This window comes from Heptranchias perlo, chromosome 30 (genome assembly GCF_035084215.1).
Source record: "Heptranchias perlo isolate sHepPer1 chromosome 30, sHepPer1.hap1, whole genome shotgun sequence".
In the NCBI taxonomy this organism is placed as follows: Eukaryota; Metazoa; Chordata; class Chondrichthyes; order Hexanchiformes; family Hexanchidae; genus Heptranchias; species Heptranchias perlo.
Genome location: NC_090354.1, coordinates 2,429,120 through 2,573,298, shown reverse-complemented (window position 1 = coordinate 2,573,298; position 144,179 = coordinate 2,429,120). Strand labels below are relative to the sequence as shown.

Genomic DNA, 144,179 nt, shown 5'->3' with positions numbered 1-144,179 from the left:
AGAGAAATAGAGAGAAAGTGTGTGAGAGGCATACAGAGAGAAAGAGAGAGGGAGACAAAGAATTAAAGGAGTATGACGAGTAGAGGGAGGGTTACAGAAACAGAACGATTTTCTTTAAACTTTGTCTGAGCAATGCTACGGGAATTGGTTTGAGCAGCTTTATTACTGTAATATTAGTGTTTGTTTCAGTGCCACAGTGCATGAGCTGAAAACAGACAAATAGGGTCAGCCCAGCCCAGGGGACCTTCCCCCACACCAGCTGGCATTTTAAGGGTTAAAAGTTCAATCTTATGAATCCTCGATCTCCATTTTGCACTAGAAATAGCGGTAACATTAAACGCATCCCAATCAGTGCGTAAATGAAGGAAGGAATATTCCGGATTCTGTTTTTAATCTCGTTTATTACTTTCCTTCCCCTTCACCATGTGTAAGTTCCCAACCGAGTATCTTGGTACCAGGCCTTTGCTATTGCTGCTCTTAAACTGGGCACTCATAGGTAGGGTGTCCCCATTAGCCCCCTCCTCCTCCCCCAAATATGCTTGATGACTTTTTTTTCAGAAAAGCCATTGCAAGGTTAATGTTTCACCAACATCATTGTGTTATAAAAATTTAAACCTTGTTATGTGAGATTCTTAATGAAGCTAAGGGTAACTGTAGACTGTTAGGTAAGAGGGTAAATTGATACAAGACATTTACATCATGGTCCAGGCAGAGGATATATGAATAGAGCTTAATACCTGCACCTTTCAACAGGAATGCGTCAACAGAGACCTGCATGAAACAAGCACAGGCTTTAACTCACTGAGCCATGGTGGTGTGTTCCTCAAACATTCAGCTACAACACAGTGGAAAGAATTGTTTAGCTACTCATGAGACTCCCCTGGGCTGTTAATGGTTCTATTAGCCCAATGCAGTCTTTAGAATCATAGAATGGTTACAGTACAGAAGGAGGCCATTTGGCCCATTGATCCCGTGCTGGCTCTTTATAGGAGCAATCCAGTTAGTCCCATTCACCCGCTCTGTCCCCTGCAAATTTTTTCCCTTCAAGTATTTATCCAATTCCCTTTTGAAAGCTTCGGTTGAATCTGCATCCACCGCCCTTTCAGGCAGCGCGTTCCAGATCATAACAACTCACTGTGTAAAAGAAGTTTCTCCTCATGTCATCTTTGGTTCTTTTGCCAATCATCTTAAATCTGTGTCCGCCAATGGGAACAGTTTCTCTTTAATTACTTTATCTAAACCCTTCATGATTTTGAACACTTCTATCAAATCTCCTCTCAACCTTCTCTGCTCTAAAGATAACAACCCCAGCCTCTCCAGTCTATCAACGTAACTGAAGTCCCTCATCCCTGTAACTATTCTAGTAAATCTTTTCTGCACCCTCTCTAAGGCCTTCAGATCCTTCCTAAAGTGCAGTGCCCAGAATTGGACACAATACTCCAGTTGTGATGGGATGGATTAGCTCCTTGACTTGGACATATATTGGCCGTTCCTTCATCGTCGCTCGGTCAAAATCCTACCTAACCTACCTAACAGCACTTTGGGAGCACCTTCACCACACGGACTGTAGCGGTTCAAGAAGAAGGCCCACCACCACCTTCTCAAGGGGTGACCAGAAATGAGCAATAAATGCCGGCCTTGCCAGTGACGCCCACGTTCTCAAGAGTTTCACCTTTCTTTTTACAGTGGAGTTATTGGGGGGGTCATGTTCCCCTCTTTGTTCACCTGGCCCGACACCTCTGGAGTTGAGCAGGCAGGAGCATAGCTTCCTCACACTGCCATTGACACAGCTCCCCCACTCTCTCCATTCCAGAACCTCGCCCACCCCCCGGCTTACCAGGTGGAGCACGATTTGAAACCGGGTCCATTCCTGTTTGGTGGCTCTTGGTGTTGGCAAACAAATGCACTCCAATCAAAATGAAAGGGGCCCATTTGATGCAGTGTCCACTATATGATCTAAACTCCTCAAATAGTCCTGATAAGAAAGAAATTGCATTTATATAACGCTTTTCACAACCTCAGGAGATCACATAGTGCTTTACAGCCAATGAAGTGCTTTTGAAGTGTAGTCACGTTGTGATGTAGGAAACACGGCAGCCAATTTGTGCACAGCAAGATCCCACAAACAGGAATGAGATAAATCACCAGATAATCTTTTTTTGGTGGTGTTGGTTGAGGGATAAATATTGGCCAGGACACTGGGGAGAACTCCCCGCTCTTCTTCAAAACTGTGCTGTGGGATCTTTTACATCCACCTGAGAGGGCAGATGGGGGCCTCGGTTTAACATCTCATCAGACAGTGCAGCACTCCCTCAGTACTGCACTGGGAACAGCGGCCTAAGTCTCTGGAGTGGGTACTGGAACCTACAACCTTCTGACATCAGAGGCGAGAGTTCTACCCACTGAGCCAAGGCTGACACCATGAGGTTGATACTGAGGCTGACTCGGGCAGCCAATACGGAACCAGTTATGCTACAATCGCAGCAGAGTCCATGTGGGACAGATTCCCTGCCAAAGAGTTAAGCCGCTCCACCATTGTTAATAACCCCAGCTCAGTGACTGAACTCAGTATTTCAATTTCCCCCAGTGGAAACCTATTGCCTATTTCTCTGAAAGCCCATGAACAAGTAACAGCAGAATTTTTTTTTTTAATTTAATTTCACTCCCCTTTGGAAAGGGCAGAGAACGGGGAGGGGGTCATTTTGACTTTGGGCGAGAGTGTGAAAAGGGGGATATGGATTCATCCGCTGTTATTGCTCCCTATTTTCATTTCCACTGAAGTCAAGCGGGAGAGATGTACAATGGGTGCCTGATCCGATATCATCCATTTTACACTGTCACCCAAAGTCAAAATGACCCCGAGGGAATATTGCAGAAAAATAATTTGTCCTCTGGTTTTTCACGAGTTGTAACGTTAATCTCCACAATTATTGTCATCAAATACCTGCGGAAAACAGGACCCTGAAGGCTTTTTTTAAGTGGGCCAAACACATTCAGGCAGAGGGTTCCACGTGTGGTCTCACTAACCCTAGTCCAGGACACCTTATATTCAGTAGACCTGCACCTTACAATGATGCAGACCATTGTCTCATAATAACTGACCTGAACAAGTCAACCATAACAACAACAACTTGCATTTATATAGCGCCTTTAATATAGTAAAACGTCCCAAGGCGCTTCACAGGAGCGATTATCAAATAAAATTTGACACCGAGCCACATAAGGAGATTTTGGGACAGGTGACCAAAAGCTTGGTCAAAAAAGTAGGCTTTAAGGAACATTTTAAAGGAGAGAGGCAGAGAGGTTTAGGGAGGGAATGGTGGAGTGATGGAAATCAGGGATACGCTAAAGGCCAGAATTGGAGGAGCGCAGAGATCTCGGAGGGTTGTAGGGCTGGAGGAGGTTACAGAGATAGGGAGGGGCCATGGAGGGATTTGAAAACAAAAATCGAGACACTGCTGGATTGGGAGCCAATGTAGGTCAGTGATCAGAGGAGTGATAAAGGTAAGTGGGTGTGCAGACGGAAAATTATAACTTTCTGGGAGAATTTTCGAGGAGTATTTTCCTACTCTTCTAACATTCAACCCTCGCTTTTCTAATTCCAACAATGACATTAAACATTCAATACACGGACATTTATATTTCGGAATCATGATGGGCTCCCCAATAACGACATAAAAGACACAGGCTCAGATTTCCACATGGGTTTCCCAGATCTCCGGCGGAAGATTGTCGGGGACCTGGGAGAAATGGTGTAACCGGCAATTTGCGGAATTTCTCCACGTTTCTGCTGAAGTTACAGCGGGAGTTTGGGAGAATCTTACAGAATTTCTACCTCAGTCTCTGAGCAGTAGGGAATGGAAAGTCCGATGATTAATACACGAAATGTGCTCAGTCAGCTGATCTCTCACTCCCGGGTATCTGTTATTCTATATATAAACCCCCCGAACCCCTCGATTAGATTCCAGTCTGTAACTCACTCCCGGGTATCTGTTATTCTATATATAAACCCCCCGAACCCCTCGATTAGATTCCAGTCTGTAACTCACTCCCGGGTATCTGTTATTCTATATATAAACCCCCCGAACCCCTCGATTAGATTCCAGTCTGTAACTCACTCCCGGGTATCTGTTATTCTATATATAAACCCCCCGAACCCCTCGATTAGATTCCAGTCTGTAACTCACTCCCGGGTATCTGTTATTCTATATATAAACCCCCCGAACCCCTCGATTAGATTCCAGCCTGTAACTCACTCCCGGGGATCTGTTATTCTATATATAAACCCCCCGAACCCCTCGATTAGATTCCAGCCTGTAACTCACTCCTGGGGATCTGTTACTGGTGATCACCGCTCGGGTGTTCTGACCGTCTCTCTCCGACCTGCAGTAAAGTTTTACCCAGTTACTCTTCATATGGAGACTAACGAAACACGTGGGAACACATCACTCTCTATGCAGAAACGTTTCTGTGTTTAGGGATTAACGTGAATCCTATGTAAACAGAGAAGAGTCAAAGCCAACAACGCAGCAACAACATTCCGGGCTGTAACTCAGCAACTTTCCCCTGGGATTCGGATTTTCCCGCACTGGGTCCTGGACAGGGAGACGCTGGGCAGTAACTCACAGGCTGATGGGGACGTTTATTCTTTAATAGAATTTCACACTGAGCCGGGCGACTGAACAAAACCGGCGTCTCGCTGGGTAAAGTCCGCAGCTGATTATTTGAATACTTTACAAACCGGTTACCATGGGGGCACAGTCACAGGCTTCAGCTTTGCTGCACAAAATTCATTTCGGATAATTTACAGACTGGCATCTCATATATATATATATATATACATAGGATTACACATGGGCAGGGATCTGTGTATATAGAATAAGAGGTGGGCTGCGAACTGTATACATACAGAATAACATGCACAAGGTTGGGATCTACATATATATAGGATAACATACAGGCTGAAGTCTATATAGGATATAGACAGGCTGGAGTCTGTATCTATAGGATAACACATGGGCTGGGCTCTGTATACATAGGATAATATACAGGGTGGAGTCTTTTTCTGAGATGCATTAAGCAAACTCTGCAAGAAGTGAACCCCACTATGTCAGGTCTGTAGTTGGTTTATTGGCAGCATCATTGCCAGGACTGCTGCTGCTGCCCATCCTGTAGGTCACTGGCACAACCCATGGGAATTTGGTTCTGGACTTTCAAACATGTCAATAATCAACCAGAGAGGTCACAGATAAGAGGCAATGTCCTGTTATCATAGATAAGGCTGATCCTTTCCCCCTTCACTATCTTTTTTTGTTCGTTCATGGGATGTGGGCGTTGCTGGCGAGGCTGGCATTTATTGCCCATCCCTAATTGCCCTTATCTACTCAAAGTAGAGTCAGCTGTGGCACGGTGTGTAGCACTCTCGCCTCTGAGTCAGAAGATTGTGGGTTCAGAGTCCCACTCCAGAGACTTGAGCACAAAATCTAGGCTGACCCTCCCAGTGCAGTACTGAGGGAGTGCTGCATTGTTGGAGGTGCCACCTTTTGGATGAGGTGTTAAATATCTGCCCTCTCTGCTGGATATAAAAGATCCCATGGCACTATTCAAAGGACAGAGCAGGGGTGTTCTGGCCAATATTTGTCCTGCAAAAAAGATTACAAAGATGATAGCAGAAATGGAAGGTTACACTTATCAGGAAAGATTGAACAGGCTGGGGATCTCCTCTCTAGGAAAGAGAGGGCTTAGGGGTGACCCGATACAGATCTTTAAGATAGCATGGATTTATGGGGGAGACCAGAACTAGGGGCTGTAAATATAAGAGTCACTAATAAATTCAGAAAAAACTTCTTTACCCAGAGAGTGGTTAAAAATGTGGAACTCGCTACCACAAGGAGTAGTTGAGGGGAATAGTATAGATACATTTAAGGGGAAGCTGGATAAACACATGAGGGAGAAAGGAATAGAAGGATAGGGTGAGATGAAATAGGGAGGGAGGAGGCTCGTGAGGAGCATAAACACCGGCATGGACCTGTTGGGCCGAATGGCCTGTTTCTGTGCTGTACATTCTATATTACTAATAGTGATGGTGCCATTTCAACCCCAAAAGTCTCACTAACGTTACTTGACTGGGAGGGGGTAAGAATTGTAAATTTGCCAAAAGACAATGTTAGTTTAAGAGGTGGGTTGAGAGGTTAGAATGTTGCTAGTGATGGTGTCCTCATTTAATTTATGGGACACCGCCCAGTATCAGTCTATAGCGAACTGTGTGCCAAACCAGAAAATCGAGACAGACTCGTTGTACAGGAAACAGAACAAACACAGGCCCTTTTTTTTCTTCAATAATAAAGAAACTGGGCCCCGGATTCTTACCTTTCTTCTGTTTTGGTTTCTGTGCCATGATTTCATAATCGGGTTGTGTTGGAGAGTGTCAATGCAAATATGGTGCGGAGTCGTCATGGCAACGTGTCTCCTGCTCACAAATTTGCCCCAGAGATAGGGCAGACTGGTCCATTCACTTGGCCCAGTGGGCAGCCCTCTCACCTCTCAGTCAGAAGATTGTGGGTTCAAGGCCCACTCCAGGAACTTGAGCCCATAATCTAAGCTGACACTCCAGTGCCAGTACTGAGGGAGTGCTGCACTCTCAGCAGTGCCGTCTTTCGGATGAGATATTAAACTGAGACACCGTTTACCCTCTCAGGTGGGCATAAAAGATCTCATAGCACTATTTCAAAGAAGAGCAGAGGGGTTCAGGGTATTTACTGTGAGAATCACACAGTCCTGGGGTTCAGGGTATTTACTGTGAGAATCACACAGTCCTGGGGTTCAGGATATTTACTGTGAGAATCACACAGTCCTGGGGTTCAGGGTATTTACTGTGAGAATCACACAGTCCTGGGGTTCAGGGTATTTACTGTGAGAATCACACAGTCCTGAGGTTCAGGGTATTTACTGTCAGAATCACACAGTCCTGGGGTTCAGGGTATTTACTGTCAGAATCACACAATCCTGGGGTTCAGGGTATTTACTGTGAGAATCACACAGTCCTGGGGTTCAGGGTATTTACTGTCAGAATCACACAATCCTGGGGTTCAGGGTATTTACTGTGAGAATCACACAGTCCTGGGGTTCAGGGTATTTATTGTCAGAATCACACATTACTGGGGATCAGGCACAACAAACTGATCTGAATTTCCCTTGCACAGTCTGTGTTGTGTTAAGTCCTTTATTGGCGTTTACTGCAATGTTATAGGGGACAGAGAGTAAATTAAAACACAGGAGAAATCTGCTGTCCTGCATCGACTGGAAGAACTCCTGATAAGATCACAGTCTTTAATTAACAACGGCCACAAGGTACAACAGTAACTGCACAATATAATTGATTGGATGCGAAGCACTTTGAGCTGTTTTCGAAGGACAGGATAAGGTGCAATGTAAATGCAAGCACAAAATTACAATTTTACAATATTACATACACAATAGTCACCACGATACTTTGGATTTAAGAAGGAATGCTCATCACAATATCCAGCCAGAAAATCAAAGCAAAATACTGCGGATGCTGGAAATCTGAAATAAAAACAGAAAATGCTGGAAAATGCAGCATCAGTGGGGACAGAAACAGAGTTAACGTTTTAGGTCAATGACCTTTCATTAGTTCTGTTTCTTTGCCTGACCTGCTGAGTGTTCCCAGCATTTTCTCTTTTTATTTCATAATAATGTCCAGCCTCTCCTTTTACTTGTTGGAATCATTCCTTTCTAGGGATGTGGGTGTCACTGGCAAGGCCGGCATTTATTGCCCATCCCTAGATGCTAGGTCGCTTCAGAGAGGAGTTAAGAGTCAACCATGTTGGTGTGGGGACTGGAGTCACATGTGGGCCCAGACCGGGTAAAGATGGCAGGTTTCCTTCCCTAAAGAACATTAGTGAACCAGTTTGGGTTTTTACGACAATCCGACAGCTTCATGGTCACTTTTGCAGATTTTTAAAAACTGAATTCAAATTCTTAAATGATCAGGGTGGGATCTGAACTCACGCTCCCTGGATTATTAGCCCAGGCCTCTGGATTACAAGCCCATCAACACAACCACTACACGGCCATACCCCTGTTTAAATTGAATAGTCTCACGATGGAGAATCTAATTGGGTCGCATAAAAGCCCAAACAAGGAAACCAAGCTGGGAGATTGAGGAAGGCGGATCAATCAGCAAACCACTCGACCCAGATAGGGAACTCACGGCCAAGTTTCGTACCTGATTATGAAATCGTGGCACAGAAACCAAAACAGAAGAAAGGTAAGAAACAGTGCCAACCCCAGGATCCTTTTGATCCGTAACTCGCCAGCTCAACGTGATTCTCACAAACCTTTTACAATTTCCCAAATCAAACTATTTTTTGAAAATTTTGCACTGCCCTGTAAATAGGAAAAAAAATGATTGAATATTCAATCTTAATAATAAAATTAATATGACACCAAAAGCCAGGTGGTGCTAGATAATTGGAACAGACCCTTACACGGGGGTACATATAGCATCTGGGACACAGCTGGAGTTAGTGAGATGATGCAGAGCAGGTGAGGTAACTATTAGAAGCCCCCCTCTCCCCCACATGCAACGTTCAAATCAACCCCCCCAGCCCCATCACCCAGGTCAGGACGGTTCCCTGGGTTGCAGGCACTAGTTGGCTCTCTGCCCAAATGATCGTTCTTCATGATACGAGCCTGGGCAGCAAGGGTAACAGGGGATCTGATTTTGGAGGCCTGGAACCAGAGTCCGAACCCCGTCTTCATTCAGTGTCCACACATCGACAGGGGAACGGCTGGGAATGGATCGGGAGCCAGGAACCCAGGTCAATTCTTCCCCTCTCTTCCCCCCCCAAGGGCACCAAGGCTGAATGTTGGAACCTACTGTTGGCTCAGCTGAGATCCACAGACCAGGGACGGGAGGGGAGGGGAAACCAGGGGCCTTCCTGCTCTGTGGATCCCAGCCATCAGTGGAGCTGCCTTTTGTAAGAGACTCCCAACTTTCTGCCCTCCCTCCCCCGCCCCCCCCGAAGGTGCTGAGCCCCACTGGGATATAATTCCCCAGGTTGGCAGCCTCCCTCCAGTACCACACCCAAGGGCCAATCTTCATGTGTGAGCCTGGGCAGTGAGTGTTGGCAGTCTGTCCCACCTCCAGGCTTTTACAGCCTCTCCTAAGGAGGGGGATAAATAGATACATTTAAGGGGAAGCTAGATAAACACAGGAGGGAGAAAGGAATAGAAGTTTATGCTGATAGGGTGAGATGAAGTAGGGGTGGGAGGAGGCTCGTATGAAGTATAAACACCAGCAAAGACCAGTTGGGCCGAATGGCCGGTTTCTGTGCTGTACATTCTATGTAAATCTCCAGAAGTTTGGGGGAGATTCAATTACCTTCAATCTGCATCCCTCTCCCAGAGACACGGTTACAAAGATTAGTCGAGAACGCATCCCCCTACCTGAGGAGATAGTGCCGTTTCTCGATCTGGAGAGCAACCAGATCTGGCTGGGATGACCAACCAGTTCTGCTTGTTGATCAGCCTCCTTGTGTCCCAGAGACAGTCTTTGGTGCAACATCGCCGTGAGAAAGCTCAGTCCCAGCCTGGGCTTCATCATTCTGCTCCCCCTCACCATCCCCAAGATTGACCTTTTATAAGGGTCACAGTTTCCACTCTACCACATGGTTTGGTTCCCAGGTCAGTCTGTGAGATGGTGAATTGCCAGAGACTCACACACACACTCTCTCTCTCTCTCTCACTCACTCTCTCCCTCCCCACGGAGATTCTGGGCATGTTACTGGATCCAGTGCATCACGGGAGCAGCCATTGGTTGCTATGGAGGAAGCCAGCTCCCACAATGCACTGCACTATCCGCGCATGATCCTTTGATTAAACTACATGGAACGTTGTTACACTTCAGAACAAAGGTGCATTTTCTTTTCTCTCAATAACTAACCAGGCCCTCCAACCCAAGCAAAAAGGTTGTGGGGGTGAAGATTTAGCCAAATGCTAAAGAGGAGGGGTGGGGCCAAAATGGCTGGGGATTCATGGACCTCATGAAGCTGTGGACCTTGCACATCCCCGATTTCCTTCGCCCCACCATTGGCGGCCGTGCCTTCAGCTGCCTCGGCCCTAAGCTCTGGAATTCCCTCCCTAATCCTCTCCGTCTCTCTCTCTCTCCCCTCCTTTAAGATGCTCCTCTTTGACCAAAGCTTTTGGTCACCTATCCTAATATCTCATGATAATCGCTCCTGTGAAGCACCTTGAAACGTTTTACTACGTTAAAGGCGCTATATAAATGCACGTGGTTGTTGTTGGACCCGCACGGACCATTCATCGATCGTGTCTGATAATTAAATAAGAAGATAATTGCACGTTGAAACCTGCACTATGTGTCATAACGGATGGGCCCTCTCCCCTCCTCCACTGTCAATAATGTAAATTGGCGGATAATCGAGTATCGGAACGGTACAGCAACGGATAAAATGAATTTAATTGATCTCGGAGTGAGGTTGGTTTGTGTCAGACCAGAGGAGGTCGGTGAGCTGTGCACGATCGGAACAGTGGATAACTCTCGCGCGTTCTCAAAGTACGAAGGTTAAAAGTGCAGGCGATTGTCCAGGAATGGGTCGGGTTGGCAGGTCTGTTCCGATTGTGCCACACGCTCACCTCTTATTCCAACAGACAATCTAATGTGAAATGTGTCAGGCAGTGAAGAATTTGGACGAGAAATCCATTATTCTCTGATTGGAATGAGAATGGTTTGAGGACTGGATTTCGATTGTGGCGCCAGTTGTCATGGTGACAGTCTTTTATACACCCAATCACCTTCAGCCTTGTGAACCATGGAAGTGTCTGGAACTTGCCCCTCTTTCAATCGCTGGAACATGATTCGGTCGTGTAGCCGGTTGGTCTGACCTTGCCAGAACTCAATGATGTTGGGCTCCAGGAGAAATCCTCCCCTAAAAACAACATACATCCAATTACATAGAACGTACAGCACAGAAACAGGCCATTCAGCCCAACTGGTCTATGTTTATGCTCCACACGAGCCTCCTCCTTCCCTACTTCATCTCACCCTATCAGCATATCCTTCTATTCCTTTCTCCCTCATGTGTTTATCGAGCTTCCCCTTAAATGCATCTATGTTATTCACCTCAACTACTCCATGTGGGAGTGAGTTCCACATTCTCACCACTCTCTGGGTAAAGAAGTTTCTCCTGAATTCCCTGTTGGATTTAGCAGTGACTATCTTATACACACACGTGACAAAATACTTCTCGAACACTAGAGATCAAAGCTCAGGGGCTCGCCCCTCCCTATCTCTGTAATAAATAGGCCCAGACTGAGTAAGGACGGCAGGTTACCTTCCCTGAAGGATATTAGTGAACCAGTAGGGTTTTAACAACAATCCCACACTTTCACACTCACTTTTACTGATGCCGGCTTTTTATTTCCAGATTTTTTTTAAAAATTGAATTCTCGAACTGGCCATGGCGGGATTTGAACTCTGGATTACTAGCCCAGTAACATAACCGTGACACCACTGTACCCCTGGAAGGGTGGGGCCTTGCTCGGTCAGCTGTCGGCCGTCACTCACCAGTACTCGGGTATCGGCACCTCCCTTTCTTTGTACAGCTCCTCCAACTGTGTGTTCTTCTTCCTTAGAAACTGAAAAGACGAGAACATTAAGTGGATGTCACACTGGTGGTACCATAAAGCTCTGGTCAGACCCCATCTGGAGACTGCGTTCAGTCCTGGGCACCGCACCTCAGGAAGGATATAATGGCCTTGGAGGGGGTGCAGCGCAGATTCACCAGAATGATACTGGGGCTAAAAGGGTTAAACTACGAGAAGAGGTTGCACAGACTCGGCTTGTATTCCCTCGAATATTGAAGATTAAGGGGTGATTTAATTGAGGTGTGTAAGATGATTAAAGGATTTGATAGCCTAGATCAGAGAAACTATTTCCTCTGGTGGGGGGAGTCCAGAATAAGGGGCATAACCTTAAAATTAGAGCCAGGCCGTTCAGGGGTGATGTCAGGAAGCACTTCTTCACACAAAGGGGAGTGGAAATCTGGAACTCTCTCCCCCAAAACGCTGTTATTGCCGGGGGCCAATTGAAAATTTCAAAACTGAGATGGATAGATTTTTGTTAGGCAAGGGTATTATGGGTTACGGAACCAAGGCGAGTAGATGGAGTTAAGATACAGATCAACCATGATCCAATTGAATGGTGGAACGGGTTCAAGGGGCTGAATGGCCTCCTATTCACTTGCTGCTCTGTGGAGCTGGGAGGATGGGGAACGCCTCATTAGATTTAGTTTGAAAGATTCTCCTTCCTCTCTGTTGACTCTTGCAGATCCACCAGCACCCTCCTCAGGCTTCTATGAGATTGGATATTGCGTATCAGCAGGATGTTGAACCATGTGAGGCATCACAGCCACACCTGGTCCTGTTCTTGCTGAGAGCCAATTGTAGCGCCCACTACCTGCTGCTCAGGTAACAGCACAGACCATGGAGCACATCTGGGACCCCCCCCTGGTCATTATGACACGAGGTGGGGCATTTACCAATCGAACCATCAGTGATGAGGGGGGTGGGGGGGTGAATAAGGGGGTAACACACTTGTATAACTTGCCTATAGAAAGCAGGCACATAAATATCAAACAGCCCTTTCAAAACAGCCAATCACAGTCCAACCCTCCCCAAGGGAAATTATTTAAAAACTATTTAAACCCTCAGCACCTGCATGAGAAGAACACGATACTGAGACATGCAGAGGGGGGAATCAATCAGGCTTCCTGCTACTGATTGCTCTCCAGTGACTTGCTGGAAAGCGCGTGTGAGTGTGTAAGAGTGGGTGTGCGTGATTACGTGAAAGTGCGTGAGTGTGTGCATGTGACAGTGCGTCTGAGTGCATGTGTGTGCATGATTGCGTTAAAGTGCATGAGTGTGTGCGCCTGTAGGTGCGTGTGTGCGTGCGGGTGCGTATGGTGGGGGAGACCAGGTCAGCTCTGGTTGTGAGGCACCCTGCGATTGAATACCCTGATGGCAATCACTGACTTGGCTTCTACATGGCCGGCAGCTGCTAGGGAAGAGTGGGAAAAACACAGAGACTTTTTTATGCGAGTGATAGTACGTGAATAACTTGTTGAATTTATCGTATGCTCAGCCCAGTTATTCATTAACTTCACACTCTTTCTGCACAGGGAAAGCACAAACCGTTTCCTTGGCAACAGCACATTCAGACACTGAAAACTGCAAGATGCGAGGGAGAAAACAGAAAATGTTTCTGCGCCGTGCACCGTAACTGTGGCCACGAGTGGAAAGAGCCGATGAATACCTGGGGATGGGGCGGGAGGCCACGATCGCCCTGTGCTGCTGGTGTGTTGGGAATGGTGGGTGGTGGTAATTGTGGAGAGCAGCAGGCCCGGGTTGAATGGTTGAGCTGTGAGGGGGGCTGAACGTTCTGGAGTTTTGCTCAATTCCCTTTGGGGATCAGGGAATGTTTATATAGAACTTTCCCTCTGAAGAATAAATGAGTGGGTAGAGACCATGGTAGGGTGGACTGGACGTGGCCTGAGGGAGATTAAATGGGTGGGTAAAGACCATGGTAGGGTGGACTGGACGTGGCCTGAGGGAGATTAAATGGGTGGGTAGAGACCATGGTAGGGTGGACTGGACGTGGCCTGAGGGAGATTAAATGAGTGGGTAGAGACCATGGTAGGGTGGAGTGGACGTGGGCTGTAGGATGGATTGGTTGCATGGCCTTTACTTGTTCCATACTTTCTTCTATTTTACACACACAGCAACTGAATTGAATTTAGACCAATCGATCTTATCTCTAAAACCGAGACCCACGTTTGGTTTTGTGCACACACCTCTCGGTCAGGGATCACCGTACTCTGACGACTGACCACGGCGCCAATCTGGCTGCTCTTGGGCCGGGAATGGAAGTACTCCTCAGAATCCTTGCCCGATAACTTCACCACGTGTCCTTCGATGCGCACCTGAGGAGAAAAGATATTCGTGGTCAGTGCTACTGCTCCAATCAACTTACCAGCGGGTGGAACGAAAACACGGTAGAGGCAGCAACATGCTCAATGCATTTATACAAATGAGAAAGAAAACATAACACTGAGCAAGCTTTGCGGGATCCAAGATCCAGCTCGGGGCGGGTGCGGGGGTTCAGCAGAGGGAGGGTGACCAGATAACGATCAGGACCGGGAACCTTGGCTAATATTTTTCCTCCTCTAACACAGTGGGGCAGTTGTAGTGCCTCCTACTGGTGCGATCAGTTGCAGTGTCAGCTGTGGCTCAGTGGGCAGCACTCTAAGGTTGTGGGTTCAAATCCCACTCCAGAGACTTGAGCACATAATCCAGGCTAACACTCCCAGTGACGGTACTGAGGGAGTGCTGCACTGTCGGTGGTGCCGTCTTTCAGATGAGACGTTTAACTGAGGCCCCGTCTGCCCTCTCAGGTGGACTTAAAAGATCCCATTGGCACTCTTTGAAGAAGAGCAGGGGAATTCTCCCTGGTGTCCTGGTCAAAATTTATCACTGAAACAGATTATCCCATCACTTTCTAATCACTGTTTGTGAGATCTTGCTGTGAATAAATTGGCTGCTATATTTTCCTATTTAATAACAGTAATTCTACTTTAAAAGTACTTCATTGGCTGTGAAGTGCTTTGGACCATCCTGAGGACATGAAAGGCATTATATAAATGCAAGTTCATTCTATCAGGCACAAACTCGGGAGCAAAAATAAAGCACATTTAAAATTGAGTAAATATGTAAATGAGAACGTACTTGCCTATTAAGGGCCTCCCAATAAAATACGATTGCTGCAACTGGATTGGTCTCCTAGAGAGAGGCGGAAATATTAGCATATTGTGCAGTCCTGGTCTAAATCTGCAATCAACTGGCAACTGGCGAGAATGATCGAAATGTGTAACAGGATTACAATGGGGGTGAGGCGTAACAGGGTGGTTACAATGGGGGTGAGGCGTAACAGGGCGGTTACAATGGGGGTGAGGCGTAACAGGGCGGTTACAATGGGGGTGAGGCGTAACAGGGTTACAATGAGGGTGAGATGTAACAGGGTTACAATGAGGGTGAGATGTAACAGGGTTACAATGGGGGTGAGGCATAACAGGGCGGTTACAATGGGGGTGAGGCGTAACAGGGCGGTTACAATGGGGGTGAGGCGTAACAGGGCGGTTACAATGGGGGTGAGGCGTAACAGGGCGGTTACAATGGGGGTGAGGCGTAACAGGGCGGTTACAATGGGGGTGAGGCGTAACAGGGCGGTTACAATGGGGGTGAGGCGTAACAGGGCGGTTACAATGGGGGTGAGGCGTAACAGGGCGGTTACAATGGGGGTGAGGCGTAACAGGGCGGTTACAATGGGGGTGAGGCGTAACAGGGCGGTTACAATGGGGGTGAGGCGTAACAGGGCGGTTACAATGGGGGTGAGGCGTAACAGGGCGGTTACAATGGGGGTGAGGTGTAACAGGGTTACAATGAGGGTGAGATGTAACAGGGTTACAATGGGGGTGAGATGTACCAGAGTGTTAGAATGGGGGTTGAGATTTGCCGTTGGTGCAGAGGTGACCAATCAGGTATCTACTCACCAGCTCCCCCCCCTTCCTGCTCTCATAGTTTGTGTAGAACCTAAACCCATCGGGTCCAAACCCTTTTAGCAGCAGCATGCGAGCTGAGGGCCTTCCATCCCTAGAAAAGCAGAAACAAAGATCTGAAACAAAGTACCCACATTCCACTTTTAAATCCCGTCACGTCACTCGTGAATTCCATCCCTCCATCTACTAATTACAACGTTGATTTCTCAGCCAATCGAATGGTAAATAGCTCAAGATTCACACGATCATGTTATAACTGTGACCAGGTTAATCTTTGGAGCGTTTGTCTGAGCCCAAACATCAAAGTCCCACTGGTTAAGCAGTAAACACATCTGTGCCCACTGGAGGTTAATATTAGAGCACATTCGGGGAGAAAGAATTTCCACTTATATAACATCTTATCAAGTGCTGAGAAACATCCCAAAACACTTCACATACAATGAGTTACCCGGTGCCGTTACTGTAATGTAAGTAAACACAGCAGCAATTTTGTGCATAGTGAGATCCCACAAATACTAATGAGCTGAATGATCTGTGATTGGGTGATGAATGTTGCCCAGGACACTCCCTGCTTTTCCAACAATATTTTATGTCCTTCTGAACAGGCAAACAGGACCTCAGTTTAGCATCTCTTCTGAATGCCAGCACCTCCGACAGTGCATTGGCAGGTTGGCCTAGATTACCTGATCAAGTCTCTGGAATGTGACTTGAACCCACGACCTTCTGAACCAGAGACAGGTGTGTGACCACCTGAGCCACAGCTGACACTTTTAGTGAAAAGAGCAGGCACTGTGGTATTAGAAGCTGTGTTTGTAATGGTGGAAGCAGATTCAACAGTAACTTTCAAAAGGGAATTGGATCTTTACTTCAAAAGGAAAGATTTGCAGGGCTATGGGGAAAGAGCAGGGCAGTGGGACTAATTGGATAGCTCTTTCAAAGAGTTGGCACAGGCATGATGGGCCGAATGGCCTCCTTCTGTGCTGGATGATTCTCTGATTCCATGATAATTACATAGAATTTACAGCACAGAAACAGGCCATTCGGCCCATCTGGTCTATGCTGGTGTTTATGCTCCACACGAGCCTCCTCCCACCCCTCTTCCTCTCACCCTATCAGCATATCCTTCTATTCCTTTCTCCCTCATGTTTATCGAGCTTCCCCTTAAATGTATCTACACTATTCGCCTCAACTACTCCTTGTGGTAGTGAGTTCCACATTCTCACCACTCTCCACAGGAGAAGTTTCTCTTGAATTCCCTTATGGATTTATTAGTGAATATCTTATATTTATGGCCCCTAGTTCTGGTCTATCCCATAAGTGGAAACATCTTCTCTCCGTCTACCCTATCAAACCCTTTCATAATCCTAAAGACCTCCATCAGGTCACCCCTCAGTCTTCTCTTTTTTTAGAGAAAAGAGCCCATCCTGTTCGGCCTTTCCTGATAGTTGTAACCCTTTCGGTTCTGGTATCATCCTTGTAAATTATTTTTTTGCACTTTCTTCAGTGCCTCTCTATCATTTTTAGGTCGGGTGGGAGACCGTGCGACTTCAAAAGCTAACTCTAAAATACACGTCAGGCCTTTTGGCGAACATTTCGAGACACTCCCTTAGTTTCAGCGACGAGATTGGCAAAGGTGGTTACTTGGTGCAGGTGGCGAGGCACATGGCGTTAGCTTCCCGGATAGACGGGCAGCTTGTGGCCGCTTCAAACCAGTCAGCAAACTGCTTAATGGGGTCCAGAGAAACCAGCTGATTCTCTTCAAAAGCCTGGCAACAAAAAGAGAGAGAGAAATATAAACATATACAAACCGAGGGACCAGCAAAACAGCAGCTGGATGCACACGTGTACGTTGTTTTAATTATTTGGTCTCGGGATGTGAGTGACCTTGGTGAGACCACGTTTACAGCACATCTCCAGCCACCCTGGCGATGGGGCTGCCCCTATGTGTGTGCACACATGCATCGACATACTTTCAAACTCTGCAAAGAGAGGTCATTAATCACTGTTGCCATGTAATTGTACAGATTTTTTGACAGCACCTCCCAAACCCACGACTTCCACCACCTGGAAGGAATGAGGGCATTAGGCATAATGGAAACACCATCACCTCCAGGTTCCCCTCCAAGTCACACACCATCCCGACTTGGAAATATATCGCTGTTCCTTCATCGTCACTGGGTCAAAATCTTGGAACTCCCTACCAAACAGCACTGTGGGAGAACCTTCGCCACACGGACTGCAGCAGTTCAAAAAGGCCCATCTTCTCAAGGGGCAACTAGGGATGGGCAATAAATGCCGGCCTGGCCAGCGATGCCCACATCCTGAGAATGAATATATAAAAAAACACACACACCAGCTCCCCCTGATGGCTTGGTTGGGTAGTGCTGGGCATGGTTTGCACTGAGCCATTCAAGCAAATAAGAAGGAAGGAAAGAACTTGCATTTATCTAGCGCCTTTCACCCCTTCAAGACGTCACAAAGTGCTTCATGTTAAGGGAACAAGAGCTAGTAAAGAATCCATTTTATACTAAAGCCTAAAGTTAAAGTTCTACGAACTCAGCTAACAACCCAGTCTTCACAGAGGTCACAAGCAGGGTGATCTCAAGGTCACGTTACACATTGATTACGTTTATGTTGTTGCATACCTAAAAACATAGGAACAGAAGGAGGCCATTCAGCCCCTCAAGCCTGTTCCGCCATTCAATTAGATCATGGCTGATCTGTATCTTAATTCCATTTACCCACCTTGGTTTCGTAACCCTTAAAACGATTACCTAACAAAAATCTATCAATCTCAGTTTTGAAATTTTTAATTGACCCCCAGCCTCAACAGCTTTTTGGGGGAGAGAGTTCCAGATTTCCACTCCCCTTTGTGTGAAGAAATGCTTCCTGACATCAGCCCTGAACGGCCTGGCTCTAATTTTAAGGTTGTGCCCCCATGTAACTGGGTTGAAACCAACTTATCTGCAGTGTAGTCATGATAGTGCCTGCTACACCTTGCTAACTCTAAACACCAGCAGGCCTTCAGGACCACGGACATCGGATAGAGAGCCTGCAACTTCTTGATAAAGACTGGGTGAGAAATAATTTAAAGGGTATCAAAATCATGCAAAGTACTGTAGTTAGAAAGATAGAAATATGACAAAATTGTAACCTGAGGTTAGAAGAAGATGAAGCAAATGAAAAAAATCTAGAAAGTTGAACTCCACGCCTGTAATGTGTGATCTTTTACACCACAGCATCACAGGGTAGTATCTGTGATTATGTATCAGCCCTAGCTCAGTGATAGCACTCTCACCTCTGAGTCAGAAGGTCATGGGTTCAAGTCCCACTCCAGAGACTTATGCAGAAATTCTAGGCTAGCATTCCAGAGATGCTGTCTTTCTTTCACCAATGCTTTTTGTTACTTCCAAACTCGACTATTCCAATGCTCTCCTGGCCAGGCTCCCATCTTCCACCCTCCATAAATTTAAGCCCATCCAAAACTCTGGTGCCTGTATCCTGACTCGCACCAAGTCCTGTTCACCCATCGCCCCTGTGCTCGCTGACCTACATTGGCTCCCAGTTCACCGAAGCCTCGATTTTAAAATTCTCATCTCTGTAACCTCCTCCAGCCCTACAACCCTCCGAGAACTCTGCGATCTTCCAATTCTGGCCTCTCGTCCATCCCCCACTCCTTTCGCTCCACCATTGGCGGCCGTGCCTTCAGCCGTCTAGGTCCTAAGCTCTGGAATTCCCTCCCTAAACCTCTCCATCTCTCTCTCCTCCTTGAAGACGCTCCTTAAAACCTACCTCTTTGACCAAGCCTTTGGTCACCTGTCCTAATATCTCCGTATGTGGCTCCGTGTCAATTTTTGTTTGATTTACGTTCCTGTGAAGCTCCTGAGACGTTTGATAACTTTAAAGATGCTATATAAATGCAAGCTGTTGTTGTGTAGTGAGATGTGGAGGGATTTGTAAATGCGGGAAAGGATTTTGAAATCAAAGCTTACTATACAGAGGAACGGAAAAAAATACACGAAACCAATGTCATCCCAAGGACTTGCTTTGTCGTTTGCTGGTGACACAGCTGCCAGGGGCCTACAAGTGAGTCATCACTCCTTCCTCAAACAAATTTTAAAAATGCAAGTTTTTAAAAAATTTATGACACTGCCCTTTAAAAGATAAAATGACATTCTGTACATCTGTTTCATTTTTTTTACAAACGAAAATGGAGCCCGGCTGAGAATTTCCCCCAGTTACACAAGGTGCAGGTGAACGAGGCTTCCAGGAGGAGGCGCTTCTTGTTGTTTTAAAAGGGGAAACATGATTGAAATGACTGGAAGTATTTGATGCAGGGAAGGACTGGAGGGGGGGAAAGGGCAGAACGCGCCGATACATTTCACCGAATCGATACATTGCGGGGCAGGAATGGTTACATCGAATCGCTACATTTTGCTACTCACTTCCTGGTCGCATTTGTAACTCTTCCTCATGGCGGCCACGGAGAGGCTGGGGTTGGAGAAAGGGGAGGACATGCTGTAGACGCTGGGAGCAGGGCGCCGCCTCTTCTTACCGATCCACGTGTACGTGGAGCGTCTGGTGAAACTGATCGTGAAACTGATCCTCAGAGGGTTAGTTACACGCGGCCACATCGCAACCTGGGGGACTTTGGTCACTGTCTGTGTGTTCCTCTCTCACTGCTCACACTTCAGTGTGAATCCTCCTGTATAAAATAGTTTCCCACACACTTAGACAAGCCGCGCTGTTAAATGCTCCATTACTTTTCAGACTTGGTTAATCATCAATTGCAACATGTATTTATTAAATAAATGAAATGGGAGCTGACTGGCTGGGAGGGAGGGAGTGAGTGCTGGCTCCCAGAGTACAGGTAATAGCTGTGTTATTACCACATCATTATTAGTTAGTGTCAGTAACCCAGGCTACTGCGGCCATGTGTCACTTGTATTATACACATTCTCGGGTGTGCCAAATGTGCGCTGTAACTATTAACACCACTGCGACAGCCAATGATTTGCAAAGGCAGGGCAGGACACTGCCGGCAAAACTTAAGTGAATTTTACAGCAAAACAGAGCAAACAGCAAAGCCGTGAATTTTACAGCAATGTGAGGACGCGCCGAACGAAGGCACGGAGGTTTCAACAAGGGAAGGTCGATCAGAAGGCTGCGTTACCCCCCGAACATGCTCACAGATCTCCGAATGGGCTCCCATCCCTCGACCTAAATCAATGTGTCACCAGTGGGTGGTGAGTGAACTGGAGGGAGGAGAAAAAATGAATCCCACCTCCTGGTGGTCGGATATTTCTATTTCAGATTCATTCTCCCCATTTCTATTTTTAAAGGGAAACTCCAGTTATGTCCCCCTCCACTCCCCAATGATCCCCTTCCTCCCCTGAAGGTGCTGACATCTGCTGGGGTGCAGTTCTACGGGCGGCAGCTGCCCTCGAGTGCCCTGACCAAGAGTGATGTGTGAGCGTCATCAAGCTGTTCGACCACAGGGAGCATCGCAGCCAAGCCCCATTTTGTCCACACACAAGCAGGGATCACTGGAAGGTGATTGGAACAGGACCCCTCGCTGATACTTCCCCCTTCTTTAGCCCAATGGTGACAAAAGGGGAAACAATAATCTATCTTTCCACTTTTCAGACCTGTTGTGTATTTCCAGTATTTTCTGTATTCGGTTATTTTATTTATATCAAAAACATCAATAATAATAATAATAATAATCTTTGTATTCATGCGACACCTGATCACATTGAAATCTGTCCAAGAGCATAAACCCAGCCTCCTGGTTGGGGGATTTAGTTATGATTGACAGCTAACTGACCAATTAGAAGGAAGGAGCGCTGGCCTCTGCACCAATCGGCACTCGGTTGTACAGTGGAGGTGGGCGTTAGTTTGATTGACAAGAGATGAAACCCCGCCCTCCCGTTTTGCTGATTGGCAGTTGTTGGAAGCAAAGAAAATAAAGTTTGGCCAATAAGCGACGCCTCCATGCTTTGGTAGCCAATGGGAAGCGAGGTGGGTGGGATTTCCTGCCTGGTGTTGTGACTTGGATACAGTCAGTCAGCTGGAGCTGGAACCAGAGTCTGGGTCTGGGTCTGGGTCTGAGTCTGAGTCTGAGTCTGGGTCTGGGAGGGCTACAGCATCCCCCTCCTCCGAGCATCAGTTGGATGGCTGACACACTGCTGGGAATGTCACTGGCAGCCACTGAGCCCCCCTATACTGAACTGACAACACTGACAGAGGGATACCAGCAGCAGGGGTGTGGGGGAGAGGAGGAGGAGGTGGAGGATGATGATGATGATGAGGAGGAGGATGAGGAGGAAGAAGATGTGCAGTGGAGTGGAGAAGTCAGTAGGGAGCTTGGCTTCTCCAAACCCCCAACCCGGCAGCACAACAGTGAGCGAGCTTTCACCTGCAGAACAGAGAGCTCAGGGCCTCAGCTGGACTCTCACAGGTAAGAGCAGAAGAGGCAAGCTGGGACTGTCACACCTGTCACTGGGTTTAGAAAATGTAAGTGGGGGAACAGGTTTGATCAGCAGGTAAATCGTTTTCGAGTCAGTGGATTCCATTGTACAGACCGCACCTGGAGAGACTGCGTTCAGTTCTGGGCACCGCACCTCAGGAAGGATATATTGGCCCTTGGAGGGGGTGCAGCACAGATTCACCAGAATGATACCGGGGCTAAAAGGGTTAAATTCTGAGGACAGGTTGTATAGACTAGGCTTGATTTCCCTCCAGTATAGAAGATTAAGGGGTGATCTAATCGAGGTGTTTAAAATGTTCAAAGGATTCGATGGGTCAGATACGGAGAAACTATTTCCTCTGGTGGGGGAATCAAGAACAAGGGGACATAATCTTAAAATTAGAGCTGGGACGTTCAGGAGTGAAATCAGGAAGCACTTTTCACACAAAGGGGAGTGGAAATCTGGAACTCTGTCCCCCAAAAAGACTGTGGGTGCTGGGGGTCAATTGGAGCTTTCAAGGCTGAGATCGATGGATTTTTGTGAGGTAGGGTATCGAGGGATATGGAGCCCAGGCAGGTAAATGAAGTTGAGGTGCAGATCAGCCATGATCTAATTGAATGGCAGAGCAGGCTCGAGGGGCTGAATGGCCCCCTCCTGTTCCCATGCACTTGTCGATCAGGATTGTGGTTTTGTGATATTACAAGGAATGAGACAGATTCTAAATCCATTTATTTTTCTGCTCAATTTCCTTGCCTCCTCTCCTGAAGATAACACTCCTGTGAAGTGCCTTGGGACATTTAACTAAGTTAAAGGCACTATATAAATGCAAGTTGTTGATTTTGTTGAAGGGACTGACTCCAGATACAGTACGGTTCCACAAGGTGACTGGACAGTAACCAAGAGTGGGAGCCCTGGCTGATTTTCCCCGAGGTACTGAGGTGGATTTTAGTGCCTTGGATGAGATGAGATAACTCAGGGATCCAATGTGGGACATAATAGCGGAATCTACCCGGCAACACAGACTTTAGTGAACTGGAATAACAGAAAGGAAACTGCAATTGCAAGCGGAGTTCGGCCATGGCTCAGTGGGCAGCACTCTCGCCTCCAGGTCAGAAGGTCAAGCCCCAGTCCAGAGACTTGAGCACATAATCCAGGCTGACACTCCCTGTGCAGTACTGAGGGAGCGCTGCACTGTCGAAGGTGCTGTCTTTCCAGCTACCTTTTACAATGTGGGGGCGGGCCACCTGCACACATCCCCCTCTCGGTGCCACCCAGTATTAAGAGCCAGTCTCCAGGAGTGGGGCCCGAACCCAACCCTTCTGACTCAGAGGTGGGAATACTACCCCTGAGCCATTGGTCACTCCTTCCGGACACTGGGTTGGTTAGGGACTGTCTCCACTCGCTGGGGCTCTCACGGAGTGGGGTTTGAACCCTTCTCCTCCTTGACTCGGAGATGGGGACACTACCCCTGAGCCAGAGGTCACTCCGACACAGGGTCAGTATTCACGTCTATTTCAGTAGGAGTGATGTATTAATGAGGGGAGTGGGGGCACCCGGTGATACAGGGATACTGCGTATCGGTCCTAGAGCTGTGGTCTAAGACCCCCCCCCGCCTCCTCCTTTACTGTGTTGTGCTCAGGCAGGTGAATGGGCGCTCCGAAGACGCAGTGACCGGTCCCAGTAGGTCACCTTCCCGACCCACCGAGCACCGGAGACCTGGCTTCAAGCTGCTGGACACTGAGGAGGAGGAGGAGGAGGAGGACGGCCACAAGCAGAGCAAGAAGCAGAAATGTTCGACCTCCCCTGCGAGCCGCCACAGCTTCGATCCAGCCCTGAGCCGGAGGCCGATGGTGCATCGCGAATCTCTGCCGTTTTCTGGAGGGGCTTCACCCCGTCTCGCCTGTACCCTGTCCCGGCAGCCGTGCGTATCAAGCTCCCCGGCAAGGCCTTGGCGCCAGGAGCGGACCCCAGATCCTCCAGCTTCACCCTCGACCCCCGCAGGGTCCCGCCTTCCACCCGCCTCCGACAGCAGCCAGACCATGAAGGTGATGGGACTTTACGCGGACCTGGTAAAGGAGCTCCAGGGGCAGGTGGCGGAGCTGCAGAGACGGGGCCGGGCGCAGGCGGAGGTCGGCTCGGCTCAGGAGCGACGCATCGAGGCACTGGAGGCGGAGAACCAGCAGCTGAAGACGCAGCTGCAGAAACTGGAGGAAGAGAACGACCTCTTGTCCAGTGGAAGTGAGGGGGGTGTCGCCATGAGGGGCCTGCCGGAGGGAGCACTGGGTAAATCCATTCACATCCTTAAAAATCCAAAATAGAACGGCCCAGAATCTTGAATCATGCAGCACAGAAGGAGGCCATTCGACCCATCGTGCCTTTGCTGGCTCTTTGAAAGAGCTATCCAAATATCCCCACTCGCCTGCTCTTTCCCCATATCCCTGCAAATGTTATCTTTTCAAGTATTTATCCAATTCCCTTTTGAAAGTTATTATTGAATCTGCTTCCACCGCCCTTTCAGGCAGCGCATTCCAGATCATAATAACTCGCTGCGTAAAAAAAAATTCTCCTCATCTCCCGTCTGGTCCTTTTGCCAATTGTTTTAAATCCGTGTCCTCTGGTTACCGACCCTCCTGCCACTGGAAATGGTTTCTCCCTATTTACTCTATCAAAACCCTAAATCTCCCCTTAACCTTCTCCGTTCTAAGGAGAACAATCCCAGATGGAAAAATAACAGCGCGTGCACAGCACATGCCATTATTAGTGCGTTTAAAAAACCCCCAGCAAGTTGCAGCGAGGATGAGTTCCGATTTGCCACGAATTGCTGGATGATTTGCTGTTAACCTCAACAAATCTGAAAGAATTACCATCTCTCTGTGAAGCCTTCCCAGTTTGTGTCATGAAATTGCTGGATTTGCGCCGTTAGTGTGAATGAATCTTGTTGCAGATATTTAGGGCTGGTATTTCATGTCGTATGGACTCTGTTAATGATGCAGTTTATGGTCCTGACATGAAACTCAACTTCTCCAGCCCAGAAAGGGAAACAGTTGAAACTGTGGAGTCTCACTCCCGCAGGTGGGAAATTGTTACATTTTTTTTTTAAAAGTCTTACTTTTGGGCCAAGTGCAGGCAATTGGGACTAGCTTAGTGGTATAAACTGGGCGACATGGACATGTTGGGCCGAAGGGCCTGTTTCCATGTTGTAACTTCTATGATTCTATGATTCTACTTTTCCTTTCTGTCTCTTGTTCTTCCCTCTCTTAATCCACTCTCTTTCTTTCCCTCTCTTTATTTCCCTTTTTGTATCTAGTTTGACTCTAATTCACCCTATTTCCATCTCCATTGTTCCCTCTGTTTCTTCATCCTTAAATCTCATTGATTAAGTAGATAGACAGTTGGTCCAGTTGTTCACCAAGTTGCCCCGTTATCAGCTTGTGCTTCCAGCAATTTGCGGCGCAAAAATAATACGACCTGAGAGGTGAGGGAAAAGTCCAACTCGCGGTGATTGCCCCGAGGTGCCCCACTCCGGCAAACTCTGGACCAACAAAGATCCTGCTTCCCAGCACTGACATCCCTCAGCGACCGGTTCACAGGTTGTCCCACTGTGACACACACCTCGTTTGGTCAGCTCCCGCTGCTGAGCAACGACAGCAGACCATGGAATTTTCTGGAACGTGGAAAGCGGGAAGATCGCGAGAAAAATAGCAAGAAGTTGATGAAAGGAATCAGCAAGAGAAATTCTTGCAAATCTGATTTATATTTTTTTTGTGATCCTGTTGGTGAGGGAGGTCGTTGCTAGGGATTGGGACCCGGTGTCAGCAACAACTCCCAGCTCAAGGACAGCACGGGTTAGATACAGAGTAAAGCTCCCTCTACATTGTCCCATCAAACATTCCCAGGGCAGGTACAGCACGGGTTAGATACAGAGTAAAGCTCCCTCTACACTGTCCCATCAAACACTCCCAGGGCAGGTACAGCACGGGTTAGATACAGAGTAAAGCTCTCTTTACACTGTCCCATCAAACACTCCCAGGGCAGGTACAGCACGGGTTAGATACAGAGTAAAGCTCCCTCTACACTGTCCCATCAAACACTCCCAGGGCAGGTACAGCACGGGTTAGATACAGAGTAAAGCTCTCTTTACACTGTCCCATCAAACACTCCCAAGGCAGGTACAGTACGGGGTAGATACAGAATAAATCTCTCTCTGTTCTGCCCAACCTCAAGTGTGCCCCCTACGGTGCCAGTGTGCCATTTTGCCATCCTTGTGGTTTTGCTTTGTGAGACTGGCAATTTAAAGCCAAATTATGAGTAGTTTTGTGCATTACGCTCAGGCCCAGCAGCGAGTCTGTCCCAAACCCAAACTTTCTGGTAACCATGACTGTACTATACTGCATCAAATCCCATTCACCCCTCACCCCTCACCCCTGTCATCACTGTTCAGCAACGCCTTCAATTTAAAATTCTCATCATTGTGTTTAAATCCCTTCATGGCCTCACCCTTCCCTATCTCTGTAATCTCCTCCAGCCCTACAACCCTCTTCCAGCTCCCTGTTTCTCTTCCTCTGGCCTCTTGTGCATCCCGCCTCCCTTCGGCCCACCATTGGCGGCCATGCCTTCAGCCGCATAGGCCCTAAGCTCTGGAATTCCCTCGCTGAACCCATCTCCAACTCCTCAAAACCCATCTCTTTAGTCAAGCTTTTGGTCACCTTCTCTGAATTGGCCTCCATTTTTGTCTAATGACACCTCCTGTGAATTGCCCGAGGATGTTAAAGGTGCTATGGAAATGCAAGTTGTTGTAACTGAGTGCAGTCTCACAGTGTCAGGGGTTTAATGGCGGTTCGGAGATGGCAATGCTGCAGTACTGGACATTTGCCAGCAGAGACTGCTAGTGAGCTGGGTAGACAGTGCTTCCCCCCTGTGACCAGGGGCAGTACTGCAGTTACCACAACAGGTCCAATCATAGAGCCATGTATTAGAAGCACAGAAGGCGGCCATTCAGCCCATCGTGTCTGGGCAGGCTCTTTGCTACAGCTGTCCAAAACTAATCCCACCGCCCTGCACTCTCCCCATAACCCTCTGCTTTAAACATTAACCAGTTTTTCCTTGAAGGATGCAGTGGCCTCTACTTCAGTGAGACAGCCCCCGTCTGTTTATTCATCGCTGTTTCTGAAATGATGGATTAATACTATTTGTATACAACACATACATCGTTTGCTACTCCATTTTATTTAATTTGGTGTCAGCCGTGGCTCAGAGGGTCGTGGATTCAAGTGCCCACTCCAGAGACTTGAGCCCATAATCTAGGCTGACACTCCCAGTGAAGTACTGAGGGAGCGCTGCACTGTCGGAGGGTCTGTACTGAGGGAGCGCTGCACTGTCGGAGGGTCAGTACTGAGGGAGCGCTGCACTGTCAGAGGGCCAGTACTGAGGGAGCGCTGCACTGTCAGAGGGCCAGTACTGAGGGAGCGCTGCACTGTCGGAGGGTCAGTACTGAGGGAGCGCTGCACTGTCAGAGGGTCAGTACTGAGGGAGCGCTGCACTGTCAGAGGGTCAGTACTGAGGGAGCGCTGCACTGTCAGAGGGTCAGTACTGAGGGACGTAAAAGATCCCACGGCCACCATTTCAAAGAAGAGCAGGGATGTTCTCCCCGGTGTCCTGGGCCAATATTTACCCCTCAACCAATATCAATAAAACAGATTATCTGGTCATTATCACATTGCCGTTTGTGGGACCTTGCTGAGTGTAAATTCGTGCTGCGTTTCCTACATTAAAACAGTGACTACACTCATTGGCTGGAAAGCGTTTTGGGACATCCTGCGGTTTTGAAAGGCGCTGAATAAATAAAAGTCTTTTTTTCTTTATTCAGATGCATCTAAAACAAACATAAAATTCTTGAAGGACCTTGTTGGGCTGCTCGAATCACACACAGGTGCCCAGGTACGTGGTGATGTTTTTAAGACCCCCCCCCCCTGCACTTTTATCAGCGGGACTAAATTTGTCTGTAATTCACAAACAACCCGCTGACTCTGATCCTGCATAACAACAGCAACAAGTCTGCCCACCAGGAACACCCCCCCTCCCAGTGCGGGGTATTAAAGACCCCTCGTCCACAGTTAGTCTCTTAATTCGTGTCTTGTTTGTCATCTTCAGAAACCGGCGTGTGACACAAAGTTGCCGCCTGTTTCGCTGAGTCTACCACCGGTCCTGATTGCCGAGGAGACGGTTGCTTCTGTCCAGCCGAATGGGGAGGTCCGTGACTGCGCCAGTGTCATCGCCACCTGGAACAGACTGGAGGAGAGTGCTGCCAGCCCCCTGGGGTATCAGGACATTCGGGCCCTCGGCATCTGGGAAAATGCCATGAAGGACATCCTGCCCGATGGGACACCAGTGTGGGCATGTGCGGTCGAGGTAGGGTCAGTCGTTCCCCCCCCTCTGTTTAATTATGAAAGAAAATGACCAGCATATTAACAATATCTCTTATTAGCTCATCCAAAACTCTGCTGCCCGTATCCTAACTCGCACCACGTCCCGTTCACCCATCACCCCCTGTGCTCGCTGACCTACATTGGCTCTCACTCCGGCAATGCCTCGATTTAAAAATTCTCATCCTCATGTTCAAATCCCTCCGTGCCTCACCCCTCCCTATCTCTGTAACCTCCTCCAGCCCTACAACCCTCTGAGATCTCTGCACTCCTCCAATTCCGGCCTTTTGCGCATCCCTGATATTCATCACTCCACTATTGGCGGCCGTGCCTTCAGCTGCCTAGGCCCTAAGCTCTGGAATTCCCTCCCTAAACCTCTCCTCCTTTAAGACACTCCTTAAAACCTGCCTCTTTGAGCAAGTTTTGGTCACCTCTCCTATCTCCTTATGTAGCTTGGTTGGGGTGCCTGATAACGCTCCTGTGAAGCGCCTTGGGTCATTTTACTTCGTTGAAGGCGCTATATAAATGCAAGTTGTTGTTGATATTAACCAGGCGAATGGGAGACCAAAGGCCGAGCTAATTCCTGGATCATGTGTGTACCTCACCAGTCGGGAGGTGGACGAACTCTCTCAGGTCTCACGAGATAAGCCGAAGCTCATGACGCGCAAGCTCCTGGGGTATTTCTTTTCGCATCAGACCTTGGCTCGGTCGTCAGCTCGAGGTGAACGCATCGCCCACAACAAGACCACCATGGAGAAGCCCATCTGCTTACCCACTGCAGTCACAGACGCCATCAAAGGTGAGAAGGTTGGGGGCGAGGCTGCAGTTTCACCACATTCCTGCTGGGGGTGCTGCTGAGAACATTGTCCAACAGCGCCCCCCAGCCGGATATTTGTGGCACTGCAGCAAAGTGTCAATTCTATTTTTTTTTAATGTATAAATTTATTGTACAACCACTTGCATTTAAATATCGACTGATCATCAGGAACCCTGGGGGGTTAATAGGGACTGACTGGGGCATTAATTCAGAGTGAGCGCCTCCTGTCCCTAATCATTCCCCCTGGACTCTAACGCGTCCCCTCTAAGCCTGGTGGGTTTTTGGTTCCATTCATGTTTATTGAAAGAGTTCCCGTCACTCCCGTCCGTCTCCTCTGATGTCACTCAATGATGTCAGCGGACAAGTCCATGACATTATTCTCGAAACAATCCATGGGGAGGGGCCAGAGAAAAGGGAGAGAAACTGATGAAAATTGATGTGAAGCTGTACAATCAGCACTTCGACACTGTGAGCATCGCTAACGGTGATCAGAGGCCGGTTATTGTGTGATTTTAGTTTGTTGTCAGTAATTTTAGCGACCGTAGATCGTGGGTGCGGACCCTTGTCCGGTCATTCTGAGGTAGGTTAGTAGTGTACCATCCTGAATTTGGTTTAAATCTGCGCCTTCTAAACTGGTCTGTAAAATGAGGAATTTTTCCTTTAGAAAATATTTATAATAAATTGTTGTTGGAAAATCAGAATTATTGTCAATACTCCCTTAGTTAGAGAGAGAGGGGAAACCAGCCAGGGTTCCTGCCCCTGATCACTGTCCAGTGGACCCCCCCCCCCGGGTTAGAGAGAGGGGAAACTAGCCAGGGTTTCTGCCCCTGATCACTGTCCAGTGGACCCCCCCCCCTGAGTTAGAGAGAGGGGAAACCAGCCAGGGTTTCTGCCCCTGATCACTGTCCGGGGACCCCCGAGGTGAAATGTGTGTGCTCACAGGTGAAGATTGGCCAATTGGTATGGAGGACTGGTGCCTGTGGAACTTTACCCCACCAGGAGTCAGGAGATTGGGACGGCGGAGTGCAATTATAAGTTTGAAAAATAAATGCTTTGCTTCTTTTTGATTCTGTTCCAGATTACGTCACTTTCGTGTGCGGGCGGGGATGTGACTTTAACGCTGTGATTAACAGCAAGTGTGCCACTTCCAGGAGGACAGTGAGGAAACTGACGGAGAAGATGGAGTGAAACAAATCCTCTCGTGCAGAAGCGAGGGAGAGTGAGCAGCACCAACGAAGGCAAATCGAGAGCCTTTCTCTTAAAGCTGCCTTGAGGACCATTTTGCCTTTTTCTTTCCAGAAGCCGACAATTTTGAACCAATGGACCTGCTGCTGTTTTGCCTGAAGGGAAGAGTGCTTTAAATCTGCAGGACCATTACTGAACCCAGCAATAAGCCTTCTTCCTGAACATGGCTGGGAAAACGGATGAGAGAGCTCACAGTCAGCACCCGGTTTGCAAAGGGCCCTGTGCAATTTTAAAAGGAAGGGGGGAGGCAAAAAAGTGTGAATTTTGTATCTTGATCTCAAAGTTTTGCACTGTGCTGTATTTCTGATAGCTTCGCTGTACTTAAAAAAAAAAATTCTTTTAATTAAACATTTTCTAATTTATTTTTGTTTGTGAGTGAGTTCAGCTTCAGAGAAAAAAGATTGTGAAAGCTGAAAGATATTTTTAAAATTTTTAAAATAATGCCAAATACTTTAGTGCTTTATTCCCTGTTCTATTTTGCAATTTCTTATAAATCTTTGTACGTTTTCCCCTTTCCTGGTTTTCTCTCCCCCTCCCCAAAAGATGATGACACTTGGGTTTGTGATCCCAGATGTCTGCAGCTCTCTGGTTCCCATCCTAGGACATGTTTCAGTGCCTGAGTCTGGACTATCTGCTCTTTTGCTGATGATTCCACTCTCTATTCATGCCCTCGCTGCACTCAGCCTCCAGTCCTCCCAGTGGCCGAGTCACCATCTCTCTGTCCCCCTCCGACGGGACAATGGAAATCCCGTTTCTGTAGTTTTCGTAGGATTTAACCAGCAATGAACAGGATGGCGGGCACTTTCCAAACTGCCAGTCTCACTAAAGTCAAAGGTGAGTGCAGCAGCTTCGAAACAGAGAAAATGCATCAGCAGACTTTTCCTTAAATTTACAGTGACGTTGTAAATATTTCCCACACTCCCCCACCTTTGCTGACTATTACAGCAGAAGGGCTTAAAGTTTGGAGAAAGAAAAGCCATTCGGCCCATCTAGCCAGGGTCTGCACCTGATTGTTCTGTAATGGACCCTTCCCTCCGCCCCACCATTTATTCCCCTGCTTTAGGGAACATTCAGTTCCTACCCTTCTAAAATGATCAAGCAGTGCTGTTAATATCCCTCTAGCACTCAATCCCCCAACGGCTGTCGGTCCTACTCCCTTTAACAGGTCTCAGTTGACCCTGAATTGTGCTGCATCCATACGGAATGGTTCCTATGGTATCCGGGAACAGACAGCGTCCTCTGTCCCAATCACCAATCTGTCCCAATAACCATTCCGGAGGAGCTGAGCCACTGGCTCCCACCATACCTCTGAAGTACTCCGTCAGTGAGTGAGGCTAACAACAACAACTTGCCTTTAAATAGCGCCTTTAACACATTAAAAACATCCCAAGGCACTTCACAGGAGCGTAATCAGACAAAAACTATCACCGAGTCAAAGAAGGAGACATTAGGATAGGTGACCAAAAGCTTGGTCAAAGAGTTAGGTTTTAAGGAGGGTCTTAAAGGAGGAGAGGGAGGTGGAGAGGCGGAGAGGTTTAGGGAGGGAATTCCAGAGCTTAGGGCCTAAGCAGCTGAAGGCACGGCTGCCAATGGTGGGGCGAAGGAAGTGGGGGCTGCATAAATGGCCAAATGTTGGAGGAAGAAAGAGATCTTGGAGGGTTGTCAGGCTGGAGGAGATTTGAGAGATAAGGAGGGGCGAGGTCATGGAGGGATTTAAGCACGAACCTGGTCTACATAACAACATTGACTGCACTTTGAATGTAATTGATTATCTGTGAAGCCATTTGGGACGTCCTGAGGATGTGATAAGGTGCTATACAAATGCCAGTTTGTGCTGAGGTTGTGCTTGTAATGTAGGAAACGCTGCAGCCAATTTGTGCACAGCAAGGTCCCACAAACAGCAATGAGATAATGACCAGGTAATCTGTTTCAGTTGTATTGGTTGAGGGATAAATGTTGGCCAGGACACTGGGCGAACTCCCCTGCTCTTCATCAAATAGTGCCATGAGATTGTTTACATCTGCCTGAGAGAGCAGATGGGGCCTCTGTTTAACGTCTCATTCAAAAGACGGCACCTCCGACAGTGCAGCACTCCCTCAGTACCGCACAAGAGTGAGCCTGGATTACATGGTGAAGTCTCTGGAGTGGGACTTGAACCCAGGTTCTTTCTTTCATACCCTTTGATAGTGAGCTGTCCATCTCATGGCTGTCTATGGGATCTTGCTGTGCATTAAATGGGTGCTGGATTTACCCTTTCAACAGTCACTGCACTTCAATGATAATTTGCTACATGAATGCAGTTGTGTGTATTCCTGGGTGCATTTAATTGTGGTATGAAAGGTATAATGGTCACTATCCACCGAAAGAGAAAAGCCAAAGTTTTATTTCATACAAAAAATTTGAAACCATGCAAACTTTTTGTATTTAAAAAAAGCGAGCATCTGACAGGATGTAGGTTTTTAAATATGCATCGTCGTATTCAGGCTGGAATTTGGTTTGCAAAGTTTAAATCATTTTTTAGTTGGGTGATTTTGCATTGTGTTGAGGGCGGTTTCCAGTTGCTCTGCCTGAACATGGCTGCCCATTCGCCTCTCGCATTTTTGCAGCTACGCAGCCAGTCCCCAGATCCGCCTGTCAATCACACCAGAATCGCGCGTACGTCATGGATCCGCTCCGACCATTCAGCGTCCCGAGTGCGGCCACGCCCCTTTCCCCGACCTGACCTCCTATTGGCTCAGCGAGCCGCCCGTCGGATTTCTGACCACTGGGAGGACGCGCCCTGCCCCGAGAGCCCGCCTTCCCGCGGAGGAAAACGTCCCCCCAGACCTGTCAATCAAATCGCGGCCGGACGGCGGGCGAGGGGACGCGATTGACCAATCGGCGCGCGAGCAGAGGCGAAATCCCGCCTCCCGCGTCATGACATCACAGGCTGACGCTCAGATGCTGGTTCCCGATTGGACGGATCGGATGTCAGTCAGGCGGGGAGTGGGCGGGACGGGACATCCGATTGGCCGGTGGCGGCGCGCTCCACTTTGACCCTCTTAAAGTGAATAAAACATCATGAGCGGTAGGTCGCTTTTTTTTTTCAAAAAAAAAATAAATAATTTTGATATAAATTTTGTATTTTGTGAATGGAGCCGCGGGTTCGGGGGCACCGGCCGGTCGGGGTTCGGGGTGACAGGGGGGGGGGCGGCAGCCGGAGGGGCCGGGCCGGGGCCGCGCTGGGGCCGGGCCGCCCGCCCGCTCCGAGGCTCCGGATTCCGGTCACTACCGCGTTTTTTTTTTCCTCCTTCCTTTGCGCCGATATTTAAAGGCGCAAGACTTGCACCGGGAGGGCGGGCAAAAAAAAAATACACACAGTTTATAATCAATGAAATGCATCTTAATAAAGAATGTTTTATTTGCAACATTTGCATTGCGAACACTCGCATTTTGTTTTTTGCATTGCAAACAATTTCTAAATATTTTCTTTAAAATTTAATTTTTTTTAAACATGAAATATGCAAAACAAAAATGCATAAATTAATTTCCTCCTGGCAACATCGTTTTTGCATTGGTAATAGCAAAAATCGATTACCGGGAGACGGTGACAGCCAGCAACCCCCTCACCCCCCGCCCCACCGGGAGCCGTATTGATGTGGGAGGGGGAGCGGTGAGGGGCAGAGGGGGGGGCAGTGTTAACGCAACAATGTCGACGCTCCTTAATCCCCCTCCATCCCGCCGGCTCCTCCTCGCAGTAGCTCAGGTTCAGCAAATTCTACATTTGTTAACGTTTCGTGTTTAGAGACATGATTTAGGTTAACCGACGAGCACTTCATCAAACCGTCTAGGTCGGTAATTCTATGATGTATACAGTGTTTCTAAATGTTACAGGTTGTCATTGTATAGCACTGACCACTGGCCTACAGCACTGACCACTGTGGTGCAACATTGCCCACTGTCCTGCAGCACTGACCACTGTAGTGCAACATTGTCCACTGTCCTGCAGCACTAACCACTGTAGTGCAACATTGCCCACTGTCCTGCAGCACTGATCACTGTAGTGCAACATTGCCCACTGTCCTGCAGCACTGACCACTGTGGTGCAACATTGCCCACTGTCCTGCAGCACTGACCACTGTAGTGCAACATTGCCCACTGTCCTGCAGCACTGATCACTGTAGTGCAACATTGCCCACTGTCCTGCAGCACTGACCACTGTGGTGCAACATTGCCCACTGTCCTGCAGCACTGACCACTGTGGTGCAACATTGTCCACTGTCCTGCAGCACTGACCACTGTGGTGCAACATTGTCCACTGTCCTGCAGCACTGACCACTGTGGTGCAACATTGCCCACTGTCCTACAGCACTGATCACCATGGTGCAAAAGTGATTACTGTTACAGCACTGATCACTATGGTGTAAAAATGACTATTGTCATACAGCACTGATCACTATGGTGCATTGATCACTGTCCTGCAGCACTGATCACTATAGTGTAACAGTGACCACAACGGTGCAACATTGATCACTGTTCCACAGCCCTAACCACTACCGTGCAAAAGTGATCACTATGCTGCAACTGTGATCACTGTTTCACAGCATTGATCACTATGGTGCAACACTGATCAGTGTCCTACACCACTGACCACAATTGTGCAAAAGTGATCACTGTCCTACAGCACAGATAACTATGGTGCAAGTGTGATCGCTGCCTTCCAAAACTGATCACTATGGTGTAGCACTGAGCACAACGCTAATTGCTGTAATATACTGTACCACATTGCTCAGTGCAGTAATATACTGTAATGCAGTGCTCAGTGCAGTAATATACTGTATCACAGTGCTCAGTGCTATAATATACTGTATCACAGTGCTCAGTGCAGTAATATACTGTAACACAGTGCTCAGTGCAGTAATATACTATATAACAGTGCTCAGTGCAGTAATGTATTGTATGATAGCGCTCAGTGCTGTAATATATTGTATCACAGTGCTCAATGCTGTAATGTACTGTATCACAGTGCTCAGTACAGAAATATACTGTATCACGGCGCTCAGAGCTGTAATATACTGTATCACAGCACTCACTGCTGTAATATACTGTATCACCGTGCTCAATGCTGCATTATACTGTATCACAGCGCTCACTGCTGTAATATACTGTATCACTGCGCTCAATGCTGTAATATACTGTACAGTACAGCAATATACTGTATCACAGTGTTCAGTGCTGTAATATACTGTATCACTGTGGTCAGTGCTGTAATATACTGCATCACAGTGCTCAGTGCAGTAATATACTGTATCACAGCGCTCACTGCTGTAATATACTGTATCACAGCGCTCTGTGCTGTAATATACTGTATCACAGCGCTTGGTGCTGTAATAAACCGTATCACAGCGCTCACTGCTGTAATATACTGCATCACAGCACTCGGTGCTATAATATACTGTATCACAGCGCTTGGTGCTGTAATAAACCGTATCACAGCGCTCACTGCTGTAATATACTGCATCACAGCGCTCAGTGCTGTAATATACTGTATCACAGCGCTCACTGTTGTAATATACTGCATCACAGCGCTCATTGCTGTAATATACTGCATCATAGCGCTCGGTGCTGTAATATACTATATCATAGCGCTCACTGTTGTAATATACTGTATCACAGCACTCACTGTTGTAATATACTGTATCACAGTGCTCACTGTTGTAATATGCTGTATCACAGCGCTCGGTGCAGTAATATACTGTATCACAGCGCTCACTGTTGTAATATACTGTATCACAGCGCTCACTGTTGTAATATACTGTATCACAGCGCTCGGTGCAGTAATATACTGTATCACAGCGCTCAGTGCAGTAATATACTGTATCACAGCACTCACTGTTGTAATATAGTGTATCACAGCGCTCAGTACTATAATATACTTTATCACAGTGCTCACTGTGTAATATACTGTATCACAGCGCTCACTGCTGTAATATACTGCATCATAGCGCTCAGTGCAGTATTATACTTTATCACCGCGCTCAATGCTGTAATAGACTGTATCACAGTACTAAGTGCTGTGATATACTGTATCATAATGCTCAGTGCTCTTAAATACTGTATCACAGTACTCGATGCTGTAATATACTGTATCACAGTGTTCAATGCTGTATCACCGTGCTCAGTCTTGTAATATACTGTATCACAGTGCTCAGTGTGGTAATATACTGTATCGCAGCACTCAGTGCTGTAATATAGTGTATCACAGTGCTCAGTGCTGTAATATACTGTATCACAGTGCTCAGTGCTGTAATATACTGTATCACAGTGCTCAGTGCTGTAATATACTGTATCACAGTGTTCAGTGCTGTATTATATTGTATCGCAGTAGTCGATGCTGTAATATAGTGTATCACAGCGCTCAATGCTGTAATATACTATATAACAGTGCTTAATGCGGTAATATACCGTATCGCAGCACTCAGTGCTGTAATATAGTGTATCATAGTGCTAAAAGCTGAAATATACTGTATCACAATGCTTAGTGCTATAATATACTGTATTATTGCTCAATGCTGTCATATACCATATCACAACGCTCAATGCTGTAATATATTGTATCACTGTGATCAATGCTGTAATACACTGTGTCATGCCGTTTAGTGCTCTGATCTACTTTGTGACAGTATTTATTGCTGTAATATACTCTATATTGCATTCAATATTGTAATATGCTGTATAATGGTGTTCAGTGCTGTAATGTAGTGTATGACTGTTCATTTCTTTAATACACTGGCATTCTTTAATATACTGTATGATGGCGTATAATGCTGTAATATACTGTAGATGGTGTCCTAAGCTGCAATAGACTGTGTCGAGCCATTTAATGCTCTGATCTACTTTGTGACAGTGTTTATTGCTGTAATATACTCTATATTGCATTCAATATTGTATTATGCTGTATGATGGTGTCCAGTTTTATAATAGTGTATGACAGTGCTGTAGTATACTGGCATTCAATATTGTAATACACTAGGTGACAGTGCTCAATGTAAGAAACTGCATGGCATCATTCAAATATTGTAACATACTGCATGATGGTGTTCAGTGCTGTAGTATAGTGTATCATAGTGCCCAATGCGATAAATATTGTATTGTATTCATTGCTCTAATATTCTGTATGGTGGTATTTGGTGCTGTAATAAACAATATGATGAAAATCAGTGCTGTAATGTACTTTATGATAGAGCTGAATATTGTAATATATGTGATGACAGTGTTCAGTGATGTGATACAGTGTCCCACTGTTCAATGCCCGGTTCCTGTAGTATAGAGTACAGTGCTGTTCACTGTTTGCTTACTATTATGTTCAGTATTATGGTATTTAGGGCCTCTTTATTCTAATATACCGTACTGTGGTGTGAAGTATCTGTTTTTTGTAATATACTGTACCATGGTGTTTAGTGCTGGTGTTTGTAATATACTGTACCATGGTATTTAGTATCTGGTTTTTGTAATATACTGTACCATGGTGTTTAGTGCTGGTGTTTGTAATATACTGTACCATGGTATTTAGTATCTGGTTTTTGTAATATACTGTACCATGGTGTTTAGTGCTGGTGTTTGTAATATACTGTACCATGGTGTTTAGTGCTGGTTATTGTAATATACTGTACCATGGTATTTAGTATCTGGTTTTTGTAATATACTGTACCATGGTGTTTAGTGCTGGTGTTTGTAATATACTGTACCATGGTGTTTAGTGCTGGTTGTTGTAATATACTGTACCATGATGTTTAGTGCTGGTTATTGTAATATACTGTACCATGGTGTTTAGTGCTGGTTATTGTAATATACTTTACCACGGTGTTTAGTATCTGGTTACTGTAATATACTGTACCACAGTGTTTAGCGCTGGTTACTGCAATATACTTTACCACGGTGTTTAGTATCTGGTTACTGTAATATACTGTACCATGGTGTTTAGTGCTGGTTATTGTAATATACTGTGCCATGGTGTTTAGTATCTGGTTATTGTAATACACTGTATCATGGTGTTTATTGTTGGTTATTGTAATATACTGTACCATGGTGATTAGTGTCTGGTTATTTTAATATACTGTACCATGGTGATTAGCATCTGGTTATTGTAATATACTGTACCATGGTGTTTAGTGCTGGCTACTGTAATATACTGTACCATGGTGATTAGTGCTGGTTATTGTAATATACTGTACCATGGTGTTTAGTGCTGGTTACTGCAATATACTGTACCATGGTGATTAGTGCTGGTTATTGTAATATATTGTACCATGGTGTTTAGTGCTGGTTATTGTAATATATTGTACCATGGTGTTTAGTGCTCGTTACTGCAATATACTGTACCATGGTGATTAGTGCTGGTTATTGTAATATACTGTACTATGGTGATTAATGATGGTTATTGTAAAATATTGTACCATGGTGTTTAGTGCTGGTTATTGTAATATACTGTACCATGGTGTTTAGTGCTGGTTATCCTAATATACTGTACAATGGTGTTTAGTGCTGGTTATTCTAATATATTGTACCATGGTGTTTAGTGCTGGTTATTGTAATATACTGTACCATAGTGTTTAGTGCTGGTTATTGTAATATACTGTACCATGGTGATTAGTGCTGGTTATTGTAACATATTGTACCATGGTGATTAGTGCTGGTTACTGCAATATACTGTCCCATGGTGTTTAGTGCTGGTTATTGTAATATACTGTACCATGGTATTTAGTGCTGATTATTGTAATATACTGTACCGTGGTGATTAGTGCTGGTTACTGTAATACATTGTACCATGGTGTTTAGTGGTAGTTATTCTAATATACTGTATCATGGTGTTTAGTGCTGGTTACTGTAATATACTGTACCATGGTGTTTGGTGGTAGTTATTCGAATATACTGTACCATGGTGATTAGTGCTGGTTATTCTAATATACTATACCATGGTGTTCAGTGCTGGTTACTGCAATATACTGTACCATGGTGTTTAGTGCTGGTTACTGCAATATACTGTGCCATGGTATTTAGTGCTGGTTATTGTAATATATTGTACCATGGTGATTCGTGCTGGTTGTTGTAATATACTGTACCATGGTGATTAGTGCTGGTTACTGCAATATACTGTACCATGGTGTTCAGTGCTGGTTATTCTAATATATTGTACCATGGTGTTTAGTGCTGGTTACTGTAATATATTGTACCATGGTGATTAGTGGTGGTTATTGTAATATACTGTACCATGGTGATTAGTGCTGGTTATTGTAATATATTTTACTATGGTGTTTAGTGCTGGTTATTGTAATATACTGTGCCATGGTGTTTAGTATCTGGTTATTGTAATACACTGTATCATGGTGTTTATTGTTGGTTATTGTAATATACTGTACCATGGTGATTAGTGTCTGGTTATTTTAATATACTGTACCATGGTGATTAGCATCTGGTTATTGTAATATACTGTACCATGGTGTTTAGTGCTGGCTACTGTAATATACTGTACCATGGTGATTAGTGCTGGTTATTGTAATATACTGTACCATGGTGTTTAGTGCTGGTTACTGCAATATACTGTACCATGGTGATTAGTGCTGGTTATTGTAATATATTGTACCATGGTGATTAGTGCTGGTTTCTGTAATGTACTGTACCATGGTGATTAGTGCTGGTTATTGTAATATATTGTACCATGGTGTTTAGTGCTCGTTACTGCAATATACTGTACCATGGTGATTAATGATGGTTATTGTAATATATTGTACCATGTTTTTTAATGCTGGTTATTCTAATATACTGTACCATGGTGTTTAATGCTGGTTATTGTAATATACTGTACTATGGTGATTAATGATGGTTATTGTAAAATATTGTACCATGGTGTTTAGTGCTGGTTATTGTAATATACTGTACCATGGTGTTTAGTGCTGGTTATCCTAATATACTGTACCATGGTGTTTAGTGCTGGTTATTCTAATATATTGTACCATGGTGTTTAGTGCTGGTTATTGTAATATACTGTACCATAGTGTTTAGTGCTGGTTATTGTAATATACTGTACCATGGTGATTAGTGCTGGTTATTGTAACATATTGTACCATGGTGATGAGTGCTGGTTACTGCAATATACTGTCCCATGGTGTTTAGTGCTGGTTATTGTAATATACTGTCCCATGGTATTTAGTGCTGGTTATTGTAATATACTGTACCGTGGTGATTAGTGCTGGTTACTGTAATACATTGTACCATGGTGTTTAGTGGTAGTTATTCTAATATACTGTATCATGGTGTTTAGTGCTGTTTACTGTAATATACTGTACCATGGTGTTTGGTGGTAGTTATTCGAACATACTGTACCATGGTGATTAGTGCTGGTTATTCTAATATACTATACCATGGTGTTCAGTGCTGGTTACTGCAATATACTGTACCATGGTGTTTAGTGCTGGTTACTGCAATATACTGTGCCATGGTATTTAGTGCTGGTTATTGTAATATATTGTACCATGGTGATTCGTGCTGGTTGTTGTAATATACTGTACCATGGTGATTAGTGCTGGTTATTGTAATATACTGTACCATGCTGATTAGTGCTGGTTATTGTAATATACTGTACCATGGTGTTTAGTGCTGGTTATTCTAATATATTGTACCATGGTGTTTAGTGCTGGTTACTGTAATATATTGTACCATGGTGATTAGTGGTGGTTATTGTAATATACTGTACCATGGTGATTAGTGCTGGTTATTGTAATATATTTTACTATGGTGTTTAGTGCTGGTTACTGCAATATACTGTACCATGGTGTTTAGTGCTGGTTATTCTAATATACTGTACCATAGTTTTTAGTGCTGGTTATTGTAATATATTGTACCATGGTGATTAGTGCTGGTTTCTGTAATGTACTGTACCATGGTGATTAGTGCTGGTTATTGTAATATACTGTACCATGGGGTTTAGTGCTGGTTACTGCAATATACTGTACCATGGTGTTTAGTGCTGGTTACTGCAATATACTGTGCCATGGTGTTTGGTGGTAGTTATTCGAATATACTGTACCATGGTGATTAGTGCTGGTTATTGTGATATACTGTACTATGGTGTTTAGTGCTGGTTACTGTAATATACTGTACCATGGTGTTAGTGCTAGTTATTGTAATATATTGTACCATGGGGTTTAGTGCTGGTTATTCTAATATACTGTACCATGGTGATTAGTGCTGGTTACTGTAATACTGTACCATGGTGATTAGTGCTGGTTACTGTAATATACTGTACCATGGTGTTTAGTGCTGGTTATTGTAATATATTGTACCATGGGGTTTAGTGCTGGTTATTGTAATATATTGTACCATGGTATTTAGTGCTGGTTATTGTAATATACTGTACCATGGTGATCAGTGCTTGTTACTATAATATACTGTACCATGGTGTTTAGTGCTGGTTACTGTAATATACTGTACCATGGTGTTTGGTGGTAGTTATTCTAATATACTGTACCATGGTGATTAATGCTGGTTATTGTAATATACTGTGCCATGGTGTTTCGTGCTGGTTATTGTAATATATTGTACCATGGTGATTAGTGCTGTTTCTTGTAATATACTGTACCATGGTGATTAGTGCTGGTTATTGTAATATATTGTACCATGGTATTTAGTGGTGGTTATTGTAATATACTGTACCATGGTGAGTAGTGCTGGTTATTGTAATATATTTTACCATGGTGTTTAGTGCTGGTTACTGCAATATACTGTACCATGGTGTTTAGTGCTGGTTACTGCAAAATACTGTACCATGGTGATTAGTGCTGGTTATTGTAATATACTGTGCCATGGTGATTAGTGCTGGTTTCTGTAATATTCTGCACCATGGTGTTTAGTGCTGGTTACTGCAATATACTGTACCATGGTGATGAGTGCTGGTTACTATAATATACTGTACCATGGTGATTAGTGCTGGTTACTGTAATATACTGTACCATGGTGATTAGTGGTGGTTATTGTAATATACCGTACCATGGTGATTAGTGCTGGTTATTGTAATAAACTGTACCATGGTGTTTAGTGCTGGTTACTGCAATATACTGTACCATGGTGATTAGTGCTCGTTATTGTAATATACTGTACCATGGTGATTAGTGCTGGCTTCTGTAATATACTGTACCATGGTGATTAGTGCTGGTTATTGTAATATATTGTACCTTGGTGTTTAGTGCTGGTTATTGTAATATATTGTACCATGGTGATTTGTGGTGGTCATTGTAATATACTGTCCATCGTGATTAGTGCTGGTTATTGTAATATATTTTGCCATGGTGATTAGTGCTCGTTTCTGTAATATACTGTACCATGGTGGTTAGTGCTGGTTACTGCAATATTCTGCACCATGGTGTTTAGTGCTGGTTACTGCAATATACTGTACCATGGTGATGAGTGCTGGTTTCTATAATATACTGTACCATGGTGATTAGTGCTGGTTACTGTAATATACTGTACCATGGTGATTAATACTGGTTACTGTAATATACTGTACCATGGTGATTGGTACTGGTTACTGTAATATACTGTTCCATGGTGATTACTGCTGGTTATTGTAATATGCTGTGCCATGGTGATCAGTGCTGGTTAGTGTAATATACCGTACCATGGTGTTTAGTGCTGGTTATTGTAATATACTGTACCATGGTGATTAATGCTGGTTACTGTACTATACTGTACCATGGTGATTAGTGCTGGTTACTGTAATATACTGTACTGTGGTGATTAGTGCTGGTTGTTGTAATATACTGTGCCATGTTGATTAGTGTTTGTTACTGTAATATACTGTACCATGGTGATTAGTACTGGTGACTGTAATATACTGTACCATGGTGATTAGTGCTGGTTACTATAATATACTGTACAATGGTGATTAGTGCTAGTTACTGTAATATACTGTACCATGGTTATCAGTGCTGGTTACTGTAATATACTGTACCATGGTATTTAGTGCTGGTTATTTTAATATTCTGTACCATGGTGATTGGTTATTGTAATATATTGTACTATGGTGTTTAGTGCTAGATACTGTATTATACTGTACCATGGTGTTTAGTGCTGGTTACTGTAATATACTGTACCATGGTGTTTGGTGGCAGTTATTCTAATATACTGTACCATGGTGATTAATGCTGGTTATTGTAATATACTGTACTATGGTGTTTAGTGCTGGTTGCTGCATTATATTGTACCATGGTGATTAGTGCTGGTTATTGTAATATATTGTACCATGGTGATTAGTGCTGGTTATTCTAATATACTGTACCATGGTGATTAGTGCTGGTTATTGCAATATATTTTACCATGGTATTTAGTGCTGGTTACTGCAATGTACTGTACCATGGTGTTTAGTGCTGGTTATTCTAATATACTGTACCATGGTGTTTAGTGCTGGTTACTGCAATATACTGCACCATGGTGATTAGTGCTGGTTATTGTAATATACTGTACCATGGTGTTTAGTGCTGGTTACTGCAATATACTGTACCATGGTGATTCGTGCTGGCTATTGTAATGTATTGTACCATGGTGTTTAGTGTTGGTTATTGTAATATATTGTACCATGGTGATTAGTGGTGGTTATTGTAATATACCGTACCATGGTGATTAGTGCTGGTTATTGTAATATACTGTACCATGGTGTTTAGTGCTGGTTACTGCAATATACTGTACCATGGTGATTAGTGCTGGTTATTGTAATATATTGTACCTTGGTGTTTAGTGCTGGTTATTGTAATATATTGTACCATGGTGATTTGTGGTGGTCATTGTAATATACTGTCCATCGTGATTAGTGCTGGTTATTGTAATATATTTTGCCATGGTGATTAGTGCTCGTTTCTGTAATATACTGTACCATGGTGGTTAGTGCTGGTTACTGCAATATACTGTACCATGGTGATTAGTGCTGGTTATTGTAATATATTGTACCATGGTGTTTGGTGCTGGTTATTGTAATATATTGTACCATGGTGATTAGTGCTGGTTATTGTAATATACTGTACCATGGTGATTAGTGCTGGTTATTGTAATATATGGTACCATGGTGTTTAGTGCTGGTTACTGTAATATACTGTACCATGGTGTTTAGTGCTGGTTATTCTAATATACTGTACCATGGTGTTCAGTGCTGGTTACTGTAATATACTGTACCATGATGATTAGTGCTGGTTACTGTAATATACTGTACCATGGTGTTTAGTGCTGGTTATTGTGATATACTGTACCATGGTGTTACGTGCTGGTTACTGCAATATACTGTACCATGGTGATTAGTGCTGGTTATTGTAATATATTGTACCATGGTGTTTAGTGCTGGTTATTGTAATATATTGTACCATGGTGATTAGTGCTGGTTACTGTAATATACTGTACCATGGTGATTAGTGCTGATTATTCTAATATACTGTACCATGGTTTTTAGTGCTGGTTACTGTAATATACTGTACCATGGTGTAAGTGCTGGTTATTGTAATATACTGTACCATGGTGTTTAGTGCTGGTTACTGCAATATACTGTACCTAGGTGTTGGTGCTGGTTATTGTAATATACTGTACAATGGTGATTAGTGCTGGTTACTGTAATATACTGTACCATGGTGATTATTGCTGGTTACTGTAATATACTGTACCATGGTGATTAGTGCTGATTATTCTAATATACTGTACCATGGTGTTTAGTGCTGGTTGTTGTAATATACTGTACCATGGTGTTTTGTGCTGGGTATTGTAATATACTGTAGCATGATGATTCGTGCTGGTTATTGTAATATACTGTACCATGGTGATTAGTGCGGGTTATTGTGATATATTGTACCATGGTGTTTAGTGCTGGTTATTGTAATATATTGTACCATGGTGTTTAGTGCTCGTTACTGCAATATACTGTACCATGCTGATTAGTGCTGGTTATTGTAATATACTTTACCATGGTGTTTAATGATGGTTATTGTAAAATATTGTACCATGGTGTTTAGTGCTGGTTATTGTAATATACTGTACCATGGTGTTTAGTGCTGGTTATCCGAATATACCGTACCATGGTGTTTAGTGCTGGTTATTGTAATATACTGTACCATAGTGTTTAGTGCTGGTTATTGTAATATACTGTACCATGGTGATTAGTGCTGGTTATTGTAATATACTGTACCAGGGTGATTAGTGCTGGTTATTGTAATATACTGTACCATGGTGATTAGTGCTGGTTGTTGTAATATACTGTACCATGGTGTTTAATGCTGGTTACTGTAATATATTGCACCATGGTATTTAGTGCTGGTTATTGTAATATACTGTACCATGGTATTTAGTGCTGGTTATTGTAATATACTGTACTGTGGTGATTAGTGCTGATTACTGTAATACATTGTACCATGGTGTTTAGTGGTAGTTATTCTAATATACTGTACCATGGTGTTTAGTGCTGGTTACTGTAATATACTGTACCATGGTGTCTGGTGGTAGTTATTCTTATATACCGTACCATGGTGATTAGTGCTGGTTATTCTAATATACTATACCATGGTGTTTAGTGCTGGTTACTGCAATATACTGTACCATGGTGATTAGTGCTGGTTTCTGTAATGTACTGTACCATGGTGTTTCATGCTGGTTACTGCAATATACTGTACCATGGTGATTAGTGCTGGTTATTGTAATATATTGTACCATGGTATTTAGTGCTGGTTATTGTAATATACTGTACCGTGGTGATTAGTGCTGGTTACTGTAATACATTGTACCATGGTGTTTAGTGGTAGTTATTGTAATATACTGTACCATGGTGATTAGTGCTGGTTATTGTAATATATTGTACTATGGTGATTAGTGCTGGTTATTGTAATATACTGTACCATGGTGTTTATTGCTGGTGACTGTAATATACTGTACCATGGTGTTTCGTGCTGGTTACTGCAATATACTGTGCCATGGTATTTAGTTCTGGTTATTGTAATATATTGTACCATGGTGATTAGTGCTGGTTATTGTAATATACTGTACCATGGTGATTCGTGCTGGTTATTCTAATATACTGTACCATGCTGATTAGTGCTGGTTATTGTAATATACTGTACCATGGTGTTTAGTGCTGGTTATTCTAATATATTGTACCATGGTGTTTAGTGCTGGTTACTGTAATATACTGTACCATGGTGATTAGTGCTGGTTTCTGTAATATATTGTACCATGGTGATTAGTGGTGGTTATTGTAATATACTGTACCATGGTGATTAGTGCTGGTTATTGTAATATATTTTACTATGGTGTTTCGTGCTGGTTACTGCAATATACTGTACCATGGTGTTTAGTGCTGGTTATTCTAATATACTGTACCATGGTTTTTAGTGCTGGTTACTGCAATATACTGTACCATGGTGATTAGTGCTGGTTATTGTAATATATTGTACCATGGTGATTAGTGCTGGTTTCTGTAATGTACTGTACCATGGTGATTAGTGCTGGTTATTGTATTATACTGTACCATGGTGATTCGTGCTGGTTATTGTCATATATGGTACCATGGTGTTTAGTGCTGGTTACTGCAATATACTGTACCATGGTGATTAGTGCTGGTTATTGTGATATATTGTACCATGGTGTTCAGTGCTGGTTATTCTAATATACTGTACCATGGTGATTAGTGCTGGTTACTGTAATACTGTAGCATGGTGATTAGTGCTGGTTACTGTAATATACTGTACCATGGTGTTTAGTGCTGGTTATTGTAATATATTGTACCATGGGGTTTAGTGCTGGTTATTGTAATATATTGTACCATGGTGTTTAGTGCTGGTTATTGTAATATACTGTACCATGGTGATCAGTGCTTGTTACTATAATATACTGTACCAAGGTGATTAGCACTGGTTACTGTAATATACTGTACCATGGTGATTGGTGCTCGTTACTATAATATACTGTACCTTGGTGATCAGTGCTGGTTATTTTAATATTCTGTGCCATGCTGATTGATTATTGTAATATACTGTACCATGGTGTTTAGTGCTGGTTACTGTAATATACTGTACCATGGTGATTAGTGCTGGTTATTGTAATATATTGTACCATGGTGATTAGTGCTGGTTATTGTAATATACTGTACCATGGTGTTTATTGCTGGTTACTGTAATATACTGTACCATGGTGTTTAGTGCTGGTTACTGCAATATGCTGTGCCATGGTATTTAGTGCTGGTTATTGTAATATATTGTACCATGGTGATTAGTGGTGGTTATTGTAATATACTGTACCATGGTGATTAGTGCTGGTTATACTAATATACTGTACCATGGTTTTTAGTGCTGGTTACTGCAATATACTGTACCATGGTGATTAGTGCTGGTTATTGTAATATATTGTACCATGGTGATTAGTGCTGGTTTCTGTAATGTACTGTACCATGGTGATTAGTGCTGGTTATTGTAATATACTGTACCATGGTGATTAGTGCTGGTTACTGTAATATATTGTACCATGGTGATTAGTGGTGCTTATTGTAATATACTGTACCATGGTGATTAGTGCTGGTTATTGTAATATATTTTACTATGGTGTTTCGTGCTGGTTACTGCAATATACTGTACCATGGTGTTTAGTGCTGGTTATTCTAATATACTGTACCATGGTGATTAGTGCTGGTTTCTGTAATGTACTGTACCATGGTGATTAGTGCTGGTTATTGTAATATACTGTACCATGGTGATTAGTGCTGGTTATTGTCATATATGGTACCATGGTGTTTAGTGCTGGTTACTGCAATATACTGTACCATGGTGATTAGTGCTGGTTATTGTGATATACTGTACCATGGTGATTAGTGCTGGTTATTGTGATATATTGTACCATGGTGTTCAGTGCTGGTTATTCTAATATATTGTACCATGGTGTTTAGTGCTGGTTACTGTAATATACTGTACCATGGTGTTAGTGCTAGTTATTGTAATATATTGTACCATGGGGTTTAGTGCTGGTTATTCTAATATACTGTACCATGGTGATTAGTGCTGGTTACTGTAATACTGTACCATGGTGATTAGTGCTGGTTACTGTAATATACTGTACCATGGTGTTTAGTGCTGGTTATTGTAATATGTTGTACCATGGGGTTTAGTGCTGGTTATTGTAATATATTGTACCATGGTGTTTAGTGCTGGTTATTGTAATATACTGTACCATGGTGATCAGTGCTTGTTACTATAATCTACTGTACCATGGTGATTAGCACTGGTTACTGTAATATACTGTACCATGGTGATTGGTGCTCGTTACTATAATATACTGTACCATGCTGATCAGTGCTGGTTATTTTAATATTCTGTGCCATGGTGATTGGTTATTGTAATATACTGTACTATGGTGTTTAGTGCTGGTTACTGTAATATACTGTACCATGGTGATTAGTGCTGGTTATTGTAATATATTGTACCATGGTGATTAGTGCTGGTTATTGTAATATACTGTACCATGGTGTTTGTTGCTGGTTACTGTAATGTACTGTACCATGGTGTTTAGTGCTGGTTACTGCAATATGCTGTGCCATGGTATTTAGTGCTGGTTATTGTAATATATTGTACCATGGTGATTCATGCTGGTTGTTGTAATATACTGTACCATGGTGATTAGTGCTGGTTATTGTAATATATTTTACTATGGTGTTTAGTGCTGGTTACTGCAATATACTGTACCATGGTGTTTAGTGCTGGTTATACTAATATACTGTACCATGGTTTTTAGTGCTGGTTACTGCAATATACTGTACCATGGTGATTTGTGCTGGTTACTGTAATATATTGTACCATGGTGATTAGTGGTGGTTATTGTAATATACTGTACCATGGTGATTAGTGCTGGTTATTGTAATATATTTTACTATGGTGTTTAGTGCTGGTTACTGCAATATACTGTACCATGGTGTTTAGTGCTGGTTATACTAATATACTGTACCATGGTTTTTAGTGCTGGTTACTGCAATATACTGTACCATGGTGATTAGTGTTGGTTATTGTAATATATTGTACCATGGTGATTAGTGCTGGTTTCTGTAATGTACTGTACCATGGTGATTAGTGCTGGTTATTGTAATATACTGTACCATGGTGATTCGTGCTGGTTATTGTCATATATGGTACCATGGTGTTTAGTGCTGGTTACTGCAATATACTGTACCACGGTGATTAGTGCTGGTTATTGTGATATACTGTACCATGGTGATTAGTGCTGGTTATTGTGATATATTGTACCATGGTGTTCAGTGCTGGTTATTCTAATATATTGTACCATGGTGTTTAGTGCTGGTTACTGTAATATACTGTACCATGGTGTTAGTGCTAGTTATTGTCATATAATGTACCAGGTGGTTTAGTGCTGGTTATTCTAATATACTGTACCATGGTGATTAGTGCTGGTTACTGTAATACTGTACCATGGTGATTAGTGCTGGTTACTGTAATATACTGTACCATGGTGTTTAGTGCTGGTTATTGTAATATATTGTACCATGGGGTTTAGTGCTGGTTATTGTAATATATTGTACCATGGTGTTTAGTGCTGGTTATTGTAATATACTGTACCATGGTGATCAGTGCTTGTTACTATAATATACTGTACCACGGTGATTAGTGCTGGTGACTGTAATATACTGTACCATGGTGATTGGTGCTCGTTACTATAATATACTGTACCATGGTGATCAGTGCTGGTTATTTTAATATTCTGTGCCATGGTGATTGGTTATTGTAATATACTGTACCATGGTGTTCAGTGCTGGTTACTGTAATATACTGTACCATGGTGTTTGGTGGTAGTTATTCTAATATACTGTACCATGGTGATTAATGCTGGTTATTGTAATATACTGTGCCATGGTGTTTCGTGCTGGTTATTCTAATATATTGTACCATGGTGATTAGTGCTGGTTATTGTAATATTCTGTACCATGGTGATTAGTGCTAGTTATTGTAATATATTGTACCATGGTATTTAGTGGTGGTTATTGTAATATACTGTACCATGGTGATTAATGCTGGTTATTGTAATATACTGTGCCATGGTGTTTCGTGCTGGTTATTGTAATATTCTGCACCATGGTGTTTAGTGCTGGTTACTGCACTATACTGTACCATGGTAATTAGTGCTGGTTACTATAATATACTGTACCATGGTGATTAGTGCTGGTTACTGTAATATACTGTACTGTGGTGATTAGTGCTGGTTGTTGTAATGTACTGTGCCATGTTGATTAGTGTTTGTTATTGTAATATACTGTACCATGGTGATCAGTGCTTGTTACTGTAATATACTGTACCATGGTGATTAGTACTGGTGAGTGTAATATACTGTACCATGGTGATTAGTGCTGGTTACTGTAATATACTGTATCATGGTGATTAGTGCTGGTTACTGTAATATACTGTACCATGGTGATCAGTGCTGGTTACTGTAATATACTGTACCATGGTATTTAGTGCTGGTGATTTTAATATTCTGTACCATGGTGATTGGTTATTGTAATATATTGTACCATGGTGTTTAGTGCTGGTTACTGCATTATATTGTACCATGGTGATTAGTGCTGGTTATTGTAATATATTGTACCATGGTGATTAGTGCTGGTTATTGTAATATACTGTACCATGGTGATTAGTGCTGGTTATTGTAACATATTGTACCATGGTGTTTCGTGCTGGTTACTGCATTATATTGTACCATGGTGATTAGTGCTGGTTATTGTAATATATTGTACCATGGTGATTAGTGCTGGTTTCTGTCATATACTGTACCATGGTGTTTAGTGCAGGTTATTGTAATATACTGTACCATGGTGTCTAGTGCTGGTTACTGCAATATACTGTACCATGGTGATTCGTGCTGGTTATTGGAATATATTGTACCATGGTGTTTCGTGCTGGTTATTGTAATATACTGTACCATGGTGATTAGTGCTGGTTATTGTAATATACTGTACCATGGTGTTTAGTGCTGGTTACTGCAATATACTGTACCATGGTGATTGGTACTGGTTACTGTAATATATTGTACCATGGTGATTAGTGCTGGTTATTGTAATATACTGTACCATGGTGATTAGTGCTGGTTATTGTAACATATTGTACCATGGTGTTTCGTGCTGGTTACTGCATTATATTGTACCATGGTGATTAGTGCTGGTTATTGTAATATATTGTACCATGGTGATTAGTGCTGGTTTCTGTCATATACTGTACGATGGTGATTAGTGCTGGTTATTGTAATATACTGTACCATGGTGTCTAGTGCTGGTTACTGCAATATACTGTACCATGGTGATTCGTGCTGGTTATTGAAATATATTGTACCATGGTGTTTCGTGCTGGTTATTGTAATATACTGTACCATGGTGATTAGTGCTGGTTATTGTAATATGCTGTGCCATGGTGATCAGTGCTGGTTAGTGTAATATACCGTACCATGGTGTTTAGTGCTGGTTATTGTAATATACCGTACCATGGTGATTAATGCTGGTTACTGTACTATACTGTACCATGGTGATTAGTACTGGTTGCTATAATATACTGTACCATGGTGATTAGTGCTGGTTACTATAATATACTGTACCATGGTGATTAGTGCTGGTTACTGTAATATACTGTACTGTGGTGATTAGTGCTAGTTGTTGTAATATACTGTGCCATGTTGATTAGTGTTTGTTATTGTAATATACTGTACCATGGTGATCAGTGCTTGTTACTGTAATATACTGTACCATGGTGATTAGTACTGGTGACTGTAATATACTGTACCATGGTGATTCGTGCTGGTTACTATAATATACTGTACCATGGTGATTAGTGCTAGTTACTGTAATATACTGTACCATGGTGATCAGTGCTAGTTACTGTAATATACTGTACCATGGTGATTCGTGCTGGTTATTGTAATATATTGTACCATGGTGTTTAGTGCTGGTTATTGTAATATATTGTACCATGGTGATTAGTGGTGGTTATTGTAATATACTGTACCATGGTGATTCGTGCTGGTTATTGTAATATACTGTACCATGGTGTTTCGTGCTGGTTACTGCAATATACTGTACCATGGTGATTAGTGCTGGTTATTGTAATATACTGTACCATGGTGTTTAGTGCTGGTAACTGCAATATACTGTACCATGGTGATTCGTGCTGGTTATTGTAATATATTGTACCATGGTGTTTAGTGCTGGTTATTGTAATATATTGTACCATGGTGATTAGTGCTGGTTATTGTAATATACTGTACCATGGTGATTCGTGCTGGTTATTGTAATATACTATACCATGGTGTTTAGTGCTGGTTACTGCAATATACTGTACCATGGTGATTAGTGCTGGTTATTGTAATATACTGTACCATGGTGATTGGTGCTGGTTTCTGTAATATACTGTACCATGGTGATTAGTGCTGGTTATTGTAATATATTGTACCATGGTGTTTAGTGCTGGTTATTGTAATATATTGTACCATGGTGATTAGTGGTGGTCATTGTAATATACTGTACCATGGTGATTAGTGCTGGTTATTGTAATATATTTTGCCATGGTGATTAGTGCTCGTTTCTGTAATATACTGTACCATGGTGGTTAGTGCTGGTTACTGCAATATACTGTACCATGGTGATTAGTGCTGGTTATTGTAATATATTGTACCATGGTGTTTAGTGCTGGTTATTGTAATATATTGTACCATGGTGTTTAGTGCTGGTTACTGTAATATACTGCACCATGGTGTTTAGTGCTGGTTATTCTAATATACTGTACCATGGTGTTTAATGCTGGTTACTGTAATATACTGTACCATGGTGTTTAGTGCTGGGTATTGTAATATACTGTAGCATGATGATTCGTGCTGGTTATTGCAATATACTGTACCATGGTGTTTAATGCTGGTTACTGTAATATACTGTACCATGGTGTTTAGTGCTGGTTACTGTAATAAACTGTACCATGGTAATTAGTGCTAGTTACTGTAATATACTGTACCATGGTGATTAGTGCTGGTTACTGTAACATACTGTACCATGGTGATTAGTACTGGTTACTGTAATATACTGCACCATGGTGATTAGTGCTGGTTACTGTCATGTACTGTTCCATGGTGATTAGTGCTGCTTATTGTAATATACTGTACCATGGTGATTTGTGCTGGTTACTGTAATATACTGTACCATGGTGATTCATGCTGGTTACTGTAATATACTGTACCATGGTGATTAGTACTGGTTACTGTAATATACTGTACCATGGTGATTACTACTGGTTACTGTAATATACTGTTCCATGGTGATTAGTGCTGGTTATTGTAATATGCTGTACCATGGTGATCAGTGCTGGTTACTGTAATATACCGCACCATGGTGTTTAGTGCTGGTTACTGTAATGTACTGCACCATGGTGATTAGTACTGGTTACTATAATATACTGTACCATGGTGATTAGTGCTGGTTACTGTAATATACTGTACCATGGTGATCAGTGCTTGTTACTGTAAAATACTGTACCATTGTGATTCGTACTGGTTACTGTAATATACTGTACCATGGTGATTAGTGCTGGTTAATATAATATACTGTACCATGGTGATTAGTGCTGGTTCCTCTAAAATACTGTACCATGGTGATCAGTGCTGGTTACTGTAATATACTGTACCATAGTGTTTAGTGTTGATTATTGTAATATACTGTACCATGGTGTTTAGTGTTGGTTACTGTAATACACTGTACCATGGTGATTAGTGCTGGTTTTTGTAATATACTGTACCATGGTGTTTAGTGATGGTTATTGTGATATACTGTACCATGGTGATTAGTGCTGGTTGCTATAATATACTGTACTGTGGTGATTAGTGCTGGATACTGTAATATACTGTACCGTGGTGATTAGTGCTGGTTACTGTAATATACTGTACCGTGGTGATTTGTGCTGGTTACTGTAATATACTGTACTGTGGAGATTAGTGCTGGTTATTGTGATATACTGTACCATGGTGATTATTGCTGGTTACTGTAATGTACTGTACCATGATTAGTGCTGGTTATTGTAATCTACTGTACCATGGTGATTAGTGCTGGTTACTGTAATGTACTTTACCATGGTGATTAGTGCTGGTTATTGTAATATACTGTGTCATGGTGATTAGTGCTGGTTACTGTAATATTCTGTACCATGGTGATTAGTGCTGGTTACTGTAATATACTGTACCATGGTGATTAGTGCTGGTTACTGTAACATACTGTACCATGGTGATTTGTGATGGTTACAGTAATATACTGTACCATGGTTATTAGTGCTGGTTACTGTAATATACTGTACTATGGTGTTTAGTTGTGGTTATTGTAATATACTGTACCATGCTGTTTCGTGCTGGTTATTTTAATATACTGTACCATGGTGTTTAGTGCTGGTTATTGTAATATACTGTACCATGGTGATTAGTGCTGGTTACTGTAATATACTGTGCAATGCTGATTAGTGCTGGTTACTGTAATATACTGTACCATGGTGATTAGTGCTGGTTACTGTAATATACTGTACAATGGTGATTAGTGCTGGTTACTGTAATATACTGTACAATGGTGATTCATGCTGGTTATTGTAATATACTGTACCATGGTGTTTAGTGCTTTTTATTGTAATATACTGTACCATGGTGTTTAGTGCTGGTTATTGTAATATACTGTACCATGGTGATTAGTGCTGGTTACTGTAATATACTGTACAATGGTGATTTGTGCTGGTTACTGTAATATACAGTACCATAGTGATTACTGCTGGTTACTGTAATATACTGTACAATGGTGATTAGTGCTGGTTACTGTAATATACTGTACCATGGTGTTTAGTGCTGGTTACTGTAATATACTGTACCAATGTGTTTACTGCTGGATATTGTAATATACTGTACCATGGTGATTAATGCTGGTTATTGTAATATACTGTACCATGGTGATTAGTGCTGGTTATTGTAATATACTGTACCATGGTTTGTGCAATATTCTGTCGTGAGCAAACGCCAAACTTCTCCAGAAGCTGTCAATGTGAAACAAATACAGAAATCACCGGAAGCCCTTCAGTGGAGCGAAGAGACAATTTAATGTTCCACGCGCTGACCCTTCATCAGAACTGGGCAGTGAAGATTGCTCGTGGACCCATTCCCTTCAGATCTGCCTTACTGTGGGGCGGGTTGCTGTGAAATGGCTGTAGATCTGATGTGACTGGAGTTGCGGGTTATTTACCGGGTCATTTCCTTTCTCAACCTTGTTGTTTTCTGCTTTCCAAAAATTATAATGAATAACTACTCGATTTCCTCTCGTGTTGTACACAGGAAGTAAAGACCAAGTGTAGTTTTCAGGCCAAACAGGGGTTAGAGTGGTGGTGTTCAGCGGACCAGTGCACCCAGATGTCATTCAGTCCTCATTTTAAAGTCACATATTCTGTCCTTATTAATGAATTCCCATTGTAAATGTGGACATAAGAATTTACAATGGGATGTGGCTATGTAAACTTGTCACACTGTAAATACACCTTTCTGTCAGTGATGGCGTTGCATTGGCCCATCTCACTTCTCCTTCCACAGAAACTACGGTCCGTCATAGCCTCTAACTGCCCCTTGAGTGACTCCAGAGTTCTTGTCTCCATTCCCCTACCTGGAGACCAGTCCAGGTATTGCTCACTCTGTGTACTGAGGACGTCCCAAAGCGCTTCGCAGTCAATGATGTACATTTAAAGTGTTGTCACTGTTGTAATGTAGGGAAACACGGCAGCCAATTCGTGCACAGCAAGGTTTCGCAAACAGCAATAAGATACCGACCAGATAATCTGTTTTTTTAGTGATATTGGTTGACGGATAAATATTGGTCAGGACATCAGGGAGAACTTCCCTGCTCTTCTTCAAATCGTTACACAAGATCTTTTACATTCACCTGAGAGGGCAGACGGGGCCTCGGTTTAACGTCTCATCCAAAAGACAGCATCTCCAACTGTGCAGCACTCCCTCAGTACTGGCACTGGGAGTGTCAGCCTGGATTATGTACTTAAGTCTCTGGAGTGGAACTTGAACCCATAACCTTCTGATGCAGAAAAGTGTGCAGGTAAATCCGACGAGGACAGGCTCGGGCTCGGCCCCCGATGCCCTTCTTGTTGCAGCTGAACAACGTTCAGAATCGGTGTTAAGATTCGGGCGTGCGAAGAAACAGCCGCTCGACTGAGAGTGGCTGGGAACTGTTGAGACAAAACCCCACCATGGATCTGTGTCTTCAGAAGAGATGAGGAAGAAAAGTGGGAGGGGGTGGGGGGGTGGAAGGAAGAGGAAGAGTGAGCAAGAAGAGGGTTGAGGCGCGCAGAATGAAACAAGCTGCTCAGGGCTCATGAAGGGGGTCCCTTTCCATGTGTCATTTTTAAGTAACCGCTCTCTTTTCTCTTTCAGACCAGCAGGACAGTATGGCTGCCACCGCCGCTGTTAGTCCCAGTGAATATCTCCAACCAGCAGCGTCAACAGTGACAGAGGTAAGGGAGACATTTGTCTATCGTAGCTCCTGCCCTCAAACAAAGCCACGGCTCCGTGAGTCCGTAATACCTGGAGTCAGGTACCCGCCGGGACCAGCTTCCGGTCACCTGATGGGTTTGCCGAGTGAGACGCCGATACCTGAATCGTGGGCACACCAGGTGGGCACCATACCCGACACACACAGCCAATCATCCGACCGACTGTTGCCAGGGTGCGTTTCAGTGGTTGTCGGCTGCCCTCCGGTGCCGTGACCATTCTTCATGTATGAGTCTGGACGGAGTCAGTGGGCCGTTCAACAGTGGAGATCAACATAACCAAATCATCCACTCACGCCGCACTTTCCAGCAGCGGTGGCTGACCAGTGACCGGGAGCAAGAAACTTGGCCGATTCTTCCCTTGCCCGGCCAAAGAGGGGATTGAACTGGAGACTTTCCTGGACTTTCCTGGTTTGTTTGTTCCTTTCCGCGTGAGGCTGTGGATTTACCTCCCGAGTCACCAGCAGACGCCCTGATTACATTCTGTGTGTACGTACCCAGAGACATTCGGGGCAATGATGAAAGGCTGAGATGAAGTCGGGAGGGAGGAGGCTCGTGTGGAGCATAAACACTGGCACAGACCAGTTGGGCCGAATGGCCTGTTTCTGTGCTGTAAATTCTACCTAGCTCTCTATGTAATTTGACAAATCAGCGCTAACCAGTGAGAAGCCTCACGTGTCAGCAGCATATATTGGGGAATTGTGCGAAACACACGGGTGATTTCCCGATAGGTGTGGACACTGGCTGAGACTCCCCCTGCCCCCCGATAGCACACTTTTGTTCCATCAGCTCTGTTGTGTCTTAATATTATCAGAGACTACACTGGCAGAATGTCGGAGACAAGGTGTCATCTGTGGCTCAGTGGGCAGCACCCTCGTTTCTGAGTCAGAGGTCGTGGGTTCAAACCCCACTTCAGAGACTTGAACACGTAATCCAGGCTGACACTCCCCGGTGCCAGTACTGAGGGAGTGCTGCACTGTCAAAGGTGCCGTCTTTGGAATGAGACATTAAACCGAGGCCCTGTCTGCCCTCAGGTGGATGTAAAAGATCCCACGGCACTGTTTCGAATAAGAGCAGGGGGAGCTCTCCCCGGTGTCCTGGCCAATATTTATGGGGAGAGAGCAGGAATATGGTATTGAGATAGAGGATCGGCCATGATCATATTGAATGGCAGAGCAGGCTCGAATGGCCTACTCCTGCTCCTATTTTCTATGTTTCTATCCCTCAACCAACATCACTAAAACAGATGATCAGGTCATTGTCACATTTCTGTTTGTGGGATCTTGCTATGTGCAAATTGGCTGCCGCGTTTCCTACATAACAAAAGTGATTACACTTCAGAAAAGTACTTAATTGGCTGTAAAGCACTTTGGGACGTCCTGAGGTCATGAAAGGCGCTATATAAATGCAAGATTTTCTTTCCAAGGTTTATAATTTCTCTCCCTTTCCTTCTCTGGTTGCTGGGATGCAATAGGATTCACAGCCATCTCCGCTGGCCCTTCTGGCAGCGACATGCAGCAAGATTGGCCCACCGGCTGCGGAATCCGGCTCCCTGCCCTCACCGGTGGCCGTACAGATGGTCACCAAGAAACTTCCACTGTTGAAACCGGCTCCACCCCCCAACGGACAGAGTGGGGGCAACATCAGCTTCATCGCGGCCAACGGAAAAGTCTTTCAAATCCAGGGGTCGCAGGTCGGCAGCGCGGCCGTTAGCCCCTCCAGCTCGGGACAGTTGGTGCTGGCCATTCAGAACCAAGCGGTGGTCAGCAAAGGCTCACGGCCGAACATTCAGTACCAGGTTATCCCCCAGGTCCAGACCATCGGCGGGCAGTCCGTGCAGATCGCCAACGTCCAGCAGAATGTGGCGGGTCAGATCCAGATCATTCCGGGAACCAACCAGGCGTTTGTAACCACGGCGCCGGTGAGCAGCGCACAGAAGATCTCCCCTCAGGCCATGCAGATCAAGCCTGCCGTCTCTGTCCCTGTTCAGGTGCAGAAGATCGGGGGAACGACTCTACAAGCCCAGGGCAATATCATCAAACTGGCAGGTGGTGGAAACGTAGCCTTGTCCATGCCTGTGAGTAACCTGGTTGGTGCTGGCGATGGAAGCGGCATACAGTTAACCGGAGACTCCATTTGCAGCAGCTCCACGAAGCTTGGCAAGAGGTCGAGGAGGAAATCGGCCAATCCGACGGCGGTGACGGAGACGGTGACCCTGGTGGAGGCCGCGGGCAACGTCATTCAGTCGGGGACCAACGTGCTCCTGGTGCAGAGCCCTGGCTCCAACGTCCTGCAGCAGGTGCAGGTGGTGCAGCCCAAACAGGAGCAGGCGGTGCAGAGCATTCCCCAGCAGGCCATCCGTGTGGTGCAGGCAGCTTCCATGGGCGGCCACACACTCCCCACCGTCCCTCAGAAGTCCCCGCAGAACTTCCAGGTCCAGGCGACGGAGCAGAGCTCCACACCGGTCATCATCCGAGCCCATTCCGTCACCTCCTCCGGACAGGTGAACTGGCAGGCGTTACCAATGAAGAACTCCTCGGCGAATCAGCAAGGGTCAGGCGCCCCCGGGGCCAGCTCCTTGCCCCGGATAGCCCCAGCCGGAGGCGGGAAGAGGTCCAACACGGGCTCCATGATCCGGAAGGGGAATGCCTTGCCCAGGATTGCACCGGCAGGAGGCACCATTAACCTGAACACTGCACAGTTTGCTGCTGGCCAGACGATACAGACCATCAGCATCAATGGGTTGCAGGTACCAGGAGTTCCAGTAACTGTCACCAATGCTGCAGGTGAGAGGCAATTTATCCAAAAGCTTCATTCCACCAAATTTTCCGCAGCGGGTTGTGATGATCCGGAATGCATTTCCTGAAAGGGCGGTGGAAGCAGATTCAATAATAACTTTCAAAAGGGAATGGGATAAATACTTGAAGGGGAAAAATTTGCAGGAGGAGTGGGACTAATTGGATAGCTCTTTCAGAGAGCTGGCACAGGCACGATGGGTCGAATGGCCTCCTGTTCTGTATCATTCTAGGATTCATAGACTTATTTTTGTGTCGGAGAAAGGAATTGATTGCAATAAAGCAACAGGTAAAACAATACGTAGGAACAGAAGAAGACCATTCAGCCCCTCGAGCATATTCTACCATTCAATTAGATTATAGTTGATCATAGAATGATACAGCACAGAAGGAGGCTATTTGGCCCATCGTGCCTGTGCCAGCTCTTTGAAAGAGCTATCCAATTAGTCCCACTCCCCCTGCTCTTTCCCCATAGCCCTGAAAATTTTTTCCCTCCAAGTATTTATCCAATTCCCTTTTGAAAGTTATTATTAAATCTGCTTCCACCGCCCTTTCAGGCAGCGCATTCCAGATCATAATAACTCACTGCATAAAAAAAATTCTCCCCATCTCCCTCTGGTTCTTTTGCCAATTACCTTAATTCTGTGTCCTCTGGTTACTGACCCTCCAGCCAGTGGAAGCAGTTTCTTTTAGTACATTTTTTTATTGTATTTGATAGAGTGGATAGGGAGAAACCGCACCTCAACTGTTACCCAACAATAATCTAGCTGTACAATACGTTGGCTTCAGTGAGGGTTCGATGATGCAGTCGGGTAGCCGCTGTCTTTGACCTCTGTGACCTAGGGTCAGACTGGTGGAATTGAAGTCTCTTCTTTCTGTTGGCTGTAAGGGTCAAAGTGTCAGCTTGGCTCAGTGGGTAGCACTCTCGTCTCTGAGTCAGAAGGTTCTGGGTTCAGGCCCCACTCAACAGACTTGAGCACAAAATCTAGGCTGAAACTCCCAGTGCAGTACTGAGGGAGTGCTGCACTGTTGGAGGGGTAGTACTGAGGGAGTGCTGTCGGAGGGTCAGTACTGAGGGAGTGCTGCACTGTTGGAGGGGTAGTACTGAGGGAGTGCTGTCGGAGGGTCAGTACTGAGGGAGCGCTGTCGGAGGGTCAGTACTGAGGGAGTGCTGCACTGTTGGAGGGTCAGTACTGAGGGAGCGCTGTCGGAGGGTCAGTACTGAGGGAGTGCTGCACTGTTGGAGGGTCAGTACTGAGGGAGTGCTGTTGGAGGGTCAGTACTGAGGGAGTGCTGTTGGAGGGTCAGTACTGAGGGAGTGCTGTTGGAGGGTCAGTACTGAGGGAGTGCTGTTGGAGGGTCAGTACTGAGAGAGTGCTGTCGGAGGGTCAGTACTGGGGGAGTGTTGCACTGTCGGAGGGAGGGTCAGTACAGAGGGAGTGCTATCAGAGGGTCAGTACTGAGGGAGTGCTGCACTGTCGGAGGAGCTGCTTTCAGATAAGACATTAAAACTGAACCAACAATTATTCCTCAATCAACACCACTAAAAAACAGATTAAGTGTCATTTATGTCATTGCTGACTGTGGGACCTTGCTGTGCATTTGCCTACAATAGTGATGACACTTCAACGTAATTCATTGGCTGTGAAACATGTTTGGATCTCCTGAAAGGTGCTAAATAAATGCAAATTCTTTCTTTCTTACGTGGAATGAGCATGGCTTACTCTCCATATCCTGGGGGCCTGGAGCCATTGTACAGGAGTTCCCCTAATTCAACAGCGATTGACACTAGATTGGTAATCACATTCAAATAGACTGCAGAATGGCTGGTGAGAGAAGTAGAAAGATGCTGCTGCAGTGGGAGAATGTCCTTCCACTGGTGGGAGCTTAAATCTACATTAACCATTGCTCTTCCTGGCTTGGGAAGGCTTGATGCTAACTCTGGGTGCCCGAAATCGGAAAGTATTCCACTCCCCAGCACATACATCTTTCATCTTAATGTCAGTGGCGTTATTCTGCCTCGGCCAGCAGAGCAGTAGTTTATTCAAATGCAGCAGCCAACGATTCTTTTCATAATTTTACAGGCAAATATAAAGACCATGCCCTGGGAATGAGGGAAGCCAAGATGCAAAGAGAGCATTTAATGGGGTGGGCTGCAAAATGAATGTAGAATTTTGATTTATTACATCATGGTTGTGCCATTCCCCCCAAACAGTGAGTTCCTGACCCTAACCCCCAGTTGTCTGGGTGCCGGTGCCCAGAGGAGGGATGATGCTTTTCCAGAGTGAGTGGAAAGCTGATGGGAAGGCGGTTAATCTGTCCCACCCTCACGTACGTGTTGGTTGTCTCTCTCCCTAACCGGGCGAGCTGAGGGAGGCTGAAGGCGCTCGCAGAAAATAAATGGAGCTGGCAATGGTATCCAGCTAAAATGAAATGATAAGATAGATACGGATGAGAAAAGGTCATTCAGCCCATCTTAGCTGAACAACCCAGAAAGACCCTAGAGTTTCTTCATCACAGAATCTTAAATGATTCCATAATTTCCGCCTCTGACACCCTATCCAGAAGTTCGCTTCATGCCTTGATCACTCTTTGTATGAAGAAGACATGGGCCCTAAATTTGTTACTATGTTTCCTTGTCTTAAAGTTACATTTTTGGACTTTTACCTTGTTATTTCATAGAACCGTAGAAAAGATACAGCACAGAAGGGAGCCGTTCGGCCCATTCGTGTCCTTCAGCACCAAAGTCCATTCCCGTGAGGGAGCCATGACTCGCTGAGCTGGACTATGACTTTAAACATATAGGGAGTCATTTTCATCTTCACCACTTGGGTGCAGGGTGGGATGTAGGGCTGAAGAATATTGGAGAAGTGGGGCAAAGCGAGGCTTTGGAGGGATTTGAAGACAATGATATAAAGTGCTAGATGACCGAGCCAGTGGAAGTCACTGAGGAAGAGATGGTGGATGTGAGGAATGGGTTACGGGTGACAGGAATTCTGAAAGTTTGAATTTGAAGATTTTGGGATTCAACTCCCGTCCGACAAAAAAAATCTTTTACAAAAGTACATCCAGTTATGGGCTTTTTACTTTGGGAAGGATGTCATGGCCATGGAGTGGGTGTAAAAGAGATTCACTAAGATAACACCACTGATGGGAGGCTTTAGTTATGAGGAGAGACAAGAGAAACTGGGACTCTTTTGATTACAATACAGAAGGTTAAGAGGTGATCTGATAGAAGTGTTCAAAATTATGAGTGGCTTTGAAAAATTAAACCACGAAAAATAATTTCTACTGGTTATTGAGTCAGTAACTCAAGGGCATAAAATTAAAATCATCACTAAAAGACCGACTGCTTTATACAAAGGGTTGTTAGGGCATGGAACGCCCAACCAGAAACAGTTGTGAAAGCAAAATCTATAATAGTATTTTAAAGGGAAATGGATAATTATTTGAAATAGAAAAATTTAATAAGGATGGGAAAGGGATGGGCAGCGGGGCTAAGTGGGTAGCTCTTCCAGAGAGCCGGCACAGGCGCGACGGGCTAAATGGCCTCCTCCTGTGCTGCAAAATTCTATAATCCTATGATTCTTTAAAAAAAAATACATTTTATTTTGTTTTAATCCTGACAGGACAGCAACAGTTAAGTATGCAGGCGGGGGTCATGTCCCCAGTTTCCGCCAACAATATCACCATCACTGGACTGAGTCCGAGCCAACTCAGCCAGCTGCAGATGGAGCCAGCCTTGCCAGCTGACGAAATCGCGGGGCAGCAGAACAAGAAGATGAAGCGGATGGCCTGCACTTGTCCAAACTGCAAGGACGGCGAGAAAAGGTAGACCCGGATTTTTGCATCTGCCCCTTGTTCTCTCTTCGGGGTGGGGTTTCATTCATTCATTCTCGGGACGTGGGCATCGCTGGCGAGGCCGGCATTTATTGCCCGTCCCTAGTTGCCCCTTGAGAAGGTGGTGGTGAGCCGCCTTCTTGAACCGCTGCAGTCCGTGTGGTGAAGGTTCTCCCACAGTGCTGTCAGGGCGGGAGTGCCAGGATTCTGACCCAGCGACGATGAAGGAACAAATTTTCTGCCCCACTTTTTAGTTTTCCCGTTCAGTAAAATGTTGTTGCAGAAGATCTGGAAAGAGCCCAGTTGTTATTGCAATTTATTTCTTTGCCCACTCTCTCTTCTGTGCCCTGTTCCTCCCCCTCACTGGAGGTTTTATCTGATTTTTTCCGAGCCACATTCGCATTTTATTTTCAGCTGGGCACGGAGTAGAGGGTCAAGGATGGGAATATTGGGAGACAAGTCATCCTGATCCACACTCAGCACACCTGTGCCATCTGAGAGAGATCGATCGGCGTTGGGAGATTGGAGAGCAGTGATGATTTAGCAAAAGATTTCAAGGCTTGTATCAGACCCACCTGTGCCCCGAAACCCCACTGTCCCCCAGGGCAGGCACTGTTAATGGCGCAGGCACCCTCCGCTATTGTTCAAATGACCTTGTCCCACGATTGGGGGTGGGGTCAGAGCTAGGGCGGAGGGGGAGGGGGGCAGGTCTCTCCCACAGCACTTCTGGGAATTCCTAGGCCCTAATCTCTGTAACTGAGGGGGAAAAGTGAAACAGAATGATACTGGGGCTAAAAGGATTAAATTATGAGAACAGGTTACATAGACTGGCTTGTGTTCCCTCCAGTATAGAAGATTAAGGGGTGATCCAATTGAGGTTTTAAAATGATTGAAGGATTTGATAGGATAGACAGAGAGAAACTATTTCCTCTGGTCCAGAACAAGGGGGCATAACCTTAAAATTAGAGCCAGGCCGTTCAGGGGTGATGTCAGGAAGCACTTCTTCACACAAAGGGGAGTGGAAATCTGGAACTCTCTCCCCCAAAAACTGTTGAGGCTGGGGGTCAATTGAAAATGTCAAAACTGAGATTGATCGATTTTTGTTAGGCAAGAGTTTATGCAACCAAGGTGGGTAGATAGAGTTAAGATACAGATCTGCCATGATCTAATTGAATGGCGGAACAGGCTCGAGGGGCTGAATGGCCTACTCCTGTTCCAATGAAATGAATAACTATTTAAATAAATAGATGTGCATTGTTGGGGGAGGGGTCAGAAATGATTTATTAAAAATGAGGTCTGAGGAAAGGTTATAGCTGAAAAGTAAAGGTGTATTTTCGCTATCAAATCCTAGTCTCATCTGCTATGTATTTTCAGCATTTTATAGTGTTATTTAGTGTAAAATGAGCAGGGCCATTAATAAGGCAAATTCTGTTTTTTATTAATGGGTATTTATTTATTGATGTGTTGGTGCTTGGATTCCGTTTGTTTATACTTAGGCCCATTGGTTTGTCAGATCCTGTTTGATTGGATGGAGCTGTGAATTTTTTTCCCCAGTGTTTATGGGATCAGATTCCGTGTTTCTGGTCCCTTTTTCTTTTTGTGTGAAATCTGCAGATCCAACAAAAATGAGGCTGAGGAGGTTTTTTTCCCTGACTGGCTAACTCCGCATTCGCTGCTAATCTTGCTAAACCGTCGGGTGCTTAAAACTGGTACTAAATCTTTCGGACCTGACTTTCTTTGCCTTAAATCTAGGAGCGGAGAGGTAGGGAAGAAGAAGCACATTTGCCACATTCCAGGTTGTGAGAAGGTATTCCGGAAAACATCTTTGCTACGAGCCCATGTCCGCTTACACACAGGGGAGCGTCCGTTTGTCTGTAGCTGGGTGTTCTGTGGGAAGAGGTTCACTCGCAGCGACGAGCTACAGAGGCACGCCAGAACTCACACAGGTCAGCGCTGCACAAGCAGAGTATTTTTTTCCTTAATGGGCAGTGGAGCCATTATCTTCAACCCAATTAGTGGTGTTTGGTACACTGTAATATGCCGAGTTCTAGCAGTCTCACTGGAACTTTCAGTGTGGCTGGCTCGTTAAATTCCAGGGGCCACTACGTCCTGTAAAAGTCTCACATGTGGCACTTTATCAAATGCCTTCTGTAATCACATCCACTGAACAGCCCTTCTTCACTGACATTGTTTTATCCTTAAAGAATTAGAATTAGCAAACTTCGAATGGAACTAGAATTTCTTTTCTCTAGAAAGTAGCAGGCACTCAAAATAGACACCCACCAAAAGTAACTTTTTAGAGCTAACACTCCCTGCTTAGAGGAGAGGGGAACATCTTTGGTTCAATGGAGTTCTTGAATATAATTTTTTTTTAATATAGTGAGAAGGAGCAATGACAGTTATACAAGACACCAAGGTTGAAAAGTTGAGGCAAATAACTAGTTAGATTGTAGGAGGAAGACAAAGCTGAGCACGGTGGAGAGTTCCACACTTTGAGGTGCTGCGAAAGAATGAGTTTAGGGAGGAGGGAGAAGGGTATTTGGAGCTTAGGAGGATCGAAACTGGAAAGTTGAGAGAAATTAGCATGCAGCATTCATGACTAGAACATCAGTTTTGTAGATGTAGTTGGGAATTTGTAGGAGTGACGTGTAACATGCACTATTAAACCTGTAAATTTAAACCTCTTGTGCTAATTGTCTGTTGCAGGTGACAAACGATTCGAGTGTGGACAGTGTCACAAGCGTTTTATGAGGAGTGACCACCTGACCAAACACTACAAAACGCACTTGAACACAAAGAACTTGGTGTAAAGACTGTGGGGCACACGGGAGATGCGGTCTCCGTGGCAACAGAAGCCGAACATTATTTTTTTTTTTTGTTTTTGTTTTTTTTTTGCATTTTTAAAAGAAGAAAAAAAAAACAAAAAATGTTTTCCTGGGAGGAGGGAGGGGTGTGTTTGGTCGATCCCCTCCCCTTCCCCTTTGCCCCCCTCCCACTCCTCCCCACAACTGATGCAGCTGAACTAGTCAGTACCGCGGTAACCTGCATTACCAGCGACACAGCACAGTGGATTGGGGGTGAGGAGGGAGGCTACTGGCTGTGGGGATTGAGAGAGAGAGATAAGCAAACCTAGTCACAGCCTGGGTTGTTCTGTCCATTCCTCCTGTATAACACAGGTGTAGCTTTGCCGACGTCTTGTTTTCCAATGATAAGATGCCTTAGATTTTTGTCACATATAATAATGAGAGCGTTGTACTGTGATTGAGTGGAGGCTTTTCAATTAGTCAGTTTGCTATTTTTTTATTTTACGAAAACAGTAAGATATGTTTTCTTTTTTCCAAGTGCGATTCTGACGCAGGATCATGAGGTGATTATGTCCTAATGGCGTCATCTTTGGATACATGTAAAAGGAAAAAGAAAATAATTCTTTTTTTAAAAAAAGTATTGATTTTTTAAATGAAATACTGGGATTGTAGTATCCTGCAATGTTTAATAGATCGATGAGCATAGTGTTTACAGTTGCTTCGGAGAAATATTGGTTGTATTTTTGAGCTTTGACTGGAAGGAAATCTGACTTTATTTTAGTATATAAGTTTTGGATGGTATAAGATGACTGGTAATAAATTTCTTAATTGGAGGTAAATGCAATGGGGGCGGGTGGGAATGGGGGGAGGGGAGTGGAGGGGATGGGAGACTGCAATCAATGTCCACTTCATCTTATAGAACAGCCCACGTCTCCACCTCTGCCCATTACACTGGATGGGTTGAAAACGGCTAATGTTAGTTTTCTCCCATATTCTCAGTATCATGGGTCAAAACAGTACGGGAAGACTTCCTGTGTTGTCAGGTGTTGAACGCTGACGATTTCACTGCCTGTAGCCCACAGGAAATCTTGCCCAGTTAACACGTAATAGATCAAAGGAATCAGGATCCTGAATAGACTGGCTCCATGTTCCTAAATGTGGCAGAATGTTTTTCTCCCTTCTGCTCCTTGAAGGCGGTGAATCTCGAGGGCAATCTCATGGTTGCCAGCTGCCCCTCGGCACATCACCATAATCCCCATTCTTCATGTACAAACCGAGACGGAGAGTTTCGGCAGGCTATTCTACCATGAGGGAGCATCACAGGCAAGCTGAATATTGTGCGCGCCCAGCATTCCCACACACGTGCTACTGTGCGCGCCCAGCGTTCACACACACGTGCTACTGTGCGCGCCCAGCGTTCACACACACGTGCTACTGTGCGCGCCCAGCATTCACACACACGTGCTACTGTGCGCGCCCAGTGTTCACACACACACGTGCTACTGTGCGCGCCCAGCATTCACACACAGACGTGCTACTGTGCACGCCCAGCATTCACATACACGTGCTACTGTGCGCGCCCAGCGTTCACACACACGTGCTACTGTGCGCGCTCAGCATTCACACACACACGTGCTACTGTGCGTGCCCAGCATTCACACCCACATGCTATCCAACACATGGCTTCAAGCTGTAGAACTGATGGGGGTGAGGAGGGGGGCAACCATTGTCAGCTCAGCCTCCCCCATCCGTGACGTCAATGACTCGAGGTGTGGGGAGTGCTGCACAAACCTTTGACCCCCTGTGTGATTCCACAAGAGGAAGTTCAAAACAAAACATCTATTCCTAGCAGTGACTGTGAGAAAAGAGTAAGTGTGCATTTACCTTCCATTTATAATGTTTAGGACTATGGGCCAGTTCAGCTAATTAGAGGAGCCTTTTTTTTTGAAGGGCAGTTTTTCATCTTGTGGAGTTGGTGCCAGGCAGTTAAACCTCTGTGTGATGTCAGAGCACCCCCTGTGACACGAGGAGGTTTCTACTGTGGAACCTGCACTATGTCCTGACATAAAAGTAAAGTTAAAGGAATTGTTTGTGCTTTTGTTTATGTGGAAGGAGATGCAGGAAAGTCATTTGTTTCTGTAAAGGCTTCTCAAATGGAATCCCATTTGCCCAGCGAGGTGAGCTGGACTTGGGTGAAATGGATTCAGTTCCGTGTTATATCTGTTCCTTCCCCAGCCCTGGTCCTCAGCTTACTATAAAGTCATATTTGTGTACTACCTTTTCAGTTTACCAGATTAACTTTGGGTCTGGGTACACGCTGCATTTATGCAGAACATTGAACTCACATTGGGAGCAAAGTAAACATTTCTAATCTCTGCCCTCTTCCCCCCCCCAAAAAAAAACCCCAATTAAAGCTGATTGTGTGTAAATAGGGCTTCACTTCAACTGTTCTGTACAGTGGGGGGGGGGGGGGGGGGAGGGGGAGGATTAACGGCCGCTCAGTTGACCTGTCCAGTCACCATCGGTCATTCTCTCTCTGTGACGCATTTTGTCCCTCGGATATTAGTAAGGCCAAAATTTTAAAAGCTGATGTAAAACACAGCAAATTTTATATATTTTTTGAATTAACCTTCTTTATTAATAGTGTGTATATGTTTAATGGTCATATTCCACAGATATAAACATAAACTGGCCCATGGGCATCGAGCTAACATTTAACTGCATACAGTTAGCTCCCCCAGTGGGCACAGGCACTGTCAGGTGTCGCACCGATCGATGCCCACGGCCCAACCAAGGCCCCAGATTTGTTCCCCGGTCTGTGACCTCATTAGAATCAGCTGTTGGGACACTCCAGTTGGCCTCAGTGCCATCAGGCCAGGCCGGGGAGGGGGAGGGGACTGCGGGAATCGGCCAGGGTTCCTGTTCCTGATAACTGTGTGTTGGAGGAGACGGGGTGTGGATGTCAGATGAGGAGAGGATTGGGCTCCGCGGTGACACTTCCCCTTGCCCCCTTCCCCCGCCCTCCACCATCTCCCCCTCCCCCCCCACCATCTCCCCCTCCCCCCCACCATCTCCCCTGCCCTCCACCATCTCCCCCTCCCCCCCCACCATCTCCCCCTCCCCCCCACCATCTCCCCCCCCTCCCCCCCCCACCATCTCCCCCCCTCCCCCCCCACCATCTCCCCCCCTCCCCCCCCACCATCTCCCCCTCCCCCCCCCACCATCTCCCCCTCCCCCCCCCCACCATCTCCCCCTCCGCCCCCCACCATCTCCCCCTCCCCCCCCCCACCATCTCCCCCTCCCCCCCCCACCATCTCCCCCTCCTCCCCACACCATCTCCCCCTCCCCCCCCACCATCTCCCCTTCCGCCCCCCACCATCTCCCCCCTCCCCCCCCAATTACATAGCTTAGCACTCAGTGTCTGGAGAGTCACCGATTGGCCGTGGTACCGGAGGCTTGCCAGTGCCTGTGGAAATCATGTGCCGAGTGAAGTCGGGGAGGGGCAGGTGTGGGGGGGGTGCAGGTGGGGGGGGAGGGGCAGGTCGGGGGGGGGTCAGGTGGGGTGGGGGCGTGTGTTATGGAATTGCCAAGTTCAGTATGAGGTCTCCTGGTAACTTGCAGATTTGTGAGGGTAGTTTACGCCCAATAGCAGTTATTGATTAGGAGGACTGGCGTAAATTATTTGATTAAAAAAAGCGAATATTGATCAGATGAATTCTATAATCAGGCACTGGGGGCTTCCTCACTCCCCGTTTGGGAAAATGAGCAATAGCTGTTTTTGTATTTACTGAATTACCATCACAGACTGTTCAATGTGTTGATCGCTGATTAAAATGATAAAAGTTCAGAGCTCTCAGATCCTTGCTCTCAAATTTCCACTGCTCCCCCACCCTGTCGTTGGGACTCTTCTGATGATGCAGACGGACCCTTCCCCTTCCCCTCCCCTCCACTCCCCCCCCCCCCCCCCCGAGGGTGAGTCTATGTCCGATATTCCCTTCGGCCTGGCACCAGTCCGCAGTGACAGGGCAGAGCTGAGGGACGTGTTGTGGTAGCGGGATCACAGGCGCGGTGGGCACTGGACCGTGCGGTGGGCACTGGACTGTGTGCTGCGCTCTGCTGCAGCAACACGGTGTATCGCTGTTTGTTTTTTTAAAAAGTGCTGTCTTAGCAAATAGCCTTCGTACGATGAATACTGCTTGGATTCATGAGGTGTTGTAAATGTTCTTTGGTATATTATGTAAAAAATAAAGAATGGCAGCCCAGGCTGACGCTGGTTTTTAATCTACTAGTCTTTGGAGGGGAGGATGCTGCTCGTCTTTCCCCCTTCTCCCCAACTCCACCCTCTCGGGCCACAAGGCAGCTTCCCGACCTCAGCAGTAAGTACAGGTCACAACCCCGGAGCCAGCTGCAATTCTCTACCTCAGAGAAATCAGTTTCAGGATGGTGCTGACAGAGACCTGGGGACAGGTTACAGAGAATTACATAGAAATTACAGCACAGCACAGTAACAGGCCATTCGGCCCATCTGGTCTACGCCGGTGTTTATTCTCCACACGAGCCCCCTCCACCCTAACTCATCCTGTAGGCGTATTCCTTTCTCCCACTTGTGATTATCCAGCCTCCCCTTATTGTTGCTGTAATGACTGTAAAGTAATTGATACAATTATTGTGTGATGGGGATGGAGGTGGTTGCAGGCAGTGCTGTGCACAGGTCCTGGCTGGTATCCCACACTGGCCCAGTGAACAGGCACAGGCACGATAGGCCGAATGGCCTTTTGTGCTGTAACATACGATGAAGCTCCCGCTTTAATTCTATACCACACCCAATGACATCATTGCCACAAAAATATTTTTTGTGTTTCATAGAGTTGACATCACAGTTAAGATAACCAGTTCACCGTGACATCATCGGGCCCCTGCTGAAAATCTGAAACGTTCATTATGTTGTACTGAGCAACACATACCCTGCCCAGTGTGGTTACTGAGCAACACATACCCTGCCCAGTGTGGTTACTGAGCAACACATACCCTGCCATCCCCTGGTCCCCCTGTATTCAGAGTTGGCTGATTGCACTAGGCACCCCCAACAATTGGTTTCATGGCCTCTGCGTGAGGGAAGGAAAAATATCTGCCAGATCCCCCCACCCCAGCCCGATCATTATCACGTGACCCCCTGTTAGAAACTGCACGTGTGTGAACATCTGTGCAGCGAAGATCAGGCACATCTGTGATGCCCATTGTGGTCAAATAGCCTGGGAATGCTCATACCTGTAAGGGAGAAAAAGAGAAAAACAATAACTTGGGGAGAAGTGAGTGAGGTATAACCAGACATTCTGAGATCGGTTCATCTGTTTCAGCAGGTGCTAAATTAATGGATTGATTTAAGCACAGGCTGCTTTGCGCCCACTTGGATTCCACACTCAGACTGCACAAACCTTACCCATCAGTAACACTGAAAGCCAATCAGACATCTCTTGTTCTGACAGACAGATTTGTAATTTTGTAATAAAGGGAAACATTAAGATTGTAAGGGCCTAGTTTAATAAATTAGCGATAGAATTCATTCTAAGAGACAGAAGCCTACAGTTCACGTTGTGTGATGTTATTGTACGAATATTTAACACACTCCTATAAATGACTTGGCTATTATAATGGAGGTGTTAACACATCAGGTTAAAATAGCTGGAAGAGCTCATTAAGAATATAAATTCTAGGATAATGTGTGTTTTTAATCCCGGTCTGTCTGAAGCTGATCTGCAAAAGCATCAAAAATCCATTGATGTTGGATTCTGACGAAAGGTCTTCGACCTGAAACATTAACTCTGTTTCTTTCTCCACAGATGCTGCCTCACTTGCTGAGCTTCTCCAGCATTTTCTGTTTTTATTTCAGATTTCCAGCATCCGCAGTATATTGCTTTTGATTCAGTGTTTAATTCGCTGCCACTTCCAGGGATGCCCCGCCTTGAAGAAGTTTCGCGCTTCTATGGGAACCCGAATGGGTCCCAGCTATTTTTGTGGGATACGTGGAACGTTCCTTGTTCCAGTCATACTCAGGTCCCCTCCCTCGCCTCTTTCTCCGGTACAATGATGACTGTATTGGTGCTGCCCTGGCTCTGTACTTGCTTAAAAAAATGTTAACTCTTTAACGTCTTCCAGTTCTGATGAAAGGTCTTTGACCTGGAACGTTAACTCTGTTTCTTTCTCCACAGATGCTGCCTGACTTACTGAGTATTTCCAGCATTTTCTGTTTTTATCCCAAATACATCTTGGCAGCTGTCTTAAGTTATTTATAGTTACTGTTCTGCTTTTTTTTTGATGATTCATTTACAGTCCCCGAGGCGCCCTCTCCTATTCCCAAGCGGCCATTCATTGCATAGGAGCTTAGACTGTAAGTCTGAGCAAGCTCTTTGAACGTGGAAGGGCAGCACATCCATCCCCGATGTCCACACATCTGCACTTTCCAGCAGCAGTCACTGGGGATAGCGATCAGGAGGAGGAACCTTGGCTGGTTGTTTTCACCTGCCCTAGAACTGTGGCCAGTTGTGATGTCCCCGTCACTATCACACCTGGGATCTCACTAACTCAGCACATATCAGTGTTCGAAGCTGAAAGCTTGTGCTCTGTGTGTCCTGGTGTTACATTGAGAAGTTCCGTTGCATTGCGTCACCGGGACAACATCCTTTGATCATTAAGACAATATTGGAATCTTTTAAGATGATGCTTGTTTATCTTTCATTACTGACTGTTACAGCAGGGAGAAATCAGCAGAGACTTTATGTAAAACCAGCCAAAATCTTCATGTTTACCATCTGATATTGTGACTTTGCTGTAATATTTTCTCTGAAAGTTTCTACATTAAATGTTTAAAAAGCACTTGTAACGCACATGCACACATATGTAGACACTGCACATCTATATACACGCACATACAACACACACATGTACAGACACACCACATACACGTATACACACGTGTATAGACACTACATATACACATATGTACAGACATACCACATATATAAATGCACACTGTACAGACACCACATATATATACACTAGTACAGACACACTGCATACATGTTCTGATACACCACATACACATATGTACACATACACAAAAATAATGCTAAAATAAAAAAAGTGGAATTTTACTACCTGTCAGTGTTTTTTTTACCTCCATCAGCGTCTGCTGCACACAAGGAGGATTTGAGGTTTTGAGGAAGGGTTGAGTTTTCTGTGATGGACATTGAAGATTGAGAAAGTTGGATAAGGAGGTAAAACCATTGCATTTCAGTTGCTGTGACCCTTGCTGACTTGTTAACAATGTGAGGAATGCACTGGATATAATCTAGCGATAAAAAGACTTCCATCTACTGCACAGTGTAATACCTTTTAAAAACTTTGTTCTCCAATCAGGATTTGGAGAACATTGACAATGCTGCATTTATTGTCCTGAGGTCATGGTGATGGGTTGTCTTCTACAATTGAATGGTTTGCTAAGTCACTTCAGGAAGAATTAAGACTCAGCATAGTATGGGACTGCAGTCAAGTGTAGCACAGATCAGGTAGGGGTGACAGGTTCCTTTCCCCGAAGGCCAGTTGAGTTTTTACAACAATCAGATAACTTTCATGGTCATTTTTCTGGTGCCAGGTCACAAATTACCAGATTTATTGAATTTGATTTCGCACCTTGCCCTGGTGGGATTTGAACTCATGACCTCTGGATTGTTAGTCAAGTACCAGAGCCTCTCATCATGTGGTGCAGCTTCAGCTGTTATTCAGAGGCTGGGCACTAAGTGCTCCCAGCTTTCTAGGACACAGGAACATAGAAATAGGAGTAGGCCATTCAGCCCCTCGAGCCTGTTCCGCCATTCATTTAGATCATGGCTGATCTGTATCTTAACTCCAGCTACCTGCCTTGGTTCCATATCCCTTAATACCCTTACCCAACTAAAATCTATCGATATCTGTTTTTAAGTTTTCAATTGACCCCCAGCCTCAACAGCTTTTTTGGGGGAGAGTGTTCCAGATTTCCACTCCCCTTTGTGTGAAGAAGTGCTTCCTGACATCACCCCTGAACGTCCGAGCTCTAATTTTAAGGTTATGCCCCCTTGTTCTGGACTCTCCCCACCAGAGGAAATAGTTTCTCCCTATCTACCCAATCAAATCCTTTAATCATCTTACAAACCTCAATTAGATCACCTCTTAATCTTCTATACTCGAGGGAATACAAGCCTAGTCTATGCAACCTATCCTCATAATTTAACCCTTTTAGCCCCTGTATTATACTGGGCAATCTGCGCTGCACCCCCTCTAAGGCCAATATATCCTTCCTGAGGTGCGGTGCCCAGAACTGAACGCAGTATCTCCAGGTGTGGTCTAACCAGAGCTCGATACAGCTGTAACATAACATCCATCGCTTTGTATTCCAGCACCCTTGAGATAAAGGCCAACATTCCATCAGCCTTTTTAATTATTTTTTGTACCTGTCCACTAGTTTTTAGTGATTTCTGTACTTGGACCCCTAAATCTCTCTGGGGGGAACGGGAAGGGGAGAAATCAATTGTAGGAGCCCTACTGCTGCCCTGCCTGAGATCAGCTAACACTGCAGAGGTCATGGGTCAAACCAGGAACCTGCCTGGCCTGTATAGCTCAGTGCTACTACAGGGGGGGCAACACCATTGCCCATCAGGGAAACTTGAGTCTCCGGCCTGGAATTTCCTTGGAGCCGTTCCTGGTCCTCCGATCTAACTTCACCGGAAATGCATTCACTGGTGTAAACAGGGGTCCCACCCCACAGCAGGGAGAAGTTCCCAGGAAATTTCCAGCCAAAAAGAAAGAACCGTATTATGAAAAACAGTTGAGCTGTGGTCTGACTCGAGTCTACTGTGGCAGGAAGTGGAATTAAGTGCAACAAAGAAAGGTTTATCTATAATTTATATTTATAAAAACTACCTCTTGTTTACAAGGGCAGGACTTTAAAATTTTAACAGCAATATCATTTATCAATAAAAACAAAGAAGTTAGTTACACTGAAATCTGCTTCTAGACACTATCACATGAACAGAGATGGGGCGAGTGGAAGGATTATTCCTGATAATGTTTCACTCGTCCTTTAGCGCCTCAACTTCTTCAGCCCTCTCTCCTTCTGTTTCAGCCTCTTCCGTTCTCTCTCCTTTTTCTGTTTCAGCCTCTCCTGTTGTCTCTCCTTTTTCTGTTTCAGCCTCTCCTGTTTCTCCTTTATCTGTTTCAACTTCTCCTGTACTCTCTCCTTTATCTGTTTCAACTTCTTCCGTTCTCTCTCCTTTATCTGTTTCAGCCTCTCCTGTTGTCTCTCCTTTATCTGTTTCAGCCTCTCCTGTTGTCTCTCCTTTTTCTGTTTCAACTTCTTCTGTTGTCTCTCCTTTTTCTGTTTCAGCCTCTCCTGTTGTCTCTCCTTTATCTGTTTCAGCCTCTCCTGTTGTCTCTCCTTTATCTGTTTCAGCCTCTCCTGTTGTCTCTCCTTTTTCTGTTTCAGCCTCTCCTGTTGTCTCTCCTTTTTCTGTTTCAGCCTCTCCTGTTGTCTCTCCTTTATCTGTTTCAACTTCTCCTGTTGTCTCTCCTTTATCTGTTTCAGCCTCTCCTGTTGTCTCTCCTTTATCTGTTTCAGCCTCTCCTGTTGTCTCTCCTTTTTCTGTTTCAGCCTCTCCTGTTGTCTCTCCTTTTTCTGTTTCAGCCTCTCCTGTTGTCTCTCCTTTATCTGTTTCAACTTCTCCTGTTGTCTCTCCTTTATCTGTTTCAGCCTCTCCTGTTGTCTCTCCTTTATCTGTTTCAACTTCTGTTGTCTCTCCTTTTTCCGTCACAGCTTCTCCTGTTGTGGCTTCTGTGTCGTAGCTCTGTGTCTTTGTCTCTGCAGAGAAAATCTTGAGATATAAAAGCTGCTACATGAGAATTTTATGAACAGGAAGGGGCTTATTCAACCACTTATGTGCCTTTTTCAATACAGCTAAGTGGGTTGATGGTTTTACAAAGACACCTATTATAGTCATTCCCTAGATGTATTTCCTGATCAGCACACTGACCACTGTTCTATTTAACAATATTCTTTCTTGATTCCTTGCTACCATACTAATGGTTTCACACCTGCCAACATTGTACTGTATCTGTCACCTAATGGCCCCATTATCTAAAAGTCACACACATGCACAAACCTACCTACTTTCACCATTAATTCATGGGAAAACGTACTTTCACCAATCAAACACTAACCACCGACAGTTGCAGTATTTACTGGGCTTAGTGGTTAGGAGATATACAAGTTCGATATCTTGTTACAACACACTAGGTAATAGTAAATATTTGTATGTGGAATGCCACCCTTTACTAGACTTAATTATGTGAAATAATATTCCTGTCAGCTCACTAGAGCGTAATTTACACAGAAATGGATGGTTCCTGTGCTGTTTGTGTTGCACATTTATGCACTCCTTAGTGCTCAAGACTCAATTTGTCAAAAGCCATGGTCCATTATGTTGAAAGCTTCAGTCATATATTTGCTTACCTGCACTGACTAATTATTACTAGTCCGACAATATCTATAACTACAGCAAGAATTAGTGTTCTGCTGGTCAACAATATGGCACTGGACAATGACCAGAGGTTAAGGCCCATTTGAAGGAACATTTAATTCCTTCCCTATGTAAAAGAAGTGCTTAATTACAGAACTCATCTTCTGCCACAGGTGATTTATGAAACACTTAGAATTCACTAAAGGAAAAGGAAAGCTCAGGGACAGTCCTGTTAGTAAGAAACAATTTTCTCTCCAATTGAGAAAAAACACCTCTTTACCTTAGAAGATCACCAAGTTGACAACTGATTATCTGCTATTTCTGGTCTCCACTTGCACCTCGAGCAGTTCTGTTCACTTACAAGCATCAACAAATTCAGGGGCTTCCAAACTGAAATATCAGTATCTGCTGTGTCCTCAGCTGGCATTCTTCTTGGGATTTATTGCACAATTGCTACCTCGTAGTTCCCAACTGACCATCATGGATTCCAGCCTCCTTTCGCGCTACTTGCATGGGGACTGAAAAGAAAGTTGGTTTCTGGCCTGGCTGAATCTCCCAATAACGCTTTGCGCAGTTCACCTCTTCTCCCGCACGCCCGGAAGAGAAATATTGCAAGGTTATGCGAGGAAGTTTAACAGGTTGTCTATTAATGTCTATTGTTCATTGAGAGATATATATTTTGCTCCGCGTGTAAATTTAAAGTAAGAGTTTGCGGACATTACAACAGTGACTACTTGAAAAGTACTTCATTGACTGAAGCATTTTGGGACATCCTGTGGATGTGAAAGGCACTATAAAAATGCAAATATTTTCCATTTATATAGCACCATACAATGCCCCAAACCACTTCACATACAATGAATAACATTATGTGCATACTTGTAGTTACTGTTGTTACGCGCATAAACATGGAAGCCATTTTGCATACAGCAAGGTCTCACAAACAGCAGTAAGATGCATGACCAGTTAATCTGTTTTTGGTGGTGTTGGTTGAGGAAGGAATGCTGGCCAGGACACTGGAGGAACTCCCTTCTTTTCTTCGAATAGTACTACTGAATCTTTAGCAACCAGCTGAACAGGCAAACGGGACCTCGGTTTAACATCTTATCCGAAAAATGAGAAGTCAAAGAAAAATTCCTTTACTGGGCTCTCATTATGAACCACTGACTGCTCAGTAAAATAATTTTTCTCCAACTTAACAGAGAGAAAACATAGACCTTAAAATATTGGAAGAATGAACTTATAGGGACATGTTAATACGTTAATATCGCATTGCAGTGTTTCACCCATTAGATGAAGTATAATAAAAGCAAAAAGAAAGACTTGCTTTTATATAACACCTTTCATGACCTCAGGATGTCCCAAATTGTTTCACAGCCAATGAAGTACTTTTGAAGTGCTGAAATGTAGGAAACACGGCAGCTAATTTGCGCTCAGCAAAATCCCACAAACAGTAATGTGATAATGACCAGATAATCTGTTTTTAGTTTCATCTGAAAGACGGCACCTCCGACTGTGCAGCACTCCCTCAGTACTGACCCTCCGACAGTGCAGCACTCCCTCAGTACTGACCCTCCGACAGTGCAGCACTCCCTCAGTACTGACCCTCCGACAGTGCAGCACTCCCTCAGTACTGACCCTCCGACAGTGCAGCACTCCCTCAGTACTGACCCTCCGACAGTGCAGCACTCCCTCAGTACTGACCCTCCGACAGTGCAGCACTCCCTCAGTACTGACCCTCCGACAGTGTGGCGCTCCCTCAGTACTGACCTTCCGACAGTGCAGCACTCCCTCAGTACTGACCCTCCGACAGTGTGGCGCTCCCTCAGTACTGCACTGGGAGTGTCAGCCTAGATTTTGTGCTCAAGTTTCTGGAGTGGGACCTCAATCCATGACCTTCTGACTCAGAGGTAAGAGTGCTACCACTGAGCCACTGCAGACACAACATTCCCTTATTATGCTTTCCACTCACTTCTCTAATGCATTTGCTCCTGGTCTTGACTTGGGGGAGGAGCTCTGTGTAATTACATTTTTGCTGCTATAAAATCACTAACACCAAATGCAAACATAAACCGAAATGCATTGTTTTAACTGAGAGCCAGGGGAACTGGATACTTTCACCTCTGAGACCTGGGTTTAAATCCAGCCTAGACTGATGGGATGCAAGTCTCCTCTCTCTGCTGACTGTAAGGAATATGAGTACCGCCAATGCATTTATACTGTTGGGGCCGGCTCCTTTGCACAAATTTATTTTATATATTGAAGGAATGGCAAGCATCCCATGAAATCACAGTCGCATTGAAACATGGAGTCTGCTGAGAGCTCAATGTAGCACCAAAAAAGTGCTCCATGCTATGCGCTGCCCCAAATTACTAAGTTTGCAGATTGAGCTACTCCAGACAGCAGTGTGCAGGGTGAGTGGACATCTCTCTGAGGAGGGAACAGAATATCAGAGGGGCAGTTGTGACTGGAACAGGTCTCGAGCGCCTCTGAACAGATTATGGTCGTTTGTGGAATGTTCAGAGTGGGTCACCACCTGCCTTGGTGGAGAGAGTTAGAGCTGGACCCAGGGAGACCAGAGTTAGAGCTGGACCCAGGGAGACCAGAGTTAGAGCTGGACCCAGGGAGACCAGAGTTAGAGCTGGACCCACGGAGACCAGAGTTAGAGCTGGACCCAGACAGACCAGAGTTAGAGCTGGACTAAGGGAGACCAGAGTTAGAGCTGGACCCAGGGAGACCAGAGTTAGAGCTGGACCCAGGGAGACCAGAGCTAGAGCTGGACCCAGGGAGTCCAGAGTTAGAGCTGGACCCAGGGAGACCAAAGTTAGAGCTGGACCGAAGGAGACCAGAGTTAGAGCTGGACCCAGAGAGACCAGAGTTAGAGCTGGACCCAGAGAGACCAGAGTTAGAGCTGGACCCAGAGAGACCAGAGTTAGAGCTGGACCCAGAGAGACCAGAGTTAGGGCTGGATCCAGGGAGACCAGAGTTAGAGCTGGACCCAGACAGACCAGAGTTGGAGCTGGACCCAGACAGACCAGAGTTAGAGCTGGACTGAGGGAGACCAGAGTTAGAGCTGGACCCAGGGAGACCAGAGTTAGAGCTGGACCGAGGGAGACCAGAGCTAGAGCTGGACTCAGGGAGACCAGAGTTAGAGCTGGACCCAGGGAGACCAGAGTTAGAGCTGGACCGAGGGAGACCAGAGTTAGAGCTGGACCCAGAGAGACCAGAGTTAGAGCTGGACCGAGGGAGACCAGAGTTAGAGCTGGACCAAGGGAGACCAGAGTTAGAGCTGGACCGAGGGAGACCAGAGTTAGAGCTGGACCCAGGGAGACCAGAGTTAGAGCTGGACCTAGGGAGACCAGAGTTAGAGCTGGACCGAGGGAGACCAGAGTTAGAGCTGGACCCAGAGAGACCAGAGTTAGAGCTGGACCGAGGGAGACCAGAGTTAGAGCTGGACCGAGGGAGACCAGAGCTAGAGCTGGACCGAGGGAGACCAGAGTTAGAGCTGGACCGAGGGAGACCAGAGTTGGAGCTGGACCCAGGGAGACCAGAGTTGGAGCTGGACCCAGGGAGACCAGAGTTGGAGCTGGACCCAGGGAGACCAGAGTTGGAGCTGGACCCAGGGAGACCAGAGTTGGAGCTGGACCCAGGGAGACCAGAGTTGGAGCTGGACCGAGGGAGACCAGAGTTAGAGCTGGACCCAGGGAGACCAGAGTTAGAGCTGGACCCAGAGAGACCAGAGTTAGAGCTGGACCCAGGGAGACCAGAGTTAGAGCTGGACCCAGAGAGACCAGAGTTAGAGCTGGACCCAGGGAGACCAGAGTTAGAGCTGGACCCAGGGAGACCAGAGTTAGAGCTGGACCCAGGGAGACCAGAGTTAGAGCTGGACCCAGGGAGACCAGAGTTAGAGCTGGACCTAGAGAGACTGGAGGAATGGGAGGGAGGGAACCAATATAAATAGCAAGGCAGGTGCTACAGTAATAAGGTGAGTTGTGTTGTTATCAAGCAGAACAACACCTGTACTGGTTTGCAAAATGTAGAATGCATTACATTTGCTCCTTTATATTTTTTCAGACAGTAGAAAATTAGATAACGGGAGGAAACCTGCAGGGATGACGGGAAAAACATTTCAAATCAGGACTCGGGGACAGAGAACAAAATGAAAAGAAGATAAGGCTGTGACCTGGTATAACCGTAGCCTGCCGATAACTACACACTGGTTACTGGTTACACTAGCAACCTACCCTCAGAAAAGATTCCTTCCTTGTCAATATTTTCAGGCAATTGTTCCTCAACCTGGCTGGAATCTATTGTAGGAAAATACGAGGTTACGTAAAATATAGTTAACTGGATGAGCTCTATTCATTATTGAAGAAAGACTTGCATTTGTAACGTCTTTTATCCAATTCAGAAACATCTCTAAGTGCTTCACATACAATGAATTACTTTAACATGCAGTGATTGTTGGGTGGTTACTTGGTAGCCATTTTTCACACAGCAAGATCCCAGAAAAACGATGAATGAACTGTTGTTGGTGTTGACAATGGGAGAACTCACTGCTCTTCTCTGAAATGTGCCATGGGATCTTTTAACATCCACCAGAACAGGCAAATGGGGCATGTCAGTTTAACGTCAGCATCCTAATGATGCGGCACTGCATTGGAGTGCCAGCGTAGATTAGAATCATACTGCACAAAAGGAGGCCATTCAGCCCATCGTACCTGTGACAGCTCTTTGAAAGAGATATCCAATTAGTCCCACTCCTCTTTCCCCATAGCCCTACAAATTTTGCCTTTTTAAGTATATATCCACTTCCCTTTTGAAAGTTAGGGGGTGAATTTCCCCAGGTCTTCTCCTGCTCTGCTGCTGTAACTTTGTCAGGAGTGTGTTGGAAATCCTATTAATGCATGTAAACAGGGGTTCTGCCAAGGGGTGGGGGAATAGGAGAAGCCCTGGGGAAATATACCCTCTATCTTCTTAATGATGGAGTGGGGCTTCTACCTCAGACTGTCAGATTGAGCAAGCTCAAAGGCTCTGCATTACTAAACGCAAATGAAAATGTGGCTGTTGCTTTGGTTTAAAGTGTGTATACCTGCTAATCCACTAATTGCACCCTGTGCATCACTGGCAAATACCTAGTTTATGCTGAGTACCTGTTCCTTAATCATCACTTGTGTCTGAGAGTGCAGCTGGTACCATTTGCACTGCCACTCTCTCAGGGCACCTCTTTAAGACAAGTTTGCATTGGATTAAGCTGCGATTGCATTAAGGCCCAGAGGCCATTGGCAGGCTGTCTGAGCAGCAGTGATGGGCCACAGCTTTGGTCCCTTGCGCTGTTCAGCTGCTGGCCTTTGATGCATCAGTTTGAGGAGCCATCCTACAGATGCCCATTGTTACCCCACAAGGAGTGAAGATGAAGCAGATCGAGCTTCATATTGAGAACTCCCCTCCTCCAGAGCAATAAAAGCAGAGATCTAGGAGCAGCCTTTCTGCCTAACAGATGAGAGGGAATCTTGTTCTCCAATGGAAACCCATGGAAAAGCATGAGGGATATGTGATATAAAACCACCCCTGGTTACCATGTGAGGCTGTAGATACAATGCACCATTATAACAATAGCTACAGTTCTACTGCATTTTTTTAAAATATAGAACTGGCTACCAGCATTCCAACTCAGAATGATCCTGGGGCCAATTTCACCATTACATCCAAATCATAGAATCATACAGCACAGAAGGAGGCCATTTGGCCCATTGTGTCCTTGCCGGCTCTTTGAAAGAGCTGTCCAATTAATCCCACTCCCCCACTCTTTTCCCATAGCCCTGTATATTTCTCCTTTTCAAGTATTTATCCAATTCCTGTTTGAAAGTTACTATTGAATCTGCTTCCACAACCCTTCCAGGCAGTGCATTCCAGATCACTGCAGAAAAAAATTCTCCTAATTTCCTCCCTGGATTTTTTGCCAATTATCTTAAATCTGTGTCCTTTGGTTACCGACCCTCCTGCCAGTAGAAACTGTTTCTCCCCATTTACTCTTATCAAAACCTCTTGTAATTTTGAACACCTATCAAATCCCCCCTCAGCCTTCTCTGCTCTAAGAAGAACAATCCCAGCTTCTCCAGTCTCTCCACATAACTGAAGTCCCTCATCCCTGGAACCATCCTGGTAAATCTCCTCTGCGCCCTCTCCAAGGCCTTGACATCCTTCCTAAGTGCGGTGCCCAGAATGGGACACAATACTCCAGCTGAGGCCTAATCAATGATTTATAAAGGTTTAGCATAACTGCTCTGCTTTTGTATTCTATGTCTCCATTTAGAAAGCCAAAGATCCCATATGCTTTTTAACAGCCTTATCAACTTGCCCTGCCACCTTCAAAGATTTGCGTATGTGAACCTCCAGGGGCTCTCTGTTCCTGCACCTCCTTTAAAATTGTACCATTTAATTTATATTGCCTCTCCTCATTTTTTCCTTCCAAAATGTATCACTTCACCAATCTTGTGTTGCACAGTTACACACTGTGTAGCAGCTGCGGAGAGGTAACTGGGAGAGTTGAAGAATGAACACACCTAATCACAGTTGGTCCCTCCCCATATTTCCCAGCAGCTGTCGAGAGCTTGCGATTTAACAGTATAAATAACAAGGAAGGAAACCTCTGGGAAGCTGTATATTGAGGGAACGGGAAATGATTTCAAATCAGAATTCGGGTGCAGGGACCTAAATGAGGAAGAGCCGACGAGGATGTGATTCAGTATAACCGTGCCATGGTGCGGCGATAATGGCACACAGTGTTGGCTACACTGACAACCTACCCGGAGAATAGGGTTCATCAACCTTGGGTCCCAATTGTATCTCCTCATCAACCTGTTCGGAGTCTAATGCAGGAAAACAGCAGGTTAAACAAATTCTACTTAGTCCCATGAGCTTTACTTCAATTGTTAATGAAAATTCTAATCAACCTCAAATACTAAACATCAGTGGGTCTGGATAACTCAATGCGAAGAACATTCTGTCTGTTGCTGTTGTTGAAAGTCCTTGCATCTGCTGGTCCACCATGGTATGCTGGGCAGTGCAAGCAGTACACCTTGCTGCACTGAGTCCCAGTGTCAGAGGCTGATCGACAAATGCAGTCAACCTAATTACCCTTACTGGCTCTTGACGACAACAACCACTACTTGTATTTATATAGCGCTTTTAACTTAGAAAAACATCCCAAGGCGCTTCGCAGAAGCGTAGCTCATACAAAAATTGACACCGAGCCAAAGGAGGAGATATCAGACAGGGTGACTAAGATCTTGGTGAGGCCAGGTTCAATCCCTGGTCAAATATTTTGTATATTGTTTTTCTCCCTGGGATACTATACATAAACTCTTCCCTCACTATACTGGCAGGTACACTTCCACTGAATCTTCTTGGATATAGAAGGACCTCTAACGCCTCCTCCCACCCTCCTAAGTCTATCCGCTGCTGTTGACGGCACATGGTGCTGGTTACACTAGGAACCTATTTGTGCTTATGCTCATCAAGGTCATCCTGGCACTGACCATCACGAGGTTTGGTATCAATTGAAGAAAATAGCAGGTTGCACAAATGCTACTCAATCACACGGACCGCACATTTAATTTGTTTATAAAACTCTCATCAGCCTCATCGAAGGTTCTGGGTGACACAAAGAATACTTTGGCTATTACTTTTACCTGAACTGTTTTTCTTGATATTCAACCAATGGAATTCAGTAACAATTAATACTGTTTTTCTTCCCTCCCGCCTCTCTTGAAGGCTGTGATCCATGGGCATTCGTCACCTTCTGATACCATTCCTTATGTGTGAGCGTAGGCAGTTAGCAGGATATTCGATCACAGCTGAGCCCAAACATGTCCTCACTTGATAGCAATCAGTAGCAGGAGTCCTGGCTCATTAACACCACCCCCCCTCCACTCCTCGCCTCGCCCTGGAGAGGGAGCACGCGGTGTCTGCCAGTACGCTTGAGGCTTTCCGCGACCGGCGGGCGCCGCAGGGGCTGGAGTGCATCCTGGATCGTTATAATAAAATTATTATTTGACTTTGTCTATTATTTTTAGGTTTGATTTTGTTTTTTTTTTAAAAAAAAGGGGCCTAAAACACACACACAAAAAACTGCAACACTGGTCTGCCTGACTTTAAAAAAAAAATAAACGAACCCCACTTATAAAAAGGGGGCCTAAAAAAACTCCTAGCCTGGGTGTTTGGGTTTGCACTGGGTGTGGTACTGGTGAACGTCCAGCACCTCGAGGGGGGGAAACTGGTGGAATGAGTTTTCTATAAAAGGACGTAGTGTGTATACATCTAGCACTGGCAGAGGGAGGTGGCTCTCAATAGGCAGGAGGCTGTGACCATGGGGCTGTCTCGTAAACGGAACCTTAGGAGCATCTACTTTGAATCTCCCCTTTATTGGATTCTTGGTGTTGTGACAAGTTCGTGCGGCACTTGAACTGAGCTGTGATCGGCAGAGGCGGAAAACCAACCAGGAAATCTGCATTTCTTCCCTGGAGATTTTTTGCAAACAGCAGGGAGTGGAAGCCTGTGAGAAGCTGTACAAAAAGTGTTGGCAGGAAAAGTTTGCGAATCAGAACTCGGGGGCAGGGAACTAAATGAGAAATAGCAGATGCTGATGCGACATTGTATAACCCCAGCTTGGCGATGACTGCACACTGTGTTTGCTACAGTGAGGAACTACTATAGAACCAGTAAGGTTTGCAGCATAGAAAGAAGCCATGTGGCCCATCATATCAGTGCTGGCTCTTTGTTAATGCAATCCGAAAGTAACTCCCCTGCCTTGCTCGCTCCCCATGGCCCTTGCTTCGAATATTTCTCTAATTTTCTGTTAAAAGACACAACAGCCTATTGTTTAACCACCCCCAAGCTCCAACAACTCTCTGCATAAAGAAATTTCCCCTACCCCAATGACTGGCGTGGCTCTCACGGAACACTTCAAGTTTTTGAAACGCAGCTGCCGTTTGGGACTGTGTCAACCCTGGTGTAGGAAAGTAGCAGGTTACACTTCATCTGTTCATCACTCGAGGTAACTAAATGCAAGTAGCATTCTGACTGTTGCTTTTGTTTAAGATGCTGCACCGTCAGAGATGCCGCCTTGCGGATGAGACGTCGGCCCTCTCAGGTGGACGTAAAAGATCCCAAGCCACTATTTTGAAGAAGAGCAAGGTGAATTCTCCCCGGTGTCCTGGCCAATATTCTTCCCTCAACCAATATCACTAGAACAGACTATCTGGTCAGTATCTCATTGCTGTTTGTGGGATCTTGCTGTGTGCAAATTGGCTGCCCTGTTTCCTACATTACAACAGTGACTACACTTCAAAAAGCACTTCATTGGCTGTAAAACACTTTGGGATGTCCTGAGATTGTGAAAGGTGCAATTGAAATACGAGTTCTCTTCTTAGGGCTGGGAAGAGACACTTAAATCAGTCGATTGAACGGGAATTCGGGTGACTGAGTTTCGATGTTAGCTGTGGTTGCATCGTTCTTCAGCTCCACATAGGCCCAAAGCAGCTGACAGTGGATCCAGCCTCCATTATCAGGTTTACTCAGGGCTCTTACAGCCTGTTGGCCTTAGCAATTCTTTTTTTTTGTCTTCAGCACTTTTTGGGACTCTCATCTTCTAATTTTCAGTTCTGATGAAGGCTAGACATCCAAAGGTGTTCATGTCTTTTCTCTTTCAGATACCAACTGATCTGCTTGGTGTTTCATAGAAGCGGGAGTAGGCTGTTCAACCCCTAGAGCCTGTTTCTCCATTCAATTAGAACACGGTTGATCTGTACCCACCTTGGTTCCATACCCCTTCATACCCTTACCCAACAAAAATCTATCAATCTCAGTCTTGGAAATTTTCGATTGACCCCCAGCCTCCACAACCATTGGGGGTTGCAAGTAAAGATTTTCACTATGCTTTGCGTGAAAAAGTTCTTCCTGATTTCACTCCTAAATGGCCTAGCTCTAATTTTAAGAATATTCCTTGTTGTTCTGCATTCCACTGCCAGAGGAAATAGTTTATCTGTATCTACCCTATCGAATCCTGTCATTATTTTAAATACCTCAATTAAATCACCTTCAGCCTTCTAAACTCAAGGGAATTCAGTACTCAGATGGGGTCTGACCAAGGCTCTGTACAACTGAAGCATCACTTCCTCCCCTTTGTATTCTGACCCCCTTGAGATAAAAGCCAACATTCCAGTAGCCTTTCCAGCATTTTCTGCTTGTATTTCAGATTTCCAACGTTTGGGGAGTTTTGTGTTTCTTTTTAAGTTTAGTCTGGGGTTGCTGTCGGCTGCACAAGAGACATGAGTTAGCAGCATCTGCGTTGGCCTTGACCAATATAAAAGCCATTTCAGCGTCCGAGCTGCAAGTATTTCTAAAAAGTACAGTGGACACACCTCCCATTCCCATTGCTCTGGTTTCATCATTCACATCTTCAGAATGTCCCAAAACACTTCACAGCCAATAAAGTACTTTTGAAGTCTAATCACTGTTTTAATGTAGGCAAACACAGCAACCAATTTGAGCATAGCAAGGTCCCACAATCAGCAATGAGATAATGACCAGGGAGAACTTCTGCTCTTCCAATACTGCTGTGGGATCTTTTACATCCATCTGAATGCACAAACAGGGCCTCGGTTTAACGTCTCATCCAAAAGATGGCACCTCCGACAATACTGCACTGAAGTGTCAGTCTCAATTATGTACTCAATTCTTAGAGTGGGGCTTCAAACCACAACTTTCTGGCTCAGAGACAAGAGTGCTACCACTGAGCCAAACTTACAAGAACTGTAAACATTCAAATGGGAACAGTGCCGATTGGAATTTTTGTCTCTCGGGATGGGACCATCACTGGCAAGGCCAGCGTTTATTGCCCATCCCTAGTTGCCCAGGTTTGGTGCAACTGAGTGGCTTCCTAGGTCACTTCAGAGGGCAGTTAAGAGTCAACCACATTGGTGTGGGACTGGAGTCACATATAGGCCCAGACCGGGTAAAGACAACAGGTTTCCTTCCATAACGGACATTAGTGAACCAGTTGGGTTTTTATAACAATCCGAAAGCTTCATGGTCACCTTTACTGATTTGAGAACCTTTTCATTCATTCATCTGACGAAGGAGATAATCTCCGAAAGCTTGTGATTTTAAAATAAATTTGTTGGACTATAACCTGGTGTTGTAAGATTCCTTACATTTGTCCACCCCAGTCCATCACCGGCATCTCCACATCACACCTTTACTGGTACCAGCTTTATATTTCCCGATTTTTTTTTAAAAACTGAATTCAAATTCTCAAATTGGAATGGTGGGATTTCAACTCACATTCTCTGGATTATTAGTCCAGCCTCCAGCAACATAACCACTACACTACTGTACCCTATATTCACCAGGGAGAATCTTGCCCCATTTTGAGTCTGGTATACACTCCTCCCTCATTCTATCACCCTGTCGAATTTTACTAAGTAAGGCAGAGTCAGCCCTTACACAACTCCCAGTTTATGAGCACCCAGTCGCAAGTGAATATTCAACTGTTCATTCAATAAACATCATAAAACAGCGCAGCACACAGCTTGTGGGATTGGTCCAGCTGAAAAACCAATACATTTTCAATTCCTCCTGGTAATTCACAGGCAATGAATAAAGAGGGCCTAAAATGTGACTTGGGAGGCATTTAACTGACACCAGGCACTACGAGCTCCTGTGGGGAAAAAAGGCTGATCTCACTGGATAATGCCAGGCCAGCCCATTTAGAATGGACTTCCATTTATAGAGCTCCTTTCACAACTTCAGGACGTCCAAAAGCTTTACAGCCAATGAATTTTTAAGGCTGAGTTAGATAGATTCCTGATTAACAAGGGAGTCAAAGGTTATAGTAGGTAGACGGGAAAGTAGGGTTGAGGTCACAATCAGATCAGCCATGATCGTATCAAATGGCAGAGCAGGCTCGAGGGGCTCTTAATTTGTATGTTCGTATGTTCGTAAGTGCTTTTGAAGTGTAGTCACTGTTGTAGTTTTAGGAAATGCATCAGCTAATTTGCGCACAGCAAGGTCCCACAAACAGTAATGAAATAAATGACCAGGTAATCTGTTTTAGTGATGTTGGTTGAGGGATAAATATTGACCAGGAGAACCCCTGCCCTTCTTCAAAAAAATAGTGCCATGGGATCTTTTACATCCACCTGAGAGGGCAGACTGTTTAACTGCACTGGAGTGTCAGCCCAGATTTTGTGCTCAACTCTGGGGAGTGAGATTTGAACCCATGACCTTTTGACTCAGGGGCAATTTTGCACAATTCACTGGGGCTCCCAATATGTCTCTCATGATGCGCCTGATGCACCAGCAGTCGATAAAGGGCTGTTGTGCACCAGGCACTTTGCCAGCATGGGTGGTGGGGCACCAGGCGCAGGGTGGGGAGCATGGATGGCCACATTTTTTTTTAAAAACATGTTGGGACACCCATTCCAAAAGAGTTCTGAGCAGCCGCTGCACCAGCCCAGGCACATCACCCACAGTGTGAGGCAGCTGCCTCAGTGAAACACAATCCAGGGGCTAATGAGCCCAGTGCACACTCCATGCTCTGGACCCCAATCCAATTTGGGGCACACTTGGTGCCTCAGGAATATTGCAGGTTTCAGGCCTCCCTGCCCAATTTTCCAGGGAGTGGGAGCCCAATGCATTTCACTATATCGGTTACCAGCCATTGTATTATCAACACATGAGGTAATGTGGTGACGACTGGCAATTAAACAGCACCTAAATACGCCTCTCAAACATGTTCAGCACTTCACATGGATTACTTTTGAAGTGCTGTTGTGTCGGTAAACCCCCCCAGCCCCCTCCCTCCCAGATATGCGCATGGCAAGATCCCACAATCAGCAACGAGTAAATAATAAGAGATGAAAACTTGTGGGTGAGCTCAATAACAAGGAACAACAGGGAGAATATTTCAAACTAGAACTTGGACAGAGAACAGAAGAGGAAACCAGAATCTGACGCAGTAATTGTGGTTCGGTAGTTATTGCAGTATGTTCTGGCTGTACTCTGAACCTACCCTTGTCAGCCCACTTTACATCTGCGCGGCTACTCCTGGGTGTGCGAGGAATATTTTGATCTGTAGATACTTGGGAGCCTATTGGATAAATACAGCAGGTTACACACAATATGTTCAACTGTACGAGCTATACTTCATCTGTTTTTTCTACGTTTCTCGCCTCCTCTCCTGAAGGAGGCTGACTCTTGCTGAGCTCCAGTTCCAGGGTCCTGGGCACCTTCCTACACCTGGGCCGAGCCCCTTTATGTGTGAGCCCAGACAGTAAATGCCAGCTGGCATTTTGACCATGGGGAAATGGATTGGCGCCATCGGTTGAACTGTTTGAGAATATCAGTATGTGGAGAGAGGAAGGTGGGTTAATATTTCGGGTTGAGGACCTTTCTATCTGTAACATTAACCCTACTTTCCCCTCTTCACAGGCACAGCCTGACCTGATGATCTGTTATTTCACATTTTCAGCATCTGCAGTATTTTGTTTTTGAAAATATGAGTTGCCAATTTCAGGAAGCAGAGGGAACAAGATTGAGAAATGAAAAAGGATACATGGAGATCATCGGAGGCTCGATGGAAGACAAGGTACAATGCCACTCGGTGACAGATCTCAGTGACGGGTCACTGGGAAGGAGGTGCCCAGTGAGGCCTGATGCTTTGCTAAATGAAAGGAAGAATCACATGCTGCTCAGTCTCAGCTCCTTCTGATGGTCCACTTACAGAAGATTATTTGTAAAGATCTGGGAGTAGGTCTCCAGTCAGGAATAGTGTGTGTCGCACCGAGGCACAAGTGAAGGGAAGGAGACAAAATACTTTAAAAAGAGGGAATCCCACCCTCCATGTACAAAGAGAAAATGCTGGATAAATGAATCGGAGTCTGCAGAGAAAAGACAAGTTAACATTTCGGGTGGGAGTTCTCATGAAGGGTCCCAACTGATTGTTAACCTGCCTTTTCAGTTTCAGACGCTGATGGGTCTGTTGTGTGTTGCCACTATTTGCTGCTTTTCCTTTTATCGCTATGTATAGATTACATTTGGTTCTTACTTAGAAGAAATAGATAGGAACAGTCAAGAATGAGAAAAGACCATTGCAGCATCAAAGCCTAGCTACTATCCTAACGCTCCCATTGAAACTTATCCCTCTAGCACCCTCTCTTCTCTAGCACTCTAACTCTTCCATTGAAGCCCATCCCTCTAGAACCTTAACTCTCCAATTGAAACTTATCCCCTCAGTATCCTAACTCTTCCTTTGAAGCTCATCCCTCTAGTCGTCTCACTGTCCTACCAAAGTCTTTCCTCGCAGCTCATTGTCTGTACACCTGCCATTAGGGGGTCTTGTTGCCCTTCTCTGCTCCCTTTTCAATCCATGTAGATCCTTTGTGTGGCACGGTGACCAGAATTGAACACAGTAGTCCAAGTGAGAACTGCCCAGTGAATTTTTGAGCCCTACATGTGCAGATACTTGTGCTTTACTGCTCTCCTTATATATCCCAGCATTTTATTTGCTTTTTAATTATTTTGCCAGATTGTTTGAACATTGAAAGCGCTCGGCCTATTATCGCTCTGCAGTAATTCAATCCCATTCACACACACTGGTCTCTTGTTACACTGCCACATCCAGTTTGAGTGAGGTGGAGTCCATAGATGAAGATCAGAAGGTGAGCTGTCACTGGGCATCTTGTGCCTTACAGCAGCCAACTCAGGGCAGCATAGTTGATAGGCTGGGAGCTGCTGACCCACATGCCCTTGAGTGGCATTGCTGCAGGGCCCAAGACTTGGGGTTTGCCACCTTTTGCCAGATCCAAAGCCGGACAGGGGGCCAGGAAAGGGACAGAGCAAGGATTTGGGTCAGGGGCTGGATTTGCTGCTAATGAAAGTTCATTTCAAAACTTGGTAACTGATCCCTGCCCCACACCATAGGACAGAAGTAGAAAAAAAAGTAGTCTTTTTTTAAATGAAGAGGCTTTTGATCTGCACTTTTCCCATTAGAAATTTTTTACTCCAAGGTCACGCCCGATGGTGCACTCCAGCACTGACCACACCAGAGTTTGTGGGGTTAGTATGGGGCCATTGAGTGCAAGTACCACTATCTCACACAGCCCCTTCCTTATTGTACCACCACACACAGGCCCTCCCTCAATATAGCACCATACACAGGCCCTCCCTCAATATACCACCACACACAGGCCCTCCCTCAATATACCATCACACACAACCCCTCCCTTATTGTATCACCACACACAGGCCCTCCCTCAATATACCACCACAGCCCCTCCCTTATTGTATCACCACACATAGCCCCTCCCTCAATATACCACCACAGCCCCTCCCTTATTGTATCACCACACACAGCCCCTCCCTCAATATACCACCACAGCCCCTCCCTTATTGTATCACCACACATAGCCCCTCCCTCAATATACCACCACAGCCCCTCACTTATTGTATCACCACACACAGTTCCTCTGTATTTTACTCAATTTGCCAAGAGACTGTTGTCCCACTTTCCCCGTATCTGTGGTTATGAATGGGCACGTTGCTCTGTGTGAACGCAGTCACTGTTTAGTAATCAGGAGCAGGAGCCCACTCCCCGCCATCAGACCAGTCCAACGGCCGCCCTATTTGTAACGAGGCACTACTGGGCATACGGTTGCCAACCCTCCAGGATTGTCCTGGAGTCTCCAGATATGAAAGATTAATCTCCTGGACCACTGCTGGGAGCAAACCAGGGGCATTAAAAAAAATTGTGTCTTTTTAAAGTTTTCTTTGAACGCTTTTGTTTATTAGTTATAAAAAATATTGGAGATGGAGGAAAAAAGGTTGTTTGACTGGCAGGGCGGTTGGAGGTCATTTGATGAGACTGCCAGGAATACCTGCAACCAGAGTTGGCAACTCTAGTAGTGAAAGGACTTCACATCAGAACTCAGGCAGAGAACAAAATGAGGAAGAGGGTGATGCACAGTATAACTGCGGTCCGGCTGGAAAACCTACCCCCGGGGAGAGGAATCAGAAACGGTGCCACGTTCAGACGATCGAAGCCCACACACGGAATCAGCCGAGGTGGAGGTGACATCCCAGCAAAATAGAAGATTACACAAAATCCTTCTCAACTGCGCAAACTACATTCCATCTGTTTATGAATAAAATCAGTCTCAGAAACCGGGCTCCGACATAGGATGAAGATTAGGGTGAGGAAGTAAACGGGACTCGGGGGGCAAATCCACTTCCGCCGAGATTCTGATCCACTGGACGACCCTCGGAAAATTCTGGTGGTGACGGCGGGAATGAAGGGGCTGAATCTTCTGCTGACTGGGCCCACTGATCGGAATTTCAGGGCCAGACGCCAAAGTTTCCGGGCAACTAAATACGAATCACACTCTGAAGTGCTGGTATCTGGGAATTCACTGCTGGGATCCCGGGCAGTGCCGGCTTAAACCTTCCTGTACTTGAGCACCCGAGTCTGTGATAATGGAGCCACCGTGATTACAAAGCTGCAGAACAGCAATGCTGCCATCGCCTAACATGCAGCTGCAATGCAGTCATCCCGTAACACAGAGCAGCAATGCAGCCACCGGGTAACATCGAGCAGCAGTTCAGCCGTCGAGTAAACCTTGGACACGGGTTTAATCTCCATCCTGACAAATTGCTGATCTATGAGGTGCCTGGTGAGTCCAGGTGCCTGCTGCAGGGGGTGGGACTTTTCTCCTTGATCGGTGTGAGGATGTCTTGGTGGCCGGTACACAGCAGGTTGTCCACTGGTCCTCTCAGTGTGTGACAGGGACACTCAGAATGGGGAAAGGGGAGAAAGACCTTCAGTAAGAGGAAAATTCAGCTTCCAAAACAGAACAGCAAAAGCTCTCTCCCTTGAATCCTTACCCAATATAGTCGTAGAAACCATGCTTGGTTGTTATGGGTTAAGGGAGTGCTTTTGACATTATGGGAGTGCATGTACCAGCTGCTACCATGCCATTGAATTTTCCTAACACAAAAGGCCCCTCTCCCTCAAACTCCTCCCCTGCCAAGATCTCTTCCGTCACCAGTTTTGCCACAGCCGCCAGTTAAAGAAGCATGGAGAGCAGTTGTAATACAGTGTAACAAGGTGGGACTTCAGGTTAGCCACTGGCTTCCCCTTATGGAATAAGGCAATAAATCATCCCAGACCAATAAATGAAAGCCTCTGGTATCTGGGCAGTCTCAGTCCTGGAAGGGCCCCAGGAGTTCAGGCAGTCCACAATCCTGGAAGGGTCCTCGGAGTTTAGGCAGTCTCAGTGCTGGAAGGGCCGCAGGAGTTTCCAGTCTAAAACCAGTTTATAGAGGCCACGAGCCCACAGCACAAAACTGTTCCTCAGTTGACACTAATAATGGAAGAGACACAGCCCATGTGAACCATGCTTTAGGAAGGAGTTAAATTTGAACTGAAGGAGAGGAAACTAAATGAGAAGGGCCAGTCGAAGATTTGACTCAGTACATATTGTTGATGGCACAAAGAGTTGGCTACACTAGGAACCCACCCTCATATTCAGGAGTATCTTCAGCTTTTTTAGGACTTGATGTTCTTTAGATTTGTGGTTGGGATCAGATCAGCCATGATCTTATTGAATGGCGGAGCAGGCTCGAGGGGCCGATTGGCCTACTCCTGCTCCTATTTCTTATGTTCTTATGTGCTCATCAAACACTGTAGATTCTATTGTGGTAAAAATTGAGAGGTTAAAAAATTCTACTCATTCCTGTGACTTTTACTTCATCTAATCAACCTCATCATTGAGAATCAGGGTTCTGAGGAAGGACATTAAAATGAGATCTGACTCTTGCTTTTGTTTATAGCTCTCGTGTCTGTAAATCCTCTAATCAGATCCTGAGCTGTGCTCGCAAATCCCTTATTTGTTCTGAACTCCTGGTCCTTAATCAATACCCAAATCCTTGAGTGCAGAGTGAGCGGACGTGCACCATTTATAGTTACAGTCTTCAGGAGATAGCTCCGGTCTGAATGTATTTTGGAGAAGGGGAAATAGATGTAAAGTGCATTACGGAGTCACAAACACATTAAATCACGGAGCTGTTGGATCTCGATGGAGAGCCGTGCACATCGTGGTGAAACACAAGGTGCGATCGTTTGATCTCAGGTACATCACTTTGGGGAGACAATGAGTGGTGCCTGGGCATATGATGGAGAGACCCATACCCAACACACTGTCCCGAGCTTCCTAGTGTCCGCTTACAAAGCAGAGTCTTGAAGATGTGGGGTTAAGGTCAACCACTGTCCACCTGGCCTGTAAGGGATCATTTCTGAATTTGTTCCAACGGTGGGGAGCCTCACCCACCGAGACCATATTATGGAAATTTGGGCCACGGTCTTGAATATTCAGAAAATTGTGCACAGTCCACGTCTGAATTTCCGGTTTTCCGGTGGGTGAGACCGCCTGTCAGCAGCGTTAAGTCAGAAAATGAGCCCAAAAATTAGTGCAGAGACAAAAGAAAGATGGCGATAAGGTAGCTTAATGAGGAACATTCATTGATAAAAATACTAAGCCTCTATGAGCATCACTGAACATATATAAAGCCATGTTTGATGATTATCTGAGTCTGTTCTGTGGTTGTCCTCACTTGTACCAACAGGTTTAGTCCCATTGTGCTTTACTTCAGCTAAAAAGTTCTTCTCCCAACCAAGAAAGACCCACTTTTATCTCATGCCTGTCACCATTGTCCCCACTACTATTAATCCCACTCTTCCATCACCATCCCTGGGGATGTCATGTCCCACCGGCAGGACAGACCCACCAGAGGTGGCGGTACAGTGATATACAGTCAGGAGGGAGTGGCCCTGGGAGTCCTCAATGTTGACTCCGGACCCCATAAAATCTCATGGCATCAGGTCAAACATGGGCAAGGAAACCGCCTGCTGATTACCACCTACCGCCCTTCCTCAGCTGATGAATCAGTCCTCCCCCATGCTGAGCACCACTTGGAGGAAGCACTGAGGATAGCAAGGGCACAGAATGTACTCTGGGTGGGGGACTTCGATGTCCATCACCAAGAGTGGCTCGGTAGCACCACTACTGACCGAGCTGGCTGAGTCCTGAAGGACATAGCTGCCAGACTGGGCCTGCGGCAGGTGGTGAGCGAACCAACATGAGGGAAAAACCTACTTGACGTCATCCTCACCAATCTACCTGTCACAGAAGCATCTGTCCATGACAGTATTGGTAGGAGTGACCACCGCACAGTCCCCGTGGAGACGAAGTCCCGTCTTCGCACTGAGGACATTATCCAACGTGTTGTGTGGCACTACCGCCGTGCTAAATGGGATAGATTCAGAACAGATCTAGCAGCTCAAAACTGGACATCCATGAGGTGCTGAGGGCCATCAGCAGCAGCAGATTTGTATTCCAGCACAATCTATAAGCTCAAGGCCCGGCATATTCCTCACTCTACCATTACCAACAAGCCAGGGGATCAACCCTGGTTCAATGAGGCGTGTAGAAGAGCATGCCAGGAGCAGCACCAGGCGTACCTAAAAATGAGGTGCCAACCTGGTGAAGCTACAACTCAGGACTACATGCATGCTAAACAGCGGAAGGAACATGCTATAGACAGAGCTAAGCGATTCCACAACCAACGGATCAGATCAAAGCTCTGTAGTCCTGCCACATCCAGTCGTGAATGATGGTGGACAATCAAACAACTAACGGGAGGAGGAGGCTCTGTAAACATCCCCATCCTCAATGGTGGCAGAGTCCAGCACGTGAGTGCAAAAGACAAGGCTGAAGCGTTTGCAACCATCTTCAGTCAGAAGTGCCGAGTGGATGATCCATCTCGGCCTCTTCCCGATATCCCCACCATCACAGAAGCCAGTCTTCAGCCAATTCAATTCACTCCACGTGATATCAAGAAATGGCTGAGTGCACTGGATACAACAAAGGCTATGGGCCCCGACAACATCCCGGCTGTAGTGCTGAAGATTTGTGCTCCAGAACTAGCCGCGCCTCTAGCCAAACTGTTCCAGTACAGCTACAACACTGGCATCTACCACACAATGTGGAAAATTGCCCAGGTATGACCTGTTCACAAAAAGCAGGACAAATCCAATCTGGCCAATTACCGCCCTATCAGTCTACTCTCAATCATCATCAAAGTGATGGAAGGTGTCGTCGACAGTGCTATCAAGCGGCACTTACTCTCCAATAACCTGCTCACCGATGCTCAGTTTGGGTTCTGCCAGGACCACTTGGCTCCAGACCTCATTACAGCCTTAGTCCAAACATGGACAAAAGAGCTGAATTCCAGAGATGAGGTGAGAGTAACTGCCCTTGACATCAAGGCAGCATTTGACCGAGTGTGGCACCAAGGAGCCCTAGTAAAATTGAAGCCAATGGGAATCAGGGGGAAAACTCTCCAGTGGCTGGAGTCATACCTAACACAAAGGAAGATGGTAGTGGTTGTTGGAGGCCAATCATCTCAGCCCCAAGGCATTGCTGCAGGAGTTCCTCAGGGCAGTGTCCTAGGCCCAACCATCTTCAGCTGCTTCATCAATGACCTTCCCTCCATCATAAGGTCAGAAATGGGGATGTTCGCTGATGATTGCACAGTGTTCAGTTCCATTCGCATCCCCTCAGATAATGAAGCAGTCCGTGCCTGCATACAGCAAGACCTGGACAACATCCAGGCTTGGGCTGATAAGTGGCAAGTAACATTCGTGCCACACAAGTGCCAGGCAATGACCATCTCCAACAAGAGAGAATTTAACCACCTCCCCTTGACATTCAACGGCATTACCATCGTCAAATCCCCCACCATCAACATCCTGGGGGTCACCATTGATCAGAAACTTAACTGGAACAGCCACATAAATACTGTGGCTACAAGAGCAGGTCAGAGGCTAGGTATTCTGCGGCGAGTGACTCACCTCCTGATTCCCCAAAGCCTTTCCACCATCTGCAAGGCACAAGTCAGGAGTGTGATGGAATACTCTCCACTTGCCTGGGTGAGTGCAGCTCCAACAACAGTCAAGAAGCTCGACACCATCCAGGACAAAGCAGCCCGCTTGATTGGCACCTCATCCACCACCCTAAACATTCACTCCCTTCACCACCGGCGCACAGTGGCTGCAGTGGGTACCATCCACAGGATGCACTGCAGCAACTCGACAAGGCTTCTTCGACAGCACCTCCCAAACCCAAGACGTCTACCACTTAGAAGGACAAGGGCAGCAGGCACATGGGAACACCACCACCTGCACGTTCCCTCCAAGTCACAAACCATCCCGACTTGGAAATATATCGCCGTTCCATCATCGTCGCTGGGTCAAAATCCTGGAATTCCCTTCCTAACAGCACTGTGGGAGAACCTTCACTACACGGACTGCAGCGGTTTAAGAAGGAGGCTCACCACCACCTTGTCAAGGGCAATTAGGGATGGGCAATAAATGCTGGCCTTGCCAGCGAGACCCACATCCCGTGAACGAATAAAAAAAAAGCATCTTGTGCCATTAAAACATCACAGTGTGGGGCTGCTATTCTGATGTTAAAGCACATTGGTGGGGACAGTGACAAGGGAGCTTTTGAAATGCAGTCACTGCCATTGCGTAGGCAAACACGACCCCTCGATTTCCACACAGAAAGATCCCACAAACAGCAACGAGCCAATAAGAAGCCATGAAAACTTGTCAGTGTGCTCGATAACAAGGAACAACAGGAAGAGCATTTCAAATCAGAACTTCAGCAGAGAACAAAATGAGAAAGAGCGGACGAGAATCTGCCGCAGGAATTGTGGTTCGATAGTCATTGCAGAAGGTGCTGGCTGTACTCTGAACCTACCCTTCTCAGCCCAGTCTACATCTGTGTGGTTAGTACTGTGCTTCTGATGGATTTTTTGATCTGTAGATGCTCGGGAGTCTATTGGATAAATACAGCAGGTTACACAAAATCCATTCAACCATACGAGCTATACTTAATCTGTTATTTCTAATTTTCTTGCCTTCTGTTCTGAAGAAGGTTGACTCTTGCTGAGGTACAGTTCCAGGGTGCTGGGCACCTTCCTACAATCCTGCCTGACTCCTTTGTGTGTGAGCCCAGACAGTAAATGCTGACTGACAATTTGACCATGGGGAAGGGATTGGACACCATTAGTGGAACTGTATGGAAAGACAAGTCTGTGGAGAGGGGAAGGTGAGTTAACGTTTTGGGTCGATGAGCTTTCTATCTGTAAGTTTAACCTTACCTTCCTCTCCACAGATGCTGCCTGACCTGCTGGGTGTTTACAGCATCTTCTGTTTTTATTTCACATTTTCAGCATCTGCAGTAGTTTGCTTTATGGAAATATGAGTCCCCAATTTCAGGAAGGAGAGGGAACAAAATTGAACAACGAGAAAAGACATGGAGATCATTGGAGGCTCAATGGAAGACCAACGTACAGTGCCACATGGTGACAGGTCTCATGGTGCTGGGTCACGGTGGAGGAGGTGCCCAGTGAGGCCTGATGCTTTGCTGAATGAAAGGAAGAATCACATGCTGCTCAGTCTCGGCACATTCCGATGGTCCAGTTACAGATTATTTGTAAAGATCTAGGAATAGGTCTCTAGTCAGAAAAAGTGTGTGTTACAATGAGGAACAAAAGAAGGGAAGGAGACAAAATACTTTAAAAAGAGGGAATCCCACCATCCATGTACAAAGAGAAAATGCTGGATAAATGAGTCGGCATTTGAAGAGAAAAGACAGGTTAATGTTTCAGGTGGGTGTTCTGATGAAGGTCCCACCAAATTGTTAACCTGCCTTTTCTGTTTCAGACGCTGATGGACCTGCTGTGTGTTGCCACTATTTGCTGCTTTTCCTTTCCTCGCGATGTATAGATTATGTTTGGTTCTTACTTAGAAGAAATAGGGAGGAACAGTCAAGGATGAGAAAAGGCCATTCAACCCATTGAAGCAAATCCCTCCAGTATCCTATTTCTCACAATGAAGTCCATCCCTCTACTATCCGAACTCTCCCATTGAAACTCATCCCTCTGGTACCCTCTCTTCGATTGAAACTCACCCCTCTAGTACCCTAACTCTTTTATTGAAGACCATCTTTCCAGAATCTTAATTCTCACATTGAAGCCCATCCCTCTATTACCCTCTCTTCCATAGAAGCCATCTGTCCAGAGGCCTAACTGCCCCACCAAAGTTTTTCTTCAAAGCTCATTGCCTTTACACCTGCCATCAGTCTTATTGCCCTTCTCAGCTTCCTCTCCAGCCTACATAGTTCCTTTGTGTGACTATTCCAATGCTCACCTGGCCAGCCTCCTATCTATACCCTCCGTAAACTTGACCTCATCCAAAACTCTGCTGCCCAAACCTAACTCGCACCAAGTCCCATTCACCCATCACTCCTGTACTCGCTGACCTACATTGGCTCCCAGTCCGGCAACGCCTCAATTTTAAAATTCACATCTTTGTGTTCAAATTGCTCCATGGCCTCCAATTTCCATCACTAAACCATTGGCGGACGTGCCTTCAGCTGCCTAGGCCCTAAATCTCTCCCTAAACCTCTCTGCCTCTCTCTCCTCCTTTAATTTGCTCCTTACAACCCAGCTCTTTGTCCAAGCTTTTTGTCACCAATCCTAATATCTCTTTATGTGGCTCAGTGTCAGATTTTGTCTGATAGTGATCCTGTGAAACCCCTTGGAATGTTTTACTATGCTAAAAGCGCTATATAAATGCAAATAGATGTTGCTGTGTAGCACAGAGACCAGAATTGAACCCAAGTGAGGTCTGCTCAGTGCAATTTGGAGCCCAGCATAAGTGCAGACACTTGTGCTTTATTGCTGTCATTATTGTTCGGCCTTCTATCACCGTGGGGTCTTTTTCTAAGTCGCTCTGCGCTAATTCAGTGCCATTCATACGTACTGGTCTCTTCTTATACCACCACGTCCAGTTTAAGTGAGGTGTAGTCCATAGATGAAAATCAGGTGGTGAGCTGGCAATGGGTGTCACAGCAGCCAGCTGGGAGCAGCATAGATGGGATTGCAAACCCTCCTGGGTTGTCCTGGAGTCTCCTGGGTTTTGAGGACTGATCTTCTGGGCACCAAGGCGGGTAGATGCAGTTAAGATACAGATCAGCCATGATCTAACTGAATGGGGAACAGGCTGGGGAGGCTGAATGGCCTCCTCCTGTCCCTGTGATCCACTGCTCTGAGCAGTTGATGGGCAGTAACAGTGCGCCAATGAGAGGAGGCAAAGCCTTGATGGGCGGGTGCGAAGGCCAGTCCTGCTTCAATGCGCATGAGCGGGCCCGCGAGCTGTGCGAGGGTGGCAGTTATGCCGCGGAATTTGGAATTTAACGTCCACAAGGAGCGCGAGCGGAGCGGCCCGTCAGTCAGCGGCCGACGACGGGCGAGCGGAACGGACTCATTGTGACTGGAAGATCCATGAAGCTGTCGTGCAGGTGGGTAATGGTGTCAGCGCTGTGGCTTGGCTTGGATTGAAGGACTGCGGCAGGGCCGGTTTACACATGTGTGTTCTGGGGTTGGGGGATATGGGCTGGGTGATTGGGGGATATGGGCTGGGTGATTGGGGGATATGGGCTGAGGATAGCGGTTGGGGGATATGGGCCGAGGATAGCGGGTGGGGGATATGGGCCGAGGATAGCGGGTGGGGGATATGGGCCGAGGATAGCGGGTGGGGGATATGGGCCGAGGATAGCGGGTGGGGGATATGGGCCGAGGATAGCGGGTGGGGGATATGGGCTGAGGATAGCGGATGGGGGATATGGGCTGGGTGATTGGGGGATATGGGCCGAGGATAGCGGGTGGGGGATATGGGCCGAGGATAGCGGTTGGGGGATATGGGCCGAGGATAGCGGGTGGGGGATATGGGCCGAGGATAGCGGGTGGGGGATATGGGCCGAGGATAGCGGGTGGGGGATATGGGCCGAGGATAGCGGGTGGGGGATATGGGCTGAGGATAGCGGGTGGGGGATATGGGCTGAGGATGAGTATTTACAAATGTGTACCGGGGATGGGATTAGGCGTTAGGCTGCACTGAAGCCTGTGTGAGTACCTTGGGCAGTTCAGTTCCCAAATAATAGCTGGTTGTGTGTTGGATGCAGCCTTTAGCCATTTTATGTAAGTACTTGTGGTAACTTCTATTTCAATCCCCCCCCCCCCCCCTCCCTCCCTCCCTCCCTCCCTCCCTCCCTCCCTCCCTCCTCACTTTTTGCTGCATCTATTCTTAAATCTATTAGCTACCTGTGAGGGAAATTATCAGGTCATTTTGGAAATGAAGTGGCTGACTTCCCCCCTCCCCCCCCCCCCGAATAAATCCCCACCAGCCCCTCCCTCATTGTATCTCCACACGCAGTCCCATTGTATTTTGCTCAATTTGCCAAGGCTGTTGCCCCACTTTCCCTGTCTCTGTGGCCATGTATAGACACTGCCCTTAAGGCAGTGAGAGCACTGGGAAAATCGAGTCTGGAGGTAACAAAGGCATGGATGAGGTTATCAGCAGCGGCTGAGTTGAGGCAGGGCGGAGACAAATAAAAACTTATTTTTAATGTCCGTATGACTTTTTCTCCTGGTTGGCTTGCAGTGGTATCCACCCTATTGCAACCCTATTGATAACGCAGAGTAGCTGATACACACAGAGCTCCAATTGGGAAAACTGGACAGTACACATATGGAAATGCACTTTTACTGTCAATATTTTTTAGACAGCAGAAATGGCAAACTAATGTAACAGGGTCATTTAATGGAGATGAAGGCTTGGGGTGGGGGGAGTTGTATAATTAAACAGTGCCAGCCTTTCATTACCTCACTCTAGGGACCATTCCTCACCTATGAGCCTGGACAAAGAGCTGGGTTGTAGGGATAGCGAGAGTCAGTTGTTGGAGAATGTTACTGCTCTAGCTGATCCCACATTCATCTGCTATCCACGTGTGTGTGTCCAGCTACAGCTCGCTGTATAGCAATCAGGAGCAGGAACCCTCTCCCCCAGCAGACCAGCCCAATAGCTGCCCTATGTGAAATTAGGGACTGCTGAGAATAGGTTTGCAATAGGGTGGATACGACCGCAAGCCAACCAGGAGAAAAGTCATATGGACGTTAAGAAAAAAGTGTTTTTTTGTCTCCGCCCGCCTGAACTCATCCGTTGCTGACACCCTCATCCATGCCTTTGTTACCTCCAGACTTGATTTTCCCAGTGCTCTCATGGCCTTGCACTCTCCTTAAACTTGAGCTCATCCAAAACTCTGCTGCCCATATTCTAACTCTCACCAAGTCCAGTTCACCCACTACCCCTGTGCTTGCTGATCTACATTGGCTCCCAGACCAGCAACCCCTTTTATTTTAAAATGTTCATCCGTGTTTTCAAATCCCTCCAGGGCCTCACCCCTCCCTATCTCTCTAACCTTCTCCAGCCCTACAACCCTCCGAGATCTCTGCTCCTCCAATTCCGGCATCCCCGATTTGCATCGCTCCACTATTGGTGGCTGTGCCTTCTGCTGCCTAGGCCCTAAGCTGTAGAATTCCCTCCCTAAACCCCTCTGCCTCTCTACCTCACTCTCCTCCTTTAAGACACTCCTTAAAACCTACCTTTGGGTCACCTGTCCTAGTATCTCTGGGGCTCAGTGTCAGCTTTTGTTTGATAATGCTCCTGTGGGACGTTTTATTACATTAAAGGCGCTATATAAATGCAAGTTGTTGTCGTCTTTGAACACTTTGGACAATATTGGAGATGAGGAAAAAGGCTGTTTGACTGGCAAGGAGGTTGGAGGTCATTTGATAATACCTCCAGGAATGTGTTAGCAACCCTAGCAGGGAAAGGAAGAGAACAAATGAGAAAGAGGGTGTGACGTGGTATAACTGCAGTCTGGCGGTGACGACACGCACTGTACTGGTACTTAGAACCTACCCCGAGAAGAAGAGTCAGTAACGTGGCCACTTCCAGACGATCGAAACTCACACACAGAATCAGACGAGGTGGAGGTTAGCCCATCTAAACAGAAGATCACACAAAATCCTACTGAAGTGCGCAAACTACATTCTATCTGTTTATGAATCTCTAATCAGTCTCATAAATCAGGCTCCGAAATTCCAATTTGGCGTAAGTGGGACTGGGGGCGGGGGGGGGGAGTGCGAACCCAGTTCCAGCGAGATTCTGCACCATTGGTGTCTTTAGGAGAAATTCTGGGGTGGGGGGGAAACAAGGCTGCTGAATCTACGGCCTGCCCCCTAAATCAAGGGGGCATATCTTGGGGTGGGGATTCCAGACAATACACTCTGGGCAGACTTTAGAGAAACTCGCCTGCTGAGTGCTGTTGTTAGTGGCAGTGAAGCCCAGGAGAGGCCCAAAAATTCTTTCATGGGGGGGTGGGGGGATCACTGAGGATCAGTTAATTCTAAAATGCCGCACTGGCTCCACAGGGAGCTGCAGGTTTAAAATGCACCTTTTTTTTGGCCCTTTCCTAGCCTCCTTTCCTACACTGGGACAGCGTGAAGCTGCTCTGACTTTGTGGTTGGGGAGACACTGCTGACGCAGACGCCCTGGGTATGTAAATGACCCTGATCCCTGTAATTTGGGAGGGGTCTGGGCATCCTCACTTGCAGCCCCTTCACCCCACTTCCGCTGACGGGGCGCACTGATCGGAATTTCAGGGCCAGACGCCAAAGTTTCTGGGTAACTAAATGCAAATAACATTCTGAAGTGCTGGTATCTGCTAATTCACTGATGGGATCCCAGGCAATGCTGGCTGAAACCCTCCTGATACCAAGTGCCTGTGCTGTAACCAGCATTCGATTCTGTGAGTGCAGATTGAATGGAGCTATCCTATCCACAAAGTGACGTGGAGCAGCGATGAAGCCGTCACGTGATGTGGAGCCACGATGCAGCCAAAATTCTGTCCCATGAAACCTTACCTAATATAGTCCTAGAAACCGTGTTTGGTTGTTGTGTTACAGGAGTGTTTGGTCATGGGAGTGCGAGTCTATGCTCCTCCCTTATTCCAGCTGCTACCATTCCACTGAATTTTCCTAACACAAGGTCCCTCTCCCTCAAACGTCCCTCCCCCAAAAGATACAAACTAATTCTCTTCCGTCACCAGTTTTGCCACAGCTGTCAGTTAAAGCATGTAGCCCAGTTGTAATACAGCGAGGCAAGGTGGGACTTTAGGGTACAGCGGGTTAGCCACTGGCTTCCATTAATTGAACCAGGCAATAAATAAAGTCCACACCAATCAATGAAAGTCTCTGATATCTGGATAGTCCACAATCCTGGAAGGGCCCCAGGAGTTTCCAGTCTCAGAGCAATTTATAGAGGCCATGAGCCCATAGCACAAAACTGGTCTGCAGATGACACTAATAATGGAAGAGGCACAGCCCATATGACTCATGGTTCAGGAAGCTATCAAATTGGAACTGAAGGGCAGGGAAGTAAATGAGAAGGGGCAGACGAGGATTTGACTCAGTACATATTGATGGCACCTGGAGTTGGCTACACTAGGAACCTACCCTCACATTCAGGAACATCTTCAGCTTTTTCTGACTTGCTGGCCTCTTCAACCACTGGCGAGCCTATTGTGGTTTAAAATGAGTAGGTTAAAAAATTCTACTCAATCCTGCAAATTTTACTTCGTCTAATCAGCCTCATCATTAAGAATCAGAATTCTGAGGAAGGACATTAAAATGAAATCTGACTCTTGCTTTTGTTTGTAGCGCTTGTGTCTGCAAATCGTCCAATCAGATGCTGAGCTGTGCTCGCAAATCCCTTGTTTGTACTGAATTTCTGTTCCTTAAACAACACCCAAGTCCATAAGTGCAGAGTGAGTGGATGTGCCCAGTTTACAGTTACGGTTTTTGGGAGGTAGCTCTGTGGTCCACACAAGACTTCTCCCATCTTACTATTAACATATCCTTCTATTCATTTCTCCCTCATGTACTTATCTAGCATCCCCTTAAATGCATCGATGCTATTTGCCTCAACCACTCAATGTGGTAACAAGTTCCACAGTCTCACCACTCTTTGAGTAAAGAAGTTTCTCCTGAATTCCTTATTGGATTTATTAGTGACTAACTTGTATTTATGGCCCCTAGTTTTGGACTTCCCCCACAAGTGGAAACATCTTCTCAACGTCTACCCTGTTGAACCCCTTCATAATTTTAAAGACCTCTATCAGGTCTAATCAGTCTTCACTTTTCTAGAGAAAAGAGCCCCAGCCCCTTCCGTCTTTCCTGATAGTTGTACCCTCTTATTTCTGGTATCATTATTGTAAATCTTTTTTGCACTTTCTTCAGTGCTTCTATATCATTTTTGTAATATGGAGACCAAAACTGTGCACTGTACTCCAAGTGTGGTCTAACCAAGGTTCTTTATAAGTTTAACATAACTTCTCTGCTTTTGAATTCTGTTCCTCTAGAAGTGAATCCCAGTGTTTTGTTTGCACTTTTTATGGCCGTATTAACCTGCGTTGTCACTTTCAATTTTTTGTGAATCTGTACCCCTAGATCCCTTTGTGCCTCTACCCTATTTAGACTCTTATTTCCCAAGAAGTATGGCCTCCTTATTCCTGCTGCTAAAATGCACCACTTCACTATATTGAAATTAATTTGCCATTTACATGCCATTCAGCAAGTTTGTTAATGTCTTCCTGTATTTTGTTGCAGTCCTCCTCAGTATTAACTATACCCCCCAGTTTGGTGTCGTCTGTAAATTTCGAAATTGTACTTCCAATTCTCGAGTCCAAATCATATAATGCAAATAGTGAACAACCATGGTCCCAGCACCGATCCCTGTGGAACACCACTTCCTACTTTTTGCCAGTCTGAGGAACTATCTTTAATCCCTACTCTCTGTTCTCTGTTTTGTAGCCAGCTTGCTATCCATTCTGCTACTTGTTCCCTGACTCCACATGCTCTGACCTTAGTATATATTACATATAATGCATTACCCTTGCCTGCCCTTTTTGTTACTTCAAAGAATTCAATAAGGTTCGTCAAGCATGACCTTCCTTTTTGAAATCCGTGCTGACTGTTCTTTATTATATAAAAGTTTATTATCTTAAACTTTATTATGTTGTGATCACTATTGCCATGATGCTTCCCTATGCTTACTTCTTATCTGCTCTGGTTCACTTCCCATTACTGGATCCAGCAGTGATTCCTCTCTTGGGCTTCTTATATTTTGGTAACAAAGGAGCTCTGTACACACTGTAAAAACTCCATTCCTCTTTCCCTTTCACTAGCTCTTGCTGGTTTATTTGGGGGTAGTTGAAATCTCCCATGATTAATATTCTATGTCTTTTACTCATTTCATAGATTTGCTTACATATTTCTTCCTCTACTTCGCTTCCATTATTAGGTGGTCTGTAGAATACCCCTATTAGCATGATCGATCCCTTCTTATCCGATATCTCAATCCATATGGATTCAGTTTCTAGCTTAATGTTAGTTATGTCTTGGTTTTTCTACTGCCATTATATTATCTCTAATTAGTACAGCTACCCCACCCCCTTCTTCCCTATCCTTTCTAAATACGTTATATCCTGCAATATTTAACTGCTAATCCTGTTCTTCATGCAGCCATGTTTCAGTTATTCATACTACATATGTTTCCAGTTCCCCTCTACAAATTATTGCCTCCAGTTCCCCAGTTTTGTTTCATATATTGCTGTACAGGCAATTTAATTTGTTTTTATTAATCGTTCTTCTCAATTCATTTTTAACAGTTATTTCATACTTGTGTTCTATAAATTTATCTGTTCCCTGACCATTCATATTACCCTTACCCTTTTCCTTGGTCTGACCTTTTCTCTCATCTCTTATTTCTTTTAATTTCAGGCTAGTGTTATTTCTACCAGATCCCTCCCCCCATCTTACTAGTTTAAAGTCTTATCCACAGCCCTATTTATCCTTTCTGCTAGGACCTTGGTCCCATTCTGGTTCAGGTGGAGCCCATCCCAGCATCCCAGCTCCTTCCTGTTCCAGTACTGGTGCCAGTGGCCCATGAAATGGAATCCCTCCTTCCCACATCACACTTCCAGCCACGCATTCATCTTCCTGATCTGTCTATCCCTATGCCAATCCTACATGGACCACAACAACTGGTTCTTCACCCTCCATTTCCAAGTTCCTTTCCAGCCACTTTGAGATATCCCTTACCCTATCACCAGCTCGGCAACACACCGTTCAGGACTCTTGAATGCAGAGGATGATATCTATCCCCCTATATTATAGGACCTTAAGAACATAAGAAATAGGAGCAGGAGTAGGCCAATCGGCCCCTCGAGCCTGCTCCGCCATTCAATAAGATAATGGCTGATCTGATCCTAACCTCAAATCTAAATTCATGTCCAATTTCCTGCCTGCTCCCCGTAACCCCTAATTCCCTTGGTCCCATTCCAATCCCATATGACCACAACTTTTCTATTTCTATTTTGCCCCACCCCTGCCTTGAACTGCCTCCTGCTCCACTGTGCTATGGTTACCATTCTGGCCATCCACCCTGCAGCCTTCATCCTTTTGCCCACAGGTAGCAAGTACACCGTACCGATAAGTACATTGGATAGATATGATGTATCTACCATATCGAATCTGTTTAACATTTTAAACACCTCAATCAGATCACCTCTCACCCTTCCATACTCAAGGGAATAGAAGCTAAGTTTATGCAACCTGTCCTCATAATTTAACCCTCTAAGCCCTGGTATCTGCGCTGCACCCTGTCCATGGCCAATATATCTTTTCTGAGGCTTGGTGCCCAAAAATGAATGCAGTTCTCCAAATGGGGTGTGACCAAGGCTCTATATAATTGAAACATAACTTCCTCCCCTTTGTAATCCAGCACCCTTGAGATAAAGGCCTACATTTCATTAGCCTTTTTGATTGCTTACCTGCCCTGGAAGTGTTTGATGGGACTGTGTGGAGGGAGCTTTATCTGCCCTGGGAATGTTTGATGGGTCAGTGTAGAGGGAGCTTCACTCTGTATCTAACCTGTACTATACCTGTCATGGGAGTGTTTGATCGTGTGATGGAAAGTGTTCCCCCACCGACATCCCGCACCTTTATGAAAACTATTACAATTTTAACAAAGGAATCTATTTTCATATTCTTTCGGATATTTCCCAGAAGCTATCGAGGGTTTGTGATTATAATGCAATAAATAACACAGGAAGTACATAAGGAGTTCTATAGTGAGAAATCAGGAAAAGATTTCAAAAGAGAACTTGGGTAGGTAACTAGAACGGACAAATGATGATGTGATCCAGTAAAACTGCGGCATGACATTGGATAATGCCAGGTCAGCTCACTTACATAATTTACTGGCGGTGCCAGTATGTCTCTTATGCACCAGAAGCATCAGCTGTCATTCAAGACCCATCGGCTGGCTGTTGTGCACCATGCAATTTGCCCACATGGGTGGTGGGCATGGATGGCCACATTTAAAAAAAAAAACATGTTGGGACACCCATTCCAAAAGGGTTCTGAGCAGCTGCTGCACCAGCCCAGGCACATCACCCACAGTGTGAGGCAGCTGCTTCATTGAAACACAATCCAGGGGCTAATGAGACCAGCGTACACTCCATGCCTTGGCCCCCAATCCCTGTTGCACCCATCGCCCCATTCGGTGCACGCTTGATGCAGGGGGTGGGAGCCCAATGCATTTCACTATCAGTCACCAGCCATTGTATCATTGGATTATCAATCCGTGAGGTAATGGTAAAGACTTGCAATTAAACAGCACCTAAACACACCTCTCAGAAACATGTTCAGCACTTCACATGGACTACTTTTGAAGTACAATCACTGCCGTTGCGTAAGGAAACACGGCTCCCCAATTTACACAGACCAAGATCCAACAAACAGCAACGGGTAAATAAGAAAGAATGAAAACCTGTGGGTGTGCTCCATAACAAGGTTCAACTGTAAGAGTATTTCAAACCAGAACTTGGACAGAGAACAAAATGAGAAAGAGGAGACGAGAATCTGACGCAGTAATTGTGGTTCAGTAGCTATTGCAGTACGTACTGGCTGTACTCTAAACCTACCCTTCTCAAGCTGCTCTCCATCAGGACGGCTAATACTGGGTGCGTGAGGAATTTTTCCATCAGTAGATACTTGGGATTCTATTGTATAAATACAGCAGGTTACTCAAAATCTAATCAACTATACGAACTGTACTTAATCTGTTTTTTAAAAATTTTCTCTCCTGAAGAAGGTTGACTCTTGCTGAGGTGCAGTTCCAGGGTACTGGGCACCTTCCTACAATCCTGCCTGACTCCTTTTATGTGTGAGCCCAGACAGTAAATGCCAGCTGACAGTTTGACCATGGGGAAGGAATTGGCGCCATTGGTGGAACTCTTTGGAAATATTGGTCTGTGGAGGGAGGAAGGTGGGTTAACGTTTTAGGTCGATGACCTTTCTATCGGTAATATTAACCCTATCTTCCTCTCCACAGGCGCTGCCTGACCTGCTGAGTGTTTCCAGCAATTTCTGTTATATCACATTTTCAGCATCTGCACTAATTTGTTTTTCGAAATGAGTCTCCAATTTCAGGAAGGAGAATGACGTGCAGCCCCTCCCTCGTGCCTGCGTGTGCAGCCCCTCCCTCGTTGCGCCTGTGCACACAGCCCCATTGTATTTTGTTCAATATGCCAACAGGCTGTTGTCCCATTTTCCCCGTGTCTGTGGCCAGGTATGGACACTGCCCTTAAGGCACATTGCTCTATGATAACAGAATAGTTGATACACACAGAGCTGCAATCAGGAAAACTGGACAGTAAACACATCGATGCATACTTTTTCTGTCAATATTTTTCAATGGGCAGACTGTGATGTAACAGAATCATTTAATGGGGAGGAAGGCTGGTGGTAGCTGCAAATTAAACAGTGCCAGCCTTGCAGTACCTCATTCAAAGGCCATTCTTCACCTGTGAGCCTGGATTTTGAGAGTCAGTTGTGGAAAATTGTTACTGCTGCACCTGATCCCACATTCACCTGCTATCCGAATGTGTGTGTGTCCAGCTGCAGCTTGCTGTATAGCAATCAGGAGCAAGAACCCTTTTCTCCCATGGACCAGCCCAATGGCTGCCCTATGTGAAATTAGGGACTGCTGGAAATAGGGTTGCCAACCTTGCAGGATTGTCCAGATATGAAAGATTAATCTCCTGGACACTGCTGGAAGCAACCCAGGAGAAAAGTCATTGGGACATTAAAAAAAAGGTTATAAAAACACTTTAGTTTATTAGTTATAAAAATATTGGAGAAGGAGGGAAAAAGGTTGTTTGACTGGCAGGGCGGTTGGAGGTCATTTGATACCCCTAGGACTACGTGCAACCAGAGTTGGCAACTCTAGCAGGGAAAGGACTTCAAATCAGAACTCAGGCAGAGAACAAAACAAGGACGAGGGTGATTCACGCACTGTACTGGTACCTGGAAAACCTACCCCGAGGAGAGGAATCAGAAACGTGACCACTTTCAGATGATCGAAACCCACACACAGAATCAGACGAGGTGGAGCCTATCGTATCAAAATAAGAGATTACACAAACTCCGACTCAACTGCACAAACTACATTCCATCTGTTTATGAATCTCTAATCAGCCTTATAAATTGGGCTCCGAAATTCCGATTGGGGCCAAGGTGTGAGGGGGTAGGGAGTGCAAATCCGGTTCTGCCAAGATTCTGCACCACTGCTGCCCGAAGGAGAATTCTTTGGGGTGAGGGGAACGATTGGGCTGAATCTTCTGCCAGCCCCCTCAGTCAATGGGGAAGTTCCTGGCCACCTCAGGGATTTCGAACATTACACCTTGGGAAGGCTTTAGGGAAATTTTCCCACTAAGCGAGTGTTAATTGTATTCAGGTGGTGGGTATCAATTGGGGACTCTCTATCCTTTTTAAAGGAGAGTGTATTTAGGGTCTGGTGTGTGTGTGTGAGGGGAATTTCTGTGAATAAAAGCTTGGAAACAACTAAAGACCAGGCTCTAGTATTCTGTCCTCCACCACATGGCTATCCAATTTTAGCAGTGAGGACTGGCACTGAGGCCTAGGAGATGCCTCAATCCTTCCAGCTTCAGGTGATTGACCCTGGAGAGGGGCGGATCCCTGGGCATCAATTCATTCTATAAATGCTCCACTGGGAGCTGCAGGTTTAAAATACACTTTGGGCCTTTCCTGGCCTCCTCTCCTTCGTTGGGATGGCGTAATGCTGTTCCGACTATGTGGTTGGCGAATCGGGGAGACTCTGCTAACGCAGCCGCCCAGCGTATGTAAATGACCCTGATCTCCGTAATTTGGGGCAGGGTCTGGGTCTCCTCACTTGCAGCCCCTTCACCCCACTACTGCTGACGGGGCACACTGATCGGAATTTCAGGGCCAGGTGCCAGTGGTTCTGGGTAACTAAATGCGAATAACATTCAGACTGTTGTTTTTGTTTGAAGTGCTGGTGTCTGTTAATTCACTGATGGGATCGTGCTGGCTCAAACCTTCCTTATCCCGAGTGCCTATGTTTTAACCAACACTCGAGTCTGAGTGCAGATAGAATGGAAACATCCTCCAAAGTGGCAGGACAGCAATGCAGCCATCGTGTAATGTGGAGCGGCAATGCAGCCATCGCATAACGTGGAGCAGCAATGCAGCCATCACAAAACCCTTGGACACAGGTTTAATTCCCACTCTGAAAAGTTGCTGATCTATGAGGTGCCTGGTGAGTCCAGGAGTCTGCCTGCAGCAGGTGGGACTTTTCTCCTTGATTGGTGTGAGGATGTCTTGGTGGCCAGTACACAGCAGGTTGTCAACTGGTCCTCTGTGTGTGTGACAGGGACACTCAGAATGGGGAAAGGGGAAAAAGACCTTCAGTAAAATGGAAATTCAGCTTCCAAAACAGAACACAAACTTTGTCCCTTGAAACCTTACCTAATTTATTCACAGAAACCATGTTTGGTTGCTATGGGTTACAGTAGTGTTTGATCATTATGGGAGTGCATGTGTATGCTCCTCCTCCATTATTTCAGCTGCTACCATTCCACTGAATTTTCCTAATACAAAAGGCTGCTCTCCCTCAAACGTTCCTCCCCAAAAGATACAAACTAACACTCTTCTGTCACCAGTTTTGCCACGGCTGTCAGTTATAATACAGTGTAGCAAGGTGGGACTTCAGGGTACAACAGGTTAGCTACTGGCTTCCACTTTTAGAACCAGGGAATAAATAAAGCCCTCACCAATCGATGGAAAGCCACTGGTATGTTATCAGCAGTGTGTCCAAGGGCCGTCTCAGTCCTGGAGAAGAGACCCCGGAGTTCGGGCCGTCTCAGTCCTGGAGAAGAGACCCCGGAGTTCGGGCCGTCTCAGTCCTGGAGAAGAGACCCCGGAGTTCGGGCCGTCTCAGTCCTGGAGAAGAGACCCCGGAGTTTGGGCCGTCTCAGTCCCATACCTGCCCTGGGAGTGTTTGATGGGACAGTGTTGAGGGAGCTTTACTCTGTATTGAACCTGTGCTGTACCTGCCCTGGGAGTGTTTGATCGTGTGATGGAAAGTCTTCCATTACCCCACTGACATCCCTCACCTTTTATGAAAGCAATCAAAATTCTAATAAAGGAATCTATTTTCATATCCTTTCAGATATTTCCGAGGAAATATCTGTGGGTTTGTGGTTTAACGGGATAAATAATAGACATGGAAACCCATGGGAGCTGTATAATGAGGGACTGCGGAAGGATTTCAAATCAGAACTCAGGCAGAGATCTAGAAAGGACAGATGATGCAATTTGGTATAACCGCGTTGCGGTGCAGCGATGACGGCACATAACGCTGGCTACACTGAGAACCTACCCTCAGAACAAGATTCATCAACTGCAAGTGTCTCATCAAGCTGTTCGGAGCCTATTGCAGGAAAACAGCAGGTTAAACAAACTCTACTCAATCGCACGAGCTTTACTTCAATTGTTTATGAAAATTCTAAACGTCATTGGCTCTAACCTAGATGCAAATAACATTCTGACTGTTGCTTTTGTTTGATGTGCTGGTAGCTTCGAATCCATTGATGGTATTTTGTACATTACCGACTAATAAATTATGCTTTAATCAAGAGTCCCTGGGGGTGAAATTATCTTCACCAGTAATATGAAACAGGCTCATAGTGAATTGGCAGCCTGTTTTACACCACGCCCCATCTTCTTTTCCAGTGGAGCCTATTTGCCCAGTTTGCGTTACTGGCAGAGACCAATTTCACCCTCTCAGTGCCTTAACTAGAAGTCAATCTCTGAGTGCGGACAGTGTGGTCATCCCACTTGCTCTGCTGGCTCTTGGGCAGCTCTTTGACCTGGTTCAATCCGGTGTACACAGGCACGGAGATAAAGCACCAAGTCAACAAGTTCATTAAAGCATAGCTGCTGCCCAGCGTAGTGTTGGGACTGCCACAGTAAAAAGTTGGGCAAGATTAGTGCTTCTGACTGCAATCCCATGGAAAAGCCACCTGTGTGAATGACAGTCGAGAGTGTGATTGGGCATGGGTGGGAGGCTCTCCCATAGTTCGACAGGCCAACTTGGGCGAGGTATTGGAGCACTGCAGGCAGCCAACACGGGCCAGAATGAGCTGCCGGCTTAAGGAAGGGCAGGGAGAAGGAGTGAGGTGAGAGAAAAAAACACAATGAATTGCTCTGGTCTCAATGTTTAACAAGTCACATTCCATTTGAACATATTGACAATGTTTGAACCTTATCGTCAGAGAACTATTTGAAAAATAAACCTTTTGAAGTAGTTTTGTTTGGTCTGGCAAATCCAAACACCCCCATGAATAAAATCCTGCCTTATACCAGTACCTCCAATTACAGTTATATTAACAAGTTCTTCCCAACCACCACACTCCCACATGCTATTTTGTGTCCATTTCTATTTTTGCCAAAACAATAAATTAAAGTTTGTTGTGCCAATATTAGACGACATGACACACAAACTGAGGTGTAATAGGGCAGCTAGAAAACCAACAAAGGAATCTGCCTTTATTTCTTAGACAGCGGAGATCAAGGGTTTGGGATGCAACAGAGTAAATTACAGCGACGGGACGAGAGGGAAATGATTCAAATTAGAACGGGCAGGTGAGGATATGACACAGTTTAACCGCGGGCTGGAGGTGACTACACGATGTCCTGGCTACCTACCCTGAGAACGGAGGGTTGAATCACTGATATCTTCAGGTTTCTGAGAAGGAATCTGCTCAGAAGATGGCGAGGAGGCTGCAGTAGGAAGATAGCAGGTTACACAAATTCTACTCAGTCGAGCGAGCTGAACTTCACTCACTCCAAGATTAGTTTGCCCTGAGGCAGCCAGCGCCATTGTGGGCTGCACTCGGAGAAACCAGCCCTTGGGATCGCCTGCAACAAAGGTAAGTAACTTACCTGAATGTGGAGCTGGGAGGAGCAGGAATGCTCCTCCTTACTCCATTTACCCCACCCCCCTCCGCCTCATCTCCCGACCCCTTTTCGCCCACACTCCTGGTCCCAACCCCATCCCCTGTGGCTACAGCCCCGCGGTCTCGACCCCACCATTCACGATCCGACCCCCAGACCTACTGAGGCCGTTGCAACACTAGTAGTGGCCCGATTTTTCTCCAGTCTTCACCGCCGGGCTGTTGTGCCATGCTGGCTCTATTACAATGAGGTCCGAGGCCCAGTATCTGGGCCGTCTTGGATCAGGGTATTTATCACTTGCACCCAAAGATGGGCGCGCTCAAATTTCTAGGCTGTTGAAACATGGAGCTGGCTCCCACGACAGCTCGGGGAGTTGGTCCAGTGGGTGGCTGAACCATTCAGACCAGGATGGTGCCAGGTTTGATGCCTACTCTGTGCTGAGTTAGTGGATCTTAGCTAGGTGGTTGGTTGGGATCCTACGATTGGTTTCAGTGCCCTTGGATGGAGGAGCGATAAATTCACCAAGGTTCCTGCTCCTAGTCACTATCCAATGAAGTGTGCTTGACTATACATTGGGAGACGACAGGATTAGGCTCAGCTTTGATATCCCTTACTGTCAGGCACCTCCAACACTCACTGTCAAGGCTGACACGTGTGTAATGGTCCACTGGGTGAGAAATGGAATAGCCACAGCCCATGTGAACCATGCTTCAACAAGGATTCAAATTGGAACTCAATGGCAGGGAAGTAAATGAGAAGGGCTAGACGAGGATGTGACTCGGTATATGTTATTGACGGCACACTGTGCTGGCTACACTAGGAACCTACCGCCAGGTTCATGTTTTTCAGTCTTGATGCGCCCAATAATCACCGGAGAAACTATTGTAGTAAAAGTGAAAGGTTAAAAAGTTCGACTCAATCCTTACATAGAATTTACAGCAACAGAAACAGGCCATTCAGCCCAACTGGTCTATGCCAGTGTTAATGCTCCACACGAGCCTCCTCCCACCCCACTTCATTTAACCCTATCAGCATATCCTTCTATTCCTTTCACCCTCATGTGTTTATCTAGCTTCCCCTTAAATGCATCTATACTATTCGCCTCAACCACTCCATGTGGTAGTGAATTCCACATTCTCACCACTCTGAGTAAAGAAGTTTCTCCTGAATTCCTTATTGGATATATTAGTGACTATCTTATATTTATAGCCCCTAGTTTTGGACTCCCTCAAGTGGAAACATCTTCATATTTTTAAAGACCTTTATTAAGTCACCCCTCAGCCTTTTTTTTTTAGAGAAAAGAGTCCCAGCCTGTACAGTTTTTCCTAATAGTTATTACCTCTGAGTTCTGGTATCAACCTAGTAAATCTTTTTTGCAATAAAAACAGAAAATGCTGAAAATACTCAGCAATTCAGGCAGCATATGTGGAGAAAGAAACAGAGTTAACGTTTCAGGTCGATGACCCTTTGTCAGAATTAAGTCATCGCCCTGAAAAGTTAACTGTTTCTTTCTCCACAGATGCTGCCTGACTTGATGAGTATTTCCAGCATTTTCTGTTTCTATTTCAGATTTCCAGCATCCGCAGTATTGTACTTTCAAATCTTTTTTGCATCTGCTCCAGTGTCTCTATGTATCCTTTTTGTAATATGGAGATGAGAACTGAGCACAGTACTCCAAGTGTGGTCTAGCCAAGGTTCTAAATAAGTTTAACATAACTTCTCTGCTTTTCAATTCTATTCCTCTAGAAATGAACCCCAGTGCTTTGTTTGCATTTTTTATGACCTTGTTAATCTGCATAAACTTCATATAATCAGTCTCGTCATTAAGAATCAGGGTTCTAAGGAAGGACATTGAAATGAAAATCTGGCTTTTCCTTTTGATTATAGCTCTCGTGTCTGCAAATCCTCTAATCAGATCATGAGCTGTGCTCGCAAATCCCTTATTTGTACTGAACTCCTGGTCCTTAATCAACACCAAGTCCTTGAGTCCAGAGTGAGTGGATGTGAACCGTTTACGGTTACAGTCTTCAGGAGGTAGATCTGAATGTATTTTGGAGAAGGGGGAATGGGTATGAAGTGCATTACAAAGTCACAAACACATTAAACCACGGGGGCTGTTGGATCTTGATGGAGAGCAGTTGATCTCAGCTGCATCACTTTCGGGAGACCCTGAGTTGGTGTCTGGGCATATGATGGAGAGACCCATACCCAACGCACTGTCCCGAGCCTCCTAGTGTCTGCTTACAAGGCAGAGTCTTGGAGATGTGGGGGTAGGGTCACCCTCTGTCCACCTGGCCTGTAAGGGGTAATTTCTGAATTTGTTCCAATGGTGGGAAGGCTCGCCCAGCGAGACCACATCGTGGAAATTTGGGCCACGGTCTTGAATAGTCAGAAGATTGTGCACAGTTCACGCCTGAATTTCCGGTTTTCCAGTGGGCGAGGCCGCCTGTCTGCAGCATTGAGTCAGAAAATTAGCCCAAAAATCAGAGACAAAGAAAAATGGAGAGAAGATATCTTAGTCAGGAACACTCATCGATTAAAAATACCAAGCTCCTATGAGCATCTCAACATATATAAAGTCACGTTTAGTGATTATCTGAATCGGTTTATGGTGTTCCTCACTTGTTATACCAACAGGTTTAGTCCCATTGCGCTATTTTACTTCATATAAAAAGCTCTTTCCCAAACCAAGAAAGACCCACTTTTATCTTGTGTCAGTCACCATTATCCCCACTACTGCCAATAAATGCATCTTGTGCCATTAAAACACCAATCTGATGTTGGATTAAAGCACATTGGTGGGGACAGTGTAGAGGGAGCTTTACTCTATCTAGCCCGTGCTGTACCTGCCCTAGAAGTGCTTGATTCTGACACTGGTGCCTAGAATGGAAAGTGTTCTGTTCTCCATTCCTCAGCTTGATGAGCACAAAAGTTCATGAAAATAAAAACGTGGTGAGCTGTGAACTGAAACCTCAGCGTTATTATCTCCTGTGAATAATTCCTAGATAGCAAAAAGTGAGGATTCATGATATAACAGGGCAAATAATAGGGGAAGAAACCTGAAGGGAGCTACTTGCAAGTGATGGAAGAAAAATAAAGGAACAGGAAAGAACTCATTTATATAGTCTTGTTATATCTTCAAGACGTACCAAATTGCTTCTTTACAATTACTGTTGAAGAGCAGTCACTGTTATATGTGGTGTGATTGTGGAAATAAAATATTTCAATTCAGATCTCAGGACAGAGGACATAATTAGAAAGAACAGACTCGGTATAACTGCAGCCTGGCAGTGGTGACACAGGTAATCCTTGCTAAATAATGTTTGGAGGCCCCAGAAGATGTGTGGTGTGTGTCTCCCAGTGAGTGCAACCAGGCATAGCCGGGTGTCCTACCATCCAACTTGCTGGCTCTCTGTTTCTCACGCAGCTGCTCAATCTCCTCTTGCTTTGCCTTCTCAGCCATCTCTATCTGTTCTTTACCATTTTTCAGAGCCTGCAGTAGAAGCAGTGCGGTGTTAGAGGCTTACAGTGTACAGACACAAATGTGCCACATATAGTTAGATTAGAGGACACTAAATAGAGATGAGGATCTAGGTCCCAGGTTCTATCCTAGGTATGTACTAGTTACCTGATCACAACCAGGGCAGCTGTTGCAGTGCTACAATTGGCCTCAGGACAGGGAACAATCAGTCAGGGTTTCCACATCTGACCTCTCTCTCATGCTTCCTACTGGAAAATGCAGTTCTATGTGCATTAGGTAATGACAGAATCAAGCTCAGCAGCAATGTTCTGTACTGACACCTCAGACTTGCACATAAAAACTGGCCACTTGGGCAATTGTGGGAGTGAACAGGAATGTTTTGGTCCATTGGGATTCTGTACAGTGGGAGTGAACAGGGTGGTTTGGTCCGTTGGGATTCAGTACAGTGGGAGTGAATGAGAAGTGGTTTGGTTCATTGAGATTCTATACAGTGGGAGTGAATGAGAAGGGATTTGGTCAGTGGATTACTTTGCCTGGATCATGTATATGGGCATGGAGGCAGAAAGGAGCAATGATGTAGTTTAAAGTTAGCAATACTTAAAAAGCTTTTATGCAACATGAAGGATGATGAATTCTACTGCTTTTCACCACCCAGGGTTAGCTGGTATCTGCCAGTTTGTACAGGGATGAAGCCTGGGTTCCTTCCTGTTTGGGATCCCTGATGGGTCCATGCTGATTTAGCACCGAACCACCCCAATCAGCTTTCTTACATCTGACATCACAGGAAAGCGCATGGATTTAGCAGGGGTACTCACGTTCGAGATTGCCTGCTGTGCTGTCTCATCGTTCAGCAGTATGGATTTGTCCAAGGCCATTTCAAAGAATTTAACGGCAGTCTGAAAATTGCCTAGTTTAACTGGAAGAATAAAAAATGGAGGCTTAAGGTTGTGAAAGATGATGTGAATTTTCTCTTCTTTTTGTCATTTTGTTTTCCCCTCCTTGCAGTACAGGGATGGAGTCTGGGTCCTCCCTGTTCAATGTGACTCAGTGCTATATCACCCAGTGCAACATTACAGCCAAGCTCCTCAGACATTTACAAGGATGAATCTTCCTCCAATATCCCCTCCCCCTGTAAGGAAGCTCCTGGCTTCTGCTCTCCCTGCATTACACAGCTGATAGTAGGAATCTAGTGTGTGAAGGGCTACAGGCTGTTGTCCCATTTCTTCATTCCAGGTAGCTTTTATTGTGCCCAACGCTTCCAAAGGCGAGGCAGCAAGTCAAAATGTGACCAAATGCACATGGTAGCCTTCGATAGTGGGCCTGAGGGTGAAAAATGAACCCTTTTACAATAAGTTTTGCGTTGGAGTTAATGTGGACTCCATCATTGAACCATAGAAAAGATACAGCACAGAAGGGGGCCATTCGGCCCATCGTGTCCACGGTGCCCATTCTAATCCCACTTTCCAGCACCCGGTCCGTAGTCCTGCAGCTTACAGCACTTTAGGTGCAGGTCCAGGTACTTTTTAAAAGAGCTGAGGGTCCCTGCCTCTACCACCAATTCGGGCAGCGAATTCCATACACCCACCACCCTCTGGGTAAAAAAGTTTTTCCTCATGTCCCCTCTAATCCTTCTGCCAATCAGCTTAAATCTATGTCCTCTAGTTCTTGAACTCTCCGCTAGGGGAAACAGGTACTTCCTGTCTACTCTATCTAGGCCCCTCATAATTTTGTACACCTCAATCAAGACTCCCCTCAGCCTCCTCTACTCCAAGGAAAACAACCCCAGCCTATCCAATCTCTCCTCATAGCTGCAATTTTCAAGCTTTGGCAACATTCTTGTAAATCTTCTCTGCACTCTCTCCAGAGCAATTATGTCCTTCCTGTAATGTGGTGACCAGAACTGTGCACAATACTCCAGCTGTGGCCTTACCAGCGTTTTATACAGTTCCATCATTACATCCCTGCTTTTGTATTCTGTACCTCGGCTAATAACGGAGAGCATTCCGTATGCCTTCTTCACAACCTTATCTACCTGTACTGCCACCTTCAGGGACCTGTGCACATGCACTCCAAGGTCTCTCACTTCCTCTACCCCTCTCAATATATTCCCGTTTACTACCTATTCCCTTTTACTGTTTGCAATACCTCACACTTCTCCGGGTTGAACTCCATTTGCCACTTTTCCGCCCACTCCACCAACCCATTGATATCTTCTTGGAGTCTACAGCTATCCTCTTCACTATCAACTACACGGCCAGTTTTTGTGTCTTCTGCAAATTTTCTAATCATGCTCCCTACATTCAAGTCTAAATCATTAATATATACCACTAACAGCAAGGGACCCAACACTGAGCCCTGTGGCACACCATAGGCTCCTAATTTCTCTGACAGACAAATAAAGCTCTGACAGAACATTATAGGGATACCACAGGCAATGACTACCTTTGGTGCCTCACCTACATGTTCATTCCTCATGTATGAGCTTAGATAGTTAGTGTCAGTGGGGTATTCAAACCAGAAATATAGGACCAAACTCTCCCTGAGTACACTGCAACATCCCAAATCTAAATTTGGGATTTGTAAATCTTTTTTCAGCTCTCCAAATTTGTTTGGAGATGGATTTTCCCTAACGCTGTGGCTCCTTTTTAATACAGCTTTGGAAAGCTGCGATAAATATTTTATAAGATATTAAGGGGAACGGATAGGGTGGTTAGAGAGAAACTATTTCCGCTGGTTGGGGATTCTAGGAGTTGGGGGCACAGTCTAAAAATTAGAGCCAGACCTTTCAGGAGTGAGATTAGAAAACACTTCTACACGCAAAGGGTGGTAGAAGTTTGGAACTCTCTTCCGCAAACGGCAATTGATACTAGTTCAATTGCTAAATTTAAATGTGAGATGGATAGCTTTTTGGTAACCAAAGGTATTAAGGGATATGGGCCAAAGGCAGGTATATGGAGTTAGATCACAGATCAGCCATGATCTTATCAAATGGCGGAGTAGGCATGAGGGGCTGAATGGCCTACTCCTGTTCCTATGTTCCTAAATGAAATTGGCATGTGAAATTGATCCAAACTGGATGGATTTGGGAGGATTTGGGATGGGTTTGAACTTGGAAAGGACTTTGGAACGTGTTCCTGCTTAGCCTCCTTACTTTCAGCCTGTGCCACCAGCACACTGGCGTTCATTTTCCACTCTTCATCTCCTGCCTTTTCCGCCGATGCCAAGGATTTTAAACCATAGTCCCGAGCCTCTTCATTGTTGTTGAGCTCCAGATGACAGCGCCCAATCTCATGGAAGAGCCAAGTGCGTTCCAAGTTGGATTTGGTGAGAGTTTCCTTCTCCATCCAACTGCACAAAATCAGAAAATCCAAAATAAAATGGAGTTTCCCAAAAGCAGCAAATCCTCTAGGAATTCTTAAAAGCAACCATAAGAAAATTAGAACTTGATTAAAAAGGGCAGCAAACAACTCGGTCATGGCTCAGTTGGTAGTAATACTGCCCAGTGTGGCACTGAACCGTGCAGACACCGTCTGGCGTGGCACTGAACCGTGCAGACACCGTCTGGCGTGGCACTGAACCGTACAGACACCGTCTGGCGTGGCACTGAACCGTACAGACACCGTCTGGCGTGGCACTAAACCGTGCAGACACCGTCTGGCGTGGCACTAAACCGTGCAGACACCGTCTGGCGTGGCACTGAACCGTGCAGACACCGTCTGGCATGGCATTGAGTGATACAGATGTACAGATTTTATATTGGGCCAGTACCAATGCCATTGGTTCCCAAATTGTGGATCAGGCACAGTCGCTGCCAACCCCAAAGTAAACTTGCCAGCTTCACCAAGGCTGGCACTGGAAATGCCAGTGGTCGGTGTTAACTGGTTGCATCAGACCTGCAGACTGGGAGCTGACGGTATCAGCACTGGCACCCAGTAAACCAAATATAAGAGCAGATTAAGTTCCGTCAGAACTCCTGAAGTGTTGCGTAGTTGGCTACATAGAGTCTCAGCTGTGGGAGAGTGAATCTGAATAACTATCCTGCTCTGGCATAATGGGTAACCAATTTAACCACAAAATAGCAACAGATCAGTTCACTTAACATAAAGCAAGGCCTCTTCGGAAAACTAGAATCCCAGAGTTAAAGGGATTTGTTCAGACCTTATTAGCCCTTTAGTTATCCATCCCTCTACCAGTAGAGAGTGAAAGAACTTTCATTGATATCATGCCTTATCACATTTCTCAGAAACATCCCAAATCACTTCAGTCAATGGCTGTTATGTAGACAAACATGGCAGACATTTTACGGACAGCAAGATTCCACAAACAGTGAGATGAATGATCAGATGATCCGTTTTTTATGGTGTTGGTTGAGGGGTGAATGTTGGCCAGGACTCTCTGCTGTTCTTCCAATAGTGCCATGGGATCTTTTACATCCACATTAGCTTGCAGTTTAATGTCACATCAATAGGACGGAATCTCTGACATTGCAGCACTCCCGCAATACAGCCTACATTATAACCTTAAACCCAACTAGAAGTGTGTGGGGTACTCAGTGATGGACTCTACTCTCCCACCTCCACCAGGACCAAACCTATGATTAGGAGTTACCGTGCTGGGACCAAAGAGCAGTCAGTGTTTTAACCTGGCATAATACCCTGTTACCGTGCAAATACCGTCAGAATTCGAAACACGAAGCACTGCCCCAGGGTAAAGTACTTTATCCTTGGAGTTTCAGGGTAACCCCTGTAGAAACCTCAGCACCATGCATCATACTTACGCCTCCACCGCCTTTGCAAATTCACCGATCCTTGCATACACCCTGCCGATGTTGTCCAGGGATCTTGATTTTGCTTCTATGTTGTCACTGTTTTTTCAATTAAAAAAATTGTGAAAAAGGGGTTTCTTTTTGATACCATTTTAAATTAAATTTATTCCATACAATTGTTCAAGTGGGTTTGCCGGACTCAGGGTCCCATTCCCAGGGTAGGGGGTAGGCAGCTGACTCACTTTCATGCCTCTGCCAGTCCTGTTCTCAATGTGATGGAGAACAAGCCTCTAGTTTTCTCTCCCTCACCGGCCTGCATTCAGCACTCCCTCCTGGCAGGGTGGTAGCACAACACCCATTGCGCAGCATCAACAACAACTTGCATTTATATAGCGCCTTTAACATAGTAAAATGTCCCAAGGCGCTTCACAGGAGCATAATCAGGTAAAATTTGACACCAAGCCACATAAAGAGATATCAGGGCAGGTGACCAAAAGCTTGGTCAAAGAGGTAGATTTTAAGGAGCGACTTAAAGGAGAAGAGAGGCGGAGAGGTTGAGGGAGGGAATTCCAAAACTTAGGGCCTGGGGAGCTGAAGGCACGGCCGCCAATGGTGGGGCAAAGAAAATCGGGGATGCGCAAGTGGCCAGAATTGGAGGAGCGCAGAGATCTCAGAGAGTTGTAGGGCTGGAGGAGGTTACAGAGATGGGGAGGAGTGAGAGCCATGGAGGGATTTGAAAACAAGGATGAACATCACGGAGATTTCCTGCTTTTTTTAATAAAAGGCTTTTTTCCGTTCTTTTCTCCCTTACTCCTACTGAAGGGTGCAGGTTCCACAGGTGTTGGCTGCCCTCCACCACCTCAATCGTTCTTCATGTGTGAGCCTAATCAGTGAGTCTCAACCTGTCCTCACCTGACATTCACACTGAACACTTTCCAGCAGGGGTCACTGCATAGTAATCAAGAGGGGCTGATTATTTTCTTCCCTTCCAGTAGCCCAGAGTGGCACTGAGGCCAATTATAGCAGCCTTACCCCCAACCTGCCGGAGACCAGCTAGCCCACTGAGTTCCATTGTTTCTGTGCTGTGGGCCACTCTGAGTTTGTACTGTCACCGCAAAGTGAAGGACAGCTTCCACCCCAGTGCTGGCATTTCAAAGTTTTAAGAACATAAGAGTAGGAGTAGGCCAATCGGCCCCTCGAGCCTGCTCCGCCATTCAATAAGATCACGGCTGATCTGATCCTAACCTCAAATCTAAATTCATGTCCAATTTCCTGCCCGCTCCCCGTAACCCCTAATTCCCTTTACTTCTAGGAAACTGTCTATTTCTGTTTTCAATTTATTTAATGATGTAGCTTCCTGGGGCAGCAAATTCCACAGACCTACTACCCTCTGAGTGAAGAAGTTTCTCCTCATCTCAGTTTTGAAAGTGCAGCCCCTTATTCTAAGATTATGCCCCCTAGTTCTAGTTTCACCCATCCGTGGGAACATCCTTACCGCATCCACCCGATCAAGCCCCTTCACAATCTTATATGTTTCAATAAGATCGCCTCTCATTCTTCTGAACTCCAATGAGTAGAGTCCCAATCTACTCAACCTCTCCTCATATGTCCACCCCCTCATCCCCGGGATTAACCGAGTGAACCTTCTTTGTACTGCCTCGAGAGCAAGTATGTCTTTTCTTAAGTATGGAGACCAAAACTGTATGCAGTATTCCAGGTGCGGTCTCACCAATACCTTATATAACTGCGGCAATACCTCCCTGTTTTTATATTCTATCCCCCGAGCAATAAAAGCCAACATTCTGTTGGCCTTCTTGATCACCTGCTGCACCTGCAAACTAACTTTTTGATTTTCTTGCACTGGGACCCCCAGATCCCTTTGTACTGCAGTACTTTCCAGTTTCTCACCATTAAGATAATAACTTGCTCTCTGATTTTTCCTGCCAAAGTGCATAACCTCACATTTTCCAATATTGTATTGCATCTGCCAAATCTCCGCCCACTCACCCAGCCTGTCTATATCCCCTTGTAGGTTTTTTATGTCCTCCTCACTCTCTGCTTTCCCTCCCATCTTTGTATCATCTGCAAACTTTGATATGTTACACTCGGTCCCCTCTTCCAAATCGTTAATATAGATTGTAAAGAGTTGGGGACCCAGCACCGACCCCTGCGGTACACCACTGGCTACTGGTTGCCAGTCCGAGAATGAACCATTTAACCCAACTAAACAAGTTGGGGAGTTTCCGTGCAGAAAATAAACAAACGATCGACGGATCACACTCACGTCTTCCTTGCAATCCGTAGATCCTTCTGATGACTTTTCAGAGCTCCTTCCATGTCTCCTAGCTCAATCTGAGTATTTCCGATTGTGCTATACAGATTCCCGAGGATTTCCGCCTTGTTGGGAAGCTCTCTTTGTGACCATCCTTCCACGGTCCGCAGCAGCTCAGTGGCCTTATTCTGACATTCTTGAGCACGCCCATCAGCAAACACTGAGCAAACAGGAAACCAAATGGCAGCGAGTGAACCCCAAGTTACAACACTCACTCCGCATTAATCCTTCTTTCCCTTTGTGTTTTTCCGTTTCTCTTCTTCCCCGCCCCTCGCTGACTCTAACTGGGGTTCAGGTTCCATGGGCGTAGATTGCCCTCTGGCACCTCACCCGCTCTTCCTGTGGGAGCCTAGATAGTGAGTGAGCGACAGCTGGCTATTTGACTATGGTGGGCAGGACAGCCAAAACCAATCCTGTCCTCACTCAACGCCCACACTCGTACTTTCCAGCAGGAATCACCAGCTGTTGATCAGGAGCTGATGTTATCCCCTCCTGGGGCACTGAGGCCAACTCTAGCACCCATACTTCTGTCCCAGCTGAGATCGGCTGACTCAGCACAGACCATGGATCGACCCTGGGACCTGTTGGTCTGTGTGGTTCAGTAGCCCCAGCTTACTTTCTCTGATTCAATCATTTCTTTTCTTACCCTTAAAGGAAACTGGCCTCTTCCACTAGCCTGTGGATCTCCCCACCAATCACCTCTCTAATAGCCACTCCCAGGTCAATGCCCATTCGCAGCTGTCGGGGTACATGGGAGCGCTTATCGTGGATACATTCAAGCGCTTACCAGTGGTACAGGGGAACCAGCATCATTAACGGAAGCATAATCTGCAACAGTAGGATTTTCTCATACGTTGGTGCAGGCTTTTTTGGGGGGTGGGATGGAGGGACATGCTGAGATTGGGGCTGAGGCACATTATAGTAGCAAGGTAGAGGAAGCTTTACTCTGTATCTAATCCATGCTGTATGTTCCCTAGGAGTGTTTGATGGGCTTTACACTGTATCTAACCTGTGCTGTACCTGCCTTGGGAGTGTTCGATGGGCAGTGAGACTATGTATCTTACTGCACCAGAACTGACACTGGTGCCTGTAGTGGGAGATGTTTTGTTGACCAGTGCAAAAGTCACATAAAAAGTGCTGGCTCAGTGCAACAGTCACCCAGATATAATACAGTCTAAACGGGTATTTGTTTGGTGATGGTTGTCATTGTGCCCCATCCGACCCTTGATGTGACTCTCCCCCCCCCAGTCTGTTTCACGTACGCAGGTCGATTTGTTCAAGACGTGTGAGGAGGTACATGGTGTGTTCTGACCGCGGTTGCATTCTGTTGCTTTTCCAGCTCTGTTCCTTCAATCTCCGCTCACGCTCTCGGGCAAAGATGGGCTTCTGCTGCCTCCAGAACTCGGTGCGCGTGTCGAGGAATGCGATTCCGCTCATTATCAGATCCTGGATGGTTCCACCAGACTCCGTGTTCGTCTTCATCAGTTCTGATTTCATCGTGGGAAAGAAAAATGGGAAATATCTGTTCTGTGAATTTCGCAACAAGGAAAATACATCAACAATTCTTACAATGAAATGCCCTATCCCCCCCACCCCAAACTTTCTCCCCTCCTCTCCTGAATGTTCTCACTTTCACGGGGTAAAGGCTGTGACGTGTACTGACAGTGAGTAACAGCAGGCTGCTGGACTGTGAAGGGCATCACAGTTGATCCAAATACTATCCTCACTCAAGATGTGCAGTTTCCAGCAGAAGTGACTGGATAGAGATCAGGAGTGGGACCTCTGGCCGATTTTTTTTTTCCCTTCCCATCCCTACCGATGCCCTGGCTGAGAACAGTTAACTCCGCACAGACTGGGACTTTCCTGGATGGCTGGGTACCACATCAGGCAGTGGATTTACCCACTGAGTCAAGAGGAAAGCATTTTTAAGATTATTTTTCTCAGCTTCTCTTGGTTGGAAGTCCCCCCCGCAGCACCGGCTGGGTGAGAGGGCAGGGAAGGATCAGGCTGCCCAGAAACACAGGCCTCCACCTATCCCACTCTAACACGAGCTTCCGGCTGGGTGTGTATGAGTGAGATGAGGGGGCTCCTTCTCTGATTATTTTCCCATTCTGTGTGGGAAAATATTTGGCCTCCCCTCAGGCCCTGCCGACGGTGATACAGACACTCAGAACTTTATTTCAACTGTCTGTCCCTCACATCAGGATCAGTGAGCTGTCCAGCCAGCTCTCCGCAGAACTTCTTAATTCACAAACAAAAATGTTTTCAATTAAAAGTATTCTCAGAAATCACAAAAAATGGGAACTGTTTGTAGATTTAAAAGGACCCTGAGTTCCCTCTGGTGGCCCAGTGACTAAACAGCAACAACGTATTTATTTTGCCCTTTTAACATAGAAAAACACCTCAAAAAGAAAGAACTTGGATTTATATAGCGCCTTGCGCGACCTCAGGATGTCCCAAAGCACTTTATAGTCAGTGAAGTACTTGTAAAGTGTAGTCACTATTGTAATGTAGGAAATGCGGCAGCCAATTTGCGTACAGCAAGATCCCACAAACAGCAATGTGATAATGACCAGATCATCTTTTTTAGGTGTTGGTTGAGGAATAAATATTGGCCCAGGACACCGGGGAGAACTCCCCTGCTCTTCTTCAAAATAGTGCCGTGGGATCTTTTACGTCTACCTGAGAGGGCAGATGGGGCCTCAGTTTAACATCTCATCTGAAAGACGGCACCTCCGACACTGCAGCACTCCCTCCAAAGGAGAAAAGGAGCAGGCCCCAAGCTTTTTGTGAAGGAGCTAAGAGAGGCAGCTGATTGTTGGGAAAAGTCGGATTTTCATGGATGGAGAGAAAAGGTGAGGGAGAGGGGTATATGGAGAGAGTTCCAGAAAGTGGGACCAAGATGGGTGAAGGGTCACCAGCAAAGGAAGGTGAGGGAGGGACGCGAGACTGGAGGAGGTTGCAGAGGTAGGTTGGGGTTAGGATATTAAATTTGATGTGTTGGAAGCAGGGAGTCAGTGGTCGATTACTAAATGCCGGGGATGAAGGTGGGGGGGGCTTAGTGGGGGACAGGAACTAGGTGCCAGAGTTTGTGGAGGGTGAGGTGAGGCCTTGCAGTACTAACTCACAAAGACTAGAAAGTCCGTCTGGGCTCACACGTGAAGAACAGTTGCCAACTTGGGCAAGGAACCGGATGGACAATGGGTGCTGGAAATTAAACAAAGCAAGAGTCCAGGGAGGAAAGGAGAACATTGGAAACAACACTGTGGGATAGTAATTTTATCTTTGGCGGTCGTACAAACCAGGTGATAGTGAATTGGCAGCTCCTTCTGCACTCTGCCTGGTTTTGTTTTCCGTTGACTTCAATGGAAACTACAATCAGGCGTAGTGTAAAACGGGCTGTGACTCTCTATCGCTGTTTTGAGCTACCACTCGATACAAATTAATATTATTAAACAGATTCTGTTTGAATGGGGCTCGATGGTGAACCTGAATGATGTAGCTCTCTCTTTAAAATGGATCGCTTTACTAATTTAACACTGCTTGGGCAGTGTGCCAAGCCGATAACCACACCAGGATTTAATTTATACTGAGCAAGTGAAAGTGGACCTTTACCCTTGTCCAGCAGCAGTTTCTCCAAGTATTCCTTGTCTCCATACAGCTCCCCGAGCAGCACTCGGACGGTTTTGTTGGTTTTCGGCTCCTCATGCTCCTGTTTCTTGCTCTGCTGCTTCAGGTTTAATTTCTGCCGTCGGAGCTGAGATTTGGTTTTCGGTACCACTTTCTTGTTGAGAGATAGGAAGTGTGATCAGTTTATTCTCACTGTCCCAGAGCAAAACTAAGCAAGCCCTTGCGTATTAGAGTAGTGATCTCAACCCCACCTCTCTGCCTTCTCACCATATCCCTCAACCCCACCCACCCACCATCTCACCATATCCCTATACCCCACCTACCCACCTTCTCACCATATCCCTCAATCCCACCTACCCACCATCTCACCATAGCCCTCAACCTCACCTCAAATAGCCTACCGACAGTCTTTCTAGGCTCACACATGAAGAATGGGTGAGGTATTGAAGGATGACTGCCACCCATGGGATTGTACCCAAGACGGGGACCGACATGAGTAAAGGAGCAGCCCCTCCTGATCCAAGTGCTGCATTTACCCCAAGCCTTGGGGGGAAAACCTCTGAAATTAAATATTTTTTAACACTCGTGAATTTGAGATCCAGTCGAGGCATTCGGCCCTGTTAAAGCTTTAATGTAGCAGCTTACCTCCTCCCGTCTGTAAAAGAAAGACAGGTCCCCTGTAGTTTCGAGCTTCACCGAGGATGGGCCTGTGTGAATAATCATTCAATGAGTGAGAATTCTCATTAGGAGGTAACAGCAGCTATAGAGGTCTGTTCAGGACTCTGAGCAGATCCTATTTAGTTTTCAGTTTTTCTTATTCCCCTATCCTCAGTTGAATGGAATACAGGTCAAACACAACTCTGAGTTCTCATGCATTCCTCTGTTACTCTGCAGTGACTTGGACCGGGGTGCCTAGCATGGCCGTACAGCAGCTGAGTCTTTGGACGGGATTGTCTGCTGTTCAGTCACCCAGAACCTCTTATCATTCATAAGAACATCAGAAATAGGAGCAGGAGTAGGCCATACGGCCCCTCAAGCCTGCGCCACCATTCAATAAGATCATGGCTGATCATCTACCTCAACTCCACTTTTCCACCCTTTCCCCATATCCCTTGATACCCTTAGTGTCCAAAAATCTATCGATCTTAGTCTTGAATATACTCAATGACTGAGCATCCGCAGCCTTCTGGGGTAGAGAATTCCAAAGATTAACAACCCTTGAGTGAAGGAATTTTTCCTCATCTCAATCCTAAATGGCCCTAGTTCGAAATTCTCCAACCAGGAGAAACAGCCTCTCAGCATCTACCCTGTCAACCCTCTAAGAATTTTATACATTTCAATGATATCACCTCTCATTCTTCTAAACTCCACAGAGTATAGGCCCATTCTACTCAATCTCTCTTCATAGGACAACCCTCTCATCCCAGGAATCAATCTAGTGAACCTTTGTTGCACCCCCTCAAAAGTAAGTATATCCTTCCTCAAGTAAGGAGACCAAAACTGTACACACAGACCTATATAATTGCAGCAAGACCTCCTTAATCTTAGACTTCAACTCCCTTGCAAAAAAGGCAACATACCATTTGCCTTCCTAACTGCTTGCTGTACCTGCATGTTAACTTTCTGTGATTCGTGTACAAGGACACCCAAATCTCTCTGAACTCCAACATTTAATAGTTTCTCACCATTTAAAAATATTCTATTTTTCTATTCTTCTTATCAAAGTGAATAACCTCACACTTCCCCACAATATACTCCATCTGCTACCTTCTTGCCCACTCACTTAACCTGTCTATATTCCTTTGCAGCCTCTTTGCGTTCTCACAGCTTACTTTCCCACCTAGTTTTGTGTTGTCAGCAAACTTGGATGCATTACACTTGGTCCCCTCATCTGAGTCATTGATACATATTGTAAATAGCTGAAGCCCAAGCACTGATCCTTGCAGCACCCCACTAGTTACAACCCGAAAATGACCCAATTATTCCTACTCTGTTTTCTGTCCATTAACCGATCTTCTATCCATGCTAATATATTACCCCAATCCCACAAGCTCTAATCTTGTGTAACAACCTCTTGAGTGGCACCTTATCGAATGCCTTTTGAAAATCCAAATGTACTACATCCACTGGTTCCCCCTTATCTAGAAATCATGATGGGTCTAGACAGAGTAGATAGAGAGAAACTGTTCCCATTGACAGAAGGGTCAAGAACCAGAGGACATAAATTTAAGGTGATTGGCAAAAGAACCAGAGGTGACATGAGGAACAATTTTTTTACACAGCGGGTGGTCAGGATCTGGAATGCACTGCCCGAGGGGGTGGTGGAGGCAGATTTAATCATGGCCTTCAAAAGGAACTGGATAAGTACTTGAAAGGAAAAAAATTGCAGGGCTACAGGGATGGGGCAGGGGAGTGGGACAAGCTGAATTGCTCTTGCATAGAGCTGACGCGGACTCGATGGGACGAATGGCCTCCTTCCGTGCTGTAACCTTTCTATGATTTTATGCCAGTTACAACCTCAAAAACTCTAACATCTTTTTCCCTCCAATTTGTGTCCCCTCATCTATGGTGCAGGGGAGCTTGCTGGAACTCCTTCCCGAACTCCCACCACCACACCACCTCCCTCATTGCTTTCAAAAGCTACCTAAAAACCCTTCTCTTCACCTAGGGTTTTCACATCATAAACCCCACCCTCAACTTTGTCTATTTTCGCTTTTTTCCGTCCTGCTCACAATCCAAACTGTGACTCTGAAGTCACCTTTCCGTATGAGAGGATCTTTTTAGGAGTGTAAGCTGTTGGCGTTGAGAAACAGAATGGGTGGAAAGAGAATAAAAATGAAAGGCCCCTACCACCATGGGGTTTGTGGAGCAGCAGAAGTGTCAGGGCCCACAGTGAAGTTTGCAGCCCATTTGCCTGAACTGGCTCCAGTTGATGTGGATTCCTGGGACTAGAAAGTGAGGGGCAGGTCAGGGGCTACTCCCTCCCAAAACACACTTACTTCCAACAGAGTTGTCGATAGCCTCCCGAGCCTTCTGAATTCCCAGGCGGAAATTGCGGTCATCTGGACGGAGGTTATGTCCTCGATGATAGAACATTAAGGCGAGTTCAAACTCACCCTTAGCGTAAAGGGTCTCAGCCTTCCGAAAAAGCCCCTAATAAGACAAAAAAAATACTCCCTTTATAATTTTAAAATGTTCACATTAGCTTTAATAAGCATTGGGTGTTTATGATAATCTGGGAAATCTTTAAAGCTAGTAATCATTTAATAATTAAAGTTATGTTGCTAGCATGCAGCACAATGCACAACACCAATATCCTCACCACAGGTGGGGGTGGGGGCAGTCACAGGCTTAATTCCCCCCTCACCAAAGAGATGCCAACTTTAAGTGTGCCCCCACTGAGCTCCCCTGAAAACTCAGCTTATCCCTGTGAGTACCTGAGCCATCCCAGGTTCGTTACCTGGTCTGAGCTGGGTTAGTTCATTTGAGCAGGGGCAGCAGTAGTGGTGGCTCGATGGCCTTAACCTAGGACCAGGGAGGGAAAATCAGCCAGGGTTCCTGGTTCTAATCCCTCTCCAAAGTGACATAGACAGATTAAGTGAGTGGGCAAAACTATGGCAGATGGAGTTTAATGTGGGCATGTGTGAGGTCATCCACTTTGGACCTAAGAAACATAAATTGGAGTATTTTCTAAATGGTGAGAAACTAGGAACTGTAGAGGAGCAAAGAGATTTGGGAGTCCAAGTACACAAATCATTTAAAGCTGGTAGGCAGGTACAAAAAGCAATCAAAAAGGCTCATGGAATGATGGCCTTTATCTCAAGGAGGCTGGAACACAAAGGGGAGGAAGTTATGCTTCAATTGTGCAGAGCCTTGGTCAGACCCCATCTGGAGTTACTGCATTCAGTTTTGGACACTGCACCTCAGGGAGGATATATTGGCCTTGAAGGAGGTGCAGCACAGATTCACCAGAATGATACTGGGGCTAGAGGGTTAAATTCTGTGGACAGATTGCATAAACCTGGCTTGTATTCCCTTAAGTTTAGAGGATTGAGGGGTGATCTGATTGAGGTGTTTAAAATGTTAAAAGGATTCGATAGGGTAGTTATGGAGAAACTATTTCCATTGATGGGGGAATCAAGAACGAGGGGACATAATTTTAAAATCAGAGCTAGGCCGTTCAGGAGTGGAATCAGGAAGCACTGTTTCACAAAAAGGGTAGTGGAAATCTGGAACTGGCTCTCCCAAAAGGCTGTGGATGCTGGGACAATTGGAGCTTTCATAGACTGAGATTGATAGATTTTTGTTAGGCAAATGGATCAAGGGATATGGAGTTGAGGTTGAGTTCAGCCATAATATCATTGAATGGCAGAGCAGGCTTGAGGGGCTCAATGACCTATTCCTGTTCCTATGTTCCTTTGAATGCGTGTCACTGACAAGGCCACATGTATTGCCCATCCTCGGTTGCCTGGAGGAGGTGGTGGTGGGCCTTCTCCTTGAACCACTGCAGTCCTTGTGGTGACAATGATGTTAGGTAGGGAATTCCAGGATATTGACCCAGCAATGATGAAGGAACGGTGATATATGTCCAAGTCAGGATGGTGTGTAACTTGGAGGGGATGGAATTCTCTATGGAAAAGAGGACTGGTGACTTTACTGCCTGGGTCAATGATTTGTGTTTTTGCTCGCCAGGTTTATTTTTAAGTAAAGTACCTGCCCTTGGGTCTAGAGCTGGAGTTCACCCCAACATTTTCTATGTCCAAATCAGATCAGAAACTGCACAATAATAAGCTTCCTAATGAACTCAGTGTCCAAATGAATTACCCAATGAGAAATTGAGTCCTACAGAGCAGGAAGGTCCTGGGTTCAGTCAATTGATCTGTGTCAGGGCAGCAGTTGGGGACATTCAGGATTTAACTGCATAATCTAAACAGACAGTTCAGCATCGTATTGAGTGAGAGCTGCGTTGTCCAATGAGACATTAAACCAAGGTCTTGTCTACCTGTTTAGATGGTGGTCAGAGATTCCAGCATAATATTGTTTACAACTGGCCTCAGCAGCACCGGGTCAGAGACTGGAAAAAAAAATCAGGCAGGGTTCTTGCTCCTGGTTGCTATCTAGTAACTCCATCTGGGAGTCCATTAGTGCGGAGCTCCTAACATCACAGGATCAGGCTCGTTTGTGATGCCCTCTGTGTTGATTAGCCTGATGACGCTCACTGTCTAGACTCACACACAAAGACTGGCCATTCAGGTACAGTGCCAAAGGAGGAGAAACATCGAAGGGAATAAATCCGCTGAATTAATTGTTCTACCAACATTACCTTGTAGAATTCTTTATTGCCCAACTGAGAGGCCTCTGCATCGCTCAGAGCAGCAGTGGTGTTTCCCATTTTCAGGTAGCATCGTGAACGAGCAACCAGACAGTTCCTGTTCTTTGGTTCTTGTTGGAGAGCCTGCAATGGAAATTTCAACAACCTTCAACATCCAGCATGCTTTATAATAATTTGATTTTTTTTTGCATTCATTAAGATGAGAAATAATCATGTTGGAGAATGGAACACTTTCCATTTCCATGCCCAGTGTCAAACACTCCCAGAGCAGGTACAGAGTAAAGCTCCCTCTACACTGTCCCATTAAACACTCCCAGGGCAGGTACAGCATGGGTCAGATACAGAGTAAAGCTCCCTCTACACTGTCCCATCAAACACTCCCAGGGCAGGTACAGCACGGGTTAGATACAGAGTAAAGCTCCCTCTACACTGTCCCATCCAACACTCCCAGGGCAGGTACAGCACGGGTTAGATACAGAGTAAAGCTCCCTCTACACTGTCCCATCCAACACTCCCAGGGCAGGTACAGCACGGGTTAGATACAGAGTAAAGCTCCCTCTACACTGTCCAATCAAACACTCCTAGGGCAGGTACAGCACAGGTTAGATATGGAGTGAAGCTTGATGTAGATGGGATTGGGGGGAATATACTGGCATGGATTGAGAATTGGTTGACAGACAGGAAATAGAGAGTAGGAATAAACGGGTCTTTTTCCGGGTGGCAGGCGGTGATTAGTGGGGTACCGCAGGGATCAGTGCTTGGGCCCCAGCTATTCACAATATATATCAATGATTTGGATGAGGAAACTAAATGTAACATTTCCAAGTTTGCAGACGACACAAAGCTGGGGTAAAATTTGAGCTGTGAGGAGGATGCAAAGAGGCTCCAATGTGATTTAGACAAGTTAGGTGAGTGGGCAAGAACATGGCAGATGCAGTATAACGTAGATAAATGTGAGGTTATCTACTTTGGTTGTAAAAACAGAAAGGCAGATTATTATCTGAATGGTGATAGATTGGGAAAAGGGGAGGTGCAACGAGACATGGGTGTCCTTGTACACTAGTCGCTGAAAGCGAGCATTCAGGTGCAGCAAGCAGTTAGGAAGACGAATGGTATGTTGGCCTTCATTGCAAGAGGATTTGAGTACAGGAGCAGGGATGTCTTACTGCAGTTGTCCTGGGCCTTGGTGAGACCACATCTGGAGTATTGTGTGCAGTTTTGGTCTCCTTATCTGAGGAAGGATTTCCTTGCCATGGAGGGAGTGCAATTAAGGTTTACCAGACTGATTCCTGGGATGGCAGGACTGACGTATGAGGAGAGATTGGGTCGACTAGGCCTATATTCACTAGAGTTTAGAAGAATGAGAGGTGATCTCATTAAAACATATAAAATTCTAACAGGACCAGACAGACTAGATGCAGGGGGGATGTTCCCAATGGCTGGGGAGTCCAGAACCGGGGTCACAGTCTCAGGAAACGGGATATGCCATTTAGAACCAAGATGAGGAGAAATTTCTTCATTCAGAGGGTGGTGAACCTGTGGAATTCTCTACCACAGAAGGCAGTGGAGGCCAAGTCATTAAATATATTCAAGAATGAGATAGATATTTCTTAATACCAAAGCGATAATGGGAAAAAGCGGGAACAGGGTACTGAGTAAGACGATCAGCCATGATCATTTTGAATGGCGGAGCAGGCCCGAAGGGCCGAATGGCCTACTCTTGCTCCTACCTTCTATGTTTCTATGTAGAAACACTCCCACCAGGAACTGGATTATGTGCTCAAGTGTCTGGAGTGGGACTTCAACCCATAATCCTCTGACTCAGGTGAGAGTGTTACCACTGAGCCAAGGCTGACACTTAAATATATTTAAAATACACACCTACTCGTTCATTGTTTTATTCAAACCTGTTTTTTTAAAATTTCTGTATCATACCTTCTCTCTTCCTCTCCTCACTATGTTGACTCATCACCAGGGTACAGCTCCCTGTGCACCTGCCACCCTCCACTTCTTTGCCCAATTGGCTGCTCTTCAGTTGTGAACCTTGACTTTCGAATGGGAATTGGATATATGCTTGAAAAGGAAACATTTGCAGGGCTTTCAGGAAAGAGCAGGGGAGTGGAACTAATTGGATAACACTTTCAAAGAGCCAGCGTGGGTATGATGGGATGAATGGCCTCCTTTTGTGCTGTATGATTCTATATAATTGTAAACAATTTTACAACACCAAGTTATAGTCCAGCAATTTTATTTTAAATTCACAAGCTTTCGGAGGCTACCTCCTTCCTCAGGTGAACGATGCGGAATCGTTCACCTGAGGAAGGAGGTAGCATCGTTCACCTGAGGAAGGAGGTAGCCTCCGAAAGCTTGTGAATTTAAAATAAAATTGCTGGACTATAACTTGGTGTTGTAAAATTGTTTACAATTGTCAACCCCAGTCCATCACCGGCATCTCCACATCATGATTCTATATACATAGGGCAGGCTCTGCAGCTGTGGAGGAGCCCAGCCTGGTCCTTAACTCGATGTCTGCACATGCGAACTTACAGCAGGAATCACTGGGGAGCGAACAGGAGCAGGAACCTTGGCAGGCTTTGTCTCTGGGCTAGGGAGGAGAAAATGAGGCCAACTGTTGCAGTCCTTGAGCTGTCCCAGCTGAAATCAGTTAATGTACCACAGAGAGATAATGGAACATTTACAAAAGGGTTCCTGTAGTTAAAGGCTGATGTCTCAGCAGGTAAACACATCACCCAATGTGGTATTGAGCCACACAGACCAGGAAGATCTCAGATTTTATCCTAGATGTGTGCTGAGTTAGCTAATTCCAGTCAGGGCAGCGGTTCGGACAGTTCAATGGGGCTCAGCACCCTAGGTTAAGGAGGAGGAAAATCCTACTCCTGATCATTAGCCAGTGACTCCTGCTGGAAGAAGGTATGCATGGACGTTGGATGAGTTCCAATGCACTCCATGGTAGAACACCTGCTGACACTCACTGTGGGCTTACACTTGAAGAATGATCACTTGACTGACACACCAAGAGGCAGCATCCAGCGAGAGTAAAGCTCTACCTTCAAGAGAGGAGGAGTGAAAAACATTTTGGAGGGTGGAATGGGTTATTAAGTCACTTCCAAATGAACATAGGAAAAGAAGATAAAAGCCCATCAGGCTCACCTGATTCATTAGACTGTGTAACCTCATGCTCCTGCCCCCATCCCTAACCAGTAGTAATGCTAAGTCCTGGGGGAGGGAACTATCTGTGAGTAACTTCAGGGAAAACTGCCTGAGGCAAAACTCCAGGGGACCCACTATGCATCTCTAGACACACTGCAGTGAGAATTCTGATCCTGGGCAAAACATTGCGAGTTGGGAACAATTAATGGAAACTATCACACCACTAAAACTCACCCCTCTGTCCCCTTCCCTCCTCCAAGGAACAAAGGACTATGTGGGAATGGAAAAAAAACACCTTCATTCATCAGACTAGTCCCAAAGGTCACAGAGCTCTGACCCCACATCACCTCCGATACCCTTCAAATCTGTGAAAAAATGTATCAGCCTCTTAAAGTTACAACACCCTCCACTTGCATCGGTTGAACTAGTTAACGTGTTCACTGCTCTCCCGGTGGAGAACATGCACTTTAACTTACATGTGTGTAACATTGGATGGCCTTTTCATACTCTCCCAGCAGGTACAGCCGGTCTCCCTCTGACTTGTAAGTGAGGTAGGAGCAGATTGGGCCCGAAATAACCTCTTCGTCGTCGTCAGCCATATCCCCCTGTCTCAGTCTCACCGTCTCTGTCTCCGGACAGTTGCTCTCTGTCCCCTGTCTCTGTCTCTGCTCCCTGTTTCTGTTTCTGTCTCTGCTCCCTGTCTCTGTCCCCTGTCTCTGCTCCCTGTCTCCGGGCTCTGTCTCTGCTCCCTGTCTCCGGGCTCTGTCTCTGCTCCCTGTTTCTGTCTCTGTCTCTGCTCCCTGTCTCCGGGCTCTGTTTCTGCTCCCTGTCTCTGTCTCTGTCTCTGCTCCTGCTCCCTGTCTCTGTCTCTGCTCCCTGTCTCCGGGCTCTGTCTCTGCTCCCTGTCTCCGGGCTCTGTCTCTGCTCCCTGTCTCTGTCTCTGCTCCCTGTCTCCGGGCTCTGTCTCTGCTCCCTGTCTCCGGGCTCTGTCTCTGTCTCTGCTCCCTGTCTCCGGGCTCTGTCTCTGTCTCTGCTCCCTGTCTCCGGGCTCTGTCTCTGTCTCTGCTCCCTGTCTCCGGGCTCTGTCTCTGTCTCTGTCTCTGCTCCCTGTCTCCGGGCTCTGTCTCTGTCTCTGCTCCCTGTCTCCGGGCTCTGTCTCTGTCTCTGCTCCCTGTCTCCGGGCTCTGTCTCTGTCTCTGCTCCCTGTCTCCGGGCTCTGTCTCTGCTCCCTGTCTCTGATCCCTGTCTCCGGGCTCTGTCTCTGTCTCTGCTCCCTGTCTCCGGGCTCTGTCTCTGTCTCTGCTCCCTGTCTCCGGGCTCTGTCTCTGTCTCTGCTCCCTGTCTCTGATCCCTGTCTCCGGGCTCTGTCTCTGTCTCTGCTCCCTGTCTCCGGGCTCTGTCTCTGTCTCTGATCCCTGTCTCCGGGCTCTGTCTCTGTCTCTGATCCCTGTCTCCGGGCTCTGTCTCTGTCTCTGATCCCTGTCTCCGGGCTCTGTCTCTGCTCCCTGTCTCTGATCCCTGTCTCCGGGCTCTGTCTCTGTCTCTGATCCCTGTCTCTGTCTCTGTCTCCCCTGCTGGAATGTAATGGCCTGGACTTCTCGCGGTTACAATCTGTTTAGAATGTAACCAGGTTGTCTCCTAGCAACCCCCTAACAACCAGACGCCGGGGCAGTTCCTTAAAGGGGATGATCCCCCTTCTCGTCAACTTAATTTCCATTTTATGTCAATCGGCCAATGCCAATATTTTATAATCATTTCCCCCCGGGTGTAGGGACTGTGTTGCATCTATTTTAACCGAGAGTTTGAAGTGCATTTAACTTATTTTCATCCAGTGCCGATTGATTCAATCGGTTTCATTAAGAACTAAAAAAAATTAACCAAAAAAGCATTTGAGAAATTGGTGACCGAAATAAAGCTGAGCTGACGAGGCCTGTTCAAGAAACAAAGGTACTGCTGAAAGGGAAACCTTTCACCATCCAATTTAAATATGTGTATTTTTTAAAGTGTCAAGACAGTAGCCGAGGAATTTGCCTGATGTCGTTCAAGGCATTCATTGAAGAAATGTCAATACGAACTCTATAACTTTCACACACTAATATAGGCTCACGATGCGGTCTCCTCTACATTGGAGACCAAACGCAGATTGGGTGATCGCTTTGCTGAACACCTCCTCTTAGTCTGCAAGAGTGCCCCTCCCTTGCCATTTTAATTCCCCCTCCCACTCCCTCTCTGTCCTCGGCCTCCGACACTGTTCCAATGAAGCGAGGATCAGCACCTCATCTTTCGATTAGGCACTTTACAACCACCTGGACTCAACATTGATTTCAATAACTTCAGATCAGAACCACAGCTTCAATTTTTTCCAACAGCAGGCGCTGGTAATGGTTCTGTTGTTGCCATTTACAGCTCCTCTAGGCCCATCTTTTGTTTCTTTAACTGTCCCATTACCACCCTCCTTGCCTTAAACCATGGTCCCTTTTGTCATTTAATCACTCCTGCCCTCCACCCTATCAGAGACCTTCCCTTTTGTTCTTTCCTCCCTTCCCCTTCCTCCTCTCTTTCCCTGGCCCTGTACTTGCTTAAAAACTGTTAAATCTTCATCTACATCCAGTTCTGATGAAGGGTCGTCAGCCTGAATCGTAAACTCGGTTTCCTTCTCTACTGATGCTGCCTGACTTGCTGAGTATATCCAGCATTTTTATTTCTAATATCGGCAATAGTCGTTTCTAGGGTTACATTTAATGCAGGAATTATTTGGTATGCGGGCATATATTCTGTAATAAATGTTATTTCTCCCCTCTGCAGAGAGTGGACCGGGAACCTGGTCCTAAATCTCTGCTACTTCTGCTCTGTGATGGAGTTGAATTCTCTATGAATAGTTTTATGATTTGGCACCCTGCAAACACTCTCTCTCACACCCAGTGCAAAGGACTGCTTCCACAGGCAAATCTGTGCTTCCTACCACTGAACCTGACAGTTGAGGCAGACATTTCAGCCTGAGCATCAGGTGTTGGTGTTGATTGAAAACTCAGTGCCTGACATAAAGAAAATACAGGAGCCTTTACCCAGTTCTCTCAGACCCTTTCCGTTGTACTGTTGTACTCCAGTTTCGTCCACGAAACAAATTGCCTAAAATACTGCAGAGCATTGAATAAAGTTTCAAGCTGTTTTATTGTTTTGTAACTTAAGTGAAATACGTGTCAGAATTCCCAAATGATTAACTTTGACTCCTTCTCACAGCTTGAACAATGGCATCTTTCTGGACAGACATTGTGTGAAAGGTTATCTGATAATCTTCTATCCATAACTAATTAATTGCTAGATCCAAATATTGCAGCAACTTGTGAGCGAGCAGATTTCCTCAAACAGATTTAAAGACAAGAGAAGAAAAGGAACTAATCGGCACACTATTTACACAACTATGAGCCATAGATGGTGGGAGTTTTGGTCCAGGTAATGAATTCTATCTGGACTGGCTGCTCCCAACAATGTAATAACCAACTTGAAGTGACCACCATACAGGTCAAACACAAACTCCCGTAAAGAAATATTAAGAATCTAGAAACTTTTATGTTTTTTAAAAAATGGGTCACTGATCCATCACAAGGAACAACCTGTCTTTTTGACCCCGTTGTGGCAGAGGTGTGACCATATATAAAAAGAGTTAAGGGAGCAAGCATCAGGAACAATTGAGGGATTTGAAGTTGGTTTGGGCAATGGGGATTTAACCCATCCCAATAAAAGTTGGGGTGGGCACCACCCTCACTGTCCCTACAGTGGTTGTGCCTGTGCTTGTGGCGAAGTTTCTGGTGTCCAAGACTGGAAACCCATCAGGAGGAGTCATGTGGGTGAACCTGTGACCCACCACTCCATGGTGCAGCACATTCGTTTATACTTTATAGTAAATTTCTACTTAATTTAATCCTGATTTTCAGTCAGGCCACCACACCGATGCCTCTACAGCCACAAGGACAGGGAGGTGGTCAACACTCAGCATGCTCTGGAGCTTGCATCAGGAATGATGCAAATGTAATGCTCCACTGTGACTTCCCTTGTCTCTCTAACAAGATGCAGCTTTGCTCAGAAAACTTGAGTGGAACAAGAATGAAATCAGTATCTGGAAGTTTCACTAATAGGTCAGCAGGTTTATCCAGTGACTATCTGAGGACACAAAGACCAGAAAGGTCTCAGCTTCAATTCCCAGTTTGTGCTGAGTTAGCTGACCTCAGCCAGTGTAGCACCTGGGGCATCACAGTTTGGCTCGGCACCTCTGGGTTAGTGAAGGATAAATCATGCAGGGTTCCCACTCCTGGTCACAATCCTGCTGGAACTGGACATACATGGACATCAGCTGAGCACATAGAATTACATCAGTTAACATGGAAAGAGGCTGTTTAGCCCAACCAGTCCGTGTTGATGTTTATCCTCCACATGAGCAGTGGTTCTAATCACATATGCCTTTTCTGTTTCCATATCCTTTATTCCCCTTTACTTCAATCACCTATCCAATCTATTCTCAAATGTTGACATGGTCTCTGTTTCAATCATTAACTCCAGTAGTGCATTCCACAGCCTCACAACGCTTTGTGTAAACATTTCTCCTGCTCTCTGCCCTAAATCTCTTACTTTAATCTTATAGAGTATCTCTGTTTCCTTGTTCTGGGCCCCTCAACCACTGGAAACAGTATGTTCCTATCTACTTAGTCCCATCCCTCTATTAAGTTCAAACACTTCAATCAATCACCCTGTAATCTCTGGGTACAGGATTGGGTTTGGTTGTGATACCCTTTCACGGTCAAACGCCTGCCCAGCTCAAATATGAAAAATTGGCCACTTGGCACGGTGCCAGGGGCTGTCGGAGCCCAGGGAGCAGTTCCCTAGCTAGAAGTGAACGCCTTCACAAGAGAAGTTGAGGGGACAAAATTGGTGAAGAAAACAATTGTGTCCATCGCCACTCTATGATGCCAAGAGCTCTAACCCTCAGTGGCACCATTACTCATGCAGCACATTGGTACAGCACATACAAGCCCATTCCTTCCCAGCCATGGATTTTCAGTTCCAAATTCTGTTTTTCTGAATTTTTAATGCTATTGTTGAACAAAAAAAAACATTAAAATTTATAAACACAAAGTGGAGTCATGAGTAACGAGTTAGGAATTTGCCACAACCTCCTTTGTTAAGTAATAATTACTGATGTACTTCTTCCAAGAATAGGTGTTAAAGGTGTGACGTTGCTCAGAATATTGAACGTATCAAGCAGTCTGAACCTGGCATATGCTTCATAATAAAAATACAATTCAAAAACATAAAAAAGCATGTAACAAAACAAGGCCATTTAGGTTATCGAACCCCCTGTACAATCTACCTCCTTCCACAGGCTCTGTACAATCTACCCTATTCTAGCCTCTACCCACTCATTTAATCTCCTTTTACAGTCCATGTACAATCTACTTACCCAATTAGATCTCAGCCTTGGCTCAGTGGTAGCACTCTCACCTTTGAGTCAGAAAGTCCTGGGTCCAAGCCCCATTCCAGAGACTTGGGCACAATCTAGACTGAGGGAGCACTGCACTGTCAGAGATGCTGTCCTTTGGATAAGATGTTAAACTGAGGCCCTGTCTGCCCTCTCAGGTGGATGTAAAAGATCCCACAGCCACTATTTTGAAGACGAGCAGGGGAGTTATCCCCGGTATCCTGCCCCATATTTATCCCTCAACCAATAGGAGCTCTGGATGATTTTCCCTCTCCCTAGCCCAGAGGCACTGAGCCCAATTATAAGGCCACAACCAGCTCCCTGCATAAAATCAGCTCACTCAGCACGGATTGGGGATCAAGCATG

At 45.5% G+C, this 144,179-nt stretch overlaps 4 protein-coding genes across 6 annotated transcripts; 2 read left to right on the top strand and 2 right to left on the bottom strand.

Annotated features, from left to right (window-relative positions):
• Positions 1 to 7,208: 7,208 nt before the first annotated feature.
• On the bottom strand, positions 7,209 to 20,378 carry pnpo (pyridoxamine 5'-phosphate oxidase). The gene is made up of 7 exons (XM_067969352.1): positions 20,102 to 20,378; positions 17,298 to 17,422; positions 15,651 to 15,750; positions 14,827 to 14,880; positions 13,896 to 14,024; positions 11,612 to 11,682; positions 7,209 to 10,973 (listed from the first exon to the last, which is right to left on the bottom strand). Exons 1-7 carry the CDS (start codon positions 20,288 to 20,290, stop codon positions 10,808 to 10,810), a joined length of 834 nt encoding a protein of 277 aa, XP_067825453.1. The 5' UTR covers positions 20,291 to 20,378; the 3' UTR covers positions 7,209 to 10,807.
• Positions 20,379 to 21,692: 1,314 nt separating this feature from the next.
• Positions 21,693 to 30,972, top strand: LOC137300241 (uncharacterized). The gene is made up of 6 exons (XM_067969351.1): positions 21,693 to 22,116; positions 23,766 to 24,409; positions 27,993 to 28,063; positions 28,277 to 28,534; positions 29,101 to 29,347; positions 30,444 to 30,972. The coding sequence occupies exons 1-6, from the start codon at positions 21,830 to 21,832 to the stop codon at positions 30,551 to 30,553; spliced, it is 1,617 nt and encodes a 538-aa protein (XP_067825452.1). The 5' UTR covers positions 21,693 to 21,829; the 3' UTR covers positions 30,554 to 30,972.
• Positions 30,973 to 33,598: 2,626 nt separating this feature from the next.
• On the top strand, positions 33,599 to 69,897 carry sp2 (sp2 transcription factor). The gene is made up of 6 exons (XM_067969350.1): positions 33,599 to 33,677; positions 57,098 to 57,177; positions 58,688 to 59,999; positions 63,638 to 63,839; positions 65,601 to 65,794; positions 66,555 to 69,897. The coding sequence occupies exons 1-6, from the start codon at positions 33,671 to 33,673 to the stop codon at positions 66,656 to 66,658; spliced, it is 1,899 nt and encodes a 632-aa protein (XP_067825451.1). The 5' UTR covers positions 33,599 to 33,670; the 3' UTR covers positions 66,659 to 69,897.
• A 5,679-nt stretch (positions 69,898 to 75,576) lies between these two features.
• odad4 (outer dynein arm docking complex subunit 4) lies at positions 75,577 to 139,319 on the bottom strand. 3 transcript variants are annotated; one of them, XM_067969347.1, is made up of 14 exons: positions 138,817 to 139,319; positions 135,161 to 135,292; positions 132,837 to 132,990; positions 130,483 to 130,544; positions 129,823 to 129,991; positions 127,470 to 127,694; positions 126,160 to 126,367; positions 123,888 to 123,974; positions 122,262 to 122,458; positions 119,926 to 120,026; positions 119,023 to 119,122; positions 116,458 to 116,508; positions 115,381 to 115,455; positions 75,577 to 76,541 (listed from the first exon to the last, which is right to left on the bottom strand). In XM_067969347.1, the coding sequence occupies exons 1-14, from the start codon at positions 138,937 to 138,939 to the stop codon at positions 75,757 to 75,759; spliced, it is 2,469 nt and encodes an 822-aa protein (XP_067825448.1). In that variant the 5' UTR covers positions 138,940 to 139,319; the 3' UTR covers positions 75,577 to 75,756. The 3 variants fall into 3 exon arrangements, with proteins under 3 accessions (XP_067825448.1, XP_067825449.1, XP_067825450.1); XM_067969348.1 differs by lacking the exons at positions 115,381 to 115,455; positions 116,458 to 116,508 and adding an exon at positions 90,275 to 90,352 and having other exon boundaries at positions 138,817 to 139,318; XM_067969349.1 differs by lacking the exons at positions 115,381 to 115,455; positions 116,458 to 116,508 and having other exon boundaries at positions 138,817 to 139,316.
• Between the last annotated feature and the right edge of the window lie 4,860 nt (positions 139,320 to 144,179).

What these genes read in the sequence shown, in the direction of transcription:
- sp2 (XM_067969350.1), top strand. An exon ending in CAGCGTCAACAGTGACAGAG is followed by an intron (nt 57,178 to 58,687) that starts GTAAGGGAGACA and finishes GGGATGCAATAG; the next exon opens with GATTCACAGCCATCTCCGCT. An exon ending in TGCAAGGACGGCGAGAAAAG is followed by an intron (nt 63,840 to 65,600) that starts GTAGACCCGGAT and finishes CCTTAAATCTAG; the next exon opens with GAGCGGAGAGGTAGGGAAGA.
- pnpo (XM_067969352.1), bottom strand. Translation starts at nt 20,290, where the DNA reads ATGTGGCCGCGTGTAACTAACCCTCTGAGGATCAGTTTCACGATCAGT. An exon ending in TGCCTCGCCACCTGCACCAA is followed by an intron (nt 15,751 to 17,297) that starts GTAACCACCTTT and finishes CTGCTTTTCTAG; the next exon opens with GGATGGAAGGCCCTCAGCTC. An exon ending in GTGCCGATACCCGAGTACTG is followed by an intron (nt 10,974 to 11,611) that starts GTGAGTGACGGC and finishes TGTTGTTTTTAG; the next exon opens with GGGAGGATTTCTCCTGGAGC.
- LOC137300241 (XM_067969351.1), top strand. Translation starts at nt 21,830, where the DNA reads ATGGCTGACACACTGCTGGGAATGTCACTGGCAGCCACTGAGCCCCCC. An exon ending in TGTGGGCATGTGCGGTCGAG is followed by an intron (nt 28,535 to 29,100) that starts GTAGGGTCAGTC and finishes GATATTAACCAG; the next exon opens with GCGAATGGGAGACCAAAGGC. An exon ending in AGTCACAGACGCCATCAAAG is followed by an intron (nt 29,348 to 30,443) that starts GTGAGAAGGTTG and finishes ATTCTGTTCCAG; the next exon opens with ATTACGTCACTTTCGTGTGC.
- odad4 (XM_067969347.1), bottom strand. Translation starts at nt 138,939, where the DNA reads ATGGCTGACGACGACGAAGAGGTTATTTCGGGCCCAATCTGCTCCTAC. An exon ending in TATCGACAACTCTGTTGGAA is followed by an intron (nt 130,545 to 132,836) that starts GTAAGTGTGTTT and finishes TTATTCACACAG; the next exon opens with GCCCATCCTCGGTGAAGCTC. An exon ending in TCTTTTACAGACGGGAGGAG is followed by an intron (nt 129,992 to 130,482) that starts GTAAGCTGCTAC and finishes TCTCTCAACAAG; the next exon opens with AAAGTGGTACCGAAAACCAA.